At 41.9% G+C, this 144179-nt stretch overlaps 1 protein-coding gene and 2 long non-coding RNA genes across 6 annotated transcripts; 2 read left to right on the plus strand and 1 right to left on the minus strand.

The window, feature by feature from the left end:
* Window positions 1-34806: 34806 nt before the first annotated feature.
* On the minus strand, window positions 34807-79183 carry LOC118284878 (splicing factor SWAP). 4 transcript variants are annotated; one of them, XM_035608043.2, is made up of 20 exons: window positions 78826-78956; window positions 77716-77860; window positions 77164-77327; window positions 74941-75072; window positions 72283-72359; window positions 70324-70549; window positions 70011-70111; window positions 69014-69173; window positions 65405-65660; window positions 65038-65190; window positions 64761-64854; window positions 57757-57823; window positions 56773-56876; window positions 56350-56479; window positions 52437-52636; window positions 46129-46553; window positions 44335-44466; window positions 43741-43881; window positions 40416-40488; window positions 34807-35551 (listed from the first exon to the last, which is right to left on the minus strand). In XM_035608043.2, the coding sequence occupies exons 2-20, from the start codon at window positions 77742-77744 to the stop codon at window positions 35486-35488; spliced, it is 2730 nt and encodes a 909-aa protein (XP_035463936.2). In that variant the 5' UTR covers window positions 77745-77860; window positions 78826-78956; the 3' UTR covers window positions 34807-35485. The 4 variants fall into 4 exon arrangements, with proteins under 4 accessions (XP_035463936.2, XP_035463937.2, XP_035463934.2 ...); XM_035608044.2 differs by having other exon boundaries at window positions 77716-77856; window positions 78826-78948; XM_035608041.2 differs by lacking the exon at window positions 77716-77860 and having other exon boundaries at window positions 78826-79183.
* On the plus strand, window positions 71242-74934 carry LOC118284880. The gene is made up of 3 exons (XR_004784989.2): window positions 71242-72159; window positions 72229-72435; window positions 74095-74934. It is a non-coding gene; the product is annotated as an uncharacterized LOC118284880 (long non-coding RNA).
* LOC118284881 lies at window positions 79167-105600 on the plus strand. The gene is made up of 3 exons (XR_004784990.2): window positions 79167-79279; window positions 79381-79473; window positions 104938-105600. It is a non-coding gene; the product is annotated as an uncharacterized LOC118284881 (long non-coding RNA).
* The last annotated feature ends 38579 nt before the right edge of the window (window positions 105601-144179 follow it).

A 144179-nucleotide genomic window follows, 5' to 3' on the forward strand; every position in this document is an offset into this window, starting at 1 on the left:
CAGAGACAGCATGTGAAAACTCCTGCCCGTGTGGTCTGATCCCGCCTTCACGTGGTCTCGGAAATTATGGTAAATACGAGTTGCCGACTTGGAAATTGCACATGAACGCCCCCTCCAGGCCAAATTAAGAGTAGTCAAACTCAGAGATAAATTTGATTCCCCCGAGTTCCCGAGTTGGGGTGACGAGAACCTTTCGACGTGGCGGAGAAGAGGACAGATTTTAGTCATGGAGGGTGAATAATTCTCTATTTTTAACAGTGCAACAAGTATTAGCTGTTGCTCGTGTACATCATTTTAATCTGTAATCCATGTGCACACTAAGTTCCTCTCTAGGTCCGCTAGCTCGCCCATCTTGTTGTCCAGAGATTTTGACAATGCAAATCCGAAAAATCCGTCACTCTGGGGGGGAAATCTGAACGAGGAAGAACTTTTGCATGCATGTGGCCCGAACATGTTTGGACTATACTTTTTTACCTTTGGTAAATTTAAAGTGCTTCTGAAGCAACGATGGCGATAAACAAGCTGTACAACATGCTACATGGTGAAAGGGCCAGCCAGAAAAGGCGGATGCGTGTGCCGAGATGATGTCACATATTTGTACTGTACGACTCCCAGTTGTTGTCGGTTCAGAGCGAAAGCTGAAATCGTGTAGTTAAGTGCCACTTCACTGTGTGGAGCACTGCAGTCTTATGGGTAAGGGCCTCTCCTAAAAGCCCCTCTATAGCTGCATACCACCGTGTGATTGTTTAACATGTGTTTAACAGTGAGGGCGTGTGTTGTTGTGTGTCTGCCTACGAGATTTTAGCCGCAGCGAATCGGCCGTAGCCGCTGTACATCCATTACCATAATGATGAAGCATCTTGCCATCAGCTTAAAAGCTGGCAATTTAGGTATGTAACTGTATCCCCGTCCCCTGCACACCAGGGTATCCGTTCAAGTCCTGCTCGGGGGTCATTTTTTAAATCCTCCCTTGTGGTGATCAATAAAGTTTATGTTATAGTTTGTGGCGGGCAAGCCTCTCGGTTTTCCCAATTACCCTAAAACCATTAGACTTTGATTAATACCAGAGACCTGTCCCCGGAGAGAGACACGTCCAAATCAGAACTTTGTCTGTTTAAATACAGATTCGAGTTTGGTGTGGTTGCTCTGGCAATGTCCTCATGAAAGGAAACGTGCAACACGCACTGCGTTGCCGAGAATTGTGTTCAGTACACACATTACGGTTTTGGGCCCGATTATTTTTTCCACCCGCCGGCAAATTTTTTTGGAACTCTCGATCAGAAGTCACCGATCGCTAAATGTCTGATCTCTATCGAGGACGCGATCTGGGAGGCTTGCCGACCACAGCCTCCTCCGACAACATTTTCTGGCAGACTACACACATGGAAGAATATGCAGCAACCACAACGCTTGTGCGGCATCTGCAGAACAAGTTCCCCTGCTCGTCGGTTGCCCTCAGCGCCACAGGGGCCGAGGCGGCAGACGCGGCCCCACGCTTGCTCCCGCCTCGTTACAGCGGCGGCTCTAATAGAAAACGTGCCCTGCGTGAAGAACCCGTCCGTCTCATCGGTAGGACCTCGGCGTGAGCCATCAGCGGGAGTCATCAATGATTTAGATCAACAGCACTCTCCTGGCTCCTCAACAGCATCCGCAGGTGTGCGGGCGCTATCATTCATCACCGGAACATTATCAATTCTCCTCCAGTTTCCCGGAGTGGCACTACAAGCAACACTCCTGCACTCCTCTGGCTCCCGGCTCCCCTAATGAGGTGCAGCATCTTCTTATCAGTCAGACTCACTGCGCGCTAAACTTGGTCGCAGGGAGAAAAATAATTAATGAGCTGTGGTTAAAAAAAAAAAGAAGAAAAAAAAAGGGATTTTTCTAAGAGTTGTGGTTTGATTCTTGTCAGATTCAAGAAGATGCTGGACATCCGATGGAGGCAATTTTTCTCTTCTGTTTGGCTTCTATTTATTTGTGGACAGTCAACAGGGTCGGGGAGAAAGAATAGCGATGTCAACATCGGAAAATCAAGGTTACACAACCTGCATCTTAGATTGTTCAGCCACAGAAAGTGGATTTTTGCCTCATGTTATTTACACAAATTTAACACTGCTGGCCGCTTAATGATAACGTGGAAGAAAAATAAATCCCATTTTGTCTGACTTCATTCATTCAGCCTGACATTGCATTCATAAATTGTCTGTACGAGTGGTTGCCGGTACATCAACATACTGTATGTTGAATTGACAGTTGTTATTTCCGTTCATAAGATAACACCAACAGGCAAAGCTCCGACTGTCACTATCTTCCTTCAAAGTAGCTGCTTAGGAAGATGAACTCCTCATTCTTAATGCCCCCCTTGGTTGACTGTCTTCAACTGGAGGAAACGGCTGTCAGCGGTGGCCACAGTCGACGCAGCCCGCGCGAGTGGCTGAACAAATCGGAGATGTGGGTGGCAATTCAGAGGGCAGAAGAGCGAGAGGTGTGAAATCACCTCCAGGATGAACCAAGCATCTGAATCATCTCTTCTTTTTTTTTTTTAAAGGGAGGTACATTTGAGAAATACATTTTTGAGGCACTAAAAAAATCTGGTTTGCCGATTTCCATTTCCAGCATCGGCATTAGGAAGTAAACCGAAAGTACACAGACCATCGGCTCCGAGTCGGCTCGACGGTCCACCAGCCCCTGCATGGCAGCGGGGATAAGTGGGATGTCGTGGTTCAGCCTGACTTCCTGTACAGTGACAGTCAATTAGGGCTTGTGCCTGGAATCGGAGATTTGTCACCCTGCCGTCCTTTGCCGAGGAGCCGCCATGGTCCACAGTGTTGACCAGTGCGACCAGTTCAATATTGGGATTCAATTTTTTTGCTGCTGTTGATGTAGCCATGAGTTTCGCTCAAAGAAAAAGCTCCGCGAGAGGAAACATAAGTCGTGCCGTGCGAGTGAAGTTCTCTGAGCGCAGGGGGACCCCACTAACTGGCTGCAACGCTGTGACGGGTTAAACTAAGAGAGACTCACATTTGGTGGGCGGGGCCATTCCTCAGTGGCTGAGCTAACGTGCAAGTCTTGAGATGAGTGGCCAGGCCTTAAGACTCCCGTAAAAAGCATGATCGTAGAACAAATGTGTGCCCGCGTCATTTTTGCTTCCATGAAATGCATATTGATCGCACGACATCTCTCCATTTGTTGTTGGTTGTTTTCGCTTGATTAAATCAGAGGCTACGGCCCCGTCGACGCACTGCGTAATGAAATCTGAAATCCCGGCTGCAAGGGGTCCGCATGCAGGCACTGTAAAGAAAAAGGAACGTCTGAAGTTGAACATCCACAGTCTCCTTCCTCTCTGTTCCCCCGAGTCTGAATGAACGCCGGCAGGAATGGAACACTTAAGAAGCGAGAGGTCTGGAGGTTGCAGATCTACAAGTATGCAGATGTGCAACTTTCATCTTTCCATGTTAATGAGGCCGCAGTGTAGCTGTGCCGCGCAGATCGGTCATAGTTATTTCAGCCTCCAGACAAACAATAATGGACATGGCGGACTTGTATATTCAGGGTACTGTCCTTTTTTATTTTATCCAGTAAGGTCCCGTCGAGATACAATATCTCTTCTGCCAGACAGCCCTGGTCAAGATGGGCAGCAAATGAAATGAACAAAATTTTCAAGCAGGGGCAGATAATAATAAAAAAAAAACATACAAACAAAACTCAGAGAACAGACTAAAGCACAAAAAAGGCACAAACTGCAGGGAATCAAAGGAAGAATGGAAAATAAAAAGTACACAAAAGCAGTGACATTGTTCCATGAAAACTGTTTTTAAATCTATCTTAATCTATTTTAAATTTGGGTTTGTAATGAGATGTTATCCAAGACTTTTCATTAGTCTATGAACTAAACAAAACCAACTCTAATTCGTTATTTTCCTTGATGAACTGCTGGATGGTTTTCCAACACAGCATTTAATCTGTCAAATCTTCAGTCTTTCCCCATTTGAATATGACGTTACGTTACGTTACTTCATGTAAGTATGGCATGTTATGTAATTTTACAGGAGTAACTGGACAGACTGTATGGGACTTGTACTCTGTGTACATGTTTGGGTGCAGGGTGGTCTATCAGACTTCATTTATTCAGCATTACTAAGTGTCAGTGCAGGGAGGGCTTGTTAGCATTATTCTCTCTCCTCCAGGTTGACGGTGCTGCGTCTATGACAAACAAACAGCTGCACCATAGGGGATGCGGCAGAGCAATGCATCACAGAGGCAAATGCTCCGGTCTCCTCCTTTACATTCTCCTTTCATCTGCTCCTTCACACATTCCGCTATCCCACCGCCCGTGTCATTCCCACGATTTGTATTTGTCAGTGTGCGCTGCTGCTTACCTTCCGAGGGTCCGCCGCGTCTCGCCTGCAAGACAGTGAAAAACATCGACAACTAGTGTTTCGCAAGTGGAGCGGCTCAAAGAAAAGATCAGTTCCCGCCTCATTTGCATAGTCTCTGAACGTGAAGTGGCGCCCGAGAATCCAAAAGGAGTTCCACTGCCGTGAAAAGTAAAGAAATATATCAAAAGGAAAACAAAACCCCACGTTTTAATCAGTCTATTATTATCATTATTATTATAATAAGCACATAAATGATTGCACGCCCCCCTTAAAGGCTTGCTTATGAATTTATCATGGTAGCTGGGTACATGGCGCTTTCTCACTTGCTGTGGAACCGACAGAATTAGGACATTGAAAACACCCCAAGGAGTCCAATTAAAGGTTCTAATATTAGCACGTAAGAGTAAAAACAATGGGGTTAATTGCTATTTAGTAATCCAGCTTAATTACCAGCCTGCAGCTTCCTGCGAGCCTTACAGGGCTCAGGTTTGCACAGTGGGCACGTTGCAAGACCCGCCATTCCTAACAAGTGCGTCGTCTGATCCTCCTGACATATGACGCAGGCGCAGATTTGGTCCAATTATCACACATTTAATATGTTAACTTCCCAAGAGAAATTGTCTTTTACGAGTGGAAGGAAGACAATATGACACAATAGTGGAGAGCGGGAAGAAAACTGAATGAGCCAGGGATACTTTAGAGATTGTTTTTTAGGAGGGCCCATAACACATCGCCCATTACTCTCTCGGAGGAGTTTACAATGCCAAATGTTTTGGCTTTGACAGTTTTGCAGGCTGTGTTAAAGCCTCGCCGCGCCATCTGGGAGTTGAGCAAATGCTGAGAAGTGAAAAGACACCAGGAAGTTCTGACTGTACCATACTGGCTGCCAGAGCCTCGCTACTGTATGCGTCAACCAAATCTGTGGGAGTTGAAGGAAAACAATGTCGAACTTAACTATACTAGAATGCCCCAAAGAAAATGGCGCTTTTCTGTGTGATAGTCAATGACTTTTGACGTGTTGGCACAGATCCTGACAATGGGACGGCTCCAATATTTCATTTTTTACATTTCCACTGATTTTGATGAAACAATATCATGCACATTCAGGGGACTAATATCTAGGAGTGTCTGCAGTTTGGTGCGGCTTGAATGAATTCAAGGGGACGGTTGGGCGCGCTCCACTGAGTGCCATTCTAGTTTTAATAAACAAATTCATTAATTACGGCCAGCTCTCCTAAGTACAGCTCACCCCCCCCCCCTCTACTTAGTTTGTATTTCCCCGTCTCTCCTCTTCTGATGTGCTAGATACAGCGACAAGATAAATGGGAACACTGCGCGGTGAAATCGCGCACAGAGTTCATGAATGTTAAACCTGCTGTGACCGGCTCCCGCCTGAATATCAACTCATTTCTACGTAATTGAAAGACACCCAGTGATTCACAATGTGGTAATCACAAGATAGAATTTGCACGATACGATATGCCGGGCTCTCGACCTCCATAACAAATTATCAGAGAAAGGCTCAAGATACGCCACAAAGTCGAGTCTATAAACTCACATACTGTACATCATGGCAACGTACATGCTGGCACCACAGGACTGACACATTCAATTAAAAGACTTTGAGGGGTTTGGGTAGGAACTCTTTACCTCCATTCTTTTCTTATAGCACAATTTAGATTCTGCATATTTTCCAGCTGCATTTATTCTACAACCCCCTTCTTCCACTCTGATCTTTACGTGCTGTTTCGACTTGAAGACTTTTCAGGCCGCTGCCGCTTCCCGGAAATTAGGACTACTTTGCCACATGGTGCGTTATTCCGCTGGAAGCATCCAAAAGCTGAGCACTGTAATCACGACGAGCGCAAAACCCAGTGTGCGACGCCGAGGTACACCGTGACACTTTAAATGATCCTCACCAGGTGTCAAAGGAGTTCCAGTTCGCCAAGAACCGCTTTCCGCGCCATCCGGAGGACCCAAGCAAACGAGGGAAGAGGCTACCAAAGAAAACAGGAAGCACAAGGGACCACCGGGAAGTTACTTGACAGACGAGTGAAATAGCCAGAATAAAACAGTTTGAAATCAGAAAATCAAAGATAAAGTGCACAAAAGTCAAAAATATGACAAAAGGTCAGAAGAGAACCCCAAAGTCTTCTCAGTGTATTTAAAGATCTCCAGAGTGTGTGAGCCATTCAACGAATAAATGAAAAACCTGTTTTGACCTTTCCACTTATCATATATAGATAAGAAAATGCTCTGTGTTTATATAAAAGAAATAGGCACATTTGAGAAACAAGGCACTCTCCCAGCAACAGTGGACATCTCATTGTTGATATACGATTGTCACCAAAAAAAACGCTCCGGTCTTTGAGATTCATCCCATGCGCCACACAATAACCCGTCTTAACCTTTTCCCTGATTACTTATTCATATGAACACAGTTCAGATAGATGCGCCCCCTGCTCCCGGCTTTCTAAAATATTCCATTTCCTCTTTTGATTTCTCCCTTAAATTAACATTAATGGAATCATCAGAGTGCAAGTAAACAGAGTGCAGCGCTTCTGTGCTACTTGACTGCACACGGATCTGTTCCCGGGCTGTTTATCCATCACTTCAGTGTCCGCCGTGTTCTTGGGCTTTCAACAACTAACTTCATTTGATGAGTTTTGTTTTCTTCTTTTTGACACAAGGATATTGAACGTCCGTCCACTCAGCTCCTCATTTTGAAATTCCATTTGCTTCGATAAATAAATAATGCAATTCTCCACCCCATCCCCCATTGGGGGTTTAGTGGTTCGAAGGCATCAACCGCATCCACAGCAGCTTTTGAAAATACCTTTCGATCCCCTGTTCCTTCCTTTGAAGTGTCCACACTCTTTGCCTTTGTCAGAGTGGCTCCAAGTCCTAAAGTGTCCAGTTGGGCCGTTATGTGCCATTGAGTGTTCAAAACCTTGCCACTCTGCAATTTCTCGAGTGATGCGGCGTTTCGGAGGAGCCCAGATCCGCCCTTTGACGGAGATGTTGGATGTTGGATGAACGATGGCTGCAATTCTCAACGGTGTTCACACAGTTGTGAATAAAAGGATTAACTCGATGAGCCTCCGTTGTCCTTAGATGAATTCACCCGGGCTCGTTATATAAATAATCACTCAATGAATGAATGGCCAATTCCTTGATGAGAACCCTTTAAAAAGCCCACATTTGGAAGAGCTATCCCATCACTTACTGACTTGCGGTGAGAGTACAGTTGACCCAGGATGGCGTGGGATGCTTTTGAAAAGAAAAGTGTACCCTTCAGAAGGGTCAGACCTTCAAAATGTCACTTCTTAGATTTAGTAAAGTATAAACCCCTGCAGTTTTAAACAGCTTCTCTGAAGTAGTTGTCCCCCATAAATCTAGGAAATGTCCCCTGTGCTTTCTTTGAGGTATAAATAAGTGGAGACTTAGTAAGGCAAAGGTTTCTGGAGAGATATATGGCTCATCACCTCCAGCTACCAACAGCTCTACAGGGGAGCTGCTGCAATATTACCCATATAATTCTTATCAGTGAAAACTCTCAAATAGTGTTTCCCGGTTAGGATAATGGAAGAACTTGTCAAAACAATACAGGACGTTTATCAAATGTAATGGAGTCAAAATGCCTCTATGCAAGTGTGACCATTGAAAAAGGGCCTGGGTTCTACATTTTTAACCATCAGATACATGCTAATACGTTCCACGTGGCAACACACTGTGACGCCACCCGTTGGTTCGTGAACCGCTTTAACGAAACCTCGAGTTTAGCATTTTGACCAGCGCCATCTTGTTGTTTTTCTGCAGCCAGACAAAGGAGCAGGGGGTGGGTCCGACGTTGACATCACAGTCATCTAATCCACCGTGGAACTGTTGAAATACGTAACGATTGACAGCATTCGCATCACACGGACTACAGATGAAAATTTCATTTAACGACTTCATGTGCGTTTAGAGGGGGGGGGGGGGGGGGGAGGTCCGCACACAACAAAGACTGCAACATCGTTCCCACCAAAACATATCAAATAATGACTCAAATCAAATTTGTGACAGTTCAAACAATCTATCAGACAATCCGAGGAGTGTAAAATGAATCATATCCTGCAATAATTCTCCTATGGAACCAACAAGAAGACATTTTACTACTAATACTAAACAATTTTTACTTTGTCTACATTGACGTTTGCCGTAGCTGCATCTTAACGCCAACAAAGAAGTATATTTTTGATGACTGCTTGTTGATTGCAAGCGCAGTGAAAGAAAATTGGGGACTGGGCTTCATCCCCAATCAATTGATGACACACACACACACACACACACACACACACACACACACACACTCGTCCGTCCCGGTGAGACTCCATTTAACCGTTCCATTAAACACCAGAGGGGCACACAACAAAATGGAGAGATTTATTTATGGCCAAGCATCACTAAAGCTCACTTAAAACAAACTCTGCAATTCAAATACAGGCCCATCCTGTTGAACGCGCAGCTTGAAAGAAATGTCGGCGTCGTACATCATCAGGGCAGCGAGTGGTGTTTCACCGGGGCCGCACTGAGGGAAGTATTATCCCCAGTCAATCCTAATCATATAAACTATCTGGCCGCATGAATGTAAGAAAGGATTAATTACAGGATGAACGAGGATCCATGGACATTCCCATTTTTCAATTTAACTGGATTATCATCATCTTCCTCAGCTCCATGAAATTGCCTAAGCTGCCCAGACTCTGATACACATTTGCCCAGACACTTAGTGCCCTTCAGTGAGCGATAGAGGAGAGAGGAGAGAGGAGAGAGGAGCCATTATTCTCCAGAAGAAGATCCCACATCCATATCCCCCCTTCGTTCCCTCTGTCTCACTTTTAATCTTCCTCTGCTGCCTACCTGTTCTCACTGCTTCTCCCTGTCTCTTTCTCCCCCCCGTCCTCCTCCCTTGCTATTTCTCATCATTGCTCATTTCTTTTTTCTTCTTCTTCTTCCTCTGTCTCTCTCTCTCTCTCTTCCTCTTGAGTCTTGCTCTCCCACACAGCTGCCTATCACGCTCTCCACTCCATCCTCGTCCTCCCCTTCCCACTTTGCTGTCATGGATTATGTCCCCTCTCCCCTCACCCTTCATCCATCCAATCTCTCAAATGAATCTGGTTAATGGGCCTGCAGCCTTTCTTCTGAAACCCGGCAGAGCGAGTGCCACAAAGATGCATATCGTGTGCCGTCCTGCATGACAATTAAAAACCCCACAAACGTGCACCTTTGCACCAACACCCAGCAACGTGCAAACACGTGTAAGTAACCAAGAAAATGAATTCAACATTATTTATGTCTTCCCTGAATAGCTTCTCCGATGACACTGCCAGTAATTCATGGGAAATAAGTCTTTGATTTATGTGTCCAGTGATTTGATTGGCTAACCCTTTCATGGCACTTCATTAATTAGCAGCAGGACACAAAGTAAATGGCGGGGCGGGGCGTACCAGAAAGGCCTTTTTTGGGGGGGCTAGGCCTCTTCCCTTAATTACCCCACTGACTCTGGCATCTTGAGGAGACAGGAGGGGCATCAAAGAGCATGTGTAATAAACCCCATAACCAACACAACCCGGGCGGCAGCGAGAGAATTTCTCCATTCCTTTTCTTCCCAAACTTTTCTGCAGCTGCTGTATCTCTCCGCGTTGCAGAGGCTCCTGTTCCAGTTTATCTGGACCGTCGAACTTGGTAGACAAATCATCGAGGGGGAAAATCACTGCAAATGACTTTTGGTCCTGTTAGACAATCTCGTTGCTCTTGTGCTTGTGACCCTATCTGAATTATTCCTTGTGTCGGATTTAGCTTTTGAGCCACTACAGTACACACTTGCAATTAACAGTAGTGGACATGGGGCCGGTAATCGAGGGCGAAACCGGAGCCCCGTGGGACTGGTGGGCGCTTGACAGGATAAGAGAAAGAGGTGAAGGAAAGACTTCCCATTCATCGATCTTTCCGCCCCTTATCTGTCTGCGTGTGGTCTTGTTCTCCGGCTCCTCCTGGGGAATCTCAGGGTGTTACCGAGCCAAAATGCCACTTGGACATGCCCCCCCCCGCCCAAAAAAACCCAAAGCCGTTCATCAGATGCCTGAATCGCCTCAACTGGCTCCTCTCGCTGTGAATGAGCTGCCGTCTCTGAGGTTGTGCTCACGTATTTACGTCACTTGTACTGGTCGTTTGATCCGTTCGGTCGCCGCCCCAGGCTCAGAACAACGGGACGTAGATTAACAGGTAAACTGAGAGCTTCCCCTTCGAGCTCATCTCCCCCTTTCGGAGCCGCTGTATCCATCTATGCCTGACTGCTAAGAATATAACCACAGCTCTCGCTCCGGTGATGTAAGGACTGAATGACTCATAGCAGGGCCCAGTGGTTCCCCATGCCACCGCAGCACCTACCGCAAGACGCCTCAGGGGGACGAGGTCGTGAGCTTTCTCCGAGTCCACAAAAACACATGAAGAGATGGTGGTTTAAACTCCCACGACCCCTTCCCGTTTCCTCGGGAGAGCGGAAGAATCACAAGTGACGCACACATTGCTTCCTCCCTGAATCCGAGGTGTGACAATGAAGCTGTTGCCAGACGTGAACTCGGAAAAACTGGGTCCCCCCCCCCCCCCCGGAAAAGTTCAGGAAAATGTCCGGGCTCCAATGTCTGTCTGAAAGCAGATTATGTCGGAACCTTGCCAGCTATGGGGGTTTCTTATATATGGTGTCCTACAATCACACGCAGTCAGATGGGGATGGAGACTTAATGCAACTCCACTAGTTTCAGGTGACTCGGCTGCTACTTGGGAGGAAAACCAGCAGGTGAGTCATCATCGCGTGTGTTGTCATCGTACATTGAGGCAGCTGCTTTACACAAAATCGGCAAACAGTTTTGTCTTTTTTTTTGTTTTTTCTCGATCATTTTCTCAACTGTGGTGTGGCACAATGACTACTTTTCCCTCTGCTTCTGCTTCAGTCAGCACGTGCTTGACTCGAACTCGATAGCGTTGTCCTCCATTTCTTTTAATTGTTTAGTTCATTGATAATAGGCCTTGCAATGGATCAAGTGGAAAGGCAATTAAAAAAATATATAAGGTAGATTTCAAGAGGTTAATGTTTGTTTCTTCTACTATTCTATAGTATTTGCCACGTATTCCCATAAATAAGTTGATGTGATTTCAAATTTAGATTTTAACATTCCCAGGGGGTTACTCTGTGACCCTATATTCTACATCGATACATCTTCTGTCAAGACCTCTGCCAACCGAAAAGCATTTCTCAGTTTATTCATACGAGACAGAAATAAGTTGAGCAGGATGTGATTCCGACTTCGTTTACGAGCAGCTCACACATTTTCTTATGGTAAATTCTTGTGACGATACCGGTAGTTGCATCGATCTTTAAAGCATTGATTTTTTGGTGTAATTATATTCCCCATTGTTTTTGTTACAATTTAATTAGTTTGTGGCACGTTGACTTTACGTGGTAGATAAATATCTCATTGGTAATGAGGCTATGAATAATCCATGTTGAGTGGTATCGCCGTTCGCTTGCTGACGCTGAATCTGAACGTTACAGGCTGAGCATGTTATTGATTGTATTAACAATGAACCTAATCCCCTTTATTACTTTATAATTCTTTACGTTCCAATGTCAACAAAAGATAAAGCATCATCCCGCAGGAGGATTCTGGTAAGTATTAGTGTAATGGGAACTAGGTAAACGAAGGCCTGAAAACATGCATGTTATGAATAAATTATCTGGGGCTGATTTTAATTAGAATACCTTCTGTGTTGGCTTGTGCATGGCTTGCTTTGTTTATAACATCAGCCAAAAAAAGCTCATGATCCTCTTGAAATGAACAGAATTGTTTACATCAAAAACCATTCTGTTGCCGTAACATCTGCTCACCTCCAAATTGAATTTTCCGAGTTAACGTCCGCAAAATGTAACAAATTCAATTTTGAATTTTAAACGCTACACAATCATCATTCGTCGTGCACACGACATCTTGAAATTCGAAACGCATGATTTGCTGAAAAGACAACTAGAGTTTTACAAACAATCCCTGTAAGATTCGGGGGGGGGGGGGGCGGGGGAGCACCCGAATATTATCATGACATGACAAATATGCGACAGCGTCTCTGCAAAACAGCAACACCTGTTTATTAAGTGATAAACGATGGTGTGGATGGGCGTCCATACCGCCTTACCGAAAGCACAAATCAGAAAAGTCAGATCACAAATAGAACTTGTGTTATCGGTCCCCGCTGTGATCACTTTCTAATGAGCCTGGAAGCAGCTGCCAACACATGGCGTTTTGAATAATAGATGTGATGGGCCGGCGGCGCCACCAGCAGCCGAGCATCACTGGCCACGGTGGGAGATGCAACTACATGATGATGAGAGAGAGAGCGAGAGAGAGAGAGAGAGAGAGCGAGAGAGGCCCTCGTAGCTCAAAGAGTTCGCACTTATCTGGTCTTAGCCCTGTGGTGATTTGATATTATGGTGATGTCAGCTCCGTGGCGTGCGACGCCGCCACGCGGGCACACACACACACACACGAAGATCATTCTATCTAGCGTGTACACGCTCGCGACCTTTGATCCCTTAAGCCCCCTTAATCCCGAGATGAGTTGTGGTTCGGTTCACCGGACAAGCTCCTTGATTCTGTAGCATGTGTCATTTTTCGCATATCTGAGAGCGCTACTGTGACTTTATCTGAGTTCGTGATTGCATCCGTGCTTTTCCCAGGCGGAGGGATCGGTTGCCCACAGGCTCCATGAGGAGTACGCCGTCCTTCATCCCCGTTCTCCTGGTGCCAGTGCTGCCGGAGTCACTCCACACCCCTCTGATCTAGTCCCTGCGATCAAGTTTCTCCTTGTACACCGTGTGGAGGAGTTCTTTTCCCAGCTGAGGGCAACAGTGGATATCATGCAGTCTGTAGGTGGGAAACTTGGTTGAAAAAGACATTTCTTTGTGATAATTACCTTCTGCAGGGGGGAAGTTAATGTTCCCGCGCTGCACATCCTACTATTCATGCTCAGCTGTCGTGCTCCTTTCAAAGCATGTGTTGAAGTCAAAATGTTCTGCTGAATATTATCACACTGATTGGGTTTGTTAAATTCTTATTTAGTCGATCCGACTATTTATTTATTTATTTATTCATTTCCTGGGGCAATTTGTTGATACAATGACAGGGGATTATTAAAAACGCAGAGAATTAGGATTTGTACAGACATTCCAACATATACAACAATAACTGTATCAAATATGCACTGTACCCCACTTGTCCTGCAGAGAAAGTACGCAACCAGTGTCTGAAGAAAGTGCAACAAGAAGTTCTAGATATTTCCCCCAGGAGTGAATATTGGACTTATATAGCCAGAGGCACAACATCTGTTGGATGTGTAAATAAGCCTCACTGTTTCCCAACACATTTGAAATATCAGGTTTGTAAGGGGCTAATGTCAGTGTTGTGTTTTTATACCTTTTGGAAATTCTCCCAAGTCTAATAATGGGTTCACACCAAACGCAACGCAAATTATCCACGCGAGGAGACAACATACAAAGTCAATGCAGCGAAGGCAGGCAGCGTGAATAATGCGACGACGCGAAGTCTGCGCCATCCGAGTGAGAATGGGTCAAGCGGTGACCATCGAAGTATCCATACCTTCCATGTCGTTCATATCTATCCCTAGTAATGGTACAAATCCAAGCACTAGTCCATTCGTTTAACAAGAGTGATCCCAAGGCAAGAACATAAAAAGAGCAATCCGTCAAGAATCTACACCCACACAAGCATTAGTGGACCCCGAGCAGCGACAAAACCCCTTCAAGCTCCACACGCCGCTGCTGCTGCTGCTCTCGGTGTCAATCAAACCAAAAATGGACGTCAACGAGCAGCGCCCCAAGCGAACGGCGGGCGCACATTCTCCGGCAGCCTCACACGAAACCGGCCATGCCTTCGAACCAACGCGTTATTGAGGAGCTCACTCACATGTGATGATGTGTGTTTCACCTCGACAGCAGCAAACACAGAACACCCTTTCTCCTCTTTCATATTCAAAGAAAAGTTTAAAAAAAAAATGCATGGATCCCTTCGATCCCATCACAAGTCGTTGAGGTTATTCAACCCAAATTGCAATTGATCTTTGAAAAGTTGAGCACCTCCTCAATTAGACTTAAGCTTGGACATCACTGGCATCAGAGAAGAGGATTTGACCGCTCGTCTCCCTCCCCTCCGTTCGTTCTGGAAGGATGCTCGCGTGGCAGCCGACTCCTTGCGTGCAGCTCCGCTTCGCGCAGGAGATAAGCGCCATCGTAGCTGAGGTTAATCGTTGGTCTTATGCGTTTGCAAGGACAATCCAAGGTCTATCTGTACAAACGGGCACTTGTATCTGTCTGCATTACAGACGCTATGGTATTCGTCTCCGCCCGAGGCTGCACTCAACATCCCGCAGCAACTATTAAAGAGACATCACGGTTTAATTGTGGCACAATTCTGCCAGAGCGAAACGCTCGTAATTCTGCTCGTAAGTCACGTTTGAAGTGTGAAAAAGAACACCATTTTGATTCCGAGCGCAGGTTTGAAATGCAGACGGATTCGCACAAAGACTCGTGATGCAGCCATTATCTCCTGATTGCATTTCCATTTACAACTGGAGATGATTATTCCCCCTCCTACCTGCCAGCAACTAACCGCAGAAGGCAGATCTGGGAGTGTTCCCTGCAGCCAGTCGACGCGCCGCAGCCTCTTCCACGGAGACTGATCTCTGGTTCAAAAACAAAAACAAAACATGCACATTTGGTCTTTTTGTTTGTGCTGTGGGAATGTCATTAGAGAGATATAAAGCACAGCTTCATGTTGGATGGCAAACTCCGGAAAAGTGGCCAGACCTGATTTTTTCCCCCCGGAGTTCGTTGTCTAACATGAGCTACAGTGTCTGGTAGTCAGAGACGGGGAAGCAGGCTTTTCTTTCAGCCCTTTCACACAGGGTCAGTGAGGTACAGCGGGCAAACAGAAAGTGGCCTTATGAATATAGCATCTCAAAATTGTGCCACGGGTCCTTTTCCAAAAGCCTACCAGTCCTCCGTTGACTCGCATATGCCCGGTGCAGGGCCGAGTGCCACAGATGAAGTGGGGAAACAACTTTTTTTTTTTTTTTAAGGGAAAGACTGACTCGCCGTCGGCTCGGGGGCTTTTCATGCAACTTGTGATACAAAATACAGAACGTTATGCTTAAAAATCTCCGTTTGAATGTCTTGACTCAGCCCCTCCAGCCTCCTAAAGAACACGGCAGCACGCCCGTCTCTTCGTCCACCGCTGCACATCCCCTCTTCACCGGATGCTCGTGTCAAATTTAGACCTCTGGCACCGGCACGCACGTTCCCAGAAAACCTCCGGGCAGCGGTGAAAGTCCGAAAGGCGCACCGGCATTTTGCTCGACTGTCAGCCGCTTGTACCCGTCTCCCCTGCAATGACTTGATCAGTTGGCGCCGGCCGCTCTCCCCCCGGACTCCCCTCGTAGAAGACGTGACCCCTCTTTTACCACTGTGCTCGCTGCAGCTCAGCCATTCCTCACCTTCCCCTGAACGACGGAAAACAGTCCAAGTAGCACACATTCCTCTTTCTCTGCTCACGTTTTTTCCTCTCTTTATCTAATCGCTGTAGGAAAAAAAAACCGATAATCCCCTCTTCTTTCATTTCATTTAATTTCACCCGGTAGCTCCGTCATTATCTCCCTCTGATTGTTGAACTCTCATAAGCTAATTTGAAATATTGTCACCCTGGCTTTCATCAGTTAAACCCATTCCGACGCTCGGTTCATTTTAAAATTGATTTACCTGAGAGAATCATCCGGATGTGAAATATGTGGAAGAGAATGTGCAGTTTATGAGTCGGCGCCGTGTAATCTGCTGCACAGCTGTTACGGCAACTTTGGTTCCAAAATGCCCACGTATCTACGAATTAAGAGCAAACCGTCAGAACCATTCCGCAGGGCGATCGTGCCATGTATTATGTGGAATAACATTCAAAAATCAGAAAATATCCATGTCACTGGCATCAATTATCCCAGCTGATGGATCTATTGGTAGACGAAATATGGTCAGAAGCTTTTTCCCCGTCTGATTATTAACCACGAGTGATGAAACTACATGTACACCAACTGGAACACACTCTTTGAAACTTTTCTTTTTGGCTTTGGAAGAGAACCACGATGACAATTCGCCGCGGATTAAAGTTTTTTTTTTTTACGATTCTTTGTCTGGGAGCTGGTCTGGTGGATCCGACCGACTGCACAGGCTCGATCAGGCTGGCAAAATAAAACACCCCCAGGGACGGTTGAAAGGGATCAGCCAAGAGTAACAGGACAGAGGGTCATTACACACAACAATAGACTGGTGGGCTGTGGAGCTGGACTGGACTGGTGCTCTCCGAGAGGTAAATATGTGACTGTGTGTGTGTGTGTGTGTGTGTGTGAGTGAGTGAGTGTGTGTGAGTGTGTGAGAGTGTGTGTGTGTGTGTGTGTGTGCGTGTGTGTGTGTGCGGCAAGGTCAAAATATGTCCACCATAGTCATTGTCATTTGCCCAGAACCAATGAAGTCTACTCTTGAATTGCTGCTCACTAAATGAACTTTCTTATGCATAAATTAGCCACTGGACAACACGTTCTTAGTTAAATTCTGCTTCTCATATGACAGAGTTAAAAAAGCGAGGCCTCAGACGTTGGCACTGCGGTTGAGAGAACTTGCTTACAAGTGCAATAAGTCTATAGCTAAAGGTTTTGTTTTTCTACCATACTTAATGTTTCATCATTTATTTTTGGAATATGTGGTTGAACGTATAAGAGCATTTGTCAGATAGTCAATATGAATGTTATTTGACATTTATAAGAAAACACAAGTGGAGTACTTGGGCTTATAAAGATATTTACTTTTTAATTGAAAAATATTACAAAAAGTTGTGCTGTATTGAAACAAGTATATATGTGTTTATTCATCTTTTCGGCTTTGGTTTCACACAAGCTATTCGTGAGCACTGCTACTTTTTTATCAACCGCAGTGTATTAAATATAAAAATTTAAATGGAACCTGAGTTTGAAATGTTTTTGAGCTGCATCTGCTCTTGAAGATAATTTCTTTTAAAGATTACAGAAACACATCAAGCGGAATATTCCTCTTGTTTTTAATTTTCTACATATATCCAAAAAAAATCCTCAACATCTGGATTTTATTTGAAAGTAGATGTGCGTAGTGTTTTCGTCGTGCTTGAGCGGTAATGAGGCGAAAGTAATGTGACGCAGATGTCCAGAGATTCAGAATCAATGGGAGACAATATCGTATTGATTGTGAAGTGTAAATGCGCTGATTTGGGGGGGGATTACTTAAGTGGACTGATTTATTAGAATAAATCAAGCAGACTAAATCTCAGCCAGTGAATAATGAAACACGCCGACAGCACACGCACGTTTAACCTCGGCCGAACTCATGGGGGACACGTACAGGAAACTCCGCCGTCCCCGTCTGACCCCCTGACCCCCAGACGGTCTGCGCAGCGAGCTTACGGCCTCGAGGCGTGTTTGACAAGGAACATGAGCCGTTTTCCTCCGGTCTGGCTTTCCAATTAAGCGCCGACATGGCTTTTAAACTCTCAGTGGTCCTGTCTGCCGGAGAGCACGGCTGGGCCCGGGAACCGCCGCTGTGCAGACGCCGATGTTTTCTTTTTCTTTTTCTTTTTCCCCTCACCTCGCTCCCCTGTCACCGACACTCGTTCTGAGGATTCGTCCGGGGGAGCTATTTTCAAACATATCATTTTAACTGTGGACAACGGCGGCGCATTTATGCAATAATAATATAGAGGGAGAGCGCAGCAGGGGGCAAAGGTCGCAATATAGCTGTCATCAGATTAAAAAAGGGAAAGAACAAACAGCCAATATTCTCTGTAGAAAACCCAGAGGGACTCGGTGTCACAGCTCTATCATTGCTTCGCTGTTTCGTGGGTGGTCGAGGCCTTTGGCCGTCGCAGACGCACACAAGGTCGGTAGGTCAAACGCAGATCAGGTGCACACCACAGAAATGTGTCATGTCTGCCAGTCAGGATGAAGCTCAGACAGGTCACCCGTCAACCTCCCTTCTCTCTTTTTTTGGGGGGGACGCGGAGAGGCTGGAGAGCAACGTGAGAGGCAAAAGCTGCTGCGATCATTTGGAAGAAAAAAGGTTTTTGGGACACAATATCTCAGGTCAGAGGTCAACAGGAGACAGGCACACACGGCACCCGTGGGCTCCCACAGGGCTCCCTCGGGAGTAATAATGCCCCTGATTAAGAGGCATTCCTCTCCCTCCTCTCCGAACAAGCTTTAGAGTGAACAGCACTCCCCGCAGAAGGAAGCGACCACTCTTCTTTTATTAGGAGATATTAGATGCGACCGGGCTGTTCCGCCGACTTGGAAGCTCATTATTCGCGGAAACTGCATTGCCTCAGCGAGCTGTCCTTAACCATGCCATCCGCGGAGAGCAGTGAAAAAGAATTCTTAAGGAAGGCTTTGATCAAAATTCACACGCACGACCCACGATAGGTAGTTAGGACGCACCGTCGAACGGATTCAGTGAATGGGAGTGCAGCCGTCAGCGTGAAAGCAAGACCAATGGACGGGGATGTGCACTGTGGGAATGACCAGGTCTCCGAAATGAATATTAGCCCAGTAAATCCACACACACACACACACACACACACACACACACACACACACACACACACACACACACACACACACACACACACACACACACACACACACACACACACACACACACACACACACACACACACACACACACACACACACACACACACACACACACACACACACACACACACAGGGTTCCGTCTAAAGCCTCCAGAGGACAAAGACAATACAACGCTCCCAGGCTTCCGGCTCGGTGGCCCATGGTCGGGCATTCAGCCTCACTCATTAGAGATCTTTTTCCAATTACAGCGGAACTGTCTGCACAACCGGTGTCACGGTTGTTCTGGGGGGGGGCCATTGTTTCGGACGGCTCTGTCCATGTTCCAGAGTTGGCCAGCCCGGGAGGACGGATATGTGGGATTTGATGTTTTAGGGGGGAACAATGGCCGCCCCCGACGCTGAGCGGGGCTCGGAGACGCAGGGGCTGATTGTGTGTGAGGGCACGCCAGAGAGACGACCGCCGACACCGGGAGGGGAACCGGAGGGGAGCTGCTGACGTCCTCGCACGCAGAGACGAAAATATATTTAAAAAAAATAAAAAAAAACGTATGGGTGTTCCTCTCCCCCCTTTTGTTCTCCCACAGTCTGAATGGCCTTCTGGTATGAGAGAGAGAGGCGGGGGTGGGGGGGTGAAAGACAACAAAAGCCGGCCCCCCAAAAATACGATTCATAGCAAGATGACATCTCGCTGTGAAAACGCTCTCAGATAAAAAAAAAAATAAATAACACAATGCAGCCAGGCGGAATCACATGACGATGTGTTGGGATGCATCCGCCCTCAGAACACAAAGGAGTGGACACAGCCGGAGTGAGTGAGGAGAGAAAACACAGACAGACCAAAAAAAAAGAAAAAAAGAAACCCAACAAAACTAAAGTCAGAGGAGACGATTAAACACGATGAGGCGGAGGAAAAAAGTTCATTCGTGATGAGAGCTAACGGTGCACGTGCGAAGGACGCCGTCCGACGGCCCACCAGAGTCGCGTGCGCAGAGTCGCACGGGTTGGTGAGTGGCTTTAAAAGCAGCGGGGGAGGACTTGTCCCCGCTGCGTTCCTCCGCTAAGAGGGAGTGAAACAGTCGGAGCGTGCACTTCAGGGCACTCAGACGCCATCAGCCGCAGGACGGACGCTGGAGAGAGAGAGAGAAGGTAAAGGTTTAAAAAAAAAGAAAGAAAAAAGGGGAGCAAATTGGGGGCAGGTGAAGATGCCAAACCCTGGCAAAGGGTGTAAGGATGTCCTGGCGTCTTTATACAGTCCTTAATGTTCAAGTCTGGATTCATCCCACATGCCTAAGCCTACACGACAAACAATTTTCTTTGCTGTCCTCCTAATTAAGTGCTGTAGTTACGGCGTTAAGGGCAATTCAGACATTTTATAAAAGAGCTGTAGATAGAAGAAAGGAAGAAAACTGTGTCCTCTAGTGTCAAAGTCACACATTCGGACAACCACCCTCGCCGAACCCCTCCTTTACGTTTAGATGGCTGCATGGCAATATTGAACTACGTGTACCTTATAGAGAACATTCAATATTTACACAAACTTATTGAGAAAAGAATAGCAAATTGTGAATTTAAAGGACTAGTTCCCGCACCATAGGTGGAAAAGATCAGTTCCTACTTGACGTCTGCGTGTTGAATATGAAGTTAGCTTAGCTTAGCATAAAAAAACTGGATGCAGTGGCGCAATGGCTTCTTTGAGCTGGTCGCCAGGTAATCTCACATCGACGGCAAGCGAACTTGTGAATCCAGTCTGACAGAAACATGACCAATGTGTCCCTTCTTCGTTCGTCAAATTTCAATGCATCATCTCATTATATATGTATTCAGTGTCCATTGCATAATTCCAAGAATATCAACGGCAACAACTTTGCACATCTTACGGTGTTCATTGATTTGATCCTACTTATTCTCTCAGTCCAAGGATGTCATTTGTTGTGCTTTTGTATTGGACTGCATTATGCAGCAGGGCGTTTTGCATTACTCCATCCATCTCCTGCTGTACGTACGCACGAGGCCCCGCCGCTCTCCCCCTGGATGCCCAGTGTACTTCGCTGGCCTTATGATTAACGTCACAGCAGCAGTGACACCCGGACAAATTGCTGTACATTCGCTGGACATTAAGCTGATTTCGGACTAATGAGTCACGGTGCATGAGCCACATGTTACGCTAATGAGGGATTTATTTTCTTCAGGAATTTCTCCCCATGCCTTGCATCCCCACCGGGTTTTTTTTCGTCTTTCTTTAATCTTAGCTTGCGACTGAAGAGAGGGAAATCAATGCCAAAACACAATGCCTGTGCATTCTCAGGTGCCGCTCCGGATCGCAATCAGCAGTCCTTCCTGAAATCGGGCCGAGCGTTGGTACGGGAAGGGGGCGGCACTCGCTCACAATGATGGTGGCCTGCGTGTGCAGTATAAATAAGTGTGTGTGTGTGTGTGTGTGTCTGGGTGGCTGATTCAGAAAGAAAGAGGGGAACGCTGTGAAACGGGGGCTTTGATTCAGTGAGGTGGATGGTTTATGTCAGATATTCCTGCATTAGCGATAATATTTTACGCATTATGTTTGCACATGTGCGTGTCTCTCTCGTGTCTTTTACAAAACAATCTAAACATTTCTTGTGTGTGTGTGTGTGTGTGTGTGTGTGTGTGTGTGTGTAAAACCTTTGTTTTCTGCCCAAGTTATCGCATGGACGTGGCCCCAGTCAGAGCACAGGTATGAGAATGGGAATTCATCGGAGGATAATCTTCACCGACCTATAAAGGCAGCGCCGACAACAGCAGATGACCCGTTATCACAAAATCCATACCATCATTTCAGTAAAGTAACTAGAAAAACGGAGCATCCTCAAACTCCTCCTAGAGCTTCCACCAACAGCTCCTCTCAGCAGTGAGCGGGGGGGCTAGAAGTCTCCTTCCTCTTCTCCACACAAGCATCATTACCAGGACCAACCTTTGTCCTCGGTAAACACGCAGAAAAGCCTTGTCTGCAGCGAATGGGACCGAAAGTCTCTGATGTCTCTCTCCCAGGTTTCAGCTTTTCTGTGGCAGATGGGGTTTGATTGTGTCGACCAGCGGAGAGAAACCGTCTCATGATCTGTTGTGTATCTATGAATCGTCTCGCGTGGCTCGAGGCATGGCTCGGTGAGCGAGCGGGCGGGCGGGCGGGCGCAGTGTGTGTGTGTGTGTGTGTGTGTGTGTGTGTGTGTGTGTGTGCGCGTGTGTGCGTGTGTGCGTGCGTGCGTGCGTGCGTGCGTGTGTGCGTGCGTGCGTGCGTCAGAAAAAGCGATACTTCTCTGCAGACTTAAATTAAGACACAAAAGGTCAAACAGTGGCAGAGCAAAACGAATCGTCTTGGTTTCTTTCGGGCTGTCAATAAAAACGTAGGCAAAGACGAGAAGAAGTACGTCTCCCAAGTGAGAAACGCTGAACACTTTTTCCATTATTCCTTTTTTTCTTTGAGACACACACAGTGACCCAGAGCCTTGGTATGAATTTGGCACCATTTAAATTGTGACACACGTGGCTCCCGGTTACTACGGACTGACTTTAGCATTACTTCAAACTCTGCAGATGATGGTCGACCAAACGATCCCACCTCAGGAGGAATTCAGGAGGTGTTCAAGAGCTTTTGATTGTATGAAACAAATTGGAATTTGTCCAACTCTCATGGAATTTCAGGTTAAATGTCCACTTGTCTGAGAAATCAAAAGTTGATGTTGAGAAGTTGACAGAGCGGTGCCACCGCAAGTCAACTTTTCAACAACGGTAACTTTTAAGATACGGTACAAGCCGCCCCACCAGTCGGTTTCCAGGTGTGAAAAGATAATGAGAGACGCCAATCCTCTGGACAGCCGGAGAACTTGCTGAGAGATTTTGTTTCCCGCCGGGCCGCATTGCTTGAATGAATTAATTGCCGCGTTATCGCCGCAGCGTGGACGTGTGACGAATACGCTATCGCGAGAGTGAGGCTGGGACAACGCGTAGCTACTGTATATTTCGGCACACTAATGACTTTTTTCTTTTCTTCCAGACTCCACAGCTCGCACGGAGAAAAAAATCCGGATGGGGCCGCAGGGGACACGCACCATCACGTGTGCAGCTGCAGCTGCGCCGCACAACATTTCGCATAGCCCAGAGAGGGCCTCTCCCGGCGGAGGCAGAGGTGGAACATGTCAGAGGAGGATGTCAGAGATCAGAGATGTATATACCGGATATACATTATGAAAAATCATTCGGACAACAAGGCAATAATTCGAATAACTACTGCAGCTGTGTTAATGCGCAGGAAGCAACCTCCATAATCATTTCAACATCTCAAGCTGTGCATCATCCTTTATTCTTAATGTGATGAATACTACTTTTGCAGCTTAAAATGTATTCGTTTTGATATCTATGCAGTTTGATGTTTCTAGAGTACTGCATTTGATGATAAGAATTGTAAACATGTTGTGAATCAATTATTTATTGATTAAACTGTGTATGTTGAGAAATAAATGTTTTATATGGGATTTGTTCGTGGATTGATATTTGTTTAGATGTATTGGATTGGCATATTGGATTATTCAGAAGTCCCCGAACACACTCTTTTTTTTTTTTATTGCGTAGGTGGCCCCTCGCTCTCAATAGCAGGATTTTTTTTAATACAAGTTTCCATATCTCGAGCTCGAGCTCCTCCTTTTCCACCCATAACTTCTCCGTCTCCGCAGATTTGTTTTGCTGTCTGCTGGCGCTGACATTGGCTTGGGATTCTCTGCGAGATTTGCAGCTTCATTAAAACAAGACCTGCTTCATAAATTTGTCGACGGCAAACACCCCGAGGAAACAGGTTTATTACCAGCCTATTACTAGTTATCATACTACTTTTTTTAAGAGGCCATGTTACCTTCACGGAATCATCAAAAAGAAAAACTCCAGGACAAGTTCCTTTTTGAGCAGCCTAAAGAATACTTTTTCTCATTTCTTTTCTTCACTACAAACCAGTCGAGTCGCCCCCTGCTGGTCATTCCAGAGAATGCAGATTTCAGGAACTTCCGCATTGGGACCACTCAATGACCACGTCCATCCATCCATCCATCGTCTACCGCTTTATCCATTTAAGGGTCACGGGGGGGGGGGGGGGGTTCAGCCTATCACAGGGCCACATACAGAGACAAACAACCATTCACTCTCACATTCACACCTACGGTCAATTTAGAGTCTCCAATGAACCTGACCCCATTCTGCATGTCTCTGGACTGTGGGAGGAAGCCGGAGAACCCGGAGAGAACCCGCGCGCACACGGGGGGAGAACATGCAAACTCCACACAGAAAGGCCCTGGTTGGTTTTGACCCAGAACCTTCTTGCTGTGAGGCGAAAGTGCCACTAACCACTACACCACCGTACAGCCCCTCAATGACCACGTACCATTTTTATATCCATTCTATGCATACTCACATAAACAGGGATGCAGCTCCAGTTGTCCTGGTGACAAGACAGACAAGTGAGTTGTAACGGTAACAGTTGCCATCGCAGACGGTCACTGTCCGCCGAGTATGTGCACCACCAGTGAAGCCAAGATCAGATCACACGATACACGACCCAATTCAAGTTGCAGTAATTATGCCGTACAATCAAGTGTCAGTGAAAGAAGTCCTCCAAATCCCCTGGTCAAAGAGAAGAATGCTACTTACCCACAGATTCTTTGCACACATTGGTTTCTTCCATCTATTTTTCAGACTCTTCAGATCCCGGGGGCTATTATCCTGTTTGCCGTTGCAGGGCAGGAAAAAGCGATGTGATGTGACTAAATATAAATGGAATAACGACAGGAGTGTTTGTGAGTGTTGTACTGTTTGTCACAGTGCTGGCAGCAGAATACATAAATCTCCACAGAACGTCTGCGTCTCCACAAATCTCCGTGTGAATGGTCCCTGACAAATGTCGTTTTTATTTCTGGCAAACACGACACAAAGTGGTCAGCGAAGTGCTGTGCATATAAACGCAACAGTGTATTTGATGATTATTTGACAAAGGCTTCGCAGTAATTCTCATCTAGATGATTTTCTCTAATGCTAAGCTTCACAGGAACAGACAGTAACCAACGATCTGTGGTACAGATTGAAGTAACAGAATGGGAAATGGGACATTTCTTTTTTTTTCCTGGCTCAAAGGCTGTATAGCAGTGATCCAGATTGTCTGGCTGCGCAAAGCAGAATGCCCCTCCATCACAACATGTCCACCCTTTACTCCTGAGCACTTTTTAATTTTTCTAAATGGGAACCATGGACAACTGGCAACCATCAGGTGTGGTGAACACGGAGTTTATTGGCATGATGTACTCGAGCCTCGTCACGCAAAGTTTTCAAAGTTACAAACTTCCCATGAACCAACAAAGAATTCTGACTGAACGGAGGATGACACACCCTCATGTCCAACCCATTGTGTTCAGATACAGCTCAGAATACGTGCTGCGAAGTAACACACCGAACCACTTTGAGGTATTCATGCAAAGTATCAAAAGCCCTTAATTGTTACGTGATTGAAACAGCATCTTTCAAATGAGTCTGAGGGCAAATATGTGTGTGTGTGTGTGTGTGTGTGTGTTTCCCCGCGATAATACTTGCTAGCTGTGTGTTATTTCGGCCTCTTTTGTGTCGGTCATAAATGTTTTAGTGTGACACATAGCCGCCACATTTTACTATGCTGTGTGTAAATAAAAATGAAAAGTAGCTTTTGTCGCACGTTCAAACAGGACAACAACTGTCAGCCAGCCTCTCGTCTTGACACATCACACTGTGGACTTCACCTCTTTCAGGTGGAGAATATTTAAACCACCTCTCTCTGCTGTCATTGCAGTCTGTGCTGTGCGCTCCCTCGCCCCTCCATCCCCCCTCCACCACCGCCACCGGTGTCGAGGCCCAATCGAAGGCTTCCTCAGGGACCTGAGATTGGCTGCTTTTCATCGGCCTGTCCCCATACATCTCCTAAATCGAGCGGTTCAGTGCCAAAGTCTTTATTAAATTAAGTTTCTGCTTTCATGGTAGATTGTGTCTATTTCTGTTTGAACCATCTTTAAGAGAATTGGAAGAACGCTAGAAATGCCCGCAGTGCTACTTGCTGTCCCATTTGAAATGTGGCCGACAAATGCATCCTTCCATTCCAGAGTATGTAAGTATCCAACGGGCGCACCCTATCCCGGGATTCATTGCACGCCGCCGGTGACGAAGCCAAGAAGCCTGCTATGCGGGTGGCTTGGCTGCAATGGTAAGGGGCGGGACACAGCTGCTGACTCTCTCCTGGTAGCTTCATGACGAAATGAGATAAGTGTTGAGTGGGCAGGTGATTACTTTAGGTCAAACACATATTGTACTGTACTTTGTCTGAAGGCATGTTCCCTTTTGCCCTTTAAAACTTGTTGCCAGAACCGTACACGCACTGAAGAAGCAGTTTGTCCGCAGATCAACAGGCTTGTTAAAAAATCACTATGACTTTGCAAAGACCAAACGCTCCATTTCTTATGCTGCGCCCCAGTTTACCTCAGAACTCGGAACTCAGACCCCGGAAGTCGTGTTGGTGATTTTTTCGAGTCGTCATTTGCAATCTCCGACTCGGAGGTCGTAATTCCGAGTTCCGAGATCATACTGGAATGATGAACCTGACTTCTGAGTTTCCGAGTTCAGCGGTAAACTTGAATTACACCATGCTCTTGTGTAGGATGTCAGCAACCCTGCAACTGTAGTAGCAACATTTTTCGCAAACCTTCCGAGCTGAGGTGGTGTTGGCTGGAATTCTTCTTCCAGTCGCGAACTCATTTATCCGATCATTCCGACGCCACATGAATGCGCTATCGTAGCAACCCAACAAGGTGCAAGTGCCTCTGTCTTTTAAAGGGAACAGGAGATGGCCCTCTGATTGACCGACCGACCGACCGACCGACAGATAGAGAGACGACCTCTACATCTGTCTTATCCGAGACTCTTTGCCACTGGGACGCTCTCCTTCTTATTTGGAGCCCTGTGTCTCCGTCTGCATCCGTGGCCAAGGTGCCCGAGTCCTCGCTGCGCGCGCAGGAGCTCCCGCTCCGCGAGTCGGCGGTCAGAGCACATCGGCCAGCCACCACGGCGCCACCCGTGAAATAGATTGGAACCGTGAACCATGATTACACCGAGGCGCGGCAGTAACTCTTCGCAGGGAAACATAAACGGACACGACCCCGGAGATCATATTCTACGCACGCCAAACGCTACATCATGGGACGCGCCACTTGGATTAAATGTTTCACTTGAATTAAATCAACAGCAGAAGCTCAATACTAACTCACAAAACAAAACAAAACAAAAAAAACATTAGCCCAAGGGCTGAATCATCTTAATGTTTGGCTATAAAGTCATGTCAAAATAGAGCATTATTATTTTTAATAAACATGAATTGTGTCTCGGGCTGGAACCCTTCCTCTTTATGCATGATTCTTTTATCCTCCCCGCCATCTCCTCACGTGTCCCGCTGAATTACGATGCATTCAAGTCCCGTAAAACAAACAAATCACTCCCCTGCCCTAATGTTTCTCCCTAACTACTTCCCTGAGTCACTTCCCGCTGCCCCGTGCACTCTCTCATTCTGCTTTCAGTGTCCTGCTCGCGCACCACTCCCAATCTGTCCCTGCCAGCATGAGTTAATGAAATTGCAAATGCCGGGCAGCAATTTAGTCCAGAATCAATCAGTGCAGATGTGATGAGCTCGATTTGATTACATATAAAATTGTGATTTAATGTTTGGCCGGGGCCTGGTGGTTATAATAGCCACTCTCGCAGGAGGTATGAATGTGGAAGTGGCTATTCACATAACTCCTTTGCTGTTTTTTGATGGGCTATTGGCTCTATTGTGTCAGAGTAATCATTTTTACTTTATTTAAAAAAAACAAAAACTCTTTTGAATATGAAAGCTTTTGGAAATATGTTACCATCGACTAGACCTAAGATGTAATAAAACAAAAACAGATCCAGACTAAACTTGATTCTCTTGTTTAAACGAAAACTGATCTGCCACAACAACACAAACTCTGTATTTGTGAGTTAACCGTTGGTGCGATGAGCAGCATGATGTGAAATGTTTGAGGTTTTTATGGGTGTCAGGATCAAATGAATCGCAATAATTGATTCAGTCCTTTTTGATGTATGCTTTCACTATTTCTGTCCACAATAACGTGTGATTAGATGTCCTGATGTACAAAATTAGTGGACGATGCCATATTTTCTCTCATATACAGACGCTTGCCATTGCATACATTTTTAACTCACTGCGTAGACCTTAAACATAATTTTCCAGTGCGCAAAGGCATCATATTTCTTTTGAAAATTAAATCAAGGGCTACATTTCTTACCGGCAGTGGAGGCTGGGATGGATAGCGATTCAGACACGAGAGACAATAATACTCAGCAGAGGACCTTTAATACAGCGCCGGGTCAATGTTGGTTCTCAGTGTGCATTCGTGCGCATGCATAGAGTTTATATGGTGCTCCATGGAGGGGGGGGGGCGCGACACAAAAATAACTTACTTATAGAACACAGAAAGTATCAGGTTTCTAGGTTCTTATGACAAAGCTACACATGTCCACTGACCTTGACCTGTACACTTAAATTTATCGTGCATGAAGTAAGGCACGCCATAAATGATGTATGTGACCATATGGCCATGACCAAGATGGAAGCATTCTATACATAGATGGTGCAAAATCTCAATAACAATAAAAAGTAGATGTCGGTGTATATCATACAGTACTCATCCATTTTTAAAAGATATTCAAACCTGTATATCTACACTATAGTCTGTGCCAACTGACACATCAAAAAGTTAATATGGTGAAAATTGAGTATGTTAGTTTTCAGTTGCTTCTTTACACATCTGGCCGCCTGGATTGACTATTTTTCCCGCTCTGATTTGGTCTCCACCACCCTACAATTTTGTAAGTCTGCAACTTTGTGCCTGGCAAGAAGTAGTTCAGTAGTTTGAAGCTTTTGTGTCGGAAAGAATGCTGATGAGAACGGTTACAAAAAAATAAAAAATTAGGTTGCCGGTCGTAATAGCAAAACAATGAGCTGAAAGATACATAGAACGCGACCATAGTCCAGGAGAATTGCTTACTTTTTGGTTTATTACTATGACAAGAAGTGAAGAACACAGGTCAGAATGACCTTGGTTGTCCGCAGCTAAGAGCCACTCTTCTCACTTTCTACAGCTTTTTTTGCCAACATATTACAATTAACTCTACAAGCATGTTTTAACCTTGCAGGCCATATCCATGATTTATAGTGAAGGCTTCAAAAGAATAATCAGCGCTGCACCATTTGCCAACTATGATGCTAAACTTGTAAAATTAATGGGGGGGGGGGGGGGTTAAGAATATGCTGAGGCAAACACCAGGCGACTGCATCGTGACCTTTTTCTTGTCTCCTTTTGACATCTGGAATATGGGCCAAAGGAGCTGAATGTTGCATAATCTCCATGTGTGCTCAGACGGAGTATGAGACTATCTGCTTCGGCGATAAAGGGATATACGGTCTCATCCCGCATATACATGTTCTTCACTAGACTTCTGTTTGACTCATACTTATTTATTCCGCTGTGATAGTGCACAGTTACCCTTTGAAAAAAAACCAAAAAACTCTGCATAAGGCATCACTCGCTCGCCTTATCAAAGACGGTGCAGCTGTACAAACAGATAAAGGGCAGAAGTAATAAAATAAGTGTCTTCTCCCGCACACTCTGGATCGGCCCGGTGAACTGCCGGCTGCATTTTTTTTGACCCGCGTGTCGTACAGTATCGGGACACCGGCTGATAAGAGGGAGGGAATGCCAATTATTTTATAAATCGGCTCGTGAAATGATAAATATTTTCCTTGTCTGAATTTGGTGCAGTTGCACAGCCCCAACTTGTCATGCACCGCTGTGTACAGTTGAGCCTTCAGACACTGTCGCCGAGTCTGACATTTTTAAATGAATGGCTCACAGACTCCTTCTTGTTATCCGTAGAGCTGTTCATCATTTCTTGCAAAGGAAACTATAAGAAGCGTTGTATTATTCATGGCGTTCGCCCCAAATTTCATAAAGTAATCAATCTGTGAGATTGCAGGCACGCCGTTTGACATGTAGGACTATGTTGAGCAAAAAGGAGTTTTGCAGTAGGGGATCTTAAAAAAAGGTGTATATCTTACATCAGTATATCCTGTGATTTTTGGCCACAAGCTGCAAACACAACACTGACACGTTCATCTGGAGCTGTGTCTGGAAGTCAAAACTGACTATTCTTTTAGCTCTGATTTGGTCTCCACCACCTCCCGAGGGAAAGAATTGTCCATTTACCGACTAAACACTCCACTGTGTTCACCAGCTTGTCTCTATTTTCTATGTCTGTCATTTGGTGCTGTTCAAAAGGAGTTCTTCACAGCTTCGCAAGTAGGGGAACCTTGGAAATATACGTCACGGGTCAGTTTATTTCATTTGATAAAGAATGTAAAGTAAAAAGAAAAACATGCTGCACTATTCTCCACTGACAGATTCAACGCTGTTGCATAGAAAACCAGTTTTATTCTTGCGTTGTAGTCGGCAGGTTTTATGAATCATCTTGGAATCAGCTATCATTTGCAGTTGTTCAAGATTCATGATGTTTATTGTCCCGTCGGTTATACAAGTGTAATGGTGTGGGGGGAGAAAAAAACTTTTTTGTAGGGAAGCTACAAGTAAGTAATGAAAAAGCTAAATAAAGAGTAAAAGGCTAAAATGTGTATTCACTAAATAAATACACAATAATGAAACGTGTAATAAAAAGGGAAGTGTTTCAAAGGCAACTATTGTATTTTGTCATTGTTGACATTTTTTATGTATTAAATATGCAGCAACCTGGTGTGTAAATACAAAGTACCTACATCATGCAAGTTATTTTATTTTAAGATTTTCATGTGTCCACGAGCGGCCTGAGACTTTACTTGTGACTTGCGCCCTCGAGGACCCGTGACTCGACTCAAGATACTTCAGTCGATGACTTGGTCGCCTTTCAAATGACTTGTTTCTTCACCTGGACCAACTTTTTAAAATACTGAGAAGCAGCCCCGGCAGTTATCTAACAGGCCAGTGTGGAAATCAATACGGAGTCTCGTACAAAGGAAAAGTGCTGTCAGATGCAAGAGCGTTCTTCGCCAGCGCGAATATCGCTGCACCTCGTTTTGACCTTTTCTGCGAGACGTTCGGCTCCCTCGCTTGAAAGTGAACAAAACAGAGGAGTGAAAAGTACAGCGAGGGCTCTAATATTACCATCAGGATGGAAATGTCACTATTGTGCAGTATGTACGTTACCTCGGTGGGTCGGGCCCGGAGCTGCATGGCACACAGCTTTACCCCCACGCTGCAGCGTTTCCAACATGCGTTTTGGGCTAAACAATAGTGAACTACAGAACTACAGACCTTTAGGTATTCAAAACAGCTAATGGTCGCTGTGTCTAAATTTTGCACCCTCATAAAAAATATATGTAACATAATTGGATGTGTGTTCTTCATAGAGTGGTCTCAATCTTGGTCATTGATCAAACAAACAAAAACACAAAATGCTTCTCGTCACGTTTGGACACTTTTTTTTATGATCAGCTACAATAAAACGTCATATTGGTGTGTTTATTAGTGTTGCAGTTACTTTTTCCACCGGCTAGATACAGTATCAAGCAATCTAACACAAGACTCCATCCATCATTGGGTTGAATCCACATCCTCCGAGACACATTCTCAAACAAATCATATTTCTCTGGTGCTCACGTTGTTTTGTCCTCTGCAGTATTGTTTCCAGATGAGACAAAGTAGTTTCACTCGTGCAGATAAGACTTTTCCAATTTCCCACTCTGTCTAGTCGAGCTGTCTTTGGACAACACAGGACTGAAATCAGGCTGTGAATACAGGCTGAACCTTTTTGCCAGAATCAATGTCCAAGTGCTGCAGTGGGACCAACATTCAAAAGTTTCAAATATTTATATAATATTTTTAATATAAGTGGCTGAGTTGTTAGAAAAAAACCTTTTTTGATCCTTTGACTGACGTGAAGCGAATGAAGGTCAGTGTATGTCTGTGGCAGCTATTTTGCCTCGTACAGTGAAAAGGATAATTCCAGTATTTTCAAACATGATATTTTCCATATTTTTTGGTCTAATTGATTAACGGGGCCCAAAAATGTTGCAATATTGAGCGAGAATGTTATAGCCAGCCACCAGGAATCAGATGAAATATGATCCCAAGAGGCACTGGCCCACATTGAGGTACTCTTACTAAAAGTGCTCGTCTTTGCCACTGACAGATTCAGATTAATATTAGAAGTGTGTGACTAATTGGTAGAACGTCAGGTGTCAGAAGTCTTGCAGGAGATGTGTTGTGGCGAGAAGACGACAGTGTCAACGTGGGAGAAGTTTGGAAAATTCTGCTCGCCCCGTTTTAGTTTGAAAACTCGGGGGCTGCGTTGTAATATAGACGAGCAACAACGGTCACGTTTGGACACAGCGACGCAGCCTCCTGCATTCGCTTCGCGATTGGTCGCTAGGATTCACAAGTCGACTACTAACGTTGAAGGCATAAAAAATGATAAACGCTTACCTCGTCGTCAGTCCGAGGAAAGAAATCCATGCTCTCACTTTTCACCGTTGTTGTCCTTCGCAATTTGTAGTATTTTCTGTAGGCAAGCAACCGACTGCGGAGAAGAATATCTGCTTCCTGTTAACACCACGTTCAATATAATTGATAGGGAGCCAAAACGCTCGAGTGGACGGAGATCATTTTAGTTTTGAAAACGAAAAATGTATTATCAGTGTGGCTGTAGCCCGAGCAAGAAAGAGGTGTCATGGGAACAGAGGAGAAACGTTAATATTATTACAAGTACAGGGAGCATCACTAACTGTTATGTCAAAGATTCACAGGCCGACCCTTTAGGGGACAGATGCTCTGCACCCTGCAGGTCATCGTGTATGCAGTCACCGTTTGACCGAGATGACTACTGCTGCACAAGAAGAAGAAATCCTACACAAAGCCCTTTTTTCCAGGGCGGAGAGACCTGCTGCAGGCAGGGTGAAGTTAAATGTTAGTAGCTTAAGTTATTTTGTTGACCCGGCATTCCCTTTTTGATACAGAAAAAATGCCCCCTCCGATTACATTGCTGCAGTTTTGTGGTTGTTTGTTATTGGGCTCATTTCAAACAAACAATCATAAAGGATGGAAAATAAGGGCCCAGATTTAAAAATACGCAATCAAACCTTAAATCCAAAGCAGCATGTATAGACGGTTAAAGATGTAATAGCATAGATTACATAGCACAGTGGTGGAAATGAGTTCAGGATTTCTTTGCTGCCGTACGAACAAATAGGTTGCGAAAACAACAGCGAATCAATATATTCGGGGAGAATAATATAATAGGAAAAAAAAAAAAAAAAAAAACATCAGCTGCAAACTGTGTTTGTGTGTCAGCTGTTCGTGTTTGTCAGGGGGGAAGAAATATTCAGCATTCTCGTGGCCCCGAGGCTTGAAGCACTTCTTCACTTTGTTTGGTGCGTCGAATGTTCTTGCAGAGTTTCCCTGATGGTGAACGGGGAGAATTTAGCGCTGCTGTAGTCGAGCTTTACACATGAGGATCCGAGCCTCCTGGTCGGTGGAGCAGCTGGATGGTTTTTAATGGTTTGTAAAAGGGTGGCGAGGAAAAAGGACGACGTTGGCTTTTATTATACTGGATGGAAGTGAGAAGGCTGTGGTGCTCAATGTGGTTGTGATTTTATGGTTTAATTTATATTCAGCATTATTTTAGTGGGCATCATTATTATTTATTTTACTATATTTAACTTTATTGACCTTTTACTTCCGTAGTATAATTCATTTTGTGTAGTACTTTGTCATTCTATTTGTTTTTTTATCTTTAGATATTTTATTATCTTAACTACCTTTCTTTTATTGTCGTTTTTGAATTATTGATTGTTTAGGAATGGGATTAGTCTCTAAATTCACTTTTAACATTCTATGTTTTGCCTATAAAGCTCTTTGAATTGCACTTGATATGTTTGAAAGATGTTTGATTGATTGTTTTGGCTCACCTGGTCTGACCGCAGGACTAAACTGGTAGCCAGACTCTACATTCATTTTCCTTTCACTTACGTATGCAAAGCAAAGTTATTTTAATTTAAAAAAAAAAAATTATTTCAATAATTAAAATGTGTGAAAAGAACGGCCCTGTAGTGTCTCATTTTTTTTTTCATTGGTAGCCCATTTATCTCAGAATTGATTTTGACATCTCATTGATTACTTAAAGGCTCTCCGTGGCTTTAAAGGGGTTATCTATTCTGAAAATGTAATCTCTTATGAGCTTGTACTCCTCATGAGGTCATCAAGCAGGAATCAACTAACAATTTCTGCACCCTGGTTGAACCGTGCAGGGAGTCGCAAGCAGCAAGCAGGTGATCAAATGTTATTTGTGGGGTTTATCGGCAAGGCTGCTTGGGCACTCAACTTGGCGTAGTAAATGAAGGTGAAGGTTTGGGAGACATAATTTCTACCATCTTATCGCAAGTGAAGAAGAGTTAACGGAAGGACTGGGCGCGGGGGGGGTGGGGGGGGGGGGGCGCGGCCATCATGCAAACTGTCCCTTAAAAAGAAGTAGAAGTAGCCACAGATAAATCTTAATTGAAACTTTATTCACCTTTCGGATTAGAAAGTCGTTCTGCAATGAATTCATTACAGCACGAACTAGCAAACAAAAATAGAAGGCCACGAACTAGAGTTTGAGGGGAAAAGAATTACATTTTAAACGGCTTCTCGAGAAGATGAGGTTGAGGTGGTGGAGAGAGAAGGTGGCTGGGGGAGGAAATAAGACGGAAGGCAGACAGCGGAGAATCGCAGATGGGGGGGTGTGGAAATAAAACGATCAAAAACAACACGGCCCTTCATAGAAGGAGAGAATACAGACCTCCTGCAGCTTTAGGTGATGCTGCAAAGAATGGCTGTCAACACGTGGGAGAGAAGCAGTGTCTTCAAACGGGATACAAAATAACGCAGATTATTTAATTCTCCCTGCAACAAAACATGTCCAACTGCCGACGTGATCTCTCGGCTGATGAACTGTTTTTCTCAGGTTGGGTGTGAAACCGTGCGTCACTCGCACAACGCTCCTGAAGACGTGCAGCGGCCAAGGTGGATCTGTCGACGCTCAGACCAAGATCGAAATGATAAATCGAGGAACAAGGGGGAGACAGATCCAGATCACGTGAGTCTCCGGAAGAAATCGGAGAGTGCTGCCCGCCGATTGGCCGAGGCCGTCGTGACGAATGGAAAGCTGTTGCCCTCTCTCTGTCTCTAGGAATTGGGAGGTTGGAAGGTTTTGGAGGTGGCAAGCATGGCTCTCACTTTGGCCATCAGATCCTGAGAACAGAGGAGAGACAGAGAAAAGGTGAGTTTGAGGCCAAAAGGAGAGTAAAAAAAAAAACCTGTTGTACAGTCTCAACACTGGTAAAGTTGTGGTATTGATTTTAAATTGATTTTATTACTTCATAAGGCTTTACATGGACTTGAGGACTACCGGACTACTCATCAGGAAGGCCCCTAAGTTCCTCTGGTAATCTTCTTTTAGCTGATCCACGAAGCGGAACGAAAACATTAGGTGCTTTTAACCGTTATGTTCCAAGTCGCTGGCACAGAGGATCTTTTATTTAAAGTGTGTCATAATTTTATGGTTCTATTGTACATATTTCTTCGACTTAAATTTGAGTGATGATCATTATTTATTTTACATTTCACATTATTGACGTTATACTATCTTAGTATTTTTTCTTTTTAGTTTTTGTTGTTATTTTCATACGTCTTTTGGTAACTTAATTATGCTTCTTATATTGATGTCTTTTCATTGACCAATATTTTGGTATGCCTTTGATTCACTTCTAACATCCTATGTTTAGTCAATCACCTGTAAAGCACTTTCTAAAACATAGTTTGATTGATTGTTAATGTACTACATTAAATTGTAGGACTGGACAATATAAAAAAATGCACTTAAAGCACAATATTGCAGACAGAGATTCATGCACCATGGGTGTGAGGAATGAGAATGTTCAGAACTGATGAAACCGGCAAGTTGCTAAAAAAACAAACGCCTGAGGGTAAAACACCGCCGCCGACTGGGGCAGAGCGGCGGCTGCCGCGTGATAAAGGCCCGAGGGACGTTTACACCAGACCGCGTTGGTGTTGTGGCTCGACATCCTGCGTTACCTGGTGAACATTTTTGGATAAACTTGATTCTTCGCCAGCACCATTTAAGAAGGGCAAGGGGAGAAAAAAAAGTCTAGAATCTATAACTGTGCATTGGAAATACTGAGGGGGAAAAGCAGTGAGCTTTTTCCATAACTGCCAAATGGAATTAAACCTTTATGCTTAACACTCCCGTGTATTGCAGCTCCTCAACTAGCTCCTGTTATGAGTAAATGAGATAACTCCACGTCGCGTCAATGACCTGTCAGTAGAGCTGCTCCCGTGAGAATCAACTTTCCAATGTAACGTTCTCTTCAGCTTCTAGATGCTTTTAGCTCTTTGTTTGTTTTAGCTGTTGTTTTTCCCCCTTTCCCATCTTTGTCTTTCCCACCAGGAGTTCCTTCATGCATCTTTAAACATGTTATATATATATATATATATATATATATATATATATATATATATATATATATATATATATATATATTTTAAGTGCAGAATAATACACAGTGAGGACCCAAATTGCCTCTTCCTTGTATCTAAAGGATGTTAATCCTCAATTTTAGCGTCTGACCTGCTGAGCGTCCTCAGAAAATGCATTATGTAAATAAGTCGATGATAGGAAAAAGAACAGTGTCATTTGTAGAAAGCTGCAGTTACAAAAAGGAGTAGAGCGTGTGGCATACGGGAAATATCCAAAATGCAATTTATAGTTTTAGACTTTCCTTTCTCCCTCCCTATTGAGGTGGACGACGTGTAGATTTTATTTCGCCGACTCGGGGGGCGAATGCTTGCATTGCAGAATTGGGAGTGTTCGTTTTGCGTCCCGAGAGTGATTCAAACACGCTTGGACAAATATCCACCCCTGAGCTTTCCTTGACAGATGAGACAAATTAACAGCTGTAATCACAGAGGGAAGGAGCTGTCGCATCAAATCACTCAAAGGGACGGTTTCTATCTGAACCCCGTTGTGTCTGAGCAGACACACAAAGAGGTATTCAGAAAATGTGACAAACAATACGCCCAATTATTATCAACTCAGTGGACGGTAGCTTAAATACAGCTGAATATGTCTCAGCATTAAGTGTTTTCTTTGGCAAATTGCAGTATGGCAAAAATCATATATCAAGTCACATTACAACTTTGGTAAATAATAAAACCGAATGAGGATGTTAACCTGAATATTCTTTATATCATTCAACAGTCCGTGAAAACAAGAGCAATCGGAGAGTGCACCAAGGCTGAGAAACCCACCACCTACATTCTACTTCACCATCTCCATCTGACCTACATATTTTATTTTTGATGCGATGTATTTGTGAAGATTTGACTCAAAATGTCAAGTTTTGTCCGATCTTGAAGAAGCATCCCTCAAAAAAAAACAAAAAAACTGATAGCAGCAGGTAAAGAATTAAAGGAAAAGGCTTCTCATAAAGGGGCCGGTGACGGCCTGAGAAGGAAACGCAATTAACTTCACGATTAATTAATAATAATGTGCGGCTTTTGCCCCCCTTTAACCCATTACAGTTTAAGAGTTTTAAAATCCAGACCAGTTTGAAAGCAAACTGCATCACACACTCGGGAAGCAAATGTCACAGACTTGCCGCCAGTTGCGAACAAACCCACAGTTGCGAACGTCCAGCTATTCCAACACATGGAGCCTACTCTCCATCTAAAACTCACACATTCTTATAAGTTCTCCTCCACCGCTTCCCCTTTTAGACTCGTTACAGGTGAAGAAGCTACTTTTCAAAAGTGCACCGAACGGAATAAACCGCATCAAACACATCGCAGAGACGGAGAGGAGACAGAAGACAGAGGAACAAAGACAAACATTAGGAGTATAAGAGACGGGATGAGGCAAATAGCAGCCAAGCACCCTAAGGAAAGAAGAGACCATTAGGCAGATGAGGATGCGCTGAATTATTCAAGATGTGTTTGTAAAACATCACAGATGGGGTACAAGTAGTTAGCGGTTGTGAGGCTTGTGCATGTTGCAACAGCGGCGGATGCAGTGTTTTCACGAGGCGAGCCTTTGTTGGCGCGTCGAGATGAATGAGGGAGAAGGAGCTGGCGTTTGTTTGTGTGAGATAATAAGAAAGAGGAAAGAAACTAGATGGGTTTTTTTTTCTTTTTTATCTTGAGAGGAAGCATCAAGAGATGTTTGGTGAAACACACTGACTCACACTGTCACTCTGTGGTACACGCAGAGTTGCCCGCGGCCAGAGGAGACAAAAAAGGTCCAAATTCTGTGTATCACAGTGAAAGTGTTGCCTCTGCATTCACACTCTGTTGACCTCCATTAGGCTCGAGTCCCACACTGGACATTCTCTTCGTCCACTTTTTACGCTACGCGTTTCACAGAACATTTAGTTGCCAGATATCACCAAAGTCACCGTTCACATTTACTCTGTATACACAGACACACACACACATCTGGTGTAACGCTTGCAGTTGTATTAGAATCAGAACATCAGAGTATTGCATCACGTCGTGCAATGCCTTGATAGTAGCAATTACAATAACTGATTATTAAACAGAGTGATTTGGTTTGGAAAATGCAGAGGAGCTCATACAGTTTAAAGGAAGCTGCAGAAATGTCTTTCGACTTAGTATTGATTTTGGGACTTTGACAATTGAGGCATATTGATTTTGAAATTTGTCTGGGAAATTTTCTCATTGTTTCCAAAGCAGGCTGCAAAAAATAAAATGAATATAGGAAAACATTTAACTTAGCAGTTTGTGATTTGCTTTTGTCTTAATGCCACTGGAGCCCTTTCTGTTCATTCGACAGACAGGACATAGTGCAACAAAACTGTAAAAGAAAAATAAATAAGTAAAGAGAAGCCGTTTTTTCTTTCTCCTTCTTCCTTCAATCCATTTAGTTTATAGCTTTTTTAGCAAATCATACAGCTATTCCTCTTACAGAACAGGTACGTGCGCACGCATTCGATTGTTGTGTATTAGCGAACGCAGTGATGAATTGGACATCACAGATTGTAACCGGGGGGTTGGAGCACGGAAATGAATACCGGACTCTGAATTTATTGGCGAGGTGTGCGCGAGGTTACATTGAGACTAATGAGTGCGTTGCATTTATTCAGACCCATTATTCCTTTTTACCGTGAGCTCTTTGAACCCGAGTGGTCCCAACAACAGTCTGCGGCTAAACAAAACGCTTGGCTTCATTTAAATGGGCATATTAAACCCAGTCATTACAATACACAAGATGGCCAAAAGTCTAAGGAGAAGCTTAGATTCTTTTGTGTCCTTTTGGGTCTGGGGCTGTTTCTCATGGTTTGGGTCTGACACCTTAGTTCAAATTCAGGGAAAACCTAAAGCCACAACAGTGATTCTTAAGGGATCATTTTTAGTCTCAGGCCAAAACAATTACACTGAGACTCTTGAGGGGAGGTGGTCTTAATCAAGTCCATTTCAAGATGATTTGTGCGTTTGGTATTCTGCTGCTAACAGTTTTGCCATTGTTCAGAATACAGAATCTTCTTCCTGTATTTGACTTTCTTGCCCCCGCCCAAGGCACGTCAGACCAGGTTTGTCAATTTGCACCAGAGCAAAAGAAAACACAAATGTGAACACAACCTTCGACAAAAAGTTTTCCTTACAACTTTAGGGCAACCGCTTTGAGTTGGGCCCTTTACTCAACCCCATTAAAAACTTTCTCGAAATGAATTTTGGAGCCAGACCTCAACGCCCACATTCAGTGGCCGACCTCACTAACGCCGTCGTGGCCGAATGAGAGCAAATCCGAGCAGAAAGGCTAAAATACTAACATACTTTTGTAATAAACTATAATGCATGAGGATGTTGTAAAAACATATAGTAGATAATGCAGAATATTGTTGATGGAATAGAAAATGAATTCAATGCCATATTTAGACAAGCAATTTTGTGTGAAAATGAACATCGCTTTACATCCTTCCCATTTCTACCGTGTAAACAGGACAGCACTCAGTGCTTGTGCTGCGGAGGCTGTAAAGCTTTAACAGAGAAGTCACCTGGGACAAAAAACAAAGAACGGTACCTGAGTTATTTTGGACTGAACAGAGGATACAATGGATGAGGACACTGTCTTGTCTTTCTCCTGAGAGCCGCCCCTGTGGAGAGGAGAGAGGGAGAACGAGAGGGAAGGGGGGAGAAGAAAGCCAATCATGTTAACAGGATAGGATATACAATATTCATGATATCTCCTGAAAAGTTCAAAGTTGGACAGGCATTGAGAGCGGCGGAGGGTAGAGGAGAGAGGGGTAAAAGAGAAATGTGACCTGTGAAATCTGAAATATACAAAGACCAAACCAGAACTACCACGTCGACGCCGTCAAATGCAGCCGAGTGTATAATCATGTAGACAAACGGCAAAAAGTGCCAAAATTGCAGGACTCCAATTTCGACTTCATGACTCTGTCAGGAAGCTTTCAATCTCTCCACCATCTAACGGCTCATAATTTATCAACGGACTTTAAAAATAGAGAAATGTCATGTGCGTCAAGTTGATTGAACCCAACAGGTGAAAGGAAACGGCGGAACAGAACTGCTGCTGAGTTCTTTTAGACGTCAGTCCAAAGGGGAAATGTGTGTGTATGTGTGTGTCAACCTATCTTAAGTATTACACCTCTTTACATAATAAAGCGTGGGATCATTGTGTTCCGCTGCTCTCGCTCCTTCCGTTGCGGAAAGTAAACAGCGAGAGCCTAGAAACCAGCTCAATTCGTTCACACACACATTCGTGCCGCTGCCTACGCAGGCGATGCAGAACCTCTGTTGACACAATTAATCTCCTCCAGGAATTATTTTGCGTATGTGGCTGATCTAATAACTGCACCTGTCTGAAAAGACAATACAAGCAACAAAAAGCTAAAGATAACACAGAACTGTGGTTGTGTGCCCACGCCAGCCAATAAGGTTGCAGAAAATATGCTCACAATCGTCCCCCATGTTCCCGAGTTATGGCGCTAACCCTATTGGACGTTTGTGTGAAATTTTGTCATAGTGTCATTGGAGTATGAATTATTGACCTCTGGCCAAAACGGTGCTTTGTGATGTCAAAGGGACCTTTGACCACCAAACTCGGTTCAATTAATCCTCGAGTCCCAGTGGACGTTTGTATGTGATGTGAAATTCGTTCCAGGTATTCCTGATATACATTTATATCGTTCAAAGTAATGAGCAAGGCAGAGCACCCGTTAGTACTGTTTTGTGTGGAAGGGGGCTGAATGTGAGAATGTGAATATTTCTCCGGACATTTTTCCTGATCTTTTCCTGTCAGTTACCTTGAACATCTCCGGACAATCTCAGAGAAGAATATTTTGAGTGAAGATTCAGAGTGAGTGGGCGCTTAACCCCGACGCCACCCTCGGTCCTGCTGTTGGGAATCTGTCTGACTCGGACAATCTCCTGCTGGGTTCTTCGTATGTGAATATGACGACATGAAATACGGAAAAAATGTTGGGAAAGTTGGGTTTGGACATTTTGTCTAAATGCAGTTTATGTTTCAACCCTGTGATAGGTGAGCAAAGCTTGTCCATGTTGTAATGTCATCTTGCTGTTTCCTTGCTCCCAGTCTTGTTCTAAATATTTTGACTGATTAAGTTAAAAGAAATACAAAAATGGATGAGTGGGAGAGAACTGGGACGCATGTGAAGTCACAGTGACCTTGACCTTCTTGCCAAAATCTAATAATTTCTCTCTTTTGAGTCCAAGTGATTTGGAAATCTTCACATATCACATTCAGGAGAAAGGGAAGGATGGATGGACGACTTAAAGACATAATGGCTCTGGCACAAAGGCAAAACAAAATTTCCTGTCTTGAAAATGTGCTATTAGATTAGGGGAGATAAAAAAAGCGCAAGCTAAAAAATGAATTTGACTCTAAAAGAATAAATTGCACCCAATCGGCTGCAGTGAACCAGGTACCACTTCTTCCTGTCATGTTTGCCCACAGGACAGTGATTTTCTTTGTTGATGCATACAAAGGGAAAGTTATGTTTTCGTTCATGCTGGTCTGTTGCCGCAAATGGTTCGCTCTACTTTAAGGCACTGTAGCACAATGAATGTGCATTTAATCCGAGGACAGGGGAACGGTTTAGCTGTGAGATTTTTTATTTTTTATTTTTTTTGTCCATGTGACATCGTGCCCCGTAGCATTCTCACGTTAATATATAAAGCCCTGTTGCTTTGTTGGATATACTTTAAACAGTAAACCAATAACATCCAGACATCAGAGGAGATTATGTTTGTTGCTGCGAAAGGCCTGTGTGCCTTAAGACCTTGAAGCTGAGAGATGTTGGCTCTGGGCCAACATATCACTGGCTCTTTAGATTTAACGCTTCAAGTATCTTAAATCCATACTGGATTTAGAAGACGCCACTGACAAGACCCTAGCTTTGTCTTTACTGACTTTCAGATTCACAATGCTGGTGTTACAGTTGGATGATTCAGCAGTTTGTAATGACGGCACATTACATATGGATTTTAAAAAATCACGACTGCCTCTCTGGCTGGATTAAATATTTCCACCTTTCTCTTTGGAAAAGGAGAATCCTTGGGCTTCTTAGCTTGTACTTGGGCAAGGTCCACCTTATTGTTAATACTGTCGAACAGTACGTTTCTCTTTCTTTGAGGCTTAATGCGTTTGGTGAATGTTACCTCAGGTATCAAGATTTGCAGCGGTTTAGTAGAGAGTAAATTTCCCATATCCAATACAGAGCAGGACAGAGCTGCTTTGTTCCCGAGACCCTGACATGTTAGCACCAAGCAAGTCATTTAAGAGCAGGGAGAAGACAAACAAAACTTTTAAACTATTCTTTACACCTTTGCTGCACCGTTGCTACAGCCTCATGAACATGTTGGGAACGTGGAGGAATCCAAAGCTTGACAGGCCCTGCTGTGCCTTGTTGTGGTTGCTAAGCTGCGATTGGACAATTGCCTTTCAGGCGAAGAGTTAAAGCAAACAATAAATTATTTTCATGAGATGACAAAATAACAGAAGAAACGTGTTCTAAGCAGTTTGTATTTGTCAAAAACCTTCAAACAGAGGGTATTAATTGGACATTCCTTTTCAGTTTGGTTTGAATCAGCGCAGCTTTGACAAGTCGCTACAATGGCCAACTGCTGAAATACTGGACTGTTCGATGCGGCTGTATATTAGAGAAACAGAGGCTTTCACAGGCCTGAAGGCAGCAATCTATAGGGCTAAATAAGACAGATTTAAAACCAATAATTCAAAATTCTAGAAATGTTCTCATGTACACCCGAGCTCTCCCAACAACCTTTTAATCTCTCGAAGAAACCTGGGGAAAGCGATCGAAATGCTGAGCTGATTGGTTTGACAGTTGACGGCGGAGGGTTACCTGGAATGGGTCAGGCTGGAGGCGGGGCTAGCGGACGGGGACAAAACTCTGCCGGGTGACGAGTACGGAGAGAAAGAGAACCCTACGCTTTGCATCTGTCCTGAGGATGACAAGGAAATCTTCCTTTTTTCAGGGGGGGACCTGGGAGACAAAAGCGAGAGCAGAGTTAAAAACATTTCAGATTCAGACAGCAACACTACACAATACGCAGCGTGTCAAGGGAGGCAGGGCTTGTATATTCAGCAAATTCTTAATTGAATTTAAATGTATGCAAGAGGAAGCCGTCCATCGCAGCTTCCTTCAGAGGTCATTTGGGGATAATGCATTTTTAGTTTTTTTAGCCAGCATCGATGTAAAACACTGCTCGCACACACACACACTCACACACACACAATACAATCAGTTTTTCCACTATTTTAGTATTTAACTAATTGAAACATAAAAAATTTAAGACTCGGCACCCAACTGTGTCAGCGTCCATGCGGCTCTCTGCCTTGGTGTTAATATCAATAGTTTCACACAGTTGTACTGCGCGTGAAGACCCGCAACTCTTCCTCTGATCACAGGCTGGTCACACCTGCTGTCACGGTTTACCTGGATGTCGAATGCCTCCTGGGTGGGCCGGAGCTGCTGCTGGGATGGTGGCGCCCACGCTCCTTCTCTTCACGCCTCCTATCTGATGAGCCGCCCCTCCGGTCTCTTCTCCCCGGGGAGTGTGAACGGGACCTGGCCAGACAGGGAGGACAGGGGAAGCCATTAAATTACAGAAGACCGACCTCGGAAGAACAGAAGAGGATGAAAAGAGAGTGATGTGACAATGAAAGAGGTTATGTGGAAGAGTAAATATCAGTACTTTCAAGTAATGTAAAACCAAACTGATACGGTTACACTGGAATTACATTGAACAGTATATTACATGAGCTCTTAAATATGCAAATAGTGTTTTCTAAAACCTGAAAAGAAAACAGTGTTTTAATGGTAATATAAGAGATAATACACCTTTCACCAACTAATTTTCTCCCAGTGGCTATCATCACTATCAGTGGCATATCATTTATAAAAATGAAATAAAGGGTCACAGAAGGAAATTATACTCATTTTTTATGACAACAAACCAAGAAAAGAAAGGCAAGTCAAGGTATTGTCAGTCTGTGCTGGAGGGCAAAACAAACCTGTCTGGTCAATGTTTTTCAATTCAGCCTGACAGATAAACTACCAAAAAACAACCCAAAGTCCTGCCTGATCACTTCTTTGCAACCCATTTTTAATTGTTTCTTCAAAAGTTCTTACATATTATTTTATTTCTCCTGTTCTCGATTTTCATTTTTCTTTAGGCTGTATGCATTCGTTTGTCTTGCTCCCTCTTTCGAAAGGCAGCAAAAGTGAAACAAACGCAAGTAGAAAATCAAGTGAAAGGATAGGAAATAAATTTATTTCCATTAATATATATTTTTCATATGGTTGCAGTGCGCTATACTGAAGAGGAATATTAATCATCATGTTCTCAGCCTGTCACATAACGTGTTTAATACCTTTAAAAGCAGCAATCACAGACAGGCTTCTTCAAGAGGCACATTAATATTGCTTATATTGTTTGCGGAGGTATTGAAAGCCTTAGTTTTGATTTATATAAGTAACATAATTTGATTTTACAGCACAACAACGTGAAGTTGGTGCCAATCATAAGCAAAATTAGAAGATTGCATTCAACAATGTCAGTGAGTTAAGTAAGACATTTAGAATAACTGATAATTCCATACCATATACCGTGATTTTATTTTTGCACACCTGCCAAATTTAGGCAAAGAATATAGGAGGGCATGTAGAATATGAACAGCTTGTGTTACTCCTTCCCCTTTTATTTAAATTAAGTATCATCCGCCGCTTCAGTTCATATCTTTAATTTCCCACAAGAGGGATTTTTTTCAGCAGTAAGCCTGACAAAAAACTGTACTTCTAAAATCCTAATTCTAGTTTATTACATTCATTTTTAAATATTATGAATGTATATATAGATGTAAATACGGTGTCTTTTACCTGCGTTATGTCTGTGTGTGTAAGCAATGTGCATTCGTGTGATCTATATTATTGCTGTTGCAACATTTCCCTTGGGGATGAATCCATCTATCCATCCATCTAAATAGATACAACGACACAATAGGGGAGTCCTCCTCCTAAGCTCATTACTTCAATTAAATCAGAACAGTCAACCTCCCATTAGTATCCAACATTACTTTTTTTCATGATGGATGTGAATAATTATGCTTTTGTGAATGGAGCAATGCAGGAAGAAGATAAATGGGTAAATCGAAAATGTGGGTAGAGTGATTCTCAGCGCTTCCACTGACAGTTGTCGATGAGTATGTAGTTGTGTCCACAATGTCTTACCGGGACCTGCGGCCTCTCCTGTAGGCACTGGGAAGGGCGTGTCTGCTCTTCGATCTTGACCGTGACCTCCGCTTGTGTTTTTTCTTCTTTTTCTCTTTGTCCCTTCCTTTGTTCCTATCTCTGTCTCTATCTTTTTCTCTATCTCGATCTCTATCCCTGTCCCTATCTCGGTCCCTATCTCGGTCCCTATCCCTGTCCCTATCTCGGTCTCTATCCCTGTCCCTATCTCTGTCTCTATCCCTGTCCCTATCTCGGTCTCTTTCTCTGTCTGGTCCTCGGTGGGAGGATGAAGAAGATGGGTTCTTCCTGCTCCGATAGGCTCCTTGGCTCTCCATGGGGGGCTTTTGATCCTGTTGATACGCAGGTGGTGTAGAGGACACTGGAGGCGGCGCAAGGTCAGACAGAGCAGAGAGGGCTTCTTGCATCTAGAGACAAGAGAAGATCGAAGAGGACACAGGACGGAACACATGAGTGAACAAAACATTTGTACGGACACATTCGGATGCTGGATCTCTTCATTTTTAATTGGTTTACAGATAAAAAGAAAATAAATCACGTATTGATCGAATTAAACAGTCAGTCTCACTCTTTGACGTTAGGGACATTGCTTATTATATCTGTACATCTGTGGGCAAGATCAATATGGTGGTCCTCCTGTCCACTTAAGCAGAAGCAGATGATGCACAAGGTCGACTGTATGTAGACATTACAGATTTATTTATGCAAAATCCCCAGTGTCCATGCTTGTCAGTGGAACAGAATAATCCAATTTACATTATAATGGAGATATTACAAAAAATAACAGAATTTGCTTGATATGGTTCAAAGAATAAATATCATAGTGACTTATTTGCCTGACAGTAACTGGTCATACATTCACTAAAGTGCTCCTTTTAATTCTATTTGCCAAAGATAAATATGAATTATGATCAAATATTTCCATACTTTGGTTCCGATACTTTAACAGGATGAAATATAAAAATTTGTTATCATCATAAAGGTAAAGGTGGTGGAATTTAATGTACATCTGGATATTTTCTTTTTTAGGAAATATTATAAATAGTAATGCATGTGCTAAAAGAGGGGTTGGGATCATAAGTGGATGGCTCAGGCAATGTCAAAGTCCATTTGCTCTCTTGGGAAATTATTACTCATATTCTTCCCTTACTCAGCTGATTAAAAGATGGTGTGGGTTATACAACACAGTGCAGCCATCTGGCTACACACCGAGTTACAACTGTCAGTCGCAGAGTCTCTCTAATTACCCCAGCATGGGTCTGTCTGCTCATATTAGATTGTTCTGCTACTGGACTCTCATTGAGAAGATGGCATCCAGTCCATCAGTGGATTAAAAGTGTTGATGCTAAATCTTCCATGGTCACATGTCACCTTCCAGGATTAGGCCTTAGATTGCTCATGGGGCCACCCATGATAGACCCCATGTATGGGTGCATCCATGGTACGATAAGGGGTTTTGGATAATGGCAGGCAACAGAAGACATAATTTAAAAGCTAACATTGACATAAATGACATGACTGCCAGAGTGATGAGTAATGAGCACGGATACAATGGAGGGAAATGTGTGGTTGTGTGTTTGTGATAATCGAGCTCTCGTGGTTCAACAAGTGAGCTGTTCTCTGTTCCCAATTTCAGTCGCTGCAATTCAATAACTCCCAATCACAATCCAGCTACTAAAATTTGTACGAAATGGGTGGAGCGTAAAGAGAGACATGGAGACAGGGAGGGACAGGGAAATACAGAGGAGATGATGATGAAAGAAGATGAAAGAAGGAGGCAAATGAGGTAAAGCGGTAGAGGCGGGAAAGAAAGGAGAAATAGTGCTCACGACAAAGGCAATCCATAAGCATCTAAAAACAGGCAGAGAAGAATAAGCAGAGAAAGGAAGAATATTTATTACGCCTTTCTGTTTGCACACTATCTGGTGTCTGGGCTAAGGCAGAGATAATGAAATGATGGGAAGGAGGAAGGTTTGGTTTAAAATTAGGACTGACATATGGGAAAGCTTATCCCAACACCAGGCCCAGAAAGTGGGTGCCCCCTTCACACCTGCTCCGGCAAGATACGGAAGTTTGGACAGTAACAATAAAAAAAGTTACGTTCCCGGAGTGAGATAGGAGGAGAGGAGGGAAGGTAAGGAGGAAAGGGGGAGAGGAAGGTGAAAACATCCAAATAATTTCAAACATTCAAACAATTTCAAACATTCAAACATCGAAAATATAAACATCTGTCTATTGTTGAGGTGGTAGTCTAAAGCCCCTTTATATCCATATATATATATAGGTTAGTCTCATGCCCTTACATAAGTCACAGAATGTCCCAGAGATTTTCCTGCTGTTGTACACAGATTTGACTTGGTCAATCGCTGCTTGATTCGTCATATGTGAAAGACAAACACCGGTAAATGTCCATATCCAATTTTTTCCGACATTTTCAGGAGTCCACGTCTTCAAAAAACAGCTATATAGAGTTATATAGAGAAAGAAGTATGAGGAAAACACTTTGTCTCTTGGATGTGAGCAAATAGAAATAAATGAGTCCTCTTAATGAATAATGACTGAGGAAACGGATGGGTAACTTTAATCGATGATTCACTGCAAGAAACAGGTGAGCCTCCCTCGTGCTCACAGCGGTCATTTATTACCTCTTCAACTGCAATATCATTTTTAAGATCCATCAGTGGTGGCAGCCAGTGAAAGAACTGGGGAGACTCTTTCAGGCTCCCTCACATCATTACTCTCCAGTTAACTGCACTTCTCAGCAGAGAAACCACAACCCTCCCGAGCATTGTGGCTCTTACCGTAACTGTCCTGTCATGTCTGAGCGAACCCCGTAAGAAATATTTATGTCGAAGTCACCAACGTCTGACAGACAAAAAAAAACATCCCCTCTAACAGAGATGAATCCAGTAAATGATTGACTGAAAAAAAAGAAGGATTTACGAATGTGCCAAATTGATGACCTGTAACAAACACAAAACACCATGCAGGTCACAGACCTTTGCCACATCATGATGAGCCACAATGTGCCGAGAAATGGCAAATTTACAGAACCAAAACAATAAAAGACTCATTCATAAAAGCAAAGAGGCATCAGCCTGTGCCACAATATTTACTGTTTTACATTTACTTGTGACAGCTTACGCTTGCATGGACAACATGAGCAATAATAACCAGCAAAATAAAGCATTGATTTCCAAATTTGTCTATCTTTTTTTTTAATCTAATCTATTTAGTTTCATGATATTGTTTCATGTCTATCATTGCTTTATCTTATTTACTGTCATCTTAACACCTGTGTCTTCTGCTGCATTTTTACTCACAATGTTTTTGAATCTGTCATCACAGTACTACTTCCAATTTATCCATACTTTGCCTTGATTGTAAAGCACTTTTGCTCAACTCCTGTGGTTTTCAATTTGCTATATTAATAAATCTGACTTGACTTGAAAGGGATATATGGGGAACTTATATCAATAGATCCAAGTCAGCTCATTTCATCAACTCTACACAGATGTGTCATTTGTCATGTGATATATCTTGATTGTAGAATTGAACCACTGGTTTTCTGGCCTTCCAAAATACAACATTAACTTCCAGAATACTGTTGCCGGAAAGTTCACAACAACTAGAAGTTTTAATTCCCCTTGAATCTACTCTTACCATCACTTCTATACACCTTCACTTCTTCCAGTTTCAGGTAACATTTTTTCTTCAAAGCGTTTTTCTTCTAATGAACAAGTCATTTACGCAGGTCTGTACCGTTTTTATTTATCTGACTTCGACATCAATTCTGTTTCCCCTCATGCCCTCTGATAACAGAATACTCATTACCTTCCTATCCCTAGAATCAAGGAAATAAAAAAATAAAAAGATCACCAGACATTTCCCACTGAGCTCCCCGTATCTCAACCTGACTTCTGGAAACTTGAAAGCAGACTCAAAACCTGACTCACTCTTGTACCAAAAGTCATATGTATGTTATATTGTAGGTCAGTGAGTCGGCATCTTTTAAACATGGACCGTCCAATGCCCTCTTGGCAATGTTGGAATTGATGAATCCTTTCACGCGGTACACAATACTTTGAAGACCGAACCAACCAACCAACCAAGCTCACAATGCCTTACTTTGAATACACTACAACTACGACATCCATTTATTCATCAGCGGTGCCAATGACCTGATGTTGGTAGTCGTGGCCACTGCCGAAGTCGGCAAACATCAGGAGAAGAGTGACAGATCTGGTGCAGTCGTGAAGGGAGCCTGCCCACTGCCACCTGGCCCCTAAGAGGCAATACGCCAGTTCACCAAGCATCTGTTGGGCTCACACGAGGAGCTGACAATCAACATCCAGCAAATGGATAGGCAATCTCCACATCAAATGACCATTGCCTAGTCTTATTTACACTATAAAGTATTCTTGCCTCTTTTGCTTGTGATTATATGACAGACATTCAACATTTTGCATAATTGCAGTAATCCTATGAAACTTCACAAAGGAGAATTTTAAAATGGGAGACACCGTGAATTATATCTGGGGCCAAAACAGAGAACTGGAGATTCGGTTGGTTGGAGTCTTGATAAGGAGCCACATTGGGCGATTAGTTTTCCATCGCCAGTGTGTTCCCTCAGCACTTTACAGTATTATTATATTGGCCAAAATGGTCTTAGTATTATTTTAATTACTTAAATAGAATTAACAATTTCAAATCATAATGAAATAATTCATAATGACATGTCACATGTATATGTATGTATGCATGCATCTACATTTTGTGCAATATGCAAGCGTGAACATGGACACATTGATTCTTAATGAAATAAAAATCATCCCACGGAAACAAAACAACAAACCTACATCGACAAAATTAGCATTTTAAATGCTGAGTGCGAGTCTGCCCTATATCTCTGGATCAGACTTTCTTGTTTACAAAACTATTGATCAAGGAAAAATATGTTTCATAATCATTGCCAACAGCTGAACAGTGATCAATTTCTTCAGCAAACAAATGTCACCTCTTTCCTCAAGCAGTGGCTGACTGGCACTGATGTCAGAGCAGAGGAGTATGGCTGACTATACCTGAAAATCTGACCTTTCCACTGAGTTAAGCACAGACTCGGCTCAACAGCTCAATAAAAAATACGTGACGTGCTTTATCGGCTGTATATACACAAGACTTTCATGTCTGTACTGTTTACCAGTATTCACACTGTACTATACAATGTCAATAAAGAAAACCATAACAGGATTGGGTGGGGGGCAGAGAGGAAACACTATGCCATCTGGTGTCAACATGTTTAAAATCCTACTCTGACATGTGAATCGAGGTGTTTTAGAAGGGGGGATACTGAACCAACTGTAGAAAATTCAATTTTCTACTTATTGAACCTTGGGAACAAAAACTAAAGAGGCTAAAAAGAGAAACCAGAGCAAGAAAAAAATGGTACATGGTAAATGGACTGCATTTAAACGGTGCTTCTGTAGTCTTAACAACCCCTCAAAGCAATATACATCACAGTTCCTATTCACACATTTTGGTCTTCAGTGTCTTGCCTGAAGACATTTCAACATGCAGAATGGAGGAGCTGGAAATTGCAACGCAAACATACATTGAATTAAAAAACAGGTCTGCATGAGGTTAACTTGGCAAAAAAACAATCACTATACACACAAGTTATCTTCTCTATAATCTAGATAACACAGTGACATTTTCACTAGAATTGGCAGCATTGTCTAACCTTTTGGAAATGCACTTCTCATAGACACAGTATTTTTTACTGGGAAGGGATGTATGTGAGAACGAAAATGGCACTCTGGACATTTTCCCGAACTTTTCTTGACAGCGTCGCTAGCAAAATTTCCAGAAAATGTCAGTGAGCACACGTGAGAATACAGAAAAAAAGTCCCCAGAAGACTCACAGCGAATGAGTGGCCGCTCTACCTAGGTGCCATCCCTCCCTGCCTGAATGTTACGGAAATTTTCCTGCTGTTGTGAGCACTCAGTCAACATCCTGTTGCTTTCTTCATAAGTGAACAGCAAACAGACATTTTCTTGGAGTTCATGTCTGAAAACAGCTAAAGTGACCCTTTTGACCCCTGACTTTAGATGATCACGAAGTACCACAGCATGAGACTTTTGATGATGAGGGGCCATAGTTTTACAGTTCCATACTCAAGAGAACATACTGTTCAACCGTTTAACAGTAGTGACTGAAACACTCACAACGTTGGACCGATATTTCAAATTCAACTTTACAATGACAAAACACTGACCCACCAATCGCCTACCTCAGAGAGCTGTGCAGTTGAGTCGAGCTCAGCTCTTTTGCCCTCAGGCTCTCCAGCCAAGGGGCTGCGGAGGGTCTGCAGGAAGAGCGCTGCCTTCCTCTTCCTCTCAGCCTGTAGCTGTTTCTCTTTCGACTCCTTCGACGCCTGGGCCAGCTTCTCCCTGGCTGCAGCTGCTAGACGATCCTCCAGTTTCTGTTTGGCTAAGGGCAACGAGATGAGAGCGTGATTCGAATTTTAGACATTGTCACCTTTTTGTTTTTACTGCTAGACATTTTATACCGCTACTAAATGGTGATCAAGTTGGAGAAAATGATTGACAATACAAAGAAAGGGAGAGGAAGTGTAGTTGCAATTTCTTTTCATCTGGTCATGAGTAAATGATCTTAACAAAGAGAAGAATTAAAAAGAGAAGATGGCGTAAGTAGATGGAAAAGAGATGCACCCAGAGACCCGGAGATAGATGAGCAGCACATCATGATGAGAGTAATTTTCACTCTCACTGTCACATTTAATAAGATGATGACTGGCATTTTTCTGACTTTCAGTGTGCGGTACAGTTCCTGCTCTGAACGATACGGCCAGAGCAAGTCTCATAATTTCATGCAATACAGAAAAAGCAAAGTAGGAGGGAAAGTGAGGAGAGCGACATCGCCATGACAATGGGGGTAGAAAATATGCACAGATTTTTTTGAGAGATGAGAAAAGGATATGAAGCGACGGAGATGGGTTAGGGGATAGATGGAGCACAGGAAGGAGATGAGGCAGAGAACAATAGGATGAGTAAGACAGAGAAGACGAGACAAGACGGTGACGTATGAAGCAAATGCTTGTGGAGAACAAGTTGTTTAATTTGCAGAACTACTGGGGCTACTGTTATCGCTTCAGGGTTAAAAATAGGCTTGATGCCAAGGCGAATTATATTTAAGTAGTGTGAACAATACGCAAGTGGAGCAGAATCCCTGTGTAGCACAGATGGTGACACACTACAACACAACTCCGGCCAGTCCAAATACTGTATTTACATTTGACATGACTCACCATGCAGGACAATCCTGATCCTTATAATTTTAACAAATATATGAATTTTCTTTTAATTGGAAAAGTGCTGAATAACTACCATTGCAACACTTGCTGCTTTTCTCTGATTTAAATCTTTGCAACAACTTAAGACTTCACAATCAAGCCACTGACAATAAGTAGAAAACCGACAGATAAAGAAAATATAATTATGCAGCAAATTAAAATTAAGTTTTCTTAAGCTTCAATGAATTAAATACATTTTATAATAACATTAAAATAAATCATCTATATTGTTTTATGTATTTAACATCATCTCCACATTTTTTTAAAGAAAAATAATTTTTTACCCATTTGGAGATAGTTAGCAGCCTAAACTATTCATGTACTTTTCACTAGAAACCGTATATTAAGCGTGTGTAGCGGGTTTCCAGCCCATCAGTACAGCTTAGTGTCCTGCCGTCTGCCACTGATTCTCCTGCTATCTGATCAAGTTAGGCCTACTGACTGACAACCACTTTGCCACACAGCGAAGCCTATTCAGTCGGCTATTTATTAAGCTTTCGCAGCCTTTTTCTCGGGCCATCCTTCAGGTCAGAGAGAGACCGTTTTACATTATAAGACTGTTCCATTGAACCTAAATGGGATGTGTCAGCCCCCCGTGTTACTTAAAAGTAGCATATTTGTCATATTTTGACCGTCTCTCTGTCCTTATTTTCAGGATAAGTTCTTTCCTCAATAAGTTCTTTCCTTCTAGACCTCATGAAACCCCTGAAATCAGTGTTTATAAAGCCTGCAATGTCTTTAGGGTATTTGGGTGAACTACTGACTGGAGTACTGTTGCCTCAGTCATGTGTATGACAAGCAACCTCATGCTATTCCATCAGAGTACAGTCTGGTAAGTAATAGAGTTTGATCATTGAGATAGTCGCAAAAGCTCTTGAAGCATGCTCATTTGCTCATTGGAGAGGCTCCTTTCAAATCCACAGCACAACAATAACTATTAAGTGCACTTAAAAAAAAATCGAAGATTTCTGATAAAATTACTTTCTTTTAGCTGTTATTGTTTCGAGATTTAATGGCACAAAAAGAGGTTCTTTCGTTTTTCTTTGAAGATGGTCAAAACCATGACAGTTTTAAATGCAATTCAGTACATTTAATTCACAGACAGCTACTTTGAGCTTGAAGATAATTTCAGTTGCATTAATCGCAATTACCAACACATATAATACTTGATGATTGCTTGTAGGGCAAATTAATCCACTTTGTTAATCTGGTGATGTTAATTTAAACAAAAGCCTGAAGTTTTCTAAAAGATTCAACCCCAAAAATTGAATATTCAAGACCAAAATTTTACAATATTATTCCAAAAATGTTTTATCTTTGAAGGGGAAGGCTTTTAGGGACATGCATCTCGTAATCACTGAGTCATTAGCACCAATCAGCTCACAGACACAGTGATGTTTTTACACATTTGATTTACAGCGGAAGGCTAATGTTTCTGGTTAACGAGTCAAGTAAAATAGATAGTTGATATTCACAATTATGATGGCATATTTGCTAGTTGTCCTTTTTTGATTGACAGAAGTGGAAATGTTTTGTGATCATTCAAAGAGCCATGCGGAGGATGGTGCTGCTGTCCATTGTTTTGTTTTTAAGTGGAGGGGAAGCGGTTGCATATCTGGAGGGCTGAAGTTTAACAAATTGCAATGAATCAACTTCAAGTGCAGTAGCTTCCAGCTAACAGTAAAAAAACAACAACTTAGTTTTCAAATTAATTGCCAGTGATACATAAGAATATATGAATAACTTCGAGAAGTGACTCTAACCTTGAAAATAAAGTGGCTTTTTTCGTATCTTATGCAGCAGCTTTCCGTAATTTATTTTTTATTTTTCAATAATATCAACACAATGCTAACAGTCCTTATCAGAGGATGCAGAGTGTAAAACTCTTGCAGCACATGTTCTCGGTGCATGTATGCATTTTGACATGGACGAATATGGATGTACGATTGTACTTTTACACTTTATTTTAGCGCAAAGTCACTGATGTATTACTAAAGCTTAGGAAAGACTGAATAGACCCAGCGTGAAATATTATAGATCCACGGCAAAACAAAAGAGAGACAAGTATAGATAGAATACACCCCCATTCGAGAGATAGATGAATGTAGTTTACTGTACTACACTACTCGTTTCTTACCGCAGGATACCATGGTGAAAATGCATAATTCAGACTCAGGTCTTTATTCATCTCTTCTCTCATGCTCTTGTTTTTCTCCTACATTTCCAACCCTCACAGAAAGTAAAAGCTGCCAGTAGGTGTGACTTATTTGCTGAGGTTGTGACACACAATTCAATTTTGCCCAACCACATTAAAGCCGTTGAGCTGAGGGGAGAAAAGGTGAGCAGCTGGGACAGAAATAGGCTCCGTCATGACCATTAACAGATGCTGGAGTTTATTACCAATCTGTCAATCATGAGACAGCCTGAGGCAGATGATTGTCTGAAGGTACAACCTAGGGCTCGACCAATATGGCTTTTTCAGGTTCAATACCGATATTGATTATTACTAATCTAAGAGGCCGATAACCGATATTATAAACCAATATTTGTCTGCAGTAAAAAGTGTCAAATTAATGAAATTATAACATCATTGGTGGCATGGTAAAACAAATTGGCCAAGGTATTACAATATTGGGAATTTATTACATTATTGGACTGCAAAAATAAGGTTAACCCAATAATACCAAAAACCTCCCAAAGATTGTTATTACATTATTTGGAGTCCTTACATTATCCGGAAATGATTGCATACATTTACAAAAGCACTGCTGTGGTTTTTAAAATATTTCTAAACTTAATATAAATCTATTTTCTTTTGTAATAATGTTACCTTGTTTTGCCTCCAACTCCTCCAAACTGAGGGTGGGTCTCTTCTCTTCTGGTGCACTGACTGGAGGAGGCTCCTTGTCAATCATCTCAGCTCCACCCATCAAGGCTTGCAGTCCCTGCTCCTCCAGCAACTGTAATCAAATATTTATGATAATTTGTTCACTTCAAATGGTACTTAAATACATTTTCAAAATTGTAAATTGACTTTATATAGTGCTTTTCATGTCTTAACAACCACTCAAAGCAATTTACACTGTCACAGTCACTCATTCACAAACGGGTTCATAAACTTCTACATTGCAGTTCTATATCCAGCGCTTTTCATTCCCTGATCCACACCCACCCACAAGCATCAAGGACCAGTTTTATATCCATACCAAATCATCCTTAGATCTACTACATGAATAGAGAAAAAAAATCTGACCTTGTCGTCGTCCGAGTCGTCGTCCAGTCGAACTCTGTTCTTCTCCAGAGGTAGCAAATCATTCTCCTTTGCCCTGATGGCAAAACAGATGGGGGCAAAGGAAGCTGTAATGGAACAGAAAGACAGAAGGTTCAACTGTTTGTTTTTTTCAAAAAGACCAGGAGAATGAATAAAGGAAAAGGAATAAAAGAGCTGAATATGTAACAGTGAAATAGAGTTTACGAAACTAGAAATAAACAAACACACAGATGGGAAAACTATCAGGCTGGACAAGATACAGAATCCAATGTAGACAGAGCAAAAATTGGACAGACAGACCCAACAGAGATTTATCCACAAAACTATTAGATTTGAAGCAGCAATGGTGTGACATTGATTTCTATTTTGTAATCAAATGTATTGGCTGCAGTGGAGATGAAAGAGCAGACACCGTGCCTCATTTCGCAATGAAAATAACCCTAATATAGGACTTTGATTCTTATTGTGGAAGGCTATATAGTTTACTTGTGCAATACCCCAACTAGTTATCAGTTTTCCAGGCCTGTTCCGTGACCTGTCGCTTCCAAATAGTCTGTGTGAACGCATGCCTTCATTTGCATACCAGCGCATGTTTATGGGCTCCAGCCAGTGATGTGAGTAAGCAAACTCTTTCATCTCTTGCATAGACATTTCCAGCGTGATATCACAAAATGAAATTGCTAGCATAAATACCAACAGACTCAGAGGCAGCTGTGCATAAGAATATGACACACACACACACACACACACACACACACACACACACACACACACACACACACACACACACACACACACACACACACACACACACACACACACACACACACACACACACACACACACACACACACACACACACACGAGTAAATATGCGCACGTGTACTATTCACATATTTCTCACTTAATGAATGTGCTGAAGAGGAAGTGAAAGTAGCCGTATTTCCGAGTGTATTGGATTCCTACCTTTACTCAGCATGTCCTTGTCTGAATTGTCCGACTCAAGCTTATCACCATCGTCTGTTGTCCCACTCTGGATGAAAGAAAAGTGAATAGAGAGAGAGAGAGAAAGGAAAAGAAAAGTTAAAATTTCTAACTAGCAAACCTGTAACTTTTTTTGTAGGCGCCACGCAATTGTATTTTCCTGCAATGAATCCACATTGTGATTAAACAGGTAGGACTTTGACAAGAGACAGATGGTGGTGAGATTTTGTGGAAACCTGCCTGGCTTCATTTTTTACATTGTGTGGTTTTTTACATTATTACGGGAAAGACGCAGAGCAGCGAAATAAGCAAAAAGTTGTTTTTTAGGAACGTTTTAAAACCAGCAGAAATGCTGGTCGTCTTTCTGCCTTTAAGTTAGTAAAAAAAAACCTTGGGTAGATCTGAAATGTTTTGATGAGTCCTCTCCTTACTCCTCTGCATTGCTTTCCAATAAAAAGCTAACTGTTACATTTGATTATTGCAATTACTCATCCACAGGGTGCTATCCATGGTCAAGGTTCACACTTCTAAAGATGTCTCTCTGTGGCGCAACAGAAAACGTTGCTGTAGACGAACTAAAAGCAAACTGTGGAGAACAAAATTCTGGCTACGGCCTAATGTATATTCTACAACGCTTTTACATTTCTGTAGTGGAGGCATGTGGTGGTGATGAGCAGAACAAGAAAGATCTGGAGAGGATTTAACAAAAGCTGAGGACTCTTTAGAGTCGAGCCAATCTCATGAGATTGAACACTCAACTAATGCTCCTGCAAAGCAGGTAACAAAAGAGAAAGAGGCTAGAAAAAAAAGACCCAACAGTGGAATTTATTATTTATCATTATCAAATTCTGTCTCTATGACCATGTATTTCAGGGTTGGCTGTGCAACGCATGACTGACGGGTCTCTCCCTCACTCACGCATAAACATAAACTCCCCCTTACACCTGAATGGACAAACACGCTGCTCAGTGGACTGTCACTGGTCTCTGAATCCAATATGAGGGGAAGAAATAAGCTTAAAAAGATACATTTAAGCAAAAACTGGCCCTGCATATACATATCATACTTTTTGTTCGAACTAGAATTATCGCCTTGGGAATGAAAACCTCCACCAACCAGTCAAGTTGCAGGAAATATGGTCACAATCTCCCCTTCTGTTCCTGCGTTATGGCGCTGAACAACGGTCTGTCATGCTTCCAATATGAATTCTTGAGTTATGGCCAAGAATGGGACAGGCGGACAGAAATCCTTACGCATGTATGTCCCAACATCCCCAAAACACATACCTCCGGGCTCGACTGCGCAGAGGCATAAAATTGATGAAAAGAAAAATGAAATAAATAGCAGTACACAGACTGCAGTTTAACTGCTTTTTCATTCTTAAATGAAATTTTAGGTATAGAATATCTTTTTTCGCTCACTAATTTTTCTAAGCTATACTATATGACAATTTTACATTCTGTGATGAACATTGAACATGAACAAGACACAACAACTTTTGGCTGCAAACAATATGAAATCTATGTGAATATTAAGTAGAACCTGCCTGCTCCTCTTCTGTAAAAATAAGTATAACTCTAAAATAAGGAACCATGTAAATATTCCCATTATTTCATTGAAGGCTGAATTCATATCAGGATTACTTGTTTGGTTATCTTTTTACTCGCCTTCCTTTTTGCTGACAAGTATAATCAGTTAGTGTAAGTCTAATTAGTTGCTTTAATAGCTTCAAGTATCTTAATTTGTTTTCTGATATGCCAGCGAATGGTCTTTGAGTCCACACATCAACAAAGTGTCTTCACAGAGCGGTTATAGCTGGCTTGTGTGCACAGGCCAGATAACAGAAACCCTCTGGATTAATACCTGTGGTCCAAGTGTTCTTAGCCGCTATCCCAAATATAAACTTCTGATAGAACGAGAGGGAGAAGCAGTGATGAAGGCAATTCCACTGGAGAAAAAAACAACCCCAAAACATAACCTCATGAGGTTCATTTTATCATGCTTGAAGAAGGCTTCAAAGGCAGATCCCCACCATTCTGCTGCAGCTGAACAGTGCTTTCAACAGTCAAAGACTGTACACAGAGGCCCCAGAGAACAAAACTCCTAAAAAAAAAACAGAACTCACAAATCAAAGCTCTGAGGACACTCAGCAGGAGGAAACTCCCCTCAAAACCATTCTGGGAGGACCTCAGCAGCAATATGCAGACAGTGATAGTGATTTAATAGCATGGGACGTGTCACAAGGTAATAATGCTACACTCTGAGTGGGAACGTGCAGCATTTTCATTACAGAACTTGAGCTTTGCTTACCATGGCTGCTCAACACTAATGGTCAGACATCGCAGGAACTTAAAATGAGAACTGCTCGTGGCAAATCAAAATGTTTGACAAGCTCTACATTTTGGATACTTTTACACTAGCTGTGCTTGACTTTTCTGAATTATATTATATATATTGTTGAGCAAAGGATGTCTGTTTTGTTTCATTTCAACACACGTTGAATTGATTCAACGGTAAATTCAATAATAAAGTAATTGTTATGATTTGTTTACGAAATTTGAATGAATTTGAAAATAAAGAAGGAATTCCTAAACCCGGGGAAACATACAAGACTGTACTTTGTCGAATTGTCTCTATCAGGGACAGTAGGACAGCAGCAGGGGATGAAAGCTGCAAAGCTATACAGTGCATCCTACATGAGCTTACAGCGCTGTGGCCCAAATTCAATTTCTCTTCCAGAAACTCCTTTTGTAAATGTGTCAACTCGTCTCTCTGCCTTAGGATCTGACTTCATGTAGGTTCATTATTTATTTTTGGGTTTCTTTTTTGAGGCTTCAGCTCACAACTTAGCTAGAGAAGCACTGTCAAAAGCAATATGGGAGTTGCTGACTGCTAACAAAGTAATTGCTGCAGCAGCAGCGGCAGCGCTGGAATTAAGTTGTCTGTTAGATTCCAAATGGACACCATAATACAAATTGTTCAAAGTATGTGTTTGATACTTAAAATTATGAACTTGTGTAACTCTACAGGACCACTGTTTAGGATATTGGGGAATCTACTGACAGATGGATAATAATATAGGTTTGAAAAGCGCGGGGTGAGGCGGTAGGGGTCTTTGTTTGATTGTGACTGTTTGTGACAATCTACCACTCACAGCTAGATGCCACTAAAGCACACATACTGGTTCTTTAAACATTTCATATCAGCATAAATCAATGACAATCTATAGACCTTATTAGCAGAGCTCTCCAAACAGGAAGGAGGCAATTCTTGCAATGATTTATACCATTTTAAAGAAAAATGCTCATTTTTAGAAAACAATTTCATTGAGGCAAAGTGCATGACAAGATTTTAGTGTTACTTCCACATAACAGCAGCCGCACAACCCGCTGCTGTCTGCTTTGACTGATTTTAGCCCATTTGTCACTTCTTTCATTAACTGTGAAACTATAAATAATAGCACTGACTAAGACCAATGGTATCTGCATCCCATTACCCGCAGCACAAATCACAATCACAAGGCAGGTTCCTCTTGATAGAAAAGCACAGCAGCAGTTTTTTGGCGCAGCCTGGGCTGTGTCATAATGGGCCACACTCCTCTGCACTCTGACAAGCTAACAGATTTGATTCGTCACAAGACAAATTGCTCCTCGCAAAAACTTTTTCCCACTCACCTCTCCCTTTTTCCATTCTCGCTTACAGAGCAAACTCAACAAACCTTGAATATATGTAAGTGCATATATACACAGAAGTGCATTAAGAAAGGATTCAGACCCCTTCATAAGTTTTCAGAGCCTTTATGCGGTACATAGGTGAACATTTGGTGGTGATTACAGCCAAGAGTCTTCTGGGCATGGTCTTTTCTGCAGATCCACTCAAACTCTGAGAGGTTGGATGGGGACGATCAGTGGATGGCCATTAGCATGTCTGTCCAGAGATTTTCGATTAGTCAATCAAGTCAGGGCTATGGCTATGCTGTTGTCTTTGCTGTGTGATTAGGGTCATTGTCCTTTTTTCCAAGCTCTAAGAAGAGTCCTGGTTGTTCCAAAGCTCTTCCTTTAAGTATTATGGAGGCCATTGTGCTCTAGAGCAGAGCAGAATATTTTTGAAGCCTTCTGGAGATCTCTCTGAGGTCTCTGAGATTGTGCAGGAATTTCCTTTGACCTAGCAGCAACATACATTATCAGCAATGTCACCTCAAATCGTGTCCAAGCCACTGAATTTACCAAATGTGGACTCCAGTTGAGTTGTAGAAACATGACAGATGATCAAGTTGATGAGCGGTATCATCTCAATGTGTCTGAATAGTTGTGTCCAAATGTGTCATTATTGGGTACTGAGTATATTAATGAGGGAAATAATGAATTTAAATGATTTTATCATGAGGCTGCAACATAACAAAATGTGAAAAAGGTGAAGGTGTTTAAATACTTTCTGAAGGTATAGTATGAATATATGAATCAGGCATATATCTATCTACTCTCCAAGCTTTTTTATTGTTCAAATTCCATTATTCCCTTGTCTGCGAGGGATGACGGCTTGATGTAGGTGCCCATGAACTTATAACACTAAAGATAATAGATGATCGAACGCCAAAGCTCGACTGTCAAAGCTGAAAAACACTTCACCCATGATCCACAGTCCTGGCATAATCTTGTTAAAAAATGTGAAATTTTCACTTGGGAAGCGGACTGATAAGAATATGTATTTGCAACTTAACAAATTGGAACGATGTTGTGACATTAAGTTATTCACCTAAACCATGCAGGAGACATTTTCTATTATCATCTACATGATCAAACACTGTATGACTCCACCACAAATCAATACTCAATAAAGACCTTGGATGCTGTTGATTAATAACAAACTAACGGCAATTCTAAAACCTTTATAGAAGTCGGACACCTGGTGAATACCTGGTGCTACAATATGCATAATCCATTTATCTTCAGGGAGTCTTGAGATCATATTCTAAAGGGACCTTTGCAGGAAAACAGGTTGTACTTTCAAAAAGTTTAGCTCGTAATTGCTTTCATTTTGTGCAGGATGTAAGATCTATTACTAATACAGAGATGATATATGATATCTCCTGTCCTTTGGATAATTAACTTAAATTATAACTGGATATTAATTAAGTTCATATTTTGCAAGTCGGTCTCAAAAAACAAGCACATATCTAAATTTAAACAGGATTTTTCCCTTCTCTCTGGTCAGACTGTGGAACTGTCAATAATTCTAGTCCTTGTTCTGCTTGTTCTACAAATTCTGTGCAAATTCTCAAAGTTTAGCTGTAGTGGCTCATTTCCAAGGGATATGTAGTTGAAGAAGTTGGCAATCCTGTCCAATCCTCTAATCACTCAAAGCTTAGTCTGTGTGGGTGTCTGTTATTAACATCACAAATATAGTATTACCCTGTGCACCGCCATAGCCAAGAGTGGGGTATTGTTTTGCCACGGGCAGAGTATTGTTGTCACCCCCGTCTGAGTGTGGGACAGTAAAAACTTTATGGATGTTTTAAAAAGACACCGGCCGCGGGACTGACTGTGACAGACGTCCTATGTGTTTGAAAGAGAGAGAGACAGAGAGCAGGGCAAAGAGCGCTGCACACAGCTCTCCAATGAATTTTATTATTATTAATGAAGCAATGGTGCGAAAACACCAAGTTAGAGACTTTTCATTATGAGTTAAAAAAAATGTGTTTGTGGTTGGGCAAATATAGCATACTGTACAGTATGTACAGTATATAGAGTAGCGTATATACAACGTACGGATAGAGTATGCATTGCTCCTCAGATGCTTTTCACTTAACAAGTGTTTCTCTAGGGTATATACTCATGTCTACCCCGTCCCAAAAAAAACAGTGTTGAGCCAACCCCTAACTGTCCCCAAAGGAGAAACACAAGAGCATCCACTTACCGAGCAAATCATAAATTGCCTCTCCCCAAAATTACTAAAAAACATTTTGTGACGTTATAGGAGACCTTGAGGCCAAAGGCAATGTTTCTCTGGAAGCAATCATCCCTCACCTAACCACAAGGAATTTGTCAGCAACAGTTACTGTTTAACCAACACACCACACAGCCTCTAAAGCATGTGCTACTAGGGACATAGCCCAAGATCAGAAGAGCCAGTGAGAGAGCACTAATATGTCTTTTGATGCTGGTGGACAGACAGTGATGGATAGTAGGTATGAAGCTTTGCAGCACTGGCCAAGGCTGGGCGGATGAAATGACGAAGGAAAATATCTGCAGATCGATTTAAAAGATTCAAATTTTCAAAGGGTTGCAGCACTTAGCTCTGTTTCAAGATGTTAACACTTGATTGTATAGAATTATTGGAACAAGGGAGGCTGTACTGGGAACGATGAAATCACCTCACCGGTAGAACTTCAAGTCTCGGAGGTGGAAAATGAGACTGGATGACTGGTTAAGACAGAGGATTTTTTTGCAGTTTATTGCCCTCTGCAGTGTATTGACCCAGTAAGAGGGCTAGATCTACCTACTGGCAATACTCTCCAATTTAATGTCTTTCTTGTCTCATTATCTTTCTCCATCTTAATATTTTTTAGCAGGATATCTTTAATTTTAGCTCGAAAGGCCAAGGCATAATTTCAAGGTTGACTGTAAGAGCAGTGAATGCTTAGACAACCTTTGGCTGCAAATTGCAAAATTACACACAGGAGGGAGAACAGTGAGTATTGCGCCTATTGATGTTTGTGCCCACAGCAGTACTAACTTGTGCAACAACCAATTCCTGATGATTTTGTACACGCTTGTTTATTCTACAAAACTTAATTCGCTATCATTTAATGGGGACAAAAATGTCAAGTTGCTGAAACTGTTTGGAGACATGTACTCTGGAATGTCTGGAATGTCGCGTCCGGACATTTTCTGGACTTTGTCTTTCACGCGGCAGGAGATTGTCTGAGTAAGAGGCGAACAGGACTTTTCCTGCAAAATTTGCGCACGCACACACGCACACAGTACCTCTTTCATGCTTTTTCCTTCCTTCTGCAAGAAGTAATTCTTCTTAAACTCGTAATAGGTGTTGTACTGATTCCAAGACTGCAGAAAGTCAAACCTACAGTGGAAAGAGGGAAGAACACAGTATAAGATTACTGTATAGGATCAGTTGTAAGCACTCATAGAAGATGAGCCAGAAGATGATGACAGATATTCTTCAGTGTCTGAAGCGGAAGTTACTGAGTGCCTAAAACCGAGCCTTGAAGTGACCAACAGATTTATTTCTGACAAGAACACTTACCGTGGATCATTCTTGGCGCGGACACTGGCCTCAAACTTTAGACCATTCCTAGCAACGTATTCGGCCAGCTTGTCTATGACTGGCTGGGTATCAGGTGGAGGGGGAATGATCGCTGCTGCTGCCGGTGTGGAAACTTGAGCTTCTTCTTTTGAACTGTTTTCAGGGGAAATTAAAGATGTTACACTTCTTACTTGTGTTCACTTCCTCTACATAATTATTTCATTTAAAGTGATCATTCCTAATACACTATACCTTGTAAATACAAGGACAGAGAAAACACAACAGAAGTGGCATTTAACATTTTGAAAATGCCACGAGGCTATCAAGGAGAAAACAGTATTAAACAGTGTTATCTGTTATGTCCTACCTAGTTTCGGGTGCACTAGCTGGAGGAGCAGCAGAGCTGGTGACCTGGGAGGGGGTTGTAGCTGGTGGTGCCATTGTGATATTTTCAGGAGGGGTGGGTGTTGTCCCAGAATTAGGCAAAGCCGCAGAAGAAGTAGGGGGAGCAGCCACTGCAGCAGAGGGCATTCTACTATAGTAGGAGCTGGCATCTACCCCTGGGGGTGGCGGTGCCATGCAGCATGTTCCATCAGGAAGCATGTAGTACCCATAGTACATTGCTGAATTTAATGTAAAACAAATGAGGGAAAGAAAAAAAACACAAATTAAATGGAATACCTTTCATAAATACTTCAACTGTGCAATGGAAGGACAAACTGTTATAGTACTTCATGTGGAATATATGGATGAATACACAGCTGTGCATCGCTTCTTGAGATGTAAAGGTGAAACGGTTCCCCTTTGTTTACGGATGAACAGGTCTGCTTTTTAAATGTGGACACAAACTACACTGAATGATTCCATCTGTTTTACATTATTCTGTGGTGACCTTAAGGGCAATATATTGTTATATATATATATAACAACTTGCCACAGTAACTTTTCATTGTCAACAGTGGTGAAGACCATCTAACAGGTCAAGGAGAAGTCATCTGACACTTAAAACCATTTTCTAGGTGCAAAAGGTGAAACTCAGGTTTTTTCGCTTTATTGAAAACATAAATGAGCTATATGTGGGTCCTTTACATACACTGAAGGATGGAAACACCTAAAAGTTCCTGTTAAAGGATTTTATACGCTGCAATGATGTGTCGGGCAAAAGGCTCTTTCTCTTTCACACATTCTTACTATACACTGGCAAATAATCTGACAATTTGAAAAAATGGTGTAGAGGTTATTTACTATAATATTCTGATAGACCTTATGTTTCTCAGGCGTTTGTGTTTGGGATGTATCATTGTATGTGCTGTCCTATTCGCTGAAAAGCTTTGCTTCCATGTTACAAATGTCCACCACATAAATTAATTTAAATCAGAAGGAAGTTAACATAAATCAACACGTGACTTATGACCAAAAAGAGGGTCATCTCCCTTATCAGTGAGTTTGTATAACACAAAAAACACTTACTGAGAAGAGAGAGGGGGGGAGGAAGGGGGCAGCACGGGGACAAGGACAAAATAAATGGTCAGTGTCAAAGAGGAAACTGATATCAACACATTAGTCACTGAGCTGGTTGACTTTGATCACACATCCAATTTTCTCTAGTCAGGAAAATGGAAAACCAAGCAGAACCTGTCATTTACAAACCTGACATGTGTCACAGCTGAGATAAAGACTTGAGATGTGTTAGAGGAAGGCCAAAAAGAAAATTGTTAAAAAAACCAAAAATGAATTTAAAGAGAGATGATCAGATAGATAGATCGCCCTGATATATTACATAGAGAGACTTTAATGTTGAAGTTAGCTGTTGTTTGTGGAGCAGCTCTTTAGCATATTGGCCCAGCATCCATTATGGTCAGAGGGACTGATTGCACACTCTAAACTAAGGGAGGCGATCCAGTACAAATGAGGCAATGGAGCAACTTATTACCCAAGCGATATATTAACATCAACAACGTTCAAACCAAAAGAGAAGGCTTCCTCCATTGCTCCAAACCAAGAATAGCTACATGGACGGACAAATAAAAGCCCGTTTTGGGCAACAGCGCTTATCAACCGCATTAAGCAGCCAGGTCATCCACGACCAATTTACTAACATTAACAGCGTTATGTCTGCGGCAAAGATCAGATCAGAGGACACTCTGCACAGCTGTCTCGGAGATGAATACATTGCAGTAATGGACAAGTAAACCCTTACGGGTCAACAGTGGTCCGGCGACCATGGGTTTATTTAAACTAACAGTTTCAGGGGAGGATGAACACGTATACGGTTCAATTACTTAAGCAGCAGTGCAGTGAATGTTGTGGAGTAGGGGCTGGATGTGACTTATCATGAATGGATACGCAGATGGCCTTTATTAAAGCATGCACACGAGGCAGCCATTGATTTTTTTTTTCTTTTAATGTAATGGAAGTGATATTGCTTCCCCCATTCATCCTCAAAAATGTCATCTGGGATAATGATCCACGATATCATCCAATGTCATATTGGATGACATTTCATTTGAATGTTATATACTTCATCTACGGGAAAGATCAAGGTGCTTCATTAGCCTCAACAGTGTTAGTCATATGCATGATGATTTTCTAGAGTAGCACATAATAACACAATCTATATTAGTCAATGAGGTTCATGATAGCAGCAAACACTGTATCTGTGTGTATCCAGGCACACTCCTGATCATATCTGAAATGATTAGATATGGTAAGCTTTCAAAAGAATTGCTATACAATTTTGAATAGATATTTATATGTCCTATACATTTGAAGGTTTATGACTGTGGGCATTTGAGAGAGCAGAGAGATTTTAAGTAAAGATGAGAAATCACTTATGCACAGTACTTCACAGAAAAGTGTCTTTTGCATTTTATGTAACACTTTGTTGAGAGAATTTAATGTTGTTTTGTTGTTATCAATCTTGAGCTAATTAAACTAACCTTTTACCACAGGTATGATCATGATTGGACCAAAATAATCACATGACGCATACAGTTGGAAGACAATTAGGAGTGATGTGTAATGATTGCAAGATACAAAACTTTCCCTTAAATTAAACGATTATATATTTACATGATTTAAACCAAATGCTTGGAAGCTTTAACTGTTGCCACAGTAACCGACGTCCAAATCAGTATTCAAATATTGCAGTTTTTTTCAATATGTTTTCTATGCATTACCACAAAATAACAAATAGCCAATGAAATGAGAAATAGTCACCAACCATTACTGATAATTATGCATTAATTATATTATATATTCTCAGACAAGGACATTTTTAATCTTAGTGACAGATTTATGTTTTGACATCGGGACAGTTACACAAGACAACATAACATGTTATGGGAAATCTACAAAAAATTTAAAAATAAAAAGTCAAGCGTCTGGAATAACTTCCAAATTAACAAAGATAACCCCCCAAAAAGTCAAATATCAGACATGCCAATGGAAAACTGGCATATCAAAATTCTACAACAAATCACCTGAAAACTGTAGGTAACAGCTACAGACTAAAACAACAAAGTTTACATTTTGCGGGTGTTTTTGCAGAAGCCGACAACGCCCCTCTTTTAAAGTCTGACCTAACCCACAATAGGTTTGTTGACGTCCAGCCATTCAGGAGGTTTTCAGTCAGTCCCAGAACGCCACTAAGCTCAATATTACTTTGCTGAAAAGACTTGAAAAAAAATGCTCTGAGATCAATTATAGACTGTGGGCAGCATTAAGTGGTGAGAAGTGGGGTTCAACAACCAGCAGTGGCAGAACAAATAAACCATTTATGTGCTCAGTGGTAGACAAACGAGAAAAACTCCACTCGGCTGACAGAAAAACAGAAGGAAAGGAAAAAGTAAAGCGGGAACGAAATGAAATAGACCAGACCCAACATGTGATGATCACTTTAAAAGGGTCTTAATATTTTTCACTTGTGTCATCTTTTGTTTTCACCCAACACCCCCAACAAAACCCCTATACTCACGGTCAGCTTTGTAGTGTGCTTGTGTACTGGTTGCAGCTGGGTCTGTCACCTCCTCTGGTTTTGCTGCCACTGGTGCAGGCAGTGCAGTGCCATTTCTTTCCTGTTTGGCTTTTCGTATAAGTGCGGCCAGAGGATGGTCCGGGTCCATTACTTTAAGAGGCTGGCAAAACAATAATACATTGAACCCAATTATGTTGTATTTTGTTTGAGTAAAAGTCACTGAAGACTTGTTACAGGCATAACCTGGAATACATAACTGTTTCGCAGTAAAGTTATAGTAGATAAACAACACACTGAAAGCTCTATGAACTCAGATGCCATGAAATCATTAGCAAGTACTTCAATGCAGTGCAAGCATTACCCTGCAAGTATCCTTAAACACAGTTATCTTCCTTAGTTACCCCATAAAATGTTATATATGAGCCCTTAGAGGAAAATTAGAGTGGCTGATTTGGAAAGGAACTCTTGATGGAAGACAACTGTTTGACAGTTTTCTATTACAAGGAGCTCATTACGTTCCTTAAAAATGTCCATTCGTGCTGCTCAGGCAGTGACTAATGGCTGTCCTGACACAGGTAACATGAAAAGTACACACAAAAAAACTGTAACAGAAGATACCAGCATCGGAAAAGGGAATATAGTTAATACGGACACGGGGACAACAAACAAGATGTAAATGTAATTCAAAGGCAGTGTTCTCTCGCTAGTAAGAATTGCAGTATTAGTACACAACATTATAATGATGAGAATGTAATAAAGCCGGTTTCAGTTAAGACGCCTTTAGATGAGCGGCCTATTTTCACTGTGCAAAGAAAAGCATGTATTTGTAAAAAAGGGGAATAGACCGAGTTCCTACACTGAAAAATATGTTAAAAACTGGGCTATTGTCTTAGCTCATTGAAATGTGACATTTTCAAGGTATCCTGCTTTCACAGGACAGTGACCCTATTGTTGCGTAGCTACTCTATCAAGCTGGTAGAAGTCCTGCTAACATTACCTTCACCAGCTCCTCCAGGCGAGAGCACTTCTTTGGGGCAAACAGACTAGGATGGAGGTAGTTGCCATCCCCATCGTCATCTGAATCATCAGATTGTGAGTCTACAGCAAGATGGCAAACACAAACACACAAAAAAAGAACACAGGAATTAATATCATTACCGCAAACTGTAAATGTATCCAAATGTTCTGTGCTAATATATTATCGATTAAAAATTTTAGTAGCAGAACATGACGCTTCTTTGTTCTGCAGATTTAACGTCTGTGTGAGTACATTACAGCTATGGATTCAGTGACCGCTCTCGATAACTCACCTTGTGACTGCTCTTGCTTGTTGGCGGAGATGAGGGTGTATCGACCTTCCTTCATGGCCCGCAGGATGTGTTTGTAATAAGGGTTCAGGTAATGGTCAAAACGAAGAAAGTCAAACTGGGAGTTACCGGACTGCTTAGCTTTCAGCACGATCTCAAACTGAGCCCCCTGCTGACTCACGAAGCTGGCCGTCCTCTCGATGATATTATGGGTCTTAATTGTTGCTGGCTACGAAAAAAAGGGAAAGAGGACTTATTTATACTTCGTTCCTGGAAAGAATAAATTCCTTTTAATATACCAAAAATTTAAAAAAAAAAGATTGCAGAGGTAGGTGAACAATTTGCTGTACATAACATGAAGATGGAATAGCACAGGTCATGAATAACGTATACCACGGATAGAGTCCTTTTTTTGTCTCTAAAGTATTTTCATGCCAAGCACTCTTATGTTCATTGTGATGACATTAATTCTGAAAATACACATGGGGAGGAAATCAATGGAACAAGAAATGGTCCATTATTCATTCATTATTGTTCCCCTTGTGTGCTTTCCCTGATTAATCCTTGTCATTACCTTGAGAGCACAGAGAAGTGCTGCAATTGCCGAAAGAACTCACATATCTTGGCGAGATGAGAGTCATAATAAATACTACCCTTCAAGACACTGGCCAAAAGAAGACGCCAGCGTCCAACCCTAACAGGCCATTATTGCAATCCAAACTGTCAAGGACTTCCCGACATACAAGGACTCCTCTCACTCCGTTTTAAGAACTTGGACATTAGAGGAGAAAGTGGGTGTGCGATACTCCTTTCATGTCTATGTGATACGCAAAAAAGAAAGCATCCTCCCTCACACCTGTAACTCGGCAACGGTTGTGGCACACCACAGATCAAAGCAAACATTTTTTTTTTAAGTTATAAAGAACCTTGAAACATAACACCGCACACCGTATAGCCATTACGGCCACAGTTTTAATTGATTTAAAAAAAATTCTTTAAAAAAAACAAAACACTACACTAGAATGTATTCAGAAAAAGAAAAAAAAAGGATATACCTTCAAAATCTAGGGAGCCGAGACTGATGTTATATGCAAGTCATGTACTACAGCTACATTATGTTCTTTATGTATGCACATGGGTTTTGTTTTGACTGTTTTGTACCCAGCATGGTGTATACTGAATATTCACACAGCCCACGACAACATTAAAGCTTGTCTTTCTTCTCATGCATAAGAAAGTGGCAGCTGAAGACGGGTCGTAGAGGCTTCTTGTTGCGGACTGACCTGGTCCAGAGGGAAGGACCCTCTGACACAACAAGACCAAACCGAACAGGGCAACAGCAATGCATTATTAATAATTCAGTCCATTATTACTTGCCTGTTGTCATCGTCTGATGTTATTTCTGTATGTAGCGTTATCTGGCAAACACATTGAATGTGCTTTGTCGTAGTAGAGGTGGACTAACATTACAAAAATATATGCAATTTAAAGACCTACACCTCTATTCTTAAGGGAAAAGATTCAATTTGACATAGGAAATGCTTAAAAGGTTAATATAATCCAGTATGAGTGACTCAACTGCATTTTTCTATCATTTTTCATTCTTTTTTAAGCACAAATTCTACAATTCCTATGGTTCCATCTCGTGAAATGTGAATATTTGGTAGTTTTGTGAATCTTCTATAATAATAAACAGAAAGTCTTTGAGTTTTATACTGTTTTGGGCGGGACAAAACAAGCAATTTCAAGATATCCTGTTAGGGCCCCATATTGTCAGCCTACAGTGAAGATGGAAGATTGTCACTGGCACCAGAATTTCATATTTCCTCAGCACCAACGGTAACAAAAAAAGTTATTATTTGCCGCTGAAAGGCTTTTTGTGTTGAACTGCATATGGCTGTTTTTCAGGTTGTCAACCAACTGTAATATGAGGAAACAGCCAACAAGATATTTAATACTCACCAGTTCCACATCGGGAGGGATAACCAGCCCTGGGGGAGCAACAAACGGTTCCTCGCTCTCCTCCTGCTCTGCCTCTTCTATACATGTGACGAGATATTAGGACAAAAAGGATGAGATAAACCATGTTGGATATTTACCCAGTTGAGCAGTCAGGTGAGTTCCAAAAAGATTTTAAAGCACCTAGTCCTTTCTCTCCACTAGATACATCGCTACACTTTTCATCCTGTAACTTCCGCTGCAAACAGGTCAGGGAGAATTCACATTTTTTATGTTGTACTGTAGCGACTTCGCTTAATTTATGGACCCAGCATCTAAAAGCCATCAAGACATTTCACAGTTTTCACTTGGATCGTCATGTAAAATATACCATGCTTACAATTATGGAATCAGCTACTTGTCGGAGCCTCAAAGCTACCCAGCATCCATGAGTTCATAATATCGTATGCCAAAACTCCATTCCAATTTAGTCATCATAAAATGGCTGGAATATTAATCCTAATCATTACTTCGGTTATATAATAGCAGCAGTATCATGGCTGCTCATTATTTTTGAAAATGTATATTGTGTTAACCTGAGTTATTATAAAAGTACCACTTTTATAACAACTAAACCACCACATGTAATCTCGCTAGTTAAAGACAGTCCAGCATCCATTCCATTTATCCTGTGAACGAGTAACAAACTGTCTCTCAATGCAAAGCCAAAACATGGCCACAAGGCAGCTCCAATCCACACAGGTGGACAAGAATATAGGGCCGATGTCGAATAGGTAAAGATATGTGCAAATTAGGTGTGTGATTAGGTGTAAGATTTTAATAAATTCAAGAAATCATTCAGGATATAATGAAGTAACTGAGTAGCAATTATTATGAAAGGTTTTCAGGGAGGTTTGGAGAGAGAGAGAAGATAACATATCAAACTCAAATCAACTTAGTCTTGTGTGGCTTTTACTCCGGAGGAAATAATAGTGGAAATCGTTTGATTTATATTGTGATCACGTCCATCAACCCTAAAACTCTTTTTGTCGCTATCACTTGCATTTTTGTGGTTGAGTTTGTTTGGTTTTTAACTTTTTCATGAATTTGTATTTGTGATAATGTCAAAGTCTTTTTAGGCAGGGAAGAGGAAAAACACAACAACACAAAAAAAAAAATCAAAGAAAATGCAGCAGGCTTTCAATTGAAATGAATATATGTTATTGGCCAGTTTGAGGTGAACCTTGCTGACTTCAGTTCTCACAAGAATTCTACTGGTATTTGGGAGCTTTGGCGAATGTATTCATACACTTGACTCAGTTCCACAATCTCCCCAGGGAGAGGTATCTAGCATGCTTAACGGTTAAGCCACTGGCTGGGACAAAGCGCTTCCAGCAATGTCCACATCAAATATTCAACATTGCAGGAGTGTTTGTGTGCTTGTACTTCTATCTTTGTGAGGGCCAGTTTGACTCAAACCTTACGGAGTGAAGACCTTTTAGCCGGTTCTCACTTTCAGACACCTCCAACGAGCTTTATCAGGGAAAGTGTTACGTGAGTGTGTGTCCTAACAAGAATAGAAGTACAAGTAGTGAGTGTGTGTAGAGTCCGATATGGATGGGTGACAACCAGAGTTGATGCTGGTGCACACAGGTGATGATTACCAGTCTAAATGTCGTACCTCCTTCAGCTCATGGCTAAAATTAGGAAAATATTAATAGGTCCTCAAATAGGAGGTTGTTATTACTGTCAAGAAAAAACCTTGACAGTGTGAAACTGTTGTGTAATATTGAATTAATCATAAAATTTCAAATATGTTCCATGTGTGCTCGACAGGCAGAAATTCAACTTCAGCAAACCCCTGGAGGGTGTGTATCTGCAGATGGTTGCTTGGATTAGACAGAGCTGCTGCGTTCTCCACGAAAGACTGCAGCAGCAAAAAAAAAAACAACCAGGAGAGAAAAAATCAAGCAGCTGAAACTTAGATACGACACAGATCCCACCACAAGAAATGTGTCAGGCACAAGGGATATGTCAATGACTCCAGATTTCATTATTTCCTCTATGTGCGCCCTAACAGCAGCATTACACCACGGCTGCAATATGACAACTGCTGATTTTGTTTTTTAACGAGAGAGGAGAAACTTTGTGACTCTACTGATTACAGCAGCACAAAGTTTATAACAACAAGCACCGAGTACATGCCAATAATGAAGCTCATTACTGTGCACAAATGTACTGTATGTACATAGGCAGCAAGTGCCTTTCTGGATGGCAGATATATAGAAAAACCTCCTGGCAGGGAGCACTTTGCAAGCACACCAAAAAAAAAAAATTTGCAAATGCATCTTCACCTCCACTGCTATAACCCCATCCTGGGAGAAACGCTGGATTTCATGCACACTATGGTGTGATTATTTTTTGTAGAAGTCCATTTATGATGTCTGGAAGCCCACAGGAAACACATTAGTGCCACAGTGTAGGTGTGGGACAAACGAGAGACTTTGTTTGATTTAGAAAGCATTATTCTGCCAGTACCTGTCCTCCGCAGAGTTAGCTCTCGCATTAAAAGTTGTGCCTTGTATTTGGTTTTTCATTTATATCCAATGGACTGAAAAACAAAAAAGTATGTGACTGTGACTAACCGACTCTTCAAAGTCTGTGTGTGATGTGAATTCTCACCACGTTCCCTGTTAGCATCCTCCTCCTCCGTGGGCTGAGAGGGGTCATAGTAGTCAGCGCTGTATTTGAAGGCCACTGCAGTGTAGGAGCCCTCATCAGCAAGGGCCTCACTCAGACGTTTGTACTCCTCCTCTGTAGGAAAACGAGAAACGCAAACAACAGAGAACACTTTACAACAGTGGTAATGATCATATTCATGGGACGGCACAAACTACTCACATACTTTGATTTTTTTATTTTTATTTTGGTGTAGTCCTGGCTAACCAAGTAAAACCAACTGTTAATAATAAAGCATTTATTATACTAACCATAAATTGCCATACGTTGTCACTGAATACATGATAACAATCAGAGTACTTGTACTATTTTCAATATTATATAATAATAAAAAAGAAAAGAAATGGGAGCATGGCGCAAAGACGAAAAACATAGTGACCCCACCATTTTTTTCAATTCACGGCAAACTACAGTGCATCTTTATTAAAGATGCAACGGCAAAAAATTCCACTATAACTCTGAATATTTCTAAAGCTTTCCTGACGACCTTTCAATGGACAGATGGGTAATAGCCTCAGTGAATGGGGCCGGGCCTTTAAACTCAAGGGCAAAGCAGTCTGGCGGATGAACCTTCTGCAGTGTGTGTGTGTGTGTGTGTGTGAGAGACACATATCATTAGCTAGCTCATTCTGTGCTGTCAGTTTTGGCATAAGACACCATATTTCACTTAAAAAATATCGCTATTAATTCCATTACAGTCATTAGGTCTGTCTTTCAGAAGCCCGTTTCATTACAATGTGAAATGACTGAGATGAAAGTACACTAGATGAGTCGTAAGTGATTTCTTTCGAAATGGCGTATCTTGATCTAGGAGTCAAGCCAGTCCCTTATAAAGAGATAGAAAGCTGGAAAAGGTCTTAAAAGGAGATGTCGATCTGGAAAATCTGATTTTGTTACGAAGCCACGATTAAAGGGCAGCAACTGTAAAAGTTGTTGCTTTTCTATTTGTTCTGACAGGCTTGTCGTATTGGCCCAAGTGTTAAAAGAGGACGCACGTCTGATACTAAAAAAATATATGGACAATGATTCAAACACTGACAGCCTGAGAACATTGTCACCCTCAAACAGCAAGACACCACTGACAAGGACTGAAATTATGACTGGAGGAATTCAAGTAATTAGCGTAATGTGATATCAGTAATAAAAGGTAATAAACTCAGTATTTGACTCTACAAAGTGTCAGAGTTTTGAGAGGATTTCAGTTTGACGGCAGCCATGCTACTGTGCCTTGTTGGTTAGTCTTTGTGTTTAGCTGTAACTTCCCCGCAGCCTTGGCCACGACAAAGTGACAGCTGCCTACAAGGACCAGTATATGCCTGTAAAATACAAGGTTTCGGACTGACGCTGGTGAGAATTAATATCTGCCATTGTCCTTATGTCAATGAGAAAGCAGTGAAATATCTCAATGTTTACGACCATATGCCATTAAAACTGTTCAAACCAAAGGTCACTCTCTAGTGTTTATTTGAATTGCAAGTAAATAAAATGAATACATATTTCATTTTTTTATTTTGTAAATGCCAACAGCAACTGTTCATTTTAAAAAGACACAAAATGTATCATTTCTGTCACATCTACTTATTTACCTGCCTCTGAATTTCTAACTCTGGTAGGAGAACTTAAACAGCCAGGTATGAGGTAGTCGTACCATGTCTTGTTTAAAACACTACATCTTTGGCTGGCTAAGCCTTCTGCTTTCATAAAGTGTGGAAAACCATGACTCCTTCAAGAAAGGAGTTGAGCTGTAGTTGCCCCACCGACTGCTCTGGTCTGATAAATTCTCATTGGTCAGATTGAGCAACTGCAAAAAGGCAGATTACAATTTTTTGGGTCTAATAATTAGTTCTAGCTTTTTATGTTTGTTTGTTTTTAATCAAATGAGGATAACGAGGCTACCATACAGAGTGTACTTAGTGCATGGTGGCGAATTTAGTCAAATGCATGTTTTTTTTTTCTCCCCCGGCAACCAATCAATTGGTTGAAGAGCAGGTACGATTTCAGTCAAGCAAGATTTTCTGGGGGGTTGACTACAGCCCTAGAGATTGAAGTAAATAAATACTTCAATATCAAGCTGCATGACCCAGTAGGAGCAGATTCACATAACTTTTGTTTCAATTTTAAATATTCTGATTGCCCAATGGTCAGAAGAACTGGCTTGCTGCCCACCTTGTCTAGCCTCTTCTTCCAGCAAGTCCGTGTGCAGAGCCAGGTACCGCTCCTCATCACACAGAGCCTCGATCCTGGCCTCTTCCTCCGACAGCTGGTAGGATGTATTCCATGACCCGCTGTCATACTCTGAGAGGTCATGTAAGTGACCGCGCCCATCGTATCTGTTGAATGATACAAAGGATTAGAGAGAGGGAAGCGTTTGATTGCACAACATGGACCTACTTACCAATGTAAGAGAACATACAGCCCAAAATTTATAACTAAAATGCTCTACCTCTAGTCTGTCATGACGGAATATTTGTTAAATGTTAGAAGTAAAATACTGACAACACTAAATTGCCCTAATTAGGTCATTGGGCTTTAATTGTCAATATATACCTAACAAGCTTCCTGCTGGTCTTACAAACCAACAACCCTTGAAAGAAAAAACAAGCAAAGCAACTCGTTTCTTACCTTACAGGGTTCAATCCCCCCCCCCCTGTTACACTCATCCTTACTTCTACATCTGCAAAGATAGTTACAGTCACACAAACCCGAGCACATAAATACCTATCCGTAAGAACCCAAATGGACGACATTTTCCAGGGTTCGTCCCTCTACGCCACTTCCCAGTTGCGGTTTCTTCATGAAGGCAAAGTAATGGGGGTGCTGTGGTGGGCATTCGGGGTTTGGCAGGACCCCTTAGCCTACCTTGCTGGGGAAAGAACTGGGTTATGTGATAAAGACACACATACACAAGCTGTACAAATAAAACACAAGTTGGGCCACTGCAGATCCAGGTGATTCAAACGGGGTGTGATTTATTAGGCGTTGGCAATAGAACATTATCAACATTGTCACCGACAGCAACATGTTTGCAGGGACGGCTGAAAACACCTTTAAACATATTGTCGATTAGCCAAAATCTCAACCCTTCACATTAACATAGTGATCCTTTGATTCACCTTCACTGCAGTAACTTTTGTCTTGTTTAGAATTTGCTCCGGCCTTACGGATACAGGCACAGCGTTATAAAAACCCCGGGTCCTTTCTGCCTCGCATGCACACTGTGGCATTATAGGCAAAACTCAATTTGAAAAGAATGGAAACACCCTCTGTGTCAGAGTTCCCTTTTACTGCCACGATTAGATTTTTTTTTTTTTTGTCCAAATACAAAGTGTGCATGAAGTGAAAGATTCCAGAGGAAATTGGCCAAACATGCCAGGATGCAAAGGCCCAACCTCATAGCTAAGCTATGTTGCCTTGAGGTTTGATGAATATTTACACATCTAAAAAAATGCACAGTTGCCAGTTTATGAAGTATCTAGCTCAAGCTAGTGTTTGGTTTAGGGCTCGTGTGCCTGATGAACTGACACATGGGGGGTCAGCATCATGGCCGCCGTTCACAAAGACTGGCGAGGACCTTGCATATTGGCATGTAATGCTAGCAACTTCCAAAGGCCGTGTGTTGTCATCTGTAGTCCGTCCAAAGACAGGGGTTAGCAGGCAAGACACGATAAGACAAACTCGTCGACAGTTGCAGGTGGTCCCAGAGCTCGTGCAAGACAAAACTCCCATGTGGTCGCTTGCATTTAAAAAAAAAAAAAAAGAAAAAACAGGCTAACGGACAGGGGTAGATGGGTTAGCATAAATGTTTGGGTCTAAGTTTGTTCAACCGACCTATCAATCGTGACGCTCTTTTCCCCCATCCACGGGATGAGGTGCTTTCCGTGTTCGTGGTACAGAGCCCGCTCGTCGTCCCGGAACACTTTGCAGGCATAGCCGAACACCAAGAGGTCGGCGTATTTATCACTGTCACTCGCGTCCTTCTTCGCAGGTTTGTTGTTGGGGTCTCTCTTGGCCGCGGCGCGTCGATGCATCTCCCCGTTGCTCGCGCCGGAAAAAAACCCCCCAAAAAACCAGAGGGCAAACGAAAGAATCTCGCACGGCGGGAGAGCGACGCCGGCTCACGGGTGGTCCGAATGTTGCGATAATCCGCGAGGTTATCCTCAAAAACAACGTTCTACGTGCCAGCAGCCGCCATGTTGGAAAAAGCAAGTAGATGCAGCCGTGTTTCCGGTCCGCACTTACGACGAGTTTCCGCCGAAACAACATCCACCAAACGAGAACCTCAGTGAGCAAAGTTTAGACTTACAAATACGTGTGAATTCTTTTCAACCGTATGCTGCATTTAACAACAGAGATGGTGCGCATGAGTGGTTATTTCTGTCCCAGGTTTTCATATCTGTCGAATGTGCTGGAATGAATCGACCTAACGGAACAGCGAGACACGGTAACAGTGCATGATAGGCTGCATTACACCTCATGGTGAGTTTTATACGTAGCTGCTATTATCTTGTAAGCAAACGTTTAAAAAAAATACATAATTAAATTAAATTAAATATTTTAATGATTAAACGATTTAAAATACAGCATATTTAGCAGTGACCTTTTCACAAATTAACAGCTGTGAAAGTTGTGAGAGGATGTCACATGAGAGGTGGTTTGTTGTCAATAAATTCATAAATGAGTGAGCTTTTGGAAATTCAAACCTTGAAATATGCATATTAAAGCAAAATGCTCACTGATAAGGATGCTTAGGGATTTGCTAAGGCCTTTTTCATAAACCAACACTTTTGACAGTTGTGAGAGGATGTCCCAGACACATGAGAGGTGGTTTGATGTAAATTTTTCATGAATGAGTTAGCTATTGAAAATGCAAACCTTGAAATATGAGAGGACAAAAAATGCAAATTGTTTTCCCGGCACAAACATAGAAACGACAGCTAGCAGGCCGTGAGGAAAACATTTGCTGAATATTACAAAAAGTGTATTGGATTAAGATCGTTTACTGTCCCTTTAAAAAGTCACAGGAAGAAGACCTGATGAGGGTCAAAGTATAATTTGGTATCAGACTGCCTCGCCATATGCAAAGCTTGTAATTCAGGGTAGAGATTGTTTTCTTTCACTGCTCTTCTGTACTAAACTGAGCAATATAGGGTTAAATATATAATATCCAATATGTTTTCATTAGATTAGATCCAGTATTTTTGGAGGATAAATCAGTTTCAGTGTGATACAGGCATATTAGGGCACATTAAAAGACAATAAACCACTGCCATATGCACCACTGAACAGTTTTAAATGGAGTGAATGGACTGCATTCTGTAAAAATTCCATAAAAAAAGAACTAGAAAGAAAGAATGTGTATTTTGTGCCCTTGCTTCCCATCAGGTCATGGTCAGGTACACGGTACATCTGATAGGAAAGTACTGCATGCCTGGAAATGGCTTTTAGATAATAAAGGACACTCTTGTGTCCTTAGTTGGGTAGATTATTTCAGCATTTTGGAAGGAGAAAAGATATGAGTGGTGATGGAACAGTGAATAAAGGGCTAATCAGCTTGGACTGGCACTTTCTCTGACTATTGAAGAGCAGCGAGATTCGAAAATGCAACCTAAATGCTTTAGAAGAGCGAGTGCACTGAGAAAAAGTGACCTTAAAGTGGTATTTTTTTTGTCATCCATTCGTTATCTAGGTGACTGAGGTCACCTGACAGACAAGGTGACTGCAGACCTGTTGTCCATAGTGGAAATACAGCTTAGCTTGTAGAGTAAACAGCAGCACTTGAAGCAGGTCATATGTTAAAGCGGAACAATGGCCACAATTCCATAAACACTCCAATTTATCGCTGTAGTGCTTCAAAAAGCATATCAGTGACAGGCAAGATCCCCGCTCTAATGAGTTGTGCACTTTCTATGTCGAGGTCACCAGCCCACATCACATTTTCACAGTCAGCGTGTGTGTAAATCATGAAAATTGTAGGCGGGAGGGCGTTTTAATACTTTTTTCTTGCTCAGGGGTCCACTTTGACACATAGAGTGGTAATAATATCTTTGAAAACATCCACCAAATTAGGAGCACCGCAGCAGTTTCAAAGCCATTTCTCTCTTTACACTCACACGTCTCTTTAACATTCTGATTGAAACCATTCTGATTGAAGATTTACATGGTCCACGATTTTGTGATTTTCTTTGATAGTGTGATGTTTTGTTTTTTATTTGTCCTTCTTTTTGAAACACATTGCAAAAGCTTTAAGTAAGTTAACTTATTGTTAATACTATATGCTACTATACTACAGCTATTCTACCGTTTCCTGCTAATAAGATGTATATTTTTTACAATTGTGGCATCAAACAACCTGGATGAATTACGACACAAGATATAGCATGGTATTTCGTAACAAGTACATGTTTGTGTATGAGATACACTCCGATTAATAGACCATAATTGAGAATATTATGATATTATGATACAAACAATGACCTACGTTAAATTATTCGTCGCCGAAAATCTGTTTAAGCAAATCTGTTTTAATGAAGTACGCAGCAGCTCTGGTGCACTACAGCAACACACAAGAGATGGAGAGGATTCACTTTGTTGCCTTCACCACAAAGCTTTTATCTCCCCCCTCTATTATTTACAACCCCTGAATGTGTTTTATTAAAAACTGTCCATAGGTTCCGACTAACACACTCATGAAAACAGAGGGTGAAAGTAAAAGTAGGGCAGAGAGCGAAAGAAATAGAGAGATAGAGAGAGTTCAGACTACGGGTTGTAGTACTGCAGGAGAAGCATCAGAGTGAATCGTGAAAATACTAAGTGCATTATGTTGGAGTTTTTGTTTGAAATTAAATATGCTCACAGCTATAACTAGAACATCTTACATACGGTATGGTAATATAGTGATAGTTGTGATTCTCTTACTAAGTGGAGAAAGTTTTCCTGAGGATAACATGCATATTTTTCAACACTATAACAGTATTCTATTTTTTTTTTTCTTTAGCAGGATTTCAGAGAGAGAGAGTCATTAAGTCTATTCTTTCTTGTTAAAACTTGAGAAAAACAGTAAGAGTAATGGTAAAATTTCAGGATCCAGACAAATAGTCAAGTCAATAAGAGACTCAGTAACAAAGCTTTGCAGTGGGTCCATGCTGAGGACTGAGAATTAAAAATGAAATGTTTGAGAAATTCTTCTCATAATCTTTCCAAAGATCTCTGCATTATCCATTTATTTTTAATGTATAGTAGTCTTACTGAAGAGAGATACAGGGTCAGACAGAGGACCATTCTTTTGACCACTGACATAATGGAATAATGGTTGTGTTGGGAATATATTTTTATTTCATTTAATCACAGACAGGACTTTTTGCATGATCGTCGTAGTGGATTAAGACAGAACAATGTCAACGTTAAAGTCAGTAACGTGTCGGAAAGAAACATTTTAGTCGGGATGTTGCCTCAGCAATCAGCTCTCAGAATCGGGGCAGGAGGAAACGTTGAATGCTCTAAGTCTATTCTTTGATCTTGCTGAATATTCCTCTGAGAGGATTAAACTGTCATATTAGATATATTTGCCTCTTTGGAGGATAATATGAATCTTCCACTTTCCTAAAGTGAGATCAAAAAACCTTTTTGCGTCAAGCGACTGTATACATCAGCGTGGATGAAGAATGCAAATCTCTCCACATTTAGACACTTTGTTTTCTCTCGCCGTGCTCAAGACAACATGTCAAAATTCACAAGGGCGACAGGAAATTTTAAAAATAAATCTACTTCTCTGCATAAAAAGGGTTCTTCGTGAAATTGGAATTTGCTGTTGCAGTGAAGTTCATCCACTTTTGCACGAATTCTTAGGACTGTGCATGGATTGTTCTGCTGACACGGCGATCGTAGCCGACTGCTGAGAGCACAAGTCGACTTCTCTCCTTCGTAACAGTCAGATGTCAGACACAACGCTGTCGGAAATAAGTCTCCTCATCACCCGCGTCATGTATTATCACACACTCACACATCTCACGCGCCTTTCACGACAAGGGCTGTGCTATTAATCGAGGTGATCCTCCCCGTGAATGACAGGTTGGACAGGACACGCGCCAACAAGGACAAATGTCTCTGTCGCAGCTGTCACTGTTATTTGTTGGCAACACAAGTCAAGTTGGATCGTACTGTGCAGAGGCGAGTGGATTTATTGCGATTAGTTAGAGGCTTAATGGGACTCCTGGGTTTATATCATTATTTCACACGGAGCCAACCTTTCCAGGTGAAGTTAAACAAAGTATTGAATTAATCTATGAATATTCATGGTCCTCTCAAATGAGGCTCTGCAAATCCATGCTATTTTTTGTTTTTTTTGTGATGATTGTGTAGAAGAGATATTTTGAGCTTGCCACCTTTTGGGCTGTTTATCTATTTCATTCGCAGTATCTGAGTGATGAATGCTGTGATTGTCTCACCAGAGACCGACAGACTTTCATTAGTCCCCAAGGTTTTTCCCCAAGGTGTTATGATTTGTCCGCAAATGATTCAATAATGCAGAAAGATTGTTGAGAGTATGTGTCTGTAACTTGTTCCTTTAATTAGTGTTCAACTTATAAGTGTGTGATACAGTAAATCTTCCATACAAGCAGACCTCCGCATACACAGTCCCTTATATACATCTTGGAGAATTCACTTTCGCCGGCAGCCCAGCGTGACATGCACGTCTGTCTGCAGCCATGAAATTAAAATGAGTTTCCAGTGATGAGTAATGGGCAGATTGATGTGAATTGGGTCATCACCGAGCCGATGCAAAGAGCACTGTGCAAATCTAGTTAAGTATGTTCCACATGTGATTTCTGTTGTGATTAGGTTAATGCAGCATGAAGGGAAAGATGACGTTTTGAATTTCAACAGTCTCATTTTCAGTCACTAAGCATTTGTCACATCAAACGAAGGGCCTCTGTGTGTTTGATTAAAAAATGGATATGTTAACCTTGTATATAATAATTCAATGAATGTTTCTGTTAATGTAGACCTTGTATTTTTTTAGTAGCCAATTTATTCTTTAGTCTCTCGATCAGACTATTCCTGCAGTCTGGGCCGCTGTTTCAGTTTAATGTAACTTTCTCTGTGTTTGTCTACTTCACCTTAAGCTTTGTAACAGCTGTAGACATTTAAAAAAAAAAAAAAGATTGTTTGACTATAGAATTACTACCATAAATTGTTGATTCATGGTAATACATCGATTGAATACACTGATGTTAATAAATCGTAGAAGTTTCATGCCTCCTCATTGGGCTCCCAGACCTGCCCCTCCGCAGTGAAGAACCAGGTCATTGTTGAGTCCTCGGCTCTGCAAGGGCTATTTTAATTTTAGGAACCAATATTTGCACTTCAATTTACTTATGGAAAGCAGTGACTATTAGTTGGCGAAGAACACTTAAGTAATGCTAATGACTTTCGTCCCGCAATGTCATATTTTCTTATTGGACTAAAATTAGACACAAGAAGAGTTATAGTGCGTTATAAAAAGTTGTAATTTCCTTCCGGATGTCTGGTCTTTGTGTCCCTTGCGCAAGATCAGAATTATCATGTCTCATCCGTCTCCACGGTCAAAGTCAATCAAATACAACTACGTAATCCTCACGTAGTGGTTTGGCCTCAAACTAAATCACAGTAGACAGCAGGTGTTGAGGTTAAGTGATTTCTGGACTCAGAGATTGCAGACACAGAGACAGAGGCATCGAGTGTAAAAAACATGCAAAAGACGGTTCGAGCGGAGCAGGACGGCAGACGGAGGTCTGTTGTAACTGAGCCGGACAGGCCGAGGTTGCAGGTATAACTGATCTCCAGGTACTGAACAGGGCAGGCGGATGACGGTTCAGTTTAGGATTCAGATGCAGGACGCAGACAAAGAGCAGGCTGGCCGCGGCGGGGTGTTGGCAGGCGGCGCAGGTATCCTGAGACATGTGTAGACAAAAGGAGTTATTAAAACAGTTATTCCTAGGGCTAGCGAACAAGCAGGTGCGACCGGTGCGTTTTTTCCACTATAGGTGCGCCTGGAAGAAAGAAAACCGGGCTTAAATTCTGCTGCAGGGTTCATAAATAGAGATTGGCTGATGAACCACAGGCGAAGCAGGAAACCGGGAGCCACGCCCAGCCAGGGATGTGGACACACACAGAAACACAAACACACATATTTAAACTTTAATGGCAGGTCAAAAAACTTGAGCACTAAAGTTTTATTTTGGGGACTGATCAAAACTTATTATTGTATTAATAATCAACGGACGCTTTCTTCTTCCAAATTGACCTTTGCCTGTGGCCTTTTCCGATGAATAATTGAAATGCGGAGTGACAGCGGCTCTCGGCAGGATTGAATTAGGGCAGAGTAAAGCCCGTTTTATCCTGACCACTGTCTCGGAGTATAGATGAGTCCATGAAGCCGAGACTTGGCATTTCACTCAGTGAGCAGGAGGTCCAGGATAGTTAATCACATGAAGTATTTGTGACTGCATAGAAGACCATGCACGTCAACTGGCACAGGACAGAGCAGGGGCGCTAGAGGCGTATAGGTCTTTCCAGCAGTAACATTTAAAGAAAATATTATTACTATATGAAGATACTGAATATTAGAAAGAAAGCAGGAGAGGAAAATGAACTTTCTGCCCCACTTTCTTTTTAAAATATAAAAATGAACAGATCGCCAGACTTATGATCGCGAGTATTTCTGGGGGGAAATCTTTGAACACTGTGAAGCCTTTTCCCTGCGCAAAAATGATAAATAGGACGACTCAGGGGCACCGACTGGGCCCGTGGTCAGCGAACAGCAAAGAGCTCATTCTTCATCTTGGCCTGGTTGGAATCGAATGGAACGGCGGCCTGACAGTCTTTGACAGAGGGAGCACGGGAGGGCAGAGCGTCGACATTTTTCAAATACTGGACATCGCCCAGGATAATTCAGTCGCTCTGTTTATGTCTTAATCAACATAGGACCATAGTGGCAAAGCTAGAGATCACTGCTTGTGGACCTGTTCAGCTGGTGCTCCCTGTGTTGGTAGTGGAAGCATTGCTGTTTTGTTGGAACTATCAAACCAGCTTAATAGGTGGTTCCTCTGTTAGTTTTGAAATACTGTATCGTCCATTATTGGTGGCTGAAAGGAGACACCTGTTGAGCACAGTGTCTGTATCGGTTCAACAAGTCTAGGTGGCAATTCAAAGGTCTGTAACCAGGCTAATATTTTACCAGGTAATTAAAAAAACAAAACGCAAAACCACAAGTAAATGCCTTTCAGAATTCCATTGACAAGCTTTCCTTGCTAATTGACAGAAGCGGTGTGAAGCACAGATGGTTTAGCGCTAACTGGATCCAAAGGAAGAAAAATGTTCTTCTTCTGAGTTCACACAACGAGTCGAAGATACGGCCTCCTCCACAAACAACTCAAGCTCGGCTACCTGTGGTTAGTGACAAAGTGATTCATCCTGTACCCACACTCTATTACACAGTTTGTATTAAGCAGTCAGCATATGGTGTCTGTGCACAGCTGCTGCTATACGGCGTATTTGGCTGGAGAATTAATTTGCCACTTTGGTTCAACTCTCCGTGACAGGCCTGAGAGCTCGTTTTGTACCCGGGTGAAAAAGACTCCATAAGGCAACAATTGAATGGATGGAATGTGGGTTTTTTTGCACATTGATCATAAATGAGATGAAACGAGGCCCCTGTTCTGAGCCAATCAATCGCAAGCCGATTGCTCTGTGTCCCTTTCCCCCTACATTTCTTTTCTTTTTTCTTCCTATTAAATCTTGGTGTGTCTGGTTAATTTATTACACGTGAAATGTGTCTCTCTCAACCACCAGTCTGTTCAACAAACAATCTTTATTATACATGATCATGTCTTCAATTGGTCACTTTAATTTGTTGTTCCCCGAGACGTATTCGACATGGGACCATGAGTCACATGCACCAAACAGATATCACTGATTGGATTTGGAATAATCGAGGTGGTTTTGGCTAACATTTTAGATATTAAATGAACTAAAGACATTAAATTGCACATCGCTGCACAAGTTAAAGCTACCATTTGCAAAAAGCATTGTCTCAGTGATGAGCAGCTCCCTGTACTTTTGAAATCACGCATTACATACATGTGGCACATGCACAAGGGCGATGTGATGCATCTTTGCGTCAACTGCAGAGGGCGTAATACCTGTCGACAGCTGGCGGCAGTGATTACTTGTAAAAGGGTTGATTTACTTGCCAATAAAAGGAGATTAAACAACTCCAATCTGATGTAAACAAGGCCTTTTAAATGAAAAAAAATATGAAAAAGGCGCTGCAAATGTTTTATGAGGTCGGAAATGCCTTCTGCATGTTCGTTAAGCCTCGAGCACACGCGTTTTATTGCAAATAAAAGCAAAATGTACGTTCAAACCTCTAAATGTTGTTCAAAAGGAAAGAAGCAGCAGATGACGGAAACTCACAATTTAGATAAATTGCCTCTAAGCTGCTGCACAACTTAGTTGAACTTTTTTAATCACGTGAAGTTGAACTACATTTGATTGTTTGCTTGTGTTTTTTACTCTGCGACTGCATTCTTGCTCCTTAGTATTCAGTGGCGCGCATAATGCGTTTTTTCACTTCTGTTCTGAGCGGAACACGTGAAACATACATAAAAAGGGGTTTAGCATCCAGCTCTGTGTGGGTATATGCTGCAGATGCTGCAAGATCTCGTACAGACAGGTCAGTAATGAGGGTATGATTCCACGGTCCACCACCTGGGCTGGAAAGGAGAGGAGAGGAGAGGAGAGAAATGATGGGGTTTGAGATCCTAACGTGGTCTCCTGGCTCCGTCTGAACCTATGGTCTGGACCCAGGCAGCAGAAGCAGCATCTGCTCTGGGCTATAAGTGATGGAGGGAGAGGCTAGATTTCCCTGCATGGTCTATCTGCTAGAGTGGAGATTATGAGATGTACACATAGGCTGCTATTTGCTTTTTCAAAAGGCATCTCACCAATTAGCATAGAATTGGCACTACACACTCCAGCAACTCAGCAAGATATCTTGTTTCTGTCAAGGTATCATTAATTAATACCCTTGATTCAGTTTCGCTGTGATAAATTGTTTGAGAGACGAAAGCATATGCACATGCGGCATAGTGGGCGAGCCAACTGTGGAAGTATTGCATTGACTGTAAATCCCTGGATAGAATAAGCAGCAATAGCAGAATTAATCACCTGGAATGAAGTCAGGTCTGCATTTTGCCTGTGCTTTTCATTTGTCAAAATGACACGGAGTAAATTACAAAGACTGGCAGTGTAATGTTAAAGCACAATGCATGTGAAAGAGACTGAGATCTGGTAGATGGACCATGGAGACGGCATTTTACTCCAGACTGGGTGCGAGGATCCCCTGATAGGAGACTATGTGGAGATTACACGGTGAGATGTCATGCTCCTTAATTTTTTCGCCCCGTTGCTTGTCTTATTTCTCACTGCACTTCTCCAACATGATGACATATATACTGTATGGCACCTGATTTGAAAGCATGTGTCTGTTGTGCTGTGTTTGTGGTCCTCTTCCTTTTTTTGCTGTATTTTATTATCTCGCCTTAAGAGAGACCTGGCAGCTCCGGAACTGAAGCTGATTTATGTGTCAATTTGTTCCTTCTCTTGTCATTAATTGCATTCTTGGAAAGCACACCTCTCATCGCTGGAGATGGAGAGCAGAATTTTAATTTGTTTTGATCGAGTAATTAAGTCTCATAAACAGCTCAATCTTGCCAAACGGAAATTGGGGATGTGGAAATTTCAAACATGACTACACGTTTGAGTAAAATTTAAAAGATTCACAGAAGTTTAACAATGTGCTGTTTTAATTCTGACAAAATCACAAACAAACAAACCCTCACCATCATTTGCTAAGGTTTAAAATATTAAACAAACTGCTGAAGAAAGACATTTCAAATATCAGATCATGTGTGGAAAAATATCAGTATAACCACAAATATCTTGTGTTATCAACTTTGAGAAAAGGCCTGTAACCATATAAAACAAAAAATCAATAAACATAGATTTTGATTTGAACTATTAAAAGTTTTTTTTTAAAGTTTTGTCAGCCCTAAAGACATACATTTTACCCGTACACAACCACAAAACCCCTTAAAATGTATTTTCAAATATTCAAGAATTTAACATAGCACAAACATTATCTGTTAAAGGAACAGATGTTTCTACTCACTTTGCTTCAGCCACCCAGAGAGCCAAGCGCCCGCTGTGCCGAACATGACTTGTCGGTGTGGGCGTGGGTGTGGGTGTGTGATTGTGTGTGTGTCTTATTATTTCAGATTTTGCTGAAAATTGCTTTACTTTCAGGAAACTTACCTTGTGATCCTGGAGAGCGCTGCACCTTTGGCAAAAGTCTTTCCCTCATCATGTATCCCCTCTATACCTCTGTATATACACCACTGTAAGTGCAACTTATTCTGTACGTGCGTGCTATACAAATTGATTCCTCACACGACCACACATCAGTGCATAGCTTTCTCGTATATTGATGTTTCGTGTTCAGCACTGTCACATATTTCTAAAGAATTCATGACAACGCGTTCCAAGTGCACTGGCATGGACGAGTGTGTACAGGAGTGGAGCAACCCCACGGGAGTGTTTTACAAGCCTTTGCAAAAAAAAGTTTTTTTTCCACCAATCAGGCTGTTACAAGTAAAACTTACTGTAGGCAACTTTTTGTTACTCGTTACTAGTTGTTCTTGAGCTGGGACATTAATATTTAACCATTGACACGCAAACTAAGGTGATTTTACTGCTCTCTTCCAAAACTCATGAACTGTACTACTACTGTGGTACCACTGGCTTCCACAGTGTTGGCTCTTGGCTCCACAAGGGCCAAGAGAAACTTCTGGTGAAGTAATATTGCGATGTGGTTGCAGTAAGGGTTTGTCCAGGTGCATGTTCTCGTAAAAAAGTAGAGCTTTTCAAAAGGAGCAAATTTCCCATTCGAATAAACACGGGCCATGTCGCTGTCCTTGCTGCTTGCTCTACAGTTTAAATACAGCTAAGCGTGGAGAAGATTTTTGTATCTGCTATTTAATCTCATGCATTTGATCTATTAAAAGAAGAGAGCGACTCCCATTCATAAGAGGAAGGCGACGGTGTTTAACAGATAACTTGATAAGCCGGTGTGTACAGTGTGTAGTTGCAGAGCCCCCAGTGTCGGCCAAATCCTTCTAAGGCTTAAATGTGAAGGGGTCGTCGATGCCTTCTGCCCCTCAAGGGCTGAAGTGGACTAAGACCAAGATGTGAAGGGTGCATTTATCGTGTGGTGCCTCACAACCTCTGCAATGTATTGATTCATTGTGAGCGTGATCAGACTGACTGTGTCACCCACTGTGACACCTAAAATCACAGCATGGGCAACTTTTCCTAAATTGCAAATGTCCAACTGAGCTGGTGAATCACATTTGCAAGTGTGTGTGTGTGTGTGTGTGTGTTATTCTGTTTCCATGGAAACAGCCTTGCGGAAGCTTTTCACATTTAAGTCTTGCCACTCCTGATTTAGGAAGAATCTGCGGACGTGCTTAGCATCGGAACACACAGTCAACACGTTCTGATCAGTTCTACCCCTGCTCAACATAATCAGAACGTTTGTTTTTTAGTTTGAGCCCACACAAAACAGTGACTATCAAATTAAAAATGTGTTCCTGTGTGGTTCTTCTTCGCTAGATAGCTAATTAACATTATGTTTAACCTAGAGTTATTAAACATTATTTAAACCTAATTTTCAACCAAGCAAATAAAAAATATAATTTATATACTGAACGATTTTACAGTAAACCATTTATAACTAAAATCTACAAGTGCAGATAAAATCTATTATTCATCTCGTCTCACGGCCTATTATTTACAGTTACATGTCTTGTTTGAACTTTTTTTTAAAGCTGCTATAATCCATATTTTTATATTAACAATCTATCACGTGTGTTGTGGAAAAAAATAAATATGTATGACAACGTCACAGTGCATGACATAAAGTCAACCTCTACAGACAGCGTCCATGAAGCACAGGACGACTACGCACTGTGAAGTGCCGACAATGAAATAAATGTGCCTGTGTGAGTGCAAAAAGATTTAGGGGATGGTGTTGGATGGGAAAAAACCCCCCTCTTCATTAGGATAAAGATGCAGCCATCCATGTTTTTTTTTTTCAAATGGATGCTCACAGACCCATTTCTGAATCCATGCCACTGGCAACTTCATATAAACCAATACTGTCAATTCTCTGCTCTGCGCCACCTCTAAACCACTTAACACCCTCGGCGCCACTTCTAAATCCCATAACACACGCTCACCAACACTCGATGGTAAAATGTAAACTGTCACACCCCACCCCGCACTACAACTGTTACTTGGAATCGGAGAGGAAAAAGTAAGTGAGAGGCAGCTGGAGAGCAGCGTCTGCCGGGCTCACATCCTCAAGAAGCCAGAAGACAAAATAAACATCTCATTTAAAAGTACATGGTATTAAAGAATAACCCCCCTTTGCGAGGGCGGGTGGCGGCCCCAAGTGAGACGGCTCAGAGAGTCAGACGTTTGCCCCAGAGAGCTGCAGTTGCAGTCGGTTTTGGAATAGAGAAAAACAAGACATTTGAAGGTTGTAAAATGTTAATGTGACTGGGATTCAATGTTCAGAAGTGGCGCTGTTACTTAGTAATGAAGTGAACAAACTACAACATCGCCAACACATGTTTATTATTGAGTTAATCCCTCACGACACAATGGAACGTCAGACTCAACACACGTTTTAATAAAAAAAGAGCCTAAGAAGCACTGGCAGCCTTTGGATCCATGTATAAGTGAACTTTGAGGGGCTTTTGTTCTCCTCAGAAATCTATATGCAAGTCTCGTAGCAAGAGTTAACTTCAAGTGCTACTCAAACAAATCCATACTGACTTCTGCAAACAGAAATTTGAAATTGGTAACCGGTTCCCATAGGACTAGAGGCTGTCCACACCATTAACCGGTTCAGTGGTGTATACAGGCCATTACACGTTATAAACAGCAACTAATGGAGCAAAGGGGTTAATTCAGGCATGGCATCGGCTGCCAGGCAGCAGCTGCTTCAGTAATGACTTCCAATTATTAGATCATTCACCAGCCTTTTGGCTACGAGCTGACTACTAACATCCAATTCAATTCATGCAGTCATAGAGCACAGAACATTGATTCTGGAAGTTTGTATCCTGGTCGCTACATACAGCACAGGACGTTTGTTGGCACATAAAGTGCAAATAATGTCAACTCGCTGGCCTAACTTTATTTGTGATTCTCTAACCGGAACGCTGACTGAAGTTGGAAATACACGACTCCAAAAGAGCGCATTTAAGCTGTTACCTGTCAAGTTGCTTGTGGGTTGAATCTAATAGTATTGATGTCCTTCGCTCCCACACGGGATGTAAGTGTATTAGCTTGAAAACTGCAATGGCATCAACATTCAAACATGGTTTGCCTGCTTTCCTGAGGATTTAATAAAAAAAAAGGCACTGATGGCCACTCTGAGCAGCGAAAGTCAATATTTGTACTTAAGGAGCCCAAATAGCTTCAGTTTTCACTTTCAAAAGAAGACAGCATGTTTCTCATTAAAAATACAGACCACAAATTATCCCTCAGTAAAGAAATCTCAGGCTCAGAGTGTGTCTCGCCTGCTAAATGGAAACTGTAGCTCAGAAAGTGATGAAGCTGTTGTTTCAATCATGTTTTTGGGTGTTTGAATATGTGAGCCATTGTTTTCCTTGTCCTTGCCTCCCAGATGTCTCCAAATGAAGATGTTTGTTTGGGTTTGGGCACGTGGCTCTAAGGTCAAAATGGCTGGCTTACTTGTATCCTTTCTCTTCTAAAAAATCGCTGGGGATTTAAAAGTGAAAGTGAAAATGAAAATGCGCCTTTACGCAAAAGCCTGTCTGCATTTCATTACAAAATTTTGCATCTCTTAGTTTATCTTTGTTATTATTGAATGCAGTGTTGTTGGATAAAACCTGTCATCGCCATGAAAGTAACCTACCGCTCTGTCACTACAAAGTGATTGTCACGGATTTGCCTGGATAAACATATTCCCAGCAAAATGTTATTGTTGATCACAACAAAGAGAAATGTTAACATTGATGAGATTTTACATGCACAAATACGTGTTTGTTCATGTTGTGACATGTGGAAGCCCTGAAATCTGGGGCAGCAAGTGATGGTAAAGTAATTTTATTCGTGGGCAAAAAAAACTGCAGAAGTCTGGTCGCTTCATGATGCTTTAGCTCTTTCAGATAGTACAATGATTGGCATTGCTGTTGTCAGTATCAGCAAAGGGAGAGGACGCCAGCTGGAGATGGACAGCCTTTTGAAACAAACCTGACCCTCCCACAAACCACCGTCCTCACCCCATCACTGCTGGAGGGGAGTTATTTAAAGTCTGTCTAAAGGATGTTGGAACGAGCCTATCTGACTGTTGTCAGAATGTAGAGTGATGAAGCTAGTGGCGTATAGTTTTTTGGAGCAGATACCGAGTACGATTCACTTCTACTTTTTGATAAGTATTTAGTTGAGAAGATAAACAGGAAGCATAGATGGAATCTCTTGCGTCTGTCCGTCCTTTATGTCCGGCCACGCTGTTTGGCCTAACACCTTTACCTTATGAAGAAATTCACCACTGAGTATATTATTATCATCAAAACTTGAAACATCAGATTCATTAGTGGCTCGTTTCCTGCCAGTGTTCCGTCTGTTGCACCTGTTTTTGTTTGACAGTTTATGCCTATTTGGCACAGTTCATTTTTTGATGGAGCTTCCTCAATCTTTTAACCATTTAGCTTTTTTGGTCTCTTTTAAATCTTCGTATTTTGTTTGAGACTGTTATGTATCACAGATTCTGTCTTCAGTTTGCTCCTTGGGCTTACTAATCTTTTTGAATGGATTATTTTGGGGCTATACTGAAGACAGTTTTTGCATATTTATAACTGATCGTGAGTTGTATGCGTAGGGTTCAAAGTGTCCCTGTTATCCATGTATAAAAAGAGAATTACATTTTTTTTAAATGGAGGTGGTTTGCACCTTGGCCTGGTATGATATTGCTCTACTGGTGAGACCTGCTACATTACCACTGCAATGACAGCAGCTAACATGATGGCATGCAGAGAAACAGAACCTTTGTACCCAGAGCCCTGCACGCTAGGCTTTTACTCTCACAACACTCACTTCAACAGAACATTCAGCCCATCACAGGGTCCAGTTGGCTCACAGGAGGACCTGGATCTGGGTGAGGCAGAATTGAACTGTCAAACAGGAAACAAAGCTGAAGCAAAACAATGGCCAAAAACAGAGGCCCCGGACAAAATCAGCCAGGGAGATCACGTGCAAACACAAGGTAATAATTAGCTTAGACTAATTTATAAATTACCTCTGGCTGGCATGTAACTACCGGGCCTACCATCAAGCAAAAAGTGTGAATGTGTTTAAATCCCTTCCACGACTGAAATGTGAAATCATTATTGACCACTTCAGAGGACCAATCTTGGAATGTGTAGCGCATTGGTGGTGTGCTGTGCCGCTCGGCTGGTTATTTTAAAATAGGGACAGTAAAGACAGTTAATGCCAATGGTACGTTTTTGATTCAAAAAACCAAGCCATACCATTTTGTTTTACAGAGCATTAAATAGCAAAAAAACAAACAAACATATTGATAAAAAGGAGTAAGCAAAGACTTAGCCGAGATGTAATTGTAAGAAGAAGCCCACTACATGGCTATTCCTTAAAGTTGAGCCAATTAGGTTTGAGTAGGGTAACCAATAAGTATGAGTATGTGGCTTTAAAAAGTTTGAAAATAAATAGTTGAAAAGTTAAACCACTGAGCCAAAATCAATATATATTGCTTTTGTTTTATACATTAGTCAAGGCTGCTGCATTGTAGAGTAGTTGCCGGCCTCGCTGAGACAGGAGTACAGAGATATGAAGTAGTATTATCCAGAGACAAAGAAAGCCTGAATAACTCTCATACAACTATTTATTTAGAGACAGAAATATAAACAAGTTCTAACATGGGACTTTATGTAATTGGCAAGGCTTAAGGAAATATATACTCAAGGGAATAAATATAATTTTGTATCGTTTTTGGAGGCTGAAACATCAGCAACATTATGAGTTTTTATGATCATTGAGCTGCAAGTTTTTTTGTCTGCTAAAATTATTCTCATGTGGATGAGACACATCAGCAGTGGTTGGAATTGTAAGTAAATTGGGGTGTCATCGGCGTAACTGCTGAAGGAGAAGTTATAAGGAGATTCTCAAAACACCAAAGAAAGAGAAAATAATTAAGGAGCCCAGGTGATTATCGCCAATCAGAAATATTGAACATGAGACACAGTCAACCCTTTTAACTGGGAACTTGTCGACTGTACATAGGAGAAAATTATGCAGTATGCCCACACATGAAGATAAATGGGTTTGCCATTTTATATCTGTATATCTAAACATCAAATACAAATTAATCATAGGAAGAACCACTGTGGCCTTAGATTACAACGACAGGCTTTAAACTCTGTGAAGATCTTTTATACTATAGCGAAACGGGCAAATATGTTGGGTAATCATCTTTTTGAATTACTAAAGGGCCCCTTGACACCAATGTCTTCGTATAGTAACAGTGTCTGTGCAGACAATTGCTAAACCTATGGACAGGATTCTCTTTGACATGAGCCCGTTTCAAATCAGTGACATGTCAGTATAATTTGAATATTAGTTGAGGCTTAGACAGCGAGACTTGGCTTTCTGAGAGTGGCCTCAGTTTAGCGATTTCTTCATGACGTCCGTCAGCTTAGAAAAGTACTTAAAAAGAGACTCCTCTGCAATCCTATTTCTATAACTACTGATAGTGTTCCAGTGTTATTCTTTCTTTTGGGGGGATCTGTGGAGAATATCTTTCTTGTTTTTTCTTCTGTGTATGGGCAGGGTGTCACGAAGGATGTGTTTCTTTGAAACTAAGTCTACAGAGTAAAAGTAGGGGCTATGAACTAAACAAACTAGACATGAACCCAAATTCAAACGATTGTACTGATGGCTTTGCATGCAGCTTTTACGTTCCATTTAGTGTCTTACAGAACGCTGTCTCAAATAAAAATCAAGTGTCTCCACGGCGAGGAGTAGTGGACAATTCACTGGTGCACCAAGTCCCCTGAGCTTGGAAACAAGTTGATATCAAACTGTTGATACATGGACGTAATGACAAGTGTGGAATCAGTGTTATATCCCTGCACTCGAACGTCTCTGAAGACATCGAATAAGGTGCAAGGTCTTCAGATAGACTTAATATATTTGAAATCTATAGCACTTCTTATGTCTATTTATACACATATCATTTACTTGCAGATTGCTTTTGGTTTGTCTTTTTCAGTAATTAAAATGTCACACCAAGCAGACTTAATAAATTTGAAATGGAGAGGATTTACCTTTCATTCTAACTGGTCTACCACCTCCGTCTTCTCTCAAGGTCCCAATTCTCTAAAGCCTTTTTTTTTTTTTACTAATAAACACTTGAAAACACAATAAAGCCTGGAACAGAAAAAGGATAACCAAGCACGGAGTGAGGGATTTTCTTTGATCTCTCCGGGAGCCATGAAGGGGAGGCAGACAGAGAAACAGGCACAACAGAAGACGAGATAAGGCGGGCGACCGTAAGACAACGTTTTGACCTCAAATGAATGTACAGTGCCACGTTGTCTGAGCGTGGAGCTGAAAACACCCAAAAGCTCAAACTTACATGAGTTGCACATTTCCCGCCGGAAACCTTGAAACACCAATTTCAGCCTTACTCATCTGGTAAAACTATCGTTGCACAAGCACTTCTGTCGCAGCTCATTGCACGTCCTCGATGCTGATGTTGTTACTCGAGGAAAAGGGCACAAACAGAAAGAACCTTGGAAATTGCATGTTTGTGATTTTGATGATCAAATGTACACTTTGATTGTATGCGTGTTGCATTCTGCATGTAGGGAGAAGCCTTCGCAGGTTCGTTGATGCCTACTCCTGGACTTTTCTGTGTGTACCAACAGACAATGTCAGTCTGGCGTCCCCAGGTCATTTATCACTCTGCCTGTTATCTCCTCTTTCTATCGTTCCAATCTCTTTCTCTCTCTCTTTCAGTCTCCACATGAGATGCTATCTCTCGGACCTCTTAATCAGGTTACCAGACACAGCTGTTTATGCCCCTGGTAGGACGGAGTCTTGTCGACTGTCAGGACACATTGTTCCGCCAGTGAAGAATTGGAGATGAAGAGATTAGAGGGTTTACTCACGGCGTTACCGAGACCTCAGAATAGACAGAGAGATAAAGGGGAAAAGGGAGAAAGACGGAGACGTGTGAATGAGACAATGTAATGCCAAAGCCTGGTCAGTCAGCTGCCACGGACTGTGATCTCATCGCGTTTGAAAATGGCTACGGCAGCGAATGTGAGCCTCGCGTTCGGAGTTCTTTACATCAGTCGTTTGAAGTGGATGCTCCCTTGATGACAACAACCATCGATCTCTGTTGTGTTGTTTTAGAAGCAGTTTGTTTCTCAGCACCAGCACTCCGGGGTCCCGCAAATGAATAATGAATTGCTAATGTTTTGTTTTTTTTCTTTGATGAACAGCATTAGTATATGGATTATTGGGTTTTCTGTCCAATAGCAAGTAGTTTTTAATACAAGTCTTTCAGCAGTGTGAGGGATTGTAACTGATGCCTTTTGGAAAAGTCTTTGTGACTGCGTTCGTGTCACTCGTCACACAGTTTCGGACGTCTTATCTTTGCAACATCTGGTTTCACGGAACCAAACAGTGTCAGTCTTGGTGAACAGGTAGTAATTAATTTGCCATCAACCCAGGCTTTTCCAATCTTTGAGCACAATGCGATTGGACCCGTGACAAAACGACCAACACGTGCCACGTAGACACGACTGCGGATGTGGTGATTTAAAGACAAAACTATTCTGCAAGCCTTACCAAGTGAAGCTGCTGCAGCAACAATTCTGATGCAACCGAGATCATGCAAAACCGTTCAAATATTTACAAACAGAAAAACATTTTGTGCTGCCAGATATGTAAATATGTAAAAAATAAGTTTTTGCAGCATTATTGGGAATGTCTGTAATTACAGGTATGCACGATATTTCGATGTTTGGAGAGTGTTAAGGTACTGTACGGGAAATGGCTGCATTAACTTAGAGCTTTACAATTTACCCCTGACAATTCACAAACACACACCAATGGAAGCAAGGTTCCTTTCAAGGTGTTGGTCTGACCCTCTGAAGGAATTTGGGGTTCAGTCCTTGGCCAAGGACACTTCAATATGCAGAAAGGAGACGCTGGGGAATCGAAGCACAAACCCTGCTACAAGTGGATTGCGCGCTGTGGTGTGTTTACTGTAACCTGAGTGGGAAACATTTGTTTTCTTATCTCTTATGGGAATTAAACCTGTCATAACATTTTATTTGTGTAACCAAGTGCAGAGATACAAAAAATCTAATACACTGTTAAGAGACTAATGATGGAATGGAAAAAAAAAATAACTGTCCTGCTGACTCATCAAGCAAAAGCAACATTAACACACACCCATCGAAAGCAAATGGCTATTACATATTCTAACAATAGTGCTTGAATTCTCTTTATTCCCATAAACCCTTTCAACACAATACATTTGATTGAATCTTCTATTCTACTTGCAATTTTTTTTTCAATAACAGGGTTCAAGCGTTTACATTCAGTTCCTACCATTTGCCATAATAAAGAAAAATCCAATTGACAAACGTTATTTCATTCTACTCCACCGTCTGCCATTTGACCTTTTAGCCCAATGTCAGGCTTGATTATAATCTTACAACAGAAAAGTGGCTACACAGAAATGTCAAGCAGGTACATTAATAATGAAGAAATGCATTCTAACATGCTGACAAATATGCACTGCGGTCGAATGGGATTCAATTTCATGAACAGGATTGTAATGCTCCTGAAAAGCTGTCAAAAACTGTATCTGCTGTGCCACTCGAGCCCACAAAGCCCGAGCGCAGTAACTGGCAGTAGCGAAAACAGAGAAATAATTTAGAGTTTTTGACCTTTGTGACAATAGTAATTCAGTGTAGAGTGTAGAGTCTACTGTTTCTGAAGAATCTCTCTGTTGGCATGGCCTGTGAACTGAAGAGATTTTGAGAATTTTCAACTTTCATGACATACAAAGTCAAAGAAAATACACAAGTAGGTGTCAATAGGTGCAAATTGAAGTCCAAATTATGATTCCTTTACACCGCCAGGGGCAATTTTGGGGTTTGATTTCTCTTCCTGAGGTCTCTGACTCTACTTCAAAAATACGAAGAGACAGGTCAAAGAAAAGGAGAGATTGGAAACATTTCACAGTGATAACTTGAGTTTGTGGTGTGTTCTGAGATCAGTCAGAGTCTGAGCCGTCTCATAAAAAATTAACACACAGAACACGTACCTTTGTAGCTTGCAACGTCCATACAGTGAATTTAGTGTTTGGGGCAAATGGACACATTTGAAGTTTTGCTTCGTTTCAGCTTCATTTTCGAACCAGGTTCTATCCCCACACTGAAATCGCTCTTTGTTCTCTACTGTACAACCATCATCTGTGCGTTGCCTCGGCAGGTTAAGGCCTAACAGACTTCCTCAGATAAAATCAGGTTATCACTGCGAGCAGCTTATTACGATAGTTACAGTTTACCGTTAAGTGACATTTATCGGTCATGAGAGACATTATCGTCCGTTTCCGCAAATCAACTTGATTACATTCAAGTGGCAAAGCCCTCTAGTGTCTGTAATAATTATTATGGGCCCAAAGGGGGGAAGTAAGGTGACATTGTCATGCAGCACAAAGTCTATAAAGGGAGGAAGTTCAGAGTGGACGACACATTAAGTAGGATATTTAACTTGGTTCATTTCCCCATTTCAAACTAATTGACAGTGTTGTTTTCTTTTAACCATGACCACGATCGTCTTATGACCATGACGACAAAGTTATTATTTCAACCTCAAACCTTGATCTTTACCTAAAACTGTTACCATAGCATTGCCACGCTAAAAAAAAGACTAATTATTTATTTTTCAACAGTGACTTTTAACTGTTTGTCCGTGGCACATCTCCTGACAACGTATTGCCTATCAAGTGGCAACCCACTGTAACATTGTCCATTGGTTAAGTGATTTGATCTCGGCTGGTCTTTTTTTTTTTTTAAAAGGGCTTCCACTTTTGAACTTATCTGACGAGTAAAAATTTGTACATGTATATTGTAACTGGCTCCTTCAATTACAATGAATGATCATTGAGAATTGAAAGCAAAGTTGGCCTCAGTTAGTTGCTTCTACATAGCATCAACCTGGTCTGTCCAGGGCTGGTGAGAGCAATTCTTACAAAACATTGTTCCTGTCTTCAGTTCAGTTTTAAAAGCAAACTTTTCTGGGGGCGTGGAATTGGTGAGGATAGAAAAGATAAGGGGCTGGCGAAAATGGAAGGGGAATGAAACTGGCATGCTTAGTATGGACATGACTAAGGAGGTTAAATTTGTGGCACAAAAGTATAGATTGTGTAAAGAAAGAAAAATGACCTACCGTAGGTGCTACACCAGCATTTGTCCTTTCATCAGAGGTGATGCAAAGCTTGTTAACTCTGACCACAGGGAGTACAGTAGAAAAAGGTCAAGAGTCAAGTACGATAAGATATATCTTCAGCACGGTCCGCCATTAAGGTATTCTACTGAAAAGCGAGAGCCAATAGATTTATCCTGATTTCACGGTGCTGCGACAGATTACCATTTGTACAGAACATGCACCTGAGCAGAGAGCGTGTTGATAAGTCCGATACAGCCGAGCACCTTCACGGATATGACTCCACAATGGCCGGCTGGTATGTATCTAATAACAAGCATCGATGGAATAAAGGTTAGAGGGATAAAGGATGGACTGAGAAGGAAATTAAATGCAGATGCCATGCTGAATTTCTGATAGCAGTGGCTGATTGTCTGATTTTGCGGCAACCCTAATCTGCAACCGGTGATGATATTTTTTCTTGTATGCTGATTTGAGATGCTATTCTTCTCTAGTATCGGAAAAATATTCCCCATCTGAGCCAGCCCTGCGTGGCGGCGGCAGCAATTAGCAGCTGCGAAAGAGCTGAGTGAGTGTGATACTGTAGTGGCCCAGAGGCTCTGCTGAATATATTTATAAGGGGCCCTGCTTGATTTGCTGAAATGTAAACAACATTTTAAACAGTTGCCTTTGTTGTTTTTTCCCTTTATCCCCCAAGAAAAGAGTCAGTGGAGATGTAATTGAAACGAGAGGAAGATGTCGCCCATTATAAATATGTGAACTGAGCGGAGCGCTGATGATAGTTCAATTACATCTAAAGTGCACAGTGGTGGGGGAGTCACACACGAGAGGGAGGAAACAACGAGAAGAAATATGAAGCAATATTGAGAAATAAATAGGGGGGAGACCAAGTGGGTGGGAAGAGAGGAAGGGAAGCGCGAGTAGTAAAGAGAGTGGAGGGGCTCCAATAATAAATGAAACGACTGAGCCTGCTTTGATTATATTGCTTTTCCATTTCCGCAGGGGAAAACAACTGAATAATTAATACAAATCTAAATAGGAGGGAGCTTTCAATTCATATTCTCCCTCAGTTTCGAAATATTCCATCCTAAGTGAGTGTTAAAGGTGTGCGCCACTATTCCAGAGCTAACCGAACAATCAATAGTAGTAATTTCATTTGGCTTATTACGAAATGTAATGAGGTCGATGACTTTAACTCCTGCGCCACGGAGCTTTCTGAGGAACTCGAACGAGCGAGTTTTGCCTAAATTTGACTCGGAGTGTTAACTTCTTTCGGTTTCTTGGAGAGGCTGACACGGGATTATTTGATTTAGCTCACCGGAGAGATCATAAAAATTTAATTCACAAATCCAGCAGAAGACGCAGCGAGTTTGCTTGCAAGTATGTGTGTGCGTGTGATTGTGTGTTTATGTGTGTTGCACTTGTCTGGGGCTCAGAGTGACAGGAGTAGCAATGAATCAGTGACACTGTGTGTGATAAATGACTTGTCATAGGTTGTTTCTGCACAAGAACTCCTCATCTCCTGCCGTCTGCCTCTGGGATCTTTAGCACCACTGCAGGGAATACAAAATACAGACAGAGAGAGAGAGAGAGAGAGAGAGAGAGAGAGAGAGAGAACTTCACCTTAAAAAAAAGAGAAGATCGGACAGGAAATGCATCTTAAGTTAAATGTCATGTCAGTGTGATGTGCTTCATGCACAGCAAAGGCACAGAAAGTTCGAGCAAAGTGCGCGGCACACAGCTCTTCAAGGAAACAACGGTACAAAACACAAAGTTAGACATCTTTTATACTGCCTAGAAATGTTCACATAGTTTTGAAATGGGAAAATATAGTGTATATATATATATAAATATATAGATATCTATCTATCTATCTATATATATATATATATATATATACATATGTAGTAGCCTATACACAACGTGCATGCAGGGTATTAATTGCCCCTCCAGTGCTTTTTTAATCCACTCTGCACTACAGCATTGTGGCATATTTCCTTCCAACCTGTTCCTTTGACAGTTGAAATTGGAAACTTAGTGGAGGAAAAACTGAAAAAAGTAATCTGTGTTGATCTGAACAAGTTAAGGAAATGCAATTCCTTCAAATGTCCTTTCAATCAATGGCCGTTGACGTTGCCTCTCCGGCTCGACTGGGGCTGCGAGTGAAAACAACAGCATGCCGAAACTGGGAGGACGTAGACAACACGGCCCTCACAGATCTCTGATCAGCTTTGGGGGCTCTCCTTTTGATGGAGCGTGAGGATGTTACTGTAATTGCACAGTAAGGGCCTTTGAACATCCTGCTGTTATGTTTATATGCCATTTACTCTTCTTCAGTTTGCTGAGGAAAAACATGTGGTTAACATGACTGCCCGCTGAACCAACACCACTGGCCCGTGGTGAGTGTTGAGTTGACTGCCACCATTTTACTCCAAAACGGCCGCTCGCTTGAGATCCTGATCTCAGTGACTCTTGTACCGAGCCATTATTGGGCTGACGTCAGTGAGTCATGGGCCTTTTCCTTTAAGTCTCTTCTTAAGTGATAGACCTTCATTTCTATGAAGGTTGCTCCCGAGGTTCGCAAAGATCTAACCGCGTGTGAAAAGCAAATGCTGCCTTTTGCTTTTAGAAAATATAAATCCGAGCAGGTTGCCTTGGATCCACGTTTGCTTTCAGGAGTAATATAATGTTTTCAGGAACGGCTACACTTTGCCAGAGAACCTGAACTGCTTGTGTAGAAAGCTGTGAAACGAGACAGCGAGGGCAGGCCACCGAGGCTAAGATAAATGAGGACGACTGAATGAAGAAAAGAGAAGAAAAAAAAAAAAGGAATATAAAGGTGCATTCACAATGTGAATATACAAATAAAAGGGATTTTAGGTGTTTTGATTTTCTTTAAATGCCTATCAAGATTAATACATTGATACATTATTTTTATTTTAGCAAATTTATAAATAGAGGCCATAAAAGCCTACGACCATTTTGATATCATAATATCTCTACTTCAAATCCAGCTTTTCTGCCTCCTTTTCCCCATATGTCATGTCTTCTCTACTACTAAATGAAGAAAAAAATATTGGCGGGGGAGGATGAGAGGAAAAAAGCTCTTGCCTTCTAAATGTCATAGTAATCCCAACAAAAGAATTGTCTGCAAGTTTCACTGTAAAAACAAAAAAATGTCAACTTTATGTTGGCAGTAGAGAAAAAATCCACAGGATAGCCAGAGTCAGTAGGATTTGTCCTCTCAGAAACATGGATGTCTGTACAGTACATCCGGTGACACTGGAACAGCCCTCCAGACGAACTGAGAGGAACTGAAAAATATTGATGTGTGTATTTTATACATCTTTTATTATCTTAACTACCCTTCTCTTATTGTTGCCATCGATTGTTTTGGTTAATGCATTAGTCGAATTTTTAACATCCTACGTTTTCTCAAACACCTATAAAGCACATTGGTTTGAAAGGTGATATATCAATAAAGTTTGATTGCTTGATTGATTGGCACAGAGGTTCATAGCAATCCATCCATCCACAGCGGCAAGGTTTTATCAGTCAGGGAGAAAGTGGTGCACCAGCAGACTGACATTACCACCATGTCAGTGCCATGTCTAATGTGTGACACACCTTTAACTAGTTATATGAATTGAGGACGTAAGATAATGGAAACTGCATTTTGCAAAAATCACAATATGCCTGCAAGGATGAAAAAAATTCTTCCGGTGCCACTCAAGATGAATGCGTCTGCTCGTTAGGGGTTTCATCTATGGGTTGGCGATGCACTAGTCTACGTCAAACAGAAATGTTAAAGACGCACGGTAGGCAGGAAATTGACAGAGCCGATTGAAAGTGACATCAACACCGCAACCTGTAGATTGGCAGGTCTCAGGGAAGCTATGCTCATCCTGTGGTGTAAAAGAAAGAAGACTAAGCAGATAGTAAATATATCACTATTTATCCGAGGTATAAAGACATGACCCTTGATTGGAAACGCTGAAATATTGAAATATGAGGCCGCCTGATCGCAGTGGCTCAGCTGACATTGCACAAGCGACAGCTTCATTATGCGCGAAACAGACTATTACTTATAAACCTTTTCATTACAACCCAAAGTCTCTCGCATCAGTTTGTTTCCTCGAGTGGAAAAGGGACAGTGTGTGTGTAAGAGATAGAGCGAGCGAGCAAACAATTTAAAAGTGCTTATGGTACTTCCGAGTCATAACTGATCCTAATTTTGATGAATTATGTGCATTGGGTCTTTGAGTAAGCCCAGGATCCCGCTTCCCATGCTAACCAGCCTTCTAAATTTGCTCGTAATTTACGCAGATGGCGGCAAAGACTCGAGGAGTCACAGGGAAAGGAGGGGCATCGGAAATCATCAAGGACACCACCAGCAGAAGAGGGAGGCGGATGTGAGGAAGACGAGACGTGGAAAGGACGAGGCAGCAAAGCAATAGGGACGCCACTTTACAAGTACACAGAGCGAGGTTTATGGCATAAAATAAACATATTTTTAGATGTGCAACAAGACTGAAAGGCCTGTAAGATGCTATTCATAGAAGATATTCATTGAAACCTAAAAATTAAACAGTCTGTAGTGCTTCCCACAGCATTTATGCACATCTGAACGAACGATTGCAATTTTAACCAATTTGACTGCATTGACGAAAAAAAAGTCTGTTTAACAGCTTCTCAGGGATGATAATAGACGACGCTGATTATTTACAGTCTTTTTGCATTGACTCTGTATGTGATTTCATCGCGTGAATAATCTGCGTCGCGTTTGGTGTGAACGCACCATAACAGTGGCACAAGGAGAGATAAGTGCTCAAATCAGCAAACTGTCCCATTACAGTTGGTAACACAATAACTAACGATATCAACCATCAAAACTTTGTTATATATCAGCCATCTAAAGAGACTGGTCCGACTCGACCATGCTCAGCTGAACAAGGCTGCATTTATTTTCTATATATATATATATATATATATATATATATATATATATATATATATATATGTTCTTTGTATCTGAATTCAACTTCACTTTTGTAAGAGGTGTAATGTGTCCTTTTGGCATTTGGTTTCTCTTTGTTCTCCAGACACAGGGACCCGACCAAGCAAAGCTTTTGACCCCATCACTATATAATATGATAGAGGACCAATTAAGAGATAAAAAACAAACAAAAATAGATACGTAAAATGGTGCTTCCTGTAGCTGCCACTAGACAGAACGTGTCTAGCCACTAACAGCATGGCTGACCTTTTTCTAGATGGAAGAAAAATGAATACAAATGTCTTATTTTGAGAAGAATCTGCAAAGAGATATGACTAACCTTTAGATAGGGAAGGGAGAAATTAAAAAAATACTTGGGATATATATTCCATAGTCAAGACTCTGCTACTGTCGCTACTGTCACACTGCAAACGGGTGTTTTTCATGCTTTCAGATCCTGCGACTAGCAGTTAGGACAACAAGGCTAATGGAGTTCTGGTGCAAAAAGGGAGACTGGTAGTTTCTTACCAAGGGTTAGGGTTAGGTTGGGTCTGGAGAATGAGCTCAAGGTCATTGGTTGCAGTGGCACATCTACAATCGTGAATCTCTTTGCCATTGTCTTCTCTTCGCCTCTCTTACTGTATTTACAGAGGACATCCCACCACTGCTGCTGGCAGACTCTGGCTGGGTCTGGGGTCCTGGAATCCTGCAGGGTAGATCAGTCTGCCTTTTTAAACAGCTTAGTAAGAAAGCAAATTTAAAGATGCAAAGAGATAAAGGACTTACATTTCATGAAATGAATATCTGATAGTGATGACTATTGTATTCGGGCAGCCTACAGGGCAGAGCTCGTGAACACTCTTAAATATGAATATAATCTGGAAGAAGATCTCATCAAAATAAATATTCCACCGCTGCTGATTCGGAGGGACATCAAATCCATTTCTTAAGAGTTGCATTAAATGTGCACACATTTTCTGAGCAAGTGATATGATTTGTTCTCTATAAATTGCCAAGAGAATGTGAAATAAAGAAAGTGATTACAATCTGTGTTAATCCACAGAGATTTCAGTGAGTGAAAGATTAGGGAAAAAATGCCCACAGCTTTCTCCACAACCTATGAACAGTAAAGCTGTTTGCAATGTATCTTTCATATAATAATAACATAGTTTATAATATAGTATGAAAATGAGGTAAATAATGTTTATTTTAAATGAAAAAAGAAAAGAACCAAAGGGTTCAAACATGGTGGTTTGTCTGATTCCTCTAAAAGTGGTTATGTCTTGACAGTTTTTCATGTGTTTTATAGAGCATTTGCTAAAAGGTATAATTAAATTGGGAAGACTTTCAGTTGAAAGTGAGCATCACTAGTTGTTCATACTGTACACTGTGTCCATTCCCCAATTACAAGTAAATTAAAGTTTCAACATGGAGTCCTTCTGAAGTTTTGCCAAACGTACACACTTACGAAAATGTGAAAAGATAATAATTGGAACCTTTATAAAACTAGGCAATTACATTCAAATTGGTTATTGTGCTTTCCACAGGTATAGTGTAGAAAATAAAATAAGGAAACCCCAGCTATAATCTCAGTATTGCCAATGCACTAGCCCTGCTTAAATCCATAGTGTTTTCCTTTATAGTAAGAAAGAGAAGGCTATATATTGGATGTTTACATCATGTCATGTCTTGACTAACGTTCAGTTTTGTAAAAAATAAAGGAAAAACAATCAAAAGGTCCAAAGCAGAAAAAGGATCGCACACCCCAGTGAAATTGATATTTCCTTTTATTCAGTTGAAATTGCAAAGCATGAGCACAGCTAGCGCTGAGTGCATTTTCCTGTTATTGTGCGTCATAATTAAAAACTAAATAAAAGGTAATATCTAATTAATTTTCAAGTAACACACAAACAAAATATAACACCCCTAGGCAAAACAATTAAAATGGCGGCAGACAAGGATGGAGGTCAACCCCAGCTCTTTTTTTTTTTAAAACATCCCAAAAAAATGAAAAATCGATGTCAGTTTTCACACTGCAGGACACAAACATGCAATCAAATGTGTCATCTTCTGGCTGGTTGTTGACAACCGTGTTTTTCCCTTTCTCCCTCTGACAGGGTTTCACCACTAAATGTTCAGCAGTGTGAACATTTTGCCACTGCAAAGAAACAAAAAATAAACTTCCCACTACCTTGTGACCTTCTTACTTTGAAGAAGTAAAAAAAAAAAAAGAGTATAAATAACCAATCTCTGCTTCTTCCAAAGTTCCTGATTATGAGTCGGAAGAATTAATTAGCAATTTTTTCTGCATAATGAGTTGAAAGTTGTTACTCAAATGGTACAAACACTGAATGAATTATAAATCACATAACTGATCTCTCTCTCTCATAACTTATCTCTATCCCAGTGTTCTGTAATGAACGTGTTTCACTTGCTCTACAATGTCAATGTATGGGATCTGAATCACCAACACACAGCCTCATAAAATTTTATTTAAAATGGGAGAAAACGGGTTCCCTCATCCCGAGGTTGATGGGCGGTTTTGAATTGCTCTTTGGTTAGATGCCTGAAATAAGGTCAGTGGTTAACACAAACACAAACATTTTGTGACAAAAGTACATCAGTAAGAAACCCCATTCATGATTTCTAAAGCCTTTGCTGAATGTTTTCACGGCCTCATCGTGTTTATGCTCACGCTTTAACAAACTATCACTAAGTTTCTAAGATGAGTCAAGCATTAATTACAAGATATTCCGCGGTTTGGTGTGTAGTGGTGGTGACGCCAGCGACAGGGCTGTAGTACCTTTACAGCCCAACCTTCAGGGTTAGGTCATATCTAGGAGGCTGGACTTATGTGAATACAGGCCTCAAAATAGATGTTGGGGACGCGTCTGAACCAAAAGATACAATGAAGGTTTCTGGGCAGCCGGACAGGAAAAAAACATATTTATCAGAAAGTGGCGTGTGCGTGTGACTTTTTGAGGTATTATTTATGACATAATTAGCTTGAAGGGGAATGACTGGCATCTAATTTACCTATCTGTTTCCAGTCTCATCTTATTTATTTGACAAACAGCTTCTAGTCGCGGCAAATTCTCATTGCACTAGCAGCTGGCGTAGTTGCAATACAGGAATGAAACAGCGTAACTTCAAAAGCAGACCATTTTAACCAACATTATCACAAATCAAGGACAATTTAGAATGGGGCTTTTGCTCCTCCGGATTTAAAAAGGCCTTTTTATTCAAGGACTATACCTCAGAGTAGAAATTAGCCCGTGTGAGAAAACAAGAGAATAATCAAAATAATGGGAGGCGCAGCGTGGAGCAGCTGGATGAAAGGAGAGATCATGACATGGAGTGATGCATCCTTTTATTTAAAAATGCAAAGTCTGACTAAAAGAAAAAAATAAAGTAGTCTTGTCTTATAAGTCACCTTCCACCACTGAACATTTGACCGTTTTCCGCGCGGCCTGTTGGTCACTGCACCGATCGATCAATGACGGGTTGGAATGAACCAACTCATAGGTTGGTCCCAAAAGTGTGTTTTTATCACTTTGTTTTGTCTGAAAACAGTAATACGATTATTGATATTCTTATTAAATATGATCACCTCACTGAAGTTACTGCATCATGAAAGGTATATTTTTATATCGCAAAACGATAAATTTGCTTCCCCTAATTGAATAATGGGGATGCTCCACTTGCTCCACTGCTCAGGCGTCTACGCTTCAGTGGTTCCATTGGAGGTGAAAAGCGCGCTTACTTGTTTTTACTCATGTAGGAGTCTTGGTTTGTCAGTTTCATGTTCACTCAGAATTTTAACAATAACGACAGATAAAATAGAGTCCTCAAAGTCTAACATCTTCATGGTGACGGTCACGGCGGTTTGCTGCGGGAACTTTTTTTTATCTTTAACCCAAACGGTGACAAAAGCAAGGTAACCTGCCAGTCACCTCATTTTCTATTTCCAACCACACCATTGAAAATGTCCCGATAACGGGAGCCGCTGGGAGGATATCAGCTATTTGATCGAGTGAATTCATGAGGGGGCCGAGGGTACAAAGTGAAAAAAAAGAGAACCAAAGGAAAGCGGCGATGACAGACAAGAGTGTATGAAAGGAAGGCGCACAGAGGTCTTTATCGCCGTTCCTACAGAAATATGACTGAGGTGGGTTATTTTAGTGACAGGTCTTCGCTGATCCCGCAGGAATTGTGTGAGGAGGGAAGTGGAGCACCCATGTGTCCTGTATGACAAGTAGTTTAACGCTAACGGACACACAAACGTGACGTCGAAAAAACAAGCTCGCTAACTAGCCAGTTGGGATTAGCCGTCGGATCGGACAGATATTAGCTTAACAGGACAAAAAACAATATGGCCGACTGACCTTTGTTCTGCTTAACCAAACAAATGTTGCCCACCTATCAAACACAAAACGAAAGCCTCCTACAAATCTGTTTTCAAGCTGCCGTACAGCTCTCAGGGGGGGGGGGGGGAATAGCTGAACCGGCCATCCGGGACTTCCCGACGGCCAGCGCCGCATCGGTGGGCCGGTGGACCGTAAAAAAAACGAACAAACAAATCAATGAAGTTTTCACAAGGCACTGTCAATCTCTGCAGCGACTCTCTGTGTGCGCGCCTGTCATTTCCGTCCCAGTCCGACCACGCTCGCAGGCCTCTCCGCTGTTGATCGAAAGCCCTGTTAACACGGTATTTTCGCATTTACAGAGCCGGGGCTGTGTTGAAACACCAGATTTTTTTTGGGGGGGGGGGGTTGTCAGAGCATACACAGAATGGACAGTCAGCAGACCGTGAGGATATAGATTAGTCTATTGAATTTAGAAATGCTGACTGTACCTTTAAGTTGGACAAAGTCTCTGCTGAGGTCAATCGCAGAAGTTTCTCTTTTTCAAAACCTTGAAATTTACAGCAGAATCCAACTGAGTTGTGGAAACGACTGTGTAAACATAATAAGCCATTAAGTAAAAACAAATATACTGGGGGGAAAAATTCCCTCAGGCCCATTATGGCTACCACAACTAATTAAAAGAAGTAAAAGAAAACTACAAGTACTGTGTTTACATTTAGGTACTGCTGCATGCTCGTGTGCATACTGCATGTGCCTATAAAAAGAAACGTAAATGAAAGGTAAAGCAATGGCACCAAAATTGAAAACAAGAAACAGAGAAGACTGCATGAGATATGGGATGTGATGTTGGAAAGGGTTTTTGCAACAGAAGTGGAGTGTACAGTCAAAAGCTCCTCTCATGGTTTCCTCTGTGTTTCTCGGTGGATGAATTAGCTCTGGTCTGTTCTCCGATTGGGGTTTCCACAGACATACACAGGCAGATTTGCTTTAATCGGAGCCAAGTGATACATTCAGACCAGAGAAAGAAGGCTCCGTAAGCAATCCTTTCTATCGCCATATGCGCTGCATCATCGCTCTCAGGCGAGGACGTGTCTGGCCGATTGCCTCTTTGCGCACAGCAAAGTTCTGTCGCCGCCTGTCAGATACACAATTGGACAACAAGAGATGGCAAATGGCCACTGACAAATGACAGTCTTTAACACATGCTGGGTCAGATGGGTGACTTTAAATCTCAAATAGGGCGTGATAATAGAACTGTCCATATTTATTTTTTTTACATTTAGTTGTTTAGTTCAACTGTATCTCTGCGGTAAGAATTGTGCCGTAAAAATAATACAATCTACTACAGTAGACCAGAACTTGTAATCTCCTTGAAGAAAGCCTTTGACTGAAACTATTTCACTGGAAAGCCATCACGGTCCACGCCGATCAGACATATGTGGGTGGTTTCTGTCGGATACACTGTTTGTTCTTCAGCTAATTACAGCCATGAACAAAACAGGTCTTCACTGACATGTGCGCTGCTGCTGTTCTAAATGGTAATACGACTCTTTCACCCTGTCAATTAGCCGACTCTTTATTCAGCACTCAGTTAATCTTTCCTCTCCGTTGTGTATCTTTTTGGTTTACAGTCTTCGTATCGGCGCCTTATAATAGTTTATGGCTTCATTTTGTAAAAGATCGTCCCCAAGTGGATAAATCAATTTAAGTGTGTGCACCCATCGGTAACATTTGCTGTAAACAAGGCATAGTTTATGGCATTTTAGTAGTAGATTGTTTGCATCCTTGTCTGAATAAATCAACCTAACTCTTGCTTATGTAGAAAAAAAAAGTCCCAAATAACTCATTTTCGCGATAGCGAAAGCAAATTTACGGCAATGTGAAATATTCTGGATCAGTGAAGATGACATTGACATCCAAGTTCAGAAGTGCCAAATGCTTCTTCTCCGTGGGGGCCGTGCATCTGTAGTTGGAGGAGACAGCCACAGTCAGCAGGGGGTCGGAGAGACAGACATGTGAAGACCCAAAATGTCACCACAAGGACGAGAGAAAGAGCCAATTAGAGACGACCTGCCCAAAGCCCCCGTGACCTCCAATCACATAGAAGTTTACAGGTGATGAAAAGTTCAGATGAACTCACTCCTGGAGGTGAGAAAAAGAATGGCTGAATAGCGAAGGTCTCCGGTGCCCCGTGCTTGTTAGCTCCGGGGTGAAATGGCATTTATGACTGACACTGGCATGTTCTTTGCTAGTCTCTGTGAAGCTGATACCTGATCATGTTCACCCCTTCCTCAGTTCTCATTATCCAGACAGCACTACACCTTCGAGACTGGGTCAGGTCACAAAGCTTAAAGATCGCCACATTTAATGTGAACAGATGCTTTTAAAATAGCGAAGTTTGGCCCTTTAAAAGAGTTTGACATCCTTATTGTAGTCACTATGGTATTTGGGACATTTGAGCTTTGAGCAGATCGTGTTGTTGAGCTCACCATCTAAAACTATTCCAGCCTAAATATTACGCATTACTGGGAATTTGGAATCAATAACAACTCAGTTTGAATTAATAAGCCAGAAAAATTTGGTCCAAATGGATTTAATTCGTATGTATTCAATGTGGATTTCCAGTTTAAAGTTAAGTGGTAAAGTTACTTAAAATAAGACATGTAATGTGTCTAGCTTTGTTGGTTTCACATTAGTGAAATATCAGTTATAATTCAATTTAATATGTAAGAAATAAAATTGGCATTTTTGATGTCCCTTTGTGTTAAAAAAAACAACGCTATGGTAAAATGTCAAAACATATAAATAAACGAATGACTTTCTCAGCTTTGCTCTTAATGGAATTCCACTTTTCAACTGTGAGGTTAAACTATATGGAAACAAGGGAAGTGAGCAAACTCATTCACAGCTTGTAAAGATTTGATTTGTTTTTTACAGCCATTATATTAACATGATATTCAAAATGAAGGAATACATCTATACAAGTATCCGTCCATGTTTATTAGGAAACAAAGCACAGGTTTAGTCATGGGCATTAGAATTTATTTACTTTTTAGCTCATGTATCAAAAAGGTATGCAAATTAAAATTCTACATTTATGTGAGGTGTTAGCGGGCTACAATTTTGTTTAGATTTGGAAAGAAAATAAAACTTTTTACTGTGTGTGTGTTTGATTTAGTTAGTATAAGGCAGTTTATTTTTAAAATGAGATTTCAACTATGTCCCCTCATACTCATTCTCAAAGAGTTTAGTTATCTGTCAGAGGCAGAGGATTTGGTGTTGGACCTTTGCCCAACAGACTACTATATGCTAATTTCATGCATGTTACACCCATGCCAGAAAAAAAAAAAAAGAAACGAGCGGAGGACGGTGGAAAGGAAGATCCAATGCATCAACCTCTTCACACTGCATCACACACTCAAGTCTGTTCATCCACTTCCACCTCCCATCTCTCATTCCCTCTCCCAGCAAGCATTTCATTAAGGAGCGGAACTCCCAATTCATTTTTTGAGGTGACTCTCCTCTGCTGAGTGACTGCTGCTCCACATTTAATAATGCATGAAATGAAGAAGTTAGAGACAAAATGTAATTGTTTATCTACAATGCTGTTTGCGCCACACAAATGTTGGGCCATGTGAAGCCAACCGTGTTCACGTCCCTTTTTACAAAAATCTGTGTCAGAGCAAAATTACCTGTAGAGGGATTGGATAAAGAGTATCACTTCAATCAGCTACAATTTACCTTGTGAACTTGATTAAGGAATGTGCATTGAAAAAAATGTTGCGCAAACGACACTAAGGATGACTAATCTTTTTTTTTGCCTTCAACATTCAGTATTCTATGGATAAACAAGCACTGGTCTTTGATGCATACCATATGGTGTCAGAGCCACACTGAATATATTACTTAACCCATGAATATATTGCATACACTTGGCAGAGATAGAGATATGCTTCACTGAATAAAAGTCTTTGAAACGTGCTCAACCAAAAATAACATTCTTAGAAGAAATAGGCAGAACACCCTCTAAAAAAAAACTGAATAACCGCCTCGCGGCTATGCATCTCTGCCAACCAGTCAAGTTTCAGATTACATCCATGTCTCTCCAAACTCATATTCATAAGACATTAAAGGGATTAAATTAAAGGTATTAAGTTTAATCCATGATTTCATATAGGGATATATGAAAGAAATGCTTTGACTACAGATACAAATTCTACAATGTGAATGCTTCACACATATCGTCAACCTGGCAGCAAAGATTTACAATCATCACAGGCTCAAGGTATAGGCAAGGTAAGTGTCACCAATTCAGTATTAGACCAAATGTGAATAATGGTCACTGTATCCCCGTCTGTTCCTGGATTTATGGCATTGTATAATGGCCAGAAAAGTGTTTTACAGAACATTGTGCCATCAGAGCGAGGATGAACTTTTGACCTGTTGGATATACTGTAAAATGTCGACACTTTTTTATCTTATCCTATTACAAACTCAATACAAAAATGGCGCAACCCAAAACACAATCACTCACGCAAAAACTCAAGAAATTTCCTCAAGGTGATCCTGAGAAATTGAATTCATGAGAATATGTGGCTGAAAAAGGAATAGATGTAAAAACATCACTTTACAGTTGATCTCAAAAGGCAATGTTTATGCATCTCATCTTCAACCTGTATTGGTGCGTAACATTATTAACAAGGTCTAGTAAGGTGATCTCAGCAGGTGACTGTAACGATGAAAGATAGATAGTTTTTGTTTTTGTCATTTACTATTTTTATGTTTCTTTTTCCATCTATCCGTCTTGTTTTTGTCATTTACTATTTTTAGGTTTCTTTTTCCATCTATCCGTCTTGTGCTGCTGTTTGCTTGCGGACCTGTTTCCCTTAAAGTCTTTTTGTAATGAGCTGTGGAGGAGTTGGAAAAGCAAAACATGATGCATTATTAATTCCAACTATGGAACTCTTAAGTTGTTAATGGCTACGACGCTCCACGATACATTAAAGCTGTAGATCATAGTCAAAAGAGGATGCGAAAGACCATTGAGGGCCTTGTCAAGAGTTAAGCTGGCAGATGGGAGTTTATGATTGAACATTATTCCAAAGCACCAGCACCACATAAAAGCATTATCAACAGGCTTGGCAGACATCTAGATCTGGATTGATTCCAACACAGAGAGAAACATACCTATTTCATTAGCCTGTTGTACACTACGCTGTTTTTAGAGAAGAACACAATTGTGGAGATGAGGTGTCAATCTTGTTTATATTGTTTGACATTAGGCACTGTTTTCATGGCAAAGCTTCAGGTAACCCGGGTTAACTTTTTTCACCATATATAGCCCTGTGTAATATAGAACAACCAGGGTTGGAATGAAAACTTTATGTAAACTGTTACTTACTGTCCTTCCATTTACAATTTTACTCTGTAATATTATTTGACAAAAACCCCACCAAGTCAGCCAGTTCAAATGAGTAAACATTTCTGCGTACGATTTTTACAAGGGTATTAAGTGGAGGGGTGAAAAATGTATGGCGACAATAACAAGACATGATGAAGCCGTTCATAGACGAGAAACGCACCAAGAGCGTCCAATAAATTCTAGTGTGACACTCCTGCAGCCTGTGTATACTGATAATTCATAACTGATACAAGTCTAAGGACAACACTGGGGGTGTCCATATGCCTTAAGCAGCAATTTGTAGCTGCATATATCAAACAGCCAGGCACCTCTTGTACAATTAACAGGAGAATAAAGCAGCAGTAAAAATGGGGAGACGCATTAACAATGTAAACTCCACGGCTGCTGCAGCCGTGAAACCACAGACAAAACCCGATGTTGCTAAGCAACACGGTAGTTATTGATGCCCACCTCTGTAACGATCAGTCCTTTGTTGCACACACCTGTCTGAACATCTCTGTCAGTCTTGTGCAACAGAATATATTCCACAATCTGCTCTACGTCCAACGTCTGTGCTAGTTCATACATACTTGCACCAGTCCGCTGAGCCTCTCTGGTCTCACCGCTTCTCCAAAATTAATTAATTAATTTCCAAAACATACAATTGCCACAAATATGAATGTAACAGACATAAGAGCAAATGGAACTTATTATTTCCACCCCCTTACCTCTTCAAAATTATTCATTGATGTGATTTAATATTTATTCCAGGAAAGTTACTTATTCTACATCTTCCTAAACTGCCTGCTATAAACCAACTATTGGCCTTATCCGAAAATGTAGTTAATCATTATTTGTTAAAGGGCTTTATACGCTTATCATGTGATGAATATTGCTAAACTACACATAAGCCCCAATCTGAGAGAGGTGGTTAGTTAAGTTTCTGTAGCTGGCCGAGCCAGTTCACTTAAAAATGACTGTACACAAAGATTTTGGGGGGTTTCCTTTCCAGGTGGACCAAACTATTGGGTTTTTTTTGTCAGCCATTGCAACTAAGTCATAATATATCTAATGTATTATAAATCAGTTTGAAACAAGTAGGATTTGATTGATACATCTATCATAAGTCACTGGACGACAGTAGAAATACATTATTTTTCACAATCCAACTTAGATTTAGGCAAAACTAACTGAATTTGACAAAGTCATCTACCACTGATAGTACAGCATCATGCAGGGGCCAATGACATTACCTTACAGCACACGCAATACCCTCTGTGTTGACCGGGACAGTTATTGATATCCAATAGTCTGAGCATTCACCTTTAATTGCTCAACAAATTAAAATTCTCTCTGCCTCGCCAAGCTCGAACGGGAAAAAGGTAAACAAACAAATGTCATGGCGAAAACTGATAATGCCACATGTCAAATGCCAAATTCTGAATGTGTGAGTCCTCCTGAGGCCGAATGTGGGTGTGTGAGTGGACACTTGACCTAAACACGGCCAGTATGTTCTCAAGGAACATACAGAAAACCGTGCATCCAGTACTTCAAATGTAATATAATAATATATATATTACAGAAGTTACCATTCATGTCAGATTTTATTGTGGATCATTTCTGTCAACATATGTTCTGCATTTTTTTTTGCAGGGCACTTTATTCTTCAGAGGCATTTGCTGATCAAGTCCCAATTGAGGATTTGATAAAGAATTTAGTCACAATTATGACAATTATGTAAATGATTTAACAGCATTTTCAAGCATTTACCCATACACTAAGCCTGTTTGCTTTGCTTTCTTGAACATATTTAAATGTTTCTTTTTTGAAGTTTATTGTAAGCTACAAATGTTCCCTATGATTTGCTGCTTTTTTACAGTATAATGAAAGATCTGCCGTGGGTTGACCCAGTTCAGTTGGAAGATGAAGACGTTTGAAGGGGCAGAGAGAAGCTAAAACAGTGAATAACCAATGACAGCTTCCATCTGCAAAAGGTTCAAAAGTGCCTTCAAAGAGTGGCTTCCTGAACCTGTGAAGATAAATAAGAATGTCATGCAAAAAAAGAAAAGAAAAAGTTCTCTTTGAGAAACAGACAGTGAGCAACAATTACAATATAAGTTAACAATGGAGCTCTGGACCTGTGCTTTTTTGGATGAGAACATGGTCACTCATAAACACAAAATTGCCTATAACAGATGGAAAACATACAAAGACGTTCCCTGCAATAGAAGTCATTGTGTGTGTTGGTACAGTTTTGAGTATGCACATGTATAAATCTCACATTCTGCCTGGGAGAACCTAAAGCGTCACTGAGACCAATTGTCCCTGGCTCCTGTCAGGTCTGCCTCTGTGGGAGGCAGAAATTATGGACACCTACTTGGTTACATCTGGTGATTGTTAGGGCCGTTTCGGCTGCCCACTCTGTCCCGGTGATTTATGCCTCTGTCACGAAGTCCTGTGGTCATAGTGAATGGATCAAAAATCGAGATAATTAAACTTTAGAGCTGCAGGTGCAGTATTTTTTATTTTTTTTTGCCAAATTCCACACCAAATACATGCCCCGTGGGGCTCTATTTAGGCGGGACACAGCACAGCACTGTTCCCATTTCAGACTGGAAACAATCGTGAATTCGCTCCAACCGGGACAGAGCCCAATGACCATTAAGGTCACACTAATACTAAAATCGATTGGAGCAGCATTCAGGTATAATGGATGCTCGGTGGGCTTCAAATAGCTCAGGGACTGATTAACTGTTAACAGGTGCAAAATGGTTACATAGCAAGAGTTTATAGTGTGAATAAATGGAGTAGGGTACAACTTGTTAACACATGAATGTAAGTATTTTAAGGACGATGGGATACTGCAGTTATTGTTTCATTTTGTCTCGGTGGAGTAAAGGCTAGATTTAAAACACCTGCTGAATTTGTTTTGACTCACTGAGGTATTTGGGTTGTGGAACAGATCTGCATTTTCTCCAGCTGATTAGATAGATTTTTATGGGACTCGTGCAACTGCCTGACATTTGATGGAGGCACAATCGAAAACACGACGAACAATCTCGTGACTGAAACCTCTACAAATTCAACCCCTGTGTCGCCGGTGACTCGCACCAGCTAGTCCTGCTACGGCTACAGCATGTCGATGTATCATCTGGTGCTTCATTATTGATTTTTTTTTGGAAAGAGCATGGCACTGCTGTGGGAGCACAGGATATTAAGATTTAAACTTTTGCTGCCTGTAACTTTTGTGATCCATTGTCTTCATGTCAGTTGGAATTCGTTCCTCCGCATGATGGATCACACAGTCAGACAAATATGTGTGTAGATAATGTGACAAAAATGTATTAGAGGGGGTTAAGACACGAAACGAATGAGTCTACAAACAGCAGTTTGTCATCATTTATTATAATGAATTGATGTTAGAATAAAGATGAAAAATAAAGAATTAGAGACCCATTTTATTAAAGGACATTTGATCGATTGAAATATTAAAGAACACTATTTCATTTTGTTGCACCCAGTCAGTGTTGGCTTTCAGGGGCACCTTTAAATTCAGATTTCAGACTTCACAGGTTCTTATATAAAGCACCCCGTAATTAAAAAGCTAGACCCCGAGTGCTTGAAAGGGTGGCACCGTATTAAGACGAAGGGCACTCCAAGACAGTAAACACTGATGGTGTTCATCATGCAGCAAAGCTTTTAAGCCCCTTAATGGCCACGTAGGAGGGACTGACAGTCAACCAGCAGATTGACCTCTTGACTCGCTGTAATCAGAATGAATCTGTAAAACCACAGTCCACCCACAGAGTGATTGGTTGAGATTCGGTGGAGCAGCGTCTTGGTTTTGCCAGGGAGGAGAGGAGCTGCCGTCGCTTCCCGAAGGCTTCCACTGTGGGCGTCGGTAGAGTTTCACCATCAGTCCTTACACTCTTTTGTTTGATTATAAATGTACTCAGCAGTATCCTTGGGGGTACATGAAAATGTTGCCAGTTGTTTTGGAAGAAAACAAAACCGTTATCGACAACTGAAATTCATCTTTTCACATATCGCCAACTTCTTGCATATACACCACAGTTGACCAAATGTTAGGCTGCTAGTGCATACAATGGAATGTACCTAACTTATTAAGGGGATGTAGATACAGCATGTTGTCCTCTACATGTACTATTGTGAATACAGAACATGAGGGTCAGGTTTGAATATATCTCCCTTACGATGAAAAGGTCAAATAGGCGAAGTAAAAGGGAGGACAGAGACGAGGAAGTTCTATTAGCTTGCATTCTGAGAATCTCGATGACACTTAATGCAATGACCCTGACATATGAAGTCAGACACTGAACTGGGACAAAGAAAGAGAGGAAAAGAAATGAAGTAGGCAGAAAGTAATGGAGATCCACGGGTTGCATAAGGTTGCATTAAAGTTATATTCCTGTCCACAAATTTCAGTGTTGCATACTCTAACTTCCTTCCCCCAGTATTTTTTGCATGGGAGGTAATTCGGCAGTTGGGAAGGGGGATAAAGAGGGTGGGTTTTGGCGTCGAGTTTAGAGTGTAATGCTTTCGGAATTATTTATGTGATTTGCACAAAGTCATTTCATTGTGTAGCATGAAAATGTAGAGTAACTGACTGCTAAAGTGTAAAGCACAATCAAGGGACGTCTGCATGGCAACTTAAAAGTCAAAGCTGCCTACGGGAGTCCATAATTAATGTGTCTTTTTTTGCCATGTACAATGATCACAGCCCGTCTATAGATGCTTTTAATATTTCTAGTCTAACAGTGGTAATGTTTGGGTGTTCCATATGAAAAATTATACACATAATTCAACAAAGCTAAATTAAAACAGACTTAGTGAATGAATCATGACATCTTCATCATGAAGTAAGTGACCCAACTGGAGCATTAGTGCCTCCATGTTTGTTTGCATATTCAAATTTCCATTCTTGTAGAAAATACTGGTGAAGGTTTGTGACAATATCAAAATCCATTCCTTTACTCAACACTTTGGATAATTGGGATGGACAGAGACACTCAACTTTGCTTTTTGATTGCTATCCGGTGGCCAAATCCTTAGATTCCCAAGTACCACTCATATTGCATTGGCCTGACACGGGGAAGCTGCCAACAGTGCGACCAAGGTGTGGGCCCGGACCAGACTGTGCCCGGCAATTCTGGCACTGAAACCAAGTTAAACTTTCTTCCTCTGCTCACTGTGCTCTCGGAGGGGCAGCATTCTCCTTTAATTAAATTACTTTGATTGAATGTTATGCAAGGGAAAATGCGTTTTAAGCTATGAATTGGTCATATATGCATGAAGCTTCCTGGGGAAATAGAATAAGGAGAGAAAGGCACATTTGAAAGTACTAGAGTGATCCTGCAGCTCAAAGGAAACTGTATCGCACTCTGCATTGCCCACAGAGGGCTGCTAAAAGTCACCAGCTGTGTGAAAACCCCCCCGTCCCCCACTTTGTTAATGCTTAATTCTCCTGTGTTCCTTCAGGCAAAAGATAAACTTTCAGGTTTTTACAGTTCACTGACTTTCGATATCTCTCTACTCTTTCCTCTGACATTCAAGAATACGAAGGCAGTCACAATATCGCACAAGAGCGGTCGAAGGTTTCCCCTTTTTTTGTTCCAGTTTTCATTGAAATGTACGGTATGAAGGTAAGACATACTGCCAAAGGTAAGTGGGGGGGGGGTTGAAGTTACAACAAAGAATACAGGCCCTTTTAAGGAAATATGAATTTGGTTATTTAACAGCTTTCCTGCAGCAAGTAAAATGAAGCCTTATGTTTATCATCCTGATGTTCACCATCCTATTCTCACATTAACACTGGAAGTCCCACACTTCAAAAGTCCCTGAAATAAATTTGAGAGATGTTTTCACCACAAAATAGGTATCCTCATGCTGAAGGCCAAAAATACAAATTGGTTTTGTAAGTAGAGGCGCAGACGTAGAATAAAAAAATGTTATTCCAATGTATCCAATGTTATTGTGATATTTGCATTTCTAGACACTTGCTGTATTCGATATTACTGTAAGTGAAGGGCGGGAGCACAAGCTCAGCAAAACTTTGAAATGGGATTACATAAACATGGAAATGAAGAACAGGGATTGTGGCGTGGACAACGCTGGAAGCGCCTGTGGCCTCTCCTGCTTTTAGCTGATTGACTAGATACAAGAAAAGCAAGCCCTCCCTAAATCATTGTTCCTCCACAGATGTGGCTCAGACATCTCACCGTGCCCCCTTTTCCTCACTTGCCGGGAATCATTTCTGTAATTGCCACAGCCTATACCCCTCTTTTTTAATTTCTTCAAGTGCATCCACTGGGCTCCCACTTGCTGGTGGCACGTCTCCCACGGATCACTCCACCCCCGGCACTGAGTTTGAAATGCATCTTAATCAAGCATCCTGTATCAATACGGTTGTGTAAATCAGAGGATGCCAGCACTCTCATCAGTCACAGGCTTTTCCCTTACAAGGCCAGCGCAACCCTGGAGATTAGAAAAGCCAATAACTTAACCAAGGTATTTTACAGGTCCCGAATGATTTTTGGTAGTTACAATATTGAGCAGATGTTTTCACTTAGGAGTCTGTCCTTCAGGGGAGCTAAATGGATCTTCTTGTTCAGCACTAAGGTTTTTGAAGCTTTATTTTGGCAAGTTGACTTTGTTTTCCTCCTGCTGTGCTGAAAGGTGCCTTTGCCTAATGCCAGAGAGAACGTGCGGCAAACAATCATTTGAAAATAAGTCCTATGAAGAATTGCTAAATCGGAAAGAAGTGGTATTCGAATTGTATTTGCCTTCACCATCTTGAGCTCAAGGTTGTTGCTGCATGAATTAACTTGTTGCCTTTGATGGCGGATACAATGTATTTTATTTTGATGAAGTGTTGTTGTGCCATCTTTGTCTGGCATCATTGTAACAAGAGTGAATCTCATAATGAAAGTCTTTGTCCAGTCTTGATAATTAAATTCATTCCAACAACATGCCAACTACCACGTTTGTTCAGATTTCCCACAGTGTGAATAGCTAATTAAATGAAGTCACGATGTTGACACAAATCAAATGCTCTCCGTATCGTCAATGTCAATAATTTCTCATTTGTTTACCTTCTATTTACTTCTCATTAATAAAGCATCAGGCCTGTGATTAGAACTCCATTCAATGAGACAAGATTCCTCTCTGGGGAAAAGGGAATGGCATTAAGAAGGAAAAGTGCAAAATGCCTTTTAATGTTTTGTAATAAGGCTGGGAGGCCAGGAGCTATGCAATATCTATTTCTGCCGAAAACCCGTCTGCCCCCTGATCCATGACCAATCTGATCAGTGCAGCGTGCAGGGGAAATAATATGCAAAATGTAATAATCTGTTTAAGCGCCTCCTTGGTTCTCACACTGAAAACAGAGCAGTGGTGCTTTTCCAAAATGGCGGGGAAGCAGCAGACAGATCTGTTTAACACAGCCCTCCAGCCCTGAGGGGGTTTTATCTTGTATGAGTTATAAAAAATATGTATGAAAGGCTACTAGCCCTCTTGTTTTTTCAAGTTTTTTTTTTTTTTTTACGCCTTACTAGGCATTTGTGTTCTGTCAAACTCATTCTGCTGTGTCTAACATCACTTCGTGCTCAGTGGTGGTCCCTTCTGTCTGTGGCCCAGTTGTTTTTCATTTCTCCGGGTCTCTCTCTGTTGTGGCCCACCCCAAGACAGAAAAAATGTGCACCTGTTCATATTCTTAAGAACACATGATTTGAGGATGAAAGGGGAGACAGAAAAAATAGGTTTTGTCTTGTTTTGATATTATCACATCAAACAACTAACAGAACTGATGTGACTTAACTACAATAATTTGGCCTTAGCATACCTCAGCAGAATTTAAAGGAGCCATATTATGCTCATATTCAGGTTCATCATTTTAATGTGGGTCCTCATTTGAAAAGGTTTACATGCTCTAATGTTCAGTAAATGCATCAGTTTCCTCATACTGTCCATTCCTGCAGCTCCTCTTTCCAGCCTCTGTCTGAAACGCTTGGTTTTAGCTCCTGTCTCTTTAAGGCACCCCTCCCTCCCGATTAAAGCCTGATTGTTTGCTCTGCTTGGCCAGCTGGACGTGCCAGACTAGCCGCGAGACATGCTTTATGTACGTAGACCTGCTGATTGCAGACAAGCAAAACAATTATAATACGTTGTAATTATACCCAAGGATGGACAAATGAACACCCCCCAAATCATATGTACATTCCAAAAAAATTAAGTTCAAGAACATATTGTTCACTGTCAACTGAGAGGGGATACTTTTTTTTTACATGAGGTGCTGTGTTTTAAAATGCTTTTGGTTTCCGACGCTGTGCTGCTGCTGCTCAGTTTTGTCTTAACAGGCAACTGACTTGTGGGTCTGCCAGAACCGAGGTCAATACATCAATATCCCTACTGGCGAGCAGCTCATGCATCCCTTTAATTGAACCAAACTAGGGAAAAGGTAAAAGCCACTTGTTGTTTCGTGGCCTCTGCAGCAGCCTGATACTGCTGGAGCCCCTTCTGCTGCCGCAGCCGAGGCCTTTAGCACTTTTACAAATTTGGCAGAATTTAGTCAATTTGTTGCTGGAGCCTAGGAAATACTTTGCGTGTGTCAATAGTGTCAATATTTGATTGATCTGAAATAAGTCATCTCTGTTAAAGGTCATTTCTGGTTAAAGATGGTGATTAAACTTCAATTTGTTTTATGATTCTCTGTTCCTTTTAAAAAAAAAACAAATGTTATATTTAAATATCAACATGTTTCAATGAGGAAAAGGTATTGTGCACAGGAATGGTAGATGCAAGAAAGATCTTTGAGTTTTTGAGAAACGAAATGTGTAATTTGGTCTCAAATACCCAATGAAAATTACCTGTTTTAGATTTTAAGAATTCACCAGGTAGCATGGTTTGGAAGCTGTCAACACTGGGTTGTCATTAAAGCCATATGCTCAATCGTGCAGGTCAAGAAATTAGCACCACAAAGAGGAGGGAAAAAAATAAACAGAAACACAAATGACGCAATTAAGAATGAATTAGAAAGTGCATGACTGAGAGAATGAGGATGAAAGAGAGCACAAAACAAAATGAGGAAGTAAACAAGATGATGACCATGCATCAGCGTGGGTACTCCCAGTGCAGCGCGGTGGGTGACATGAGTGATGACTGAGCATGTCCAAATGCTGTAGACCAGAGCTGAGTATCTCCCCTGACTGCCTATAGGTCCTGAATGATGGTTGTGGCCCCGCTGCTCAGGGAGTGGGGGGGTGGCGCAGGCCTTCGGAGATGACCTGCCTCTAGTCTTCAAGCGTCTACGACAGCAATCTCTCAAGCAGAGTGAGATGATGCATCTAGATAGAAACTGGACCGAGACATGTTGAGGGAGACAACTGGTCGATTGGAAGACGGTGGTGATTGTAGTGACCAGTATGATGAAGGGGGAACTGAGAGGAATGGGAAGAAAGGAAGTAATCAGGGCAGAGTTTCGGGGCCATATACCGTATGTTTGCTTCTGTGTTCATCTATTCATCTACTTAAGGTTATTTAGCACCTACATTGTCCACAATGCAACTCAGTCACCAGTAACTTGGTCGTTGATTCTGGTGTCTGGTGCTTGTTGCTGCTAATGTAGCCTAACCATATGAGATGTCAGCTACATGGGTCTGCTGAGCATACTTCTGCCTAACTACAGTTGCATGTATTCATTTTTTTATTTCAATCTTAATGTCTTCTGCGTTTACCAAATTTTATAAGATTTCATGCACCTCACGCTGGAGCCACAAATGGCATTATAGAACCTTTTCTTCCACACATCAAGTCCTGTGAAGGGACTTTATTGTGTAAAGTTCCTTCAGTATAAAGTGTGAGAATTGTAAGCCCTGTAATACACCTAGACCTAAAATTGTTATAGTTGCTGATGGTTAGAACATCAGCTGATTGAGTAATGTATTATTGGCAGGGCTGCAGTAAAAACCAGGCCAACATCAAAGGCACCACGCCAATACCTTGTAAAACACACTTTTCTCAAAGCCATGCAAAAAAATAGTGGAAAAGTGCGAAGGACAATCAAGTATTTGAGTCAATATACAGAGTCCTTCCTGGTCAGACACATGTGGTTATGAAAAAAAAAAAAAAAGACAAATCGACTGAGGAATATTCTTGAACACAGAAACTTCCATCTCAAACAAGAGGAATGCTTTTTTCTGTTCCCCTAAAGCCCCTCGGGTAAATTAATACTTAATACCACTTTTGCATTCCACAATTCACATTTGAAACAGTGCGGCGAAAGACAGCCAAGACATTTTAGCTGAATAATTGCATTTCCAATATTCACTTTCAGATATAGTGCAAGAGCTTTTAACACGTTTGCACAGGCCAATATGTGTGCGGAGATTACGCGTGTCTCAGAGGAATACGGACAGAAACAAATCCCTTGTTACCGTGTGCACAATGTGATGGTCGGAGTTGCCTAATTATGTTGTTGTTTACCCTCTGAGCTCCCTGACTAATTCATAATCTAGCCTGTGGAATTGCCGTGGATAAATGCTGGAGCCTCGGAGCCGGGGCAGTTAGCCCCCATTAACTGAATCCGAGCTGGGGGAGCGTGGTGGGGTGCATCAGACAAGAAACGGTGAGGCCAGATGGGAGGAAACTTTTCACCAAGGGCTGAAATATGGAGTGGGGCTCTGTTTTTATTGTATGACACAGCGAGTTTGGCATTCATTTATAATCAGAGTGTAAACCATGGGAATATTGCGCGTGCCGGCGTCTGTCAAAATGCAATGTGGTTTTCAGAGTGCCACGATCAGAGTGCAGTTTTTTTTTTTTGCTGCCTGTCGTGACCAATTGCCAAGAGTCTCCTCTCTCTCTCTCGTGTGCTGCTGTGAACCCTGCAGCGGCAGCCTCAGAAAATGAAAGATAAGGAATGATGAAGAGGGGGGACGCACTGTGGAGGGGCAGAGGCAAAACTACGGTGAAAATAAGTCGAGCAGCATCTCTGCCAACTTCGCTGGATTTGATCTGTGTGTCCTGTGACTTGCTGCTTTGCAATTTAAGGGCATTTCACACCTGAAAGTTTCGGACCAAGGTTCATGTCTTTGTTACATTTTATGCAATTCACACATTGCATTGCTGGAGGCACAAGGCTGCAAGTAGTCCTGTGAAAACTGCTGTTAAATATTTTGTCTCCCCCCTCATTTTTGCTTCTCTTCCTCTACTTTCTCTTCTTCTATTGTTTAATGCTGTGTCAACTTCCTGCAACTGGTCCATAAGTCAGAAGTATCCACAAAAAAAAGCAAAAAACGAATTATGGTTCAGTTTGATCCGGACTGAGAACACCTCTTTCGGTCGGACTGAGATTTGGTCCATCGGTCCGGACCTTGTTGTTTTGGCTCAAACTGAACTGAAAAGTCAGAAGTTTGAGACCAAACAACTTGACTAACTTGGTTAGTTAGTGGCCAAATGTTGCATTTTCTCTTTCATAGCATAAACCCTAAATGTCAAAAATGTTAAAAAATATTTGGACACAGCACTGATCTGTTGTGTCCCAATCCTTTTCTGTGTCCAACATAGATCTCCATTACAATCTCTAGAGCTCGACACGAAACAATAGTTTGTGTGTACTCAGTTTTTGGCATTTTAACACCATAACACCATATTTACTTTCCTTATTGAGGCAGCGCATATGAGGAAAAAAACTAACAGAGAAAACACTTCGGTGTATCCCTTTGCCTGCCTTTCTTGCTCTCTCGCCGCTGCGCTCGGCTCGACACAAACACACATTATCCCCTTTCTGCCGCTCGAGCACTCGCTGCCTGACTGTTCTGTTCGTGTCCCTCCGCGGGACAAAGAAAGAAAAGAAATGGATAGCAAACAAGCGGTGCTGGTAATGGCCATACTTTACTGGCTTGAGATGATTTAGCGCGCCCCCTGTGCTGCCGCTCACGTTTGTCTGACAAGACTGTGGCTCAGTGGACCCCAGGAGTGCTCCACAAACCCCCCAAAAAATAGAAAAATTGTCCCAGTTGAATATAGCCCTTCCTTCTGTGCAGGGGCAGCTGATGCCGTGACAGATTGAAAACAATTTCTGAGTGCCTGTTCTCTCCTTGCCTTTCGCCCTGTACCATAAGCACTTGGTGCGTTCCCATCCACTTTGCACTCTGTGCCAATAACTGTCTAACTTTCTACCACAGGGTACCACTGTGGTTGGCCTCCATTAAAAACCCTCCAAGCCCAGGAGAGAGGAGGACCATCTAAACTCATGTTGTGCTGCCAACAGCTTGGAGCTGACCATGCGAAAAAAAACAAAACAAGTGGAGTTGACTTCCGCCGAGGCCTTTCCATCATTTCCAGAAACTTCAAATGAGGCAAGACCATCTGTTAAAACGCAGACGCCAAACAATGCATGTTCCGCGCACAACAACTCAAGAGCACATTTTCCTAAAGCATCCTCTCTCGGAGAGCTGGGACTAGAATTTGAAATCTGGTGTCTCACCACCGTGAAATTAAAGAGACGTTGTTCTGTAACTAGAAGATTGCCGGTGTCTCGTGTTTACCATTCTTCGGGCCGAGGTCCAGCACATTGTTTGCGCCGCAGCGTGGATAATTGGCTGTCAGCTGCCTCCTGAAATGAAATGCTCAAAGCCAGATAGAGTGGGGAGGAGAGCAGAAGGGACCGACATTTATCCCGCACATGCTAATAACAAAGTCCACTCTTATGTCCACGCAATCTGAATGCCCCTTGTTCGCCCAGTTTTTCCTCTATAAACTGAAAACACTTGTCAGGCAGGAGCAGCCAGAGTTATATTTTGGTTTTGGATATTAATAAATGTCTTCATATTGATCTTGTTTGATTATGTGCTTGTCCACTCGCTGCTCTCTTCTTCGTGTGTTAATGTATTGGATATTACATCGATTCTAGATAGATTTTAGGTGCATTCAGTTACTGTATGGGTGCACATGCACATTTGTGTCGGCCCATGCTGAATAAAAGTGAATGTGTTGTGGTCACGTGCACCATTTAGTTGAATGTAAACGGGCCACTGGAATTTGTTAAACCCTACAGTTTGACATATTTCTATGACACTGTCCGTTCACAGGTCTTACAGAATACAACCACATACGTGAGGTCGTACCAAGCCTTTTGTGGCGCCACGAAATCTAATGAACTGCATCAAGTGGAGTCTCTTGAGGCAACGTGTGTGTGGGGTCTGAGAACTACAAGCTTGAAATCAAACCAAACCGAAAAGAAATTGGACGGCCTGGAGTCAGAGAGAAGTGAGCTTTACATACCTGCGCGTAGCTGCTCTTCGTCTATGCTCGATGCCGCTTTGCGCAGAACCAAACCTGAATCTGCTGCCAATCCGTTGGTGGTCGAGCTGAGTTTTGGGGGGAAAAGAAGAAAGAAAAGGATGAGACGTCAGGTTCTGTTGTATCGATTTCTGATCAATTATGTAAGTGTCCACGGTGAGTCAGACAGGGTTTTCGATCTCCTCATTTAACTCTCCACATGAAAGTGAAGAAGCCCACCTGCCGAAGGGTTGAGCAGTTCTTTGAAAGAAAAAGTTAGTATTGACAATACGGATTCATGTTATGTTCATGTTTAAAATTCTGTACAAGTGAATTTGAAAGCACGAGTTGAGTCTAAATTTACTTCTGACGCTGCTCCGTTCTACGGGCAATGTGAAATCTTTTGGTTATTGTTAAATTGGTAATGAAACTTTCCAGTAATTTTCTGAGGGTGGATTTTCCATTATTATTATTATTGATAATAATTATAATACTAGAAACATTTGGGTCCTCGAGGTCAATGCTTTGAACAGGATCTGTACACTCAGCTTCAAAATGTGTCAAAGCTCTGAGTCAAGAGAAATTTGTAGTTTTAACAAAAAGTGAATAACTAAGTTTATTGCAGGTTTATGACATCACATTACAACATACAGATGTCTCTGTTTTCTTCTGGTCATTCAGCAGTGAATTGTTTTGATAAAAAATGGAGCCCCAGACCCTGGAGGAAGAGCACCTGCCTTAACGCACAAGCTTTGGAGATGATCATGTAAAGAAAGAAACTTTGCTTTTACTCTCTACTCTGCTTTTAAACCTAAACCGCAAAGGCACTCACACATTCACACACACTCAACTCTTTCTTCTTCAAAATCAGCCCATATAGTTTGTTGACTCTCTCATTTTTCTAATTTGGTTTTATTTTTGTCATATTCTCCACTGTTCAGGCTTTGAGCTCAGGGGACACACGTAGTAGAGAGGTGGGGGGAAACATCCAAAAGAAGATATGAACTAGTATCTAATAAATCTGAAATAAAACATTTTTACACCTTATAGAATGTGTTGATATGAAAATGATATTCACACACTGCAGTTATTAAATCATAGGTCTTACAGCTAGATCAATTTTAGGGCAGATGCCATTCCATCTCCATCTACTGTATGTGCACATTTATTTTAGATTTATATTGGTATGGTTTGGCGAGACATCAACTTCACGTGGGTTAAAATGCAAATTGTACATTGTCAGAGTCAAATGTTGTAGTTTTATCATGTTTTATAACGTTCTCTTTTGTGTCTATGGGTTGATTTGATTGAATCAGCTACTTCAACACGAGACGACTCACAGATGAAGATTTCTCAAGAGTTTGCATCAATCCTCCGTCTGTTTAGTTTGAATCCCAGTGTTATTTTCCATCCCTCCTCTTCCCTCTTGTTCTCCTCCTTTGCATCAAGTAGGCCAGTTGATGTGGGACGGCAACACCAGCCCCGCCTCGTCACTTCCTCCTGCCTCTCTCCGTGGAATGGGTAATCAGCTCAGAACGCAGCACCGGGGGGGGGGGGGTTTCAGGAATCATCTTACCCGAGTCTCTAAACCCTAAACGCTGTGCCGCTCGCTTCAGGGAAAGATAATCTGAATATGTTTAACAATGCAGCGTTTCTGCCGAGTCAGGTTAATGTTGAAAGGATCTGTTTTTAAAGTGAACTGACTTATACTTTAGGATTTCCATCTTAATTGCCCAATTGCCAGTGGAGTGGCCCTAAACCATATTAAAGTGGTTACACATTTTTGCAAACTTATAAAAGCTTCAGACATGACATCAAAGGTTCAGTGTGTAGGATGCAGGAGCATCCAGCAGTGATGTAGCAGATGCCGACCGACATGCATTCTAAGTTAATGAAAACACAATAGATTCTTAGTCTCTGGTGATTAGGGAGATCACGATTATGAATATCATGTTCAATTTTTCTGTCGTTTGATCCGCCCAAATCCTCCACATTGGACACTGTTTTCTGAATGAAACAATTCATTAATTAAAAATGTTTTTAGTTGTTTTTTGCTGCAGTCCATCGTTAGATTTGGAAAAAACAGATTTGGATGAATCTATCAGTACTTGAAGTGAGTTATTACTGAGCAGATGTGCTGTATAACACCACATTTACCCCCCCCCCCCCCCCCCCCCCCCCTTAAAAGCACTTTTCATTGCATTTCCACCGCTTCTCGTTTCCTCCCTGTGCTCATAATACTTGCTCTCCCTTGAGCCTTTGTTCTAGCGTGCGCAGACACAGCGGTTTGCTTTTAAACCAAACTCTCCAACCCCACCTGCTGCTTTTTCTCCTGCTCCAACGGTCACGGTGGGATCGACCTCGGTACGAGTCCTGGTGAGCGCCCAGTTTTTTGCCAGTGGGTTAGAAAAGGCCTGTTGTAAACATCTGCACGGCACAAATGGAAATCCAACAGTACAGGACAACCACCACATTTAGAGGTGATATTGAACTTTACATATTCACATTCACACATATACAAAACTTTTTTAATATTCCAGCTTTCTTTTTTCTGTGAGGCTTGTTGGGAAAACACACCCAAATACGTAAAAGCAAGAGCCACACTTTTCTTACTTTGCAGTGACTTTGTTTGTTGTTGATAGTTTTGTGTCTTCCTGGTCACTTTGTGACAAGGATCTTGTTCTTTTCTTTTTGTCAAACCCTTTTTGACGTCTTGTTCCTGCAATAGGTTGCTTCGCAGCACTTTGTTGTCCTTTTTTCTCAGTTTAGCCATTTGAGTCACTTCCCAACAGGAAACACAAAGGCCCATTATGTCTCACAAATGGCATCAGCTGTACTGTCCTTTGACAATAACTTCCCTGATATTGCTATCGTTGCTACTCTTTTCATTAATTAGTCAATGAGAGTTAATTCACAACATTTATTCAGACACAGTGAGCCGATCTGTGCTTCTCAACCACAGCATCCTGCCGGGGATCACCGCTCGCTTTCTCTTACTCAGTGTCATACTGCATGGCTGGTGTGTCAGGCGAAGTAGAGAAATAAATAAAGAAAACTTCAGGCAGCAGCCATGAAAGAAGAGGAGAAGATTACGGTTAAGGAAAATGCTCCAGTGAATGAATCATATGCTGTAGGTCTTTTATAAACCTCCTAAACCTATGGTCCCTCCAATTATGTAACAAATTACTAATTTAGCAGCTCTTCTCTTTTAATTCTATCCTCCAGTAAGCCTTTTCGGCCATGTATATTTTTCATTTATGTTATTTCACTCTGTGGTAATTAACAGTGATTCAGCAGCATCCTCGCCGCATCACTGGGGAGACCCACGGTCACAATCGCTCTGTGTGCTTTTCAAATCCAGCAAGGGCCAGGGCAGGAGAGTTTATATAATTATAGAGTTTGACTTAAATGACATTCAAAATTCATGTGCTTTTCATGTAGTGGCTCATCAAGGCCAGTGACATGTTCTTGACATTGGGAACAAGCTATTGATTTAATAACTGTTGTAATCAATGTGTGATGATTCATGTCTGAGGGTCATGACCCAAATAAAAAAATGTGGAGGAGAAAAAATCCATCCCTTTTAGTCAAACTCAGCCATTAACACGGCCTTACAGTAATAGCCATGTTTCATCCACACTAGTACATCTACACAATATCTGCAGTATTTACAGTTTGAATTAGTTTATCATCTATCATGTACGATTTTACGTTTACAACCTTATATAGTGAAGCCAAGTTCATTTAAAAAGCACAAAACAACCAGAGTTGACCAAAGTGCTCTAAATTAAAATAAACAAAGAGAAGTCTGAAAGGATAAAAAAAAACAACAGCCAAGGGCAAAGTCAAATATAAGAAGACGTATGTAAGAAAACTTAAAACTCAAAATAACTAAATGATATTGATTATCTTGCTGGTTCCCCTCCGACCTGCCCGACAGATTCTTCTAAAACAGAGACAGCAGGTCTGGTTCATGTAGTGCAACTGTGTCCAGTGAACAAAACTCCAATAATTAATTAGAAATCTCATTAAACTGCCCCGTAACACCGCGTCTCCTGGCACGTGGCTTTAATTCACAGCCTGTAAATAACCACGACTAATTTCTTTCCTCTGGTGATAAGACTTTGGGTATACACAAAGATTAATTCTGTTTACAGCGTGGTTCCCTGTCCAGAGTTAAAAAAGCATTTGCTGATGATAATCGGAGTCTTAATTCAATTTTTTCAATGCAATTACTGCATTTTTCATTGCAAAACAAGTCACGCCGTTTCTGCAAAAAAAAGCCCCGATTGTCTGGATTAATCACTCTGACAAATACAGCATCTACTTTTAATCAACAAAATAAAATAGCACAAACGACAATTAACATATTCAGCAATTCAATAACTGTACGTGAAAACGGGAGCGGAGGAGTTTTGATTGAGAATATTCCTAATTGATCGCTTGTTCAGGGTACGAGACAAGAGACTGTGTAGACCTATAATGCAAAACGGGTGGGACTAAAGTCAAGTGACTGGAAACAATTTGAACTTCTCATGTCAACTTCTATCAATTAACCGAACTTTAGTCCCTGAAGAAAGTCCCTTCCTCCTCTTTTGTTTCATGAATACATTGACACTGATCGAACCTTGTCCCCTTTGTCTTGGACACCGAGAGTTATAAATCTTACTTACATTTTACTATTCAAACTATATTATTCATGTGTATGCACATAATAAAATTAATAATTCATAATAAAAGAATTGTTTGAAGATTGGAGTCATTTGGCCCCCAGAAGTCTCCTGATTCCGTCCCGAGTGTCAGTCGGAAAAGCTCATTTCTAAGTTATTCCATAATAACTGGAATTTGGCATGCTGTCTTACTGTCAGTGATTGCTCTGTTACATTCAGGGTCTCCCGCTTGCCTGTTTATTCGCAGACTGGTTCGCTGGCACGGGTTTTTCTGAGCCCTTCTACGCAAAGCGGCGCCACCGTTAATGGTATCAGTCGCGCGGCGCTCGTCCTGCTGCGACTAGTCAAAAAATAAAACATGAAATCAACATGTCAGGCTGCAATGAAGGTTTATTACATCAGTGGCTCGTGCGGACCGGGGGCCACGGACAATTCCACGCAGCTCATCATTTTTAATTAGCCCCACCTTCGCAGTTTGTGAACGCGAGGGTTTATGACAAGGCCGCTCGGTGTCGGCGGCCGCTTGCACCTGCCGATAACGTTTGAGCACTACCTCAAAAGAAAAAACAGAAGCAGAACAGCAGCGGGCCGATGTGAGAAAAGGGAACCGCGTGCATTCGTAGTGGTCGGAGACGTCCTCGCCGCCATATTGGAGCTTGACCGGAGAGCAGACAGATGAACACACCTCATTAATCCTCAGAGACTAAGTGGAGCGACGCTGAGAGGCGATGGCCCCACACACACACACACACACACACACACACACACACACACACACACACACACACACACACACACACACACACACACACACACACACACACACACACACACACACACACACACACACACACACACACACACACACACACAGGATTGCATGTTCTGCAACACAGTTATGGAATTTATCTGCCACCGACTTGCACATATATCCACCCACCCACCCAGACACACACACGCACACACACACACACACGCACACACACACAGACGCTCTTCTTATTCTCACAGTGAAATTCAGAGGTCGCCTATTAAATCCTGCTTGAAAGACGGCAAGACAAAGCCCGCGCTTTGAAAACATGTCCCCGCCGTTGTTGACCGGACGCGCGTTTCCCCACGTGCGTCGATTCCAAACGCACGGCGAGCGACAGAGCACTGCGGTGGTTGAGGGAGGATGCTTGAAAAGCTCCCCCACATAGACAGCACATCTTCCAACAGACACTGTTGATAGTGAGGCAGGGGCTCCACGCCTATGTTAGCGTTTGGCAGCAGAACTCGCGAGCGATGACTCTTCCCTCTAAATTAAGGCAGGGGCCCAAAATAATGAAGGGGGTTGTGTAATGTAGACTGGGGCTAATAAGTTGTAATGAGAACTACCAACCTAAAAAAGAAAAAAGAACCCCATTTGCATATCCCCCCTCCCCCCCACACACTCACTTCCTCCTCAGTACTTTTCGTTTTTGTAAAGTCAACTTCAATTTTCTTTGGACTTTATGCTCGGAGGCGTTCCCTCTTCTTTTATTTATCACGCCCTCCTTCCGGCATGTTAGCAATTAATATGTTCTCTCTTTTTCTTTTTTTCCCCTCCCAGGCCGTGCGCCGATGCAGTTGTTGTGTTGCGTGGGCATTCAGTTTCTGTCTTTTGGTCTTTTGTTTGTTCGGGCATGATATAGCAGCAGCTGATCGTCGAGCATGCCCAACGTCTGCTGCTTGCCTCTACTCCTGGAAGTGTACGACACGCATGGAATGTCGATGTTTCTTCTTATCATGGACTGCCTTGTTAAATCATTGTGGACAGAGGAGAATCTGACGCAAATCCATATGCCTGTCACAGATTATCACTTTTGTCCGTCATGTCCCTGTTTTGTCGCACATCTGCATCCTTTACTCCCACGTCACGATGATGTGCAGCGATGCAGCAACGAGGACCGCTCGCCTCGATTGAAGGTCACTTTTAAAAAAAAAGTTTTCAAAACGCAATCGTGTGCGTCTTTGCGTGCGGATCGGAGACTTGACGGGCTGAATTTATGAATGCGTTTGCGCATATGTGTGTGTATGCTTTCAGAATCAGAAGTACTTTATTGACACCCAGGTGAAGGACGTCTTGCAAGAAAAGGCATCAATGTAAAACTGCTTTCAATCAATAACCTGTGTTTCTGAACAAAATCAACAGACTGTATAGTTTTAATCCCAGGTCATTTAACTTGTTGTATCTAAAGCTTAGTCTCACATGCCATTGTTTCATTTTGAAATGATAAAATTTGAAATTAAAAAAGGGAGATTTGGTCAATTCAGTTGGCACTAAACTGTGGTTAGACTGGATAGAGGAGCTTTGATTCTATTGCTGGCATCTGCAATTGTAAGGTACATTGCATATTTGTTGCGTTTCCCAATATACAAGCTCGTGGATAGTAATTCTTTTTCACGGTCTGATCTGCCATTAATAAGATGAATTTATTCATTTTTTCGGGGTCAATACACAATGATTGAAAGCAGAAAAGAGCTCTTGGTATGGAGGGGTCTTTCATTGGGAGCCCAACGAGGCGGTTTGCTGGAAAACCTCAGAGGCACGTACAGTACAGACAACCAGACAAGCACATTCCGCTTTGCATGTGAAGATGCAAATGATGCCATGATGATGCCCCCCCCCCCCCCCCCCCCCCCCCTCTCTCCTCACACCCACACAACTGAAGACAGAGCGATACCGGGAATTGCATATTTATTCTCGCTCTGCTTCCTTCCCTCTCTTCCTTGCTTTTAACACTCAGCTGGATCCTCGCCTCTGTTTCTTCCCTTTTGCTCTCTCCCATAGTTGCCAGAGAACGATTTTTCTTTGTGGTTCACCCTCCTCCCTCCCTCCCTGCTACCAACTGTGGGTATTTTCCTCTTCAAACTGCCTCCCTGCTCTCCCCGGACTCTCACCCCCCCGCCCTGTCTCACTTTCATATTCTTCCCCATGTCTTTTTCAAGTCGCTCTGGCTTTAGTCCCCGCCCTGTAAACTGCTTTCTCAGGGCTTATTTAATGACCGATACATAACTTTACAGACTCCAAACTAATCAGTAAAAGCCTTTCAGAGAGATGAAAATGAATTGAAAATCACTTCCAGGTTCCCTCTGATGCATTCAGGAACACGTCCACACTTTTCATGCACACGGGATCGTATGGGAGTTCGTAAAGGTAAAAAAACAAAAGAACTCTTCCAAAACAGAGAGGTCCAGGGTACGAGGAGGAGCCGGTCCCCAGCCGGAGCCTCTTAACTCACTTCGGAGCAGGTCCGCTCGAGCAAGTGACAGATTGACTTTGGGGAAACACTTTGCCTGTGGTCTCTCTGTCAAGACAGAGTAGAAACAATGAAGGAGGACGAGGCCAGCTGAGCATCCAAAAGCACTTTTGAATAATTCAGTGTGTGGGGGCACTTGGAGGAATGGCAATTTCAACACAGAAGTAACGCAGGCAAGGCCCTGATGAATGTGGTGCAAGGTGCACCTCAGGAAATCCAGTGGAGCACACGAACACGCACGATCCCAATTTCTTATGAACTAGTGAGAAGATCTTACACACACACACACACACACAAACGCAGCCTCACATGCACACATTAGGGATTCCTCCTACAGGAGAGGCTGAATAAATGCATGAAGAAATATAAAAAATGCAAATGGTTCCATCCAATGCACAAGCGCTGGTCGGACGGTTTGATGAACGGTGTGAATCATTTGCTCAGGTTCTTTTGAGCCAGCGCATTTCAGACCCAGCTCAACACTTTTGGCCCGGTGCGACAGACTTCACCGGCCGCCACCAACCCCCAAGACCATCTTCATCGAAACACCAAACACATCCCCAGACACTCGTGTAAAAGCACGTGCCGCGGAGCACCGGAGCTGTTCTGGCAGCCTAGCACCTTCCCGAGACACTCGCGGCTCATCCCTCTGTATCTGTCCTGTGTGTTCAGTTGTGCCCTGCGGCCAACGGGAGTACAGGCTGAGGGAAACGGCCAACCGCTGCTTTTCCGCTTACTGCCCGCAGAAACCCTTTGGACACGAAAGTGGTCGCTTCACGGAGTCTCGATCCGTTCATTCTTCATGAATGATTGGATAAGAAAAGACGACGGTGACAGAAAAAACGCTCGCGGCGGTGGTATGAAAGTAAAGCAGTAAAATGACCACTGACTCTCAAGTCATTTTTATGCAATATTATAAAACCCACCGGTACATGAGTTTAGTACCGACATTTTCCCCCGTTGCCATATCAACAATCATTCATCTAAGCAGTATTGATATCCCTTTCAGATACTAACCAGCGCTAACGCAAAGTACAGCTGCGGGCTGACGGGCGTGACATTAAAGTTTGCAAATGATTTGCTCGTAAATCAGAGGATTGGACAAAAGTGACATTCAGTCCTGACGATGGCGCTAGAGGTGAGGCGAGGGGTTCGCGGTTAGTGATTACAGTTCATCCTGGGGGGGGGGGGGGGGATTAATGTCTGGGCTAAATTTCAGCACAATCAATCCTGAAGTAGAGATATTTCAGCCTGGACAAATACTTCCATCCATAGAGCCATGGTGCGTGTATATGCATTTAGAAAAAATAAATACTATTTTCAGAGAAAACGATTGGTTTTATATTCTTGCAGACAAGACGGACACACAGCTTCAGTCACAACCTGACGACTCAGGAGTGACAGTGAGTAAGCCAAGGTCAGTGACAGATAGGCAAAGACATATTCTTTAACGCTTGAGCAGTCAGTAATTGAGGGTAATTAAATGCTCATGGTCCAGCGGGGGCGTAAGCCGGTCGGACCTGATATGAGTTTTAAAAATGAAACGTGGGATTTAATTTCACCTGAGTTTGTGCAATCTGCAGGTGAAAGGAACTCTCAGGCATTTCTTTCCGACCCACTTTTTCCAGCCGGAGGACGCACCTCACTCCATGGCCTCATCAGTAATACACATGGCCTGTCTAAATAGAACTGAAAGATTAATACGGACGATGATGAGAGTAGCTATGATTGACATGACATCACTTCCCGCCTGTGTTGACTGGCTGGGGAGGCAACGCTGCATGTCACAGTGGGTGGAGTTTTTCGAGAGGAGACAATTGTTTTGACGCCAGGAAAAGATGGGATTTCAGCTGCTCTGTTTGACTTCTCTGAAAGAACTCGTCTCTGAGGCACGGCTCCTCTGGGTGACAGTAAACTTTAATCCTGACTTAAGTATCTCGGGAATTGGTGTGAAATTTTGCGCCGACGTTCGTGCTCCTCTAGTCTTCTAGCATGGCTGCTGTCATTCTCGGCTGTACGTTCAGCTGTGCAGAGAAACTCATAAAAAAAAACCTGCATTTCTTAGTTAACATAAGAAGAACTCAGCAGGAGATTGTTCCGGGTCAGACGTGTTCACAACAGCAGGACAATCTCCGGAACACTCAGGCGAGGGATGGAGCCTCACTTTTTCAGGACATAAGGGCCGGGGCTGTAGGTTGACCTTTCATGATGAGAGACAGATCACCAGGGCAACACATCATCTCCCCTCATCCCCGTTTTACAGCTAACACAGCAGATTATCTGCTAAACTGGATGCAAGACACACGTGCTGGCATTTATTGCGGATGGAGGACGCCATGTGCCGCAGATACGCTGTATCAAATGTCAGAGGACGTTATGGATAATAACTGCGGTCATTTCTGGTCTTTCTGTTACACCACAATATACAACCGACGAACAAGTTATTGAAATGGTTAAAATGGCCATTATTAATGTGAATGTATAGGGATCAATGTTAAGCTAAATGGGAAAAAAAATCTTGGGAAAAAATTGTTTAACGAGGCAATTTTGAAGAAAAATAAGGGGTTTATTCTTTGTGCCTTCACTCTTTAGTTTGTCTCATTCAATGGCTAATTTATTCCCAAGGCTCTTTAAAGGGAAAAGAAAAACACCCAGCAAGGTTCACGTCTGAATGGACTGTTTTCTGCCAAGGTTTGGCAAGTGGCTCACGCTGGTTTCAATTTGCTCAAACCTTAAAAGCTATCGCCAAGACGACAGCGGCACCAACGAGCCCCCATGCTATTCCGCCACATGCCCGAGCAGCGTCGGTGCCGCTGCCACTTTCCTGTGAGAGAGAAAACAAGTCGCAGAGCTCATTCGCTGCTCTTATAGCACATCATCCAGTGGCCTTGTGCGTTCTGGGTGAACCAAACACCAAACAATGACATGTCAGTTCCATTACAACTGTGCAGCAATCTTCCTTTAGCAAGTGTCCCGGGTTGGAGCGGGGAAAAAAACAACTTTACAGCAGTTGAGGATGCCAGAATATTAAAAAAATTCATACAAAACAAGATTCCTCCTACCACATAATTATCTGTACTTTCATGCAGTTATCAATTTAACATGACTTGAGGATTACCGCGTCTGAATAAACGAGGGAAATATACTGTTTAGCCAGAAATGTCAGGAAAGGCAGTTGCAATGAGAGACAAAAAAAAACTAAAATACAACCGATCCTGCGGGGAAGTGCTCACGTGGTGGAACCACTGGGAGTAAATATTCAGACATCATCCGAGCAAAATAGTACTAAACAAGGGCGTGGATTCAGTGTAACCTGTTGCATGTCGCCCACTGATCAGTGAAGAAGAAGGTGGCTGGATGAAGTGAGTTGTGAGGGGACGGATCAATTGTAAATCAATCAATCGATCAACAAGACGCTCAACGAGATGTAATCGCCACAATGACAAACGCCCGAGAGCGGCCCGACACAGCTGTTTAACTTTCAAGTTTAATCATTTCTGACGGCAGTAAATTATTAGCGTTAGAGAGTGAATTTTGCAGTATCCAACGGATAACTGTCACCGTTTTTGACATTACAGTAATAAAACTGAAAGACAAAGACATCAGAGTGAATATAACTTCATATTTGGTTGACCAAACTACTTCAAGTGTGAAACATAATCTACAGTTAATGCGCTTACACATATCATTGTTACTACAGTTGTAATGTTTTTTCTATAGGAACAGCAACAGCGTTATTAGTTGTTGACCTTGAAGGTATTGGATCAAATGTTGGTAGAAATTGTTGAGTGCTTTCGTCCGTGTCGCAATGTCATCGCGTACTGTCCGTGCTCCGATGGAGGCCACAATCGCGCATCAGCAGAGATTCCAGTCCATTAGCTGCTCACAAAATCCGGAGAAATAATCAAGACCTGAGGTGGCTCTTTGCGTTTGTCCTCGGGAGGGCTGCCTTTTATTCTGTAGCACTGCTACAGCAAAGCCAAAGTCATTTGGTATCACGTGTTTCAGTTGACGCCACGCTGCTGGGTGAAACATAACAGCGGTTGGAATCCGAGGGATCCATGATTCCTCAAGTAAGGTCACAGTATTGCCTTATTAATTATGTATTGGGGCTATGTGTTATGCTACGTATTAGGGCCATATTGAAGAAAATGTTTTTTATGAGATTGCAAGAATAAAGTTGCATTATAATAAGAAGAAAGTCGGAATGTTCAACAGCTTTGAGCAGTTGGGGATTGGCCAAGAGCTGATCTCAAAAACAGCTTCAGCGCAGCAGTTATTCTCCGATGGAACTGAGCTTGATCAGAATTAGTGACCCGAACACGTGGGCACAAAGAAAAATAGACTATGAACCGGTGTAATTTTAATTTTGGTATTTAAAACTGCTTTTATCAAATCAGTGCAGGTTATTGCATGTAGTCTTAAATAGCCGAGACACTGATATTCCCACCAAAGCAATTAAATCACAGCAACACTCACTGGTTAATTAATCCAGCATCTTTAGCTCTTAATACCCTATTTTCTTCTCATCGCAAAACGTTGTTTGACGAGACAAATTATTAGTTTGCAGTTAAAAATGTATTATCCCGGTTCCCCGAGACTACAGTGAAAAAGCCTCTCTAATCATCTTTCCAGTCCATTTTTTTTCTTCTTCTTTCCAATTCATAAAAGTTGATTAATTCAACTGGTATGTTAGTGATGAAGTGACCTCGGCCGTGTCCACTGTAATGTGGATAATATTGAAGGTGCTATTTAGGTTTCGTTAAAAGCTCAGGATCCACATTTATTGTATCAAACTGAGGTCAGATAAATGCTGCCTATCAACAGATACCAGTCATTATTGCTCTATTAGGTTTTAAACCCTTAATCTAAAGACTTTTTTAAAAACATCGGTGTTGTTTAAAGCCCCTATGCATACAATATAAAATATTTATGTATGAGCAAAGGAAAATAAATTATTATGGTTGAATGACTGGATGGGATCATGAAATAAAAGGTTGGGCTTTTAAAAAGTAAATGGTTCGCAGTTAAAAACGATGCTAATCTCATACATGATCTCCAAAAACATGCCGGAATCTAACTGACTTCGCAGACGTACCCGCAGTCGGCAACCGAATGTGCTCTGCATTTAAAGCTATCGCACTGGCACAACATCTCATTCATCCACTCTCTTCATAATCCTCGCAGGGGGTTTGGAGCATCTCCCAGCACACGGTGGCCAATGGACAGTTCACACTCTCGCTGCCAGTCGAACACAGAGACACACTCAAACAATCCCGGTCGCGCTCCTACGGGCATGTTACGCATTTCCAGTTCACCAAACCTGCACTTGACTGTGTGGAAGAACCAAAACCGACTCGGGAGAAAACACAAGCACACAATGCAAATTCAAAACACGGCCGGTAATTGTGTTACCCTGCCGGGCTACTTCGCGGTACGACCTGGGATCGTCGGCCATTAAGGCAGGAGAGCCTCAGGACTCCCGCTTTCAAGTCGAGTAATGTAAATGTAGTTGGATCACGTTCCGAGCTCAGTTAAAGTAGGCAGGCCTAATGAGGACTTATTCATTCCAAATATGTGCATATTTTTGTACGTTTTGTGAGAATTACCCTTTCAAAATTTGGTATAATACTTCCAGCATAGTAGAACATGTATGTGCTTATTGGCCTGGAGCTTTGAACACAATTGGAAACAAGAGCTCTGTGGTCTCACACAGACCTATTGTCAGAGATTGTTAAAAAAATAAGCAAAAAAAATAAATTGCGGGCTTATTTCTTGCGTTATGTAAGTGCAAATGTCTTGTTTATCAGAATGTAATTCTAGTTCCTTCTGTATAATTGCATCAGGCACCAAACTTTCTTTTTGTGCAGTATGCTGCTCTGTTTATTTTAGGGTTTTGTTTTTACTTTTGTTGGCAAAAGAACAGACGTACACACACACAAAACAATAAAAAAGGCTTTGTCTGAGACACATTATGTTATTTTTGGCAGTGGAGGTGAGCTCGCATCTGTCCTGGGACATAAACAGTGATAGATCCAGCCGCCCCCCCCCCCCCCACCCCCCGGACAAATGACAGATGGTCAGAAATGTGCACAACCACCTGTTCTCCGTTTGACACACCCAACTTACCCGCAGAGGTGTGGGCACATCTCCTGAAGACACAGAGGACACCAACTATTCCGAGACGCAGCAAAGTATAGGCATTAAGTCGGCCGGACTTAGATCCTGCGCCCTGTTCGGCGGCACGGAACGAAATGTGGACGTCCGACGCCGGCATCAACCACGGCACCGACGGCTGCAGTACACTCAAATGAACAAGTGGGCAGTTTGCTGCAGTGCAATCTAATTTAGTAGAAGAGGATTTTTGTTTCCCCGCTGCAGGGCAAAGTTCTCTTTCTTTCTCTTCTGCAAATAACCAAGTCGGGAAAAGTTTCCCTGAAACTCGAGTGAAGCTGTTAATTCATTTAAGATGGTCACTTTCTTTGCTTGACGACATGCTCTGGGGATGACTGCAGTATTTAATAGAGTTATTGGAATAAGGGATACGATTTGTGGCCCTGCCTCACAGTGGATATAGATGAAGTTCCGATGCAGACGCACCCGGACGACATTGGCCATCTTCTTTTTCCCACAGAGAGAGTTGAAGAAGTGATGACGGACACATTCGCTGTATATTTTGTTATCGAGCAAACGAGATTATAACGCTTTGTTAGCTTGCTACCAATTGTTGTCTTTGTAGTTGCAAGCACAAAAAGAAAGTTGTCTTTCATCCAAGCTAAGAGATTTCTGGAGCATTCCCAGCATTTTCCTCCATCACAAAGTCAACGAAAGAATTGTAAACACGGTTACTTCGGACAATTGTGAGTGTTGTGATGATGGCATGACCATCAACAGGCGAAAACCCTGTGATCGGAATTCACTGCTGCTGCCGCACCCCGAGGTTGTGTCTTTATCCACCATTCCCTTCTCTGTTGCGCACCAACAACACGTCCTGCAGCAGTGAAGGAGTGACACTTCTCAAGTGCGCCAGTGGCACCGACCCTCCGTCTGAATACCATTAGGCAGTAAACAAACCCGGTGCAGACATTTCGGGAAAGCTCCCTGGAGCCCAACATCACCGCCAAGGGAACCAGCCTCGACAACATCCACATCTTTTCCATCCCCTCTGCATTGAAGGCCAGCTGGCAGAATAAATACAATAATTGAAATACCTTTGGGATGGAGACAGACACCGCCTTGTCCTCGCACAACCGAAAACCAGAAAACCCCCCAGCAACACCTCCACCTGCTGAGGGAGCTCAGACGCTTCTGATGTTTGCAAGGATATATCTCTGTTTTTTTACGGGAAAACTAATTGAATCTATGCTCACCTTCAATATTTCAGCCGGGCACAGCGGCCCTCACCACCGAACAAAGAACAAAAAACGTCCCCGCGCGACCGTCCGATCGATTTCGGCCACATCGTAGCGCCTCAGAGAGGGCACATCGGCCTTGATTGTGAACTTTCGTTCGGAGACAAATTCGCACATTAATGCCGCTGCACAAAAAAAAATA

Source organism: Scophthalmus maximus, chromosome 20 (genome assembly GCF_022379125.1).
Source record: "Scophthalmus maximus strain ysfricsl-2021 chromosome 20, ASM2237912v1, whole genome shotgun sequence".
In the NCBI taxonomy this organism is placed as follows: Eukaryota; Metazoa; Chordata; class Actinopteri; order Pleuronectiformes; family Scophthalmidae; genus Scophthalmus; species Scophthalmus maximus.

Excerpts from the sequence above, each read along its gene's own strand:
- LOC118284878 (XM_035608041.2), bottom strand. The coding sequence starts at position 79,025 with ATGCATCGACGCGCCGCGGCCAAGAGAGACCCCAACAACAAACCTGCG. Across the intron at positions 70,550-72,282 it reads TCCCTCCCGATGTGGAACTG|CCAGCAACAATTAAGACCCA; the intron begins GTGAGTATTAAA and ends TTTTTTTCGTAG. Across the intron at positions 46,554-52,436 it reads CAACTGCACAGCTCTCTGAG|ATGCAAGAAGCCCTCTCTGC; the intron begins GTAGGCGATTGG and ends TCTTGTCTCTAG.